The 130,859-nt window shown below is 40.1% G+C and overlaps 6 protein-coding genes and 2 non-coding genes across 9 annotated transcripts; 4 read left to right on the forward strand and 4 right to left on the reverse strand.

The window, feature by feature from the left end:
• The first annotated feature begins 5,593 nt into the window (after nt 1–5,593).
• TRNAM-CAU (transfer RNA methionine (anticodon CAU)) lies at nt 5,594–5,665 on the forward strand. The gene has a single exon. It is a non-coding gene; the product is annotated as a tRNA-Met (tRNA).
• An 18,202-nt stretch (nt 5,666–23,867) lies between these two features.
• On the forward strand, nt 23,868–23,939 carry TRNAM-CAU (transfer RNA methionine (anticodon CAU)). Its single transcript has one exon. It is a non-coding gene; the product is annotated as a tRNA-Met (tRNA).
• A 3,838-nt stretch (nt 23,940–27,777) lies between these two features.
• Nucleotides 27,778–31,405, reverse strand: LOC147864573 (pentatricopeptide repeat-containing protein At2g03380, mitochondrial-like). Its single transcript, XM_087320505.1, has 2 exons — nt 31,127–31,405; nt 27,778–31,040 (listed from the first exon to the last, which is right to left on the reverse strand). Exons 1-2 carry the CDS (start codon nt 31,259–31,261, stop codon nt 28,653–28,655), a joined length of 2,523 nt encoding a protein of 840 aa, XP_087176631.1. The 5' UTR covers nt 31,262–31,405; the 3' UTR covers nt 27,778–28,652.
• Nucleotides 31,406–52,518: 21,113 nt separating this feature from the next.
• On the forward strand, nt 52,519–55,503 carry LOC147864574 (uncharacterized). Its single transcript, XM_087320506.1, has 3 exons — nt 52,519–52,738; nt 53,657–54,138; nt 54,688–55,503. Exons 1-3 carry the CDS (start codon nt 52,579–52,581, stop codon nt 55,129–55,131), a joined length of 1,086 nt encoding a protein of 361 aa, XP_087176632.1. The 5' UTR covers nt 52,519–52,578; the 3' UTR covers nt 55,132–55,503.
• Nucleotides 55,504–65,574: 10,071 nt separating this feature from the next.
• On the forward strand, nt 65,575–68,989 carry LOC147864575 (putative pentatricopeptide repeat-containing protein At3g47840). Of its 2 annotated transcripts, XM_087320504.1 has the most exons (2): nt 65,575–66,096; nt 66,205–68,989. In XM_087320504.1, the coding sequence occupies exons 1-2, from the start codon at nt 65,592–65,594 to the stop codon at nt 68,196–68,198; spliced, it is 2,499 nt and encodes an 832-aa protein (XP_087176630.1). In that variant the 5' UTR covers nt 65,575–65,591; the 3' UTR covers nt 68,199–68,989. The 2 variants fall into 2 exon arrangements, with proteins under 2 accessions (XP_087176630.1, XP_087176629.1); XM_087320503.1 differs by having other exon boundaries at nt 65,575–68,989.
• A 112-nt stretch (nt 68,990–69,101) lies between these two features.
• Nucleotides 69,102–74,013, reverse strand: LOC147864576 (pentatricopeptide repeat-containing protein At3g03580-like). The gene has a single exon (XM_087320501.1). The coding sequence runs from the start codon at nt 73,960–73,962 to the stop codon at nt 70,108–70,110; it is 3,855 nt and encodes a 1,284-aa protein (XP_087176627.1). The 5' UTR covers nt 73,963–74,013; the 3' UTR covers nt 69,102–70,107.
• Nucleotides 74,014–93,608: 19,595 nt separating this feature from the next.
• Nucleotides 93,609–105,923, reverse strand: LOC147864577 (Nucleotide-diphospho-sugar transferases superfamily protein). Its single transcript, XM_087320507.1, has 14 exons — nt 105,764–105,923; nt 104,070–104,125; nt 103,811–103,985; nt 103,597–103,698; nt 103,130–103,201; nt 102,493–102,609; nt 102,336–102,413; nt 102,194–102,256; nt 102,016–102,112; nt 100,012–100,090; nt 99,713–99,921; nt 98,809–98,954; nt 98,597–98,719; nt 93,609–94,010 (listed from the first exon to the last, which is right to left on the reverse strand). Exons 1-14 carry the CDS (start codon nt 105,848–105,850, stop codon nt 93,906–93,908), a joined length of 1,509 nt encoding a protein of 502 aa, XP_087176633.1. The 5' UTR covers nt 105,851–105,923; the 3' UTR covers nt 93,609–93,905.
• Nucleotides 105,924–121,161: 15,238 nt separating this feature from the next.
• On the reverse strand, nt 121,162–124,806 carry LOC147864578 (long-chain-alcohol oxidase FAO4A-like). The gene is made up of 3 exons (XM_087320508.1): nt 124,417–124,806; nt 123,852–124,163; nt 121,162–123,152 (listed from the first exon to the last, which is right to left on the reverse strand). Exons 1-3 carry the CDS (start codon nt 124,735–124,737, stop codon nt 121,386–121,388), a joined length of 2,400 nt encoding a protein of 799 aa, XP_087176634.1. The 5' UTR covers nt 124,738–124,806; the 3' UTR covers nt 121,162–121,385.
• Nucleotides 124,807–130,859: the final 6,053 nt, after the last annotated feature.

Genomic DNA, 130,859 nt, shown 5'->3' on the forward strand with positions numbered 1-130,859 from the left:
GAACAGGGAAGAGTCTGATTTTGTCGTGATGAAGCCCATCCGACGCAGTTGTGGCGTGATCTTCGCGTTCCAGGCACGCGGGGCTTGCTTCTGTCTGTAAAGGAACTTCTTCGGTCGGCATACTGCCGAGGAGTTCGTTCCGGAGCGAAATCCGGGGGGCTGTACCATGTACACCTGTTCCTCAAGGTCACCTTGCAGGAATGCATTCTTTACATCCATCTGATGTAAGTGCCACCCCTTTGCCGTAGCTACTGCGAGCAAAACACGGATGGTCGTCATTTTCGCGACCGGCGCAAACGTCTCATCGTAGTCGATTCCGTGTTTCTGCGCGTAGCCCTTTGCCACTAGCCGAGCCTTGTACCGGTTAACGGAGCCATCGGTGTTTTACTTGACCTTGTACACCCACCTACACGCGATCGGTTTTACCCCTGTTGGTGCACCAACCAGGTCCCAGGTCTCGTTCTCTGCCAATGCATGCATCTCTTCCTCCATCGCAGCACGTCAATTCGCGTCTTTAGCCGCTTCTGCGTAGCTCTCCGGCTCACGCACTTCCGCTACACGGGTCATGTACGCATAATGATGCACCATGTGCTCGTTGTATCCGAACCGCAAAACATGGTTCTTCTGGCGGGTAGATCGGCGTAATCTCACATTAGCCGATGTCGAGGCCTTCTCGGTCGACGCGGTCTTCACCTTTAAAGACCCGTCACCGGTTCCCTCGGAGTCGGACTCGCGTCGGTCTGACTCGTTCCTATCCGTGCTGGAATCCGACACCTTCTTCTTCCCTTTCTCTTTGCGCGTAAGCCGTCTCCTCGGCTTCCTGCGCGGGGAATAAACGGCCGAGTCTCCACTACTCGCCGGCTCTTCATCGGACTGGTCGTACCGACTCAGTCGTCCAATCGGTCCACTTAACCGGAGTGAAATAGGGCTCTCGTCGCGGGTCTCGATTTCGGGCTCATCCGGAGGCATCTCGGCCTCTCTGACCTCATCGTCAGAGCTCGGATTGGAGTCGGGGTTCGGAGTCGGGGGCTGGTACCAGGACGCGGACTCGTCAAACACAACGTTGTAGCTGACACACGCTTGTTTGGTGCAAGGGTTATAGCACTTATAACCCTTCTTCTCGTCCGAGTAATTAACCAAGATGCATTTCTCGGCCTTTGCGTCCAACTTCCTCCTTTTCTCCTTCGGTACATGCACATACGCTATGCTACCGAACACCCTCAAGTGTCGCAAGTTCGGCTTCGTTCCGAAATATAGCTCGTGCGCCGACACTTTGTCTCCGATCCGGTTCTGGATGTATACCGCGGTCCTTACCACCTCGGCCCAGTAGAACTGGGGCAAGCTCTTCTCCTCCAGCATTACCCGTGCCGCTTCCACAACTGACCGATTCTTTCTCTCGGGCACGTCGTTCTGCTCCGGCGTGTATCTACAACTGAATTCGCGGCGAATTCCCATTTGTTGTAGGTAACCGTTGAATTGACCGGAAAAGTACTCTTTCCCCCCATCCGACCGCAGGCACTTGATCTTTCGTCCCGTTTCCTTTTCCACGAACCCTTTGAGGTCCCGGAAACAGTCGAAGACTTCGCTCTTCCTCTCAATGAGGTAGATCCACGTGTGCCGCGTGTGGTCGTCGATGAAGGAGACGAAATATCGGCTCCCGCCAAGACTAACATTTTGTGCCAGCCCCCATACATCGGAGTGTATAAGGTCGAGCTTATTCCGGCAAAGGAAGTCGGTGTTGCTTCCCGAGCTGGCAGGCTACACAAATTTGTGCCTTTCGGCCACTAAATTTGGGCAATCCGAATACTACCTGTTTCGTTTGCAGATCTTGAAGCCGCTGGTAGTTGACATGGCCTATCCGCTTATGCCACAAGTCGATGTCCGACTCGGTTTTTCTTCCCTTTGCGAACATTGTGGTGCCACCGTCAGTGGAGTCGAGGATGAACATCCTCCCGTCTCTGCGCCCTTGCGCAATCACACGGCCTTCTTCCTCAATGAAGCACTTGAGGTGTGTAAACCGAACCTCCATCCCTTGGTTGACGATCTGTCCGACCGAGACCAAGTTTTTCGTGATTGTCGGGACGTGCAACACGTTCATGATTTTCCCTTTCTGCCTGACATGGCTAAGGGGAATTTCTCCGACATTCGCGATCAGATGCGTAGTGTCATCTCCAGTTGCGACTACTCCAGGTTGTATCGGTTTTTCAAGGTACGAGAACCACTCCTTATGGCTCGTCATGTGGTTTGACGCGCCGGAATCTACGTACCACACCTCGTGCGATCTCGGGGTGGTCTTCTTCATTGAGTTTACTTCGTGTCTCGTCGTGAAGACAGACCCTTCTCCGGCTCTCCCGGAGTCTTCGGCGTAGTGTGATCGCTGCCGATTTCCCTTGTCGGTATGTCCGGAGCCGTTTCCGGAACCGGTTCTCTCCGAATCGGCACGCTTTTTCCAACACTCACTTTCCCTGTGGCTTTTCTTGCCACAGTACCAACACTCCCCGATGGCCTTCCCTTGCCGGTTCTCATCGCTTCGACTCCCCCTATTTCCTGAGGGTCCGGAGTTACTGTCGGCATCACTTCGGTGCCTTCTTCCTTGATCTCGTCGGCCGCCTCCATTGCGCTCCGACTCGCCTCGTCCTCCACGTCCACGGGGCCTATCTCCCTCCGTGTACAACATTCTACTGTCGGCGTGCGTGCTTGTAGACGCACCCGCGTGGTTCTCCTCTGTTGGAAGCGAGCTCGCCATGCCTCTATCCATCGTTCTTCTTGTTCTTCTTCGTCAAGCTGTGTCGGCTACAGAGAGGTTGTCAACCCTCGCGCTGTGATACAATGTAGAAAGTAGCGTGCGGAAGCAGGTATTAAGACCAAACAGAAGGAAGAACACTCAGGTTTAATGGAGAGCTTGAGCTTACGTAGTATACGCGGGAGAGACAGAGAGAGTGAGAGAGAACACAAGAACTATATTCAACAATAATACTCTGTCTGTACATAAGTCGTGCTCAGTGAACACTTTTATACAAGTCCTAGAAGGACTGACCGAAGTACTGACAATACTTCAATGCTCATCAAGAGCTCCTACACTAACTCCCAAATATATTCCTCACGGAATATCTTTCCTAACGACCTCCCGGTTTACGCACTCGGCCTAACCGATCGGTCCCAACCGATCCGGTCCTCGGCTTCTTCAGCCGATCCGGCTGATGTTGAGCTTGTCTCTCAACATAAATCCAGGTATTTCTGGAGAAGTCATTGATGAATGTGACATAGTAACGGCATCCGCCAAAAGTAGCTATTTGGGCTGGTCCCCACACGTCTGAATGTATGACATCCAGGATCCCTTTGCTTACATTCCACTCTTTTCGGAATGGATGACGGCGTTGCTTTCCAAATTGGCATGCTTCGCACACGCCCGTGATCTACTTTGCCGTAAAGTTCGGGAGTCCGATTACGACTCCTTTTGTCTGCATGTTCTGAAGCTTCTGGAGATTGATGTGGCCGATTCTCTTGTGCCACAACTTTAAGTCAGTTTCGACTTTCTGGCCTTTTGCGTACATGGCTGACTTTACTTTGCTCGACTTAAGGATGAACATACGGCCTTCTTGTCTGCCGTGAGCTACAATTTGATCGCCTTTTTCAACGAAGCACCCATCGTTGTTAAAGCGTACTTGCATTCCTTGTTCTACAATCTAGCCAACCGAGACTAGATTTTTCGTGATGGTGGGAACATGCAATACGTTCTTGAGGTAGGTCTGTTTGCTGTCGTTTCTGAATGGGACATTGCCGATATGTTGTATTGGATGAGTTGTATCATCACTTGTTTCGACATATCCGGGACGTTCGGGCTTCCGTAATTCCCGAAACCAATCTTGCTGGGAAGTCATGTGATTGGAAGCTCCTGAATCGATAAACCATACACTATTAGGAGTGGAGGCGTTGGTTGTCGCAAATGCAGACATCGAGATTGCTTCGTGATTCATTATAAACATTCCGCCACAGTCGTCGTAGTCGGAGTTTGTGGCGTAGTTCGTGAGTTGTCGGCCTACCTCACGTTTATTCTTCTGGCACTCTTCTTCGTAGTGGCTGGGTTTTCTGCAGTACCCGCACTCGACTGGGTTTCGGCGATTGCTCGGTCTGGCGTTATGACTCCCCCTTCCGCCAAGCTCTCTGGGCCCGTTCCTGTCCAATTGCCATTGGTGGGAGTTACACCCTTGATTCCACCGATCATTATGACCTTGTCCGAAATGACCTTTGTTTCCACGGCCAAAATCTCTTCTATTATCCGACTGGGAGTAGAGCAAATGACCATCTGATGCGTTGTTCCTCTATCGGGCGTGATTCTCTTCGACTAGCAATATCGATTGAAGATCAAAGAAGGAGGGAGGGTTCTCCCTTGCGAGTATAGGCTGATTGACATGTCCCTTTGTTGAAGATTGTTCAGCTCCTGTCGAAGTTGGAGCTTTCGTGCGGCCGTATTGGCTACGAAGATCTTCTTGAGGTTTTCCTACACCTGCTTCGGCGTTTTAGCCTCTTGAATGTAGCCAAGCATATGATCATGAACGCATGATGCAAGGCAATACAACACACGACTTGGGGCCTGCTCCCAAGAGGGATAGTCAGTGTGTGTTGGGTTGGGGTGTGATTCGTGAGCTCCTTCGATGTAGCTCCAGTAGCCTTGTCCGACAAGATATTGATGCATCTTGTATTCCTAAGATGCAAAGTTTGTTCTGTCGAGCTTCTCGGTAGGAAGAATGCTTCCCATTTGATTATTCATGGTGATTTCTTCTTTGTCGATGGGCCGGTTCTATTGATCGTCGGTGTGCAACACAACACAGTCAAAAAATGCTTGATTAGGCAACCACACACTCTGATACCATGTTAAGAAATGGAATGGCAAGAGTGGTTGTAATGCAGCGGAAGGTGAGCGTATGTGCGTGTGTGTATAATAGCAGAGAGAGAGAGAGAGAGAGAGAGGTCAAGAGACAGAGATAGACAAAAGTATATATGATATTAACAAAACGAGATACATCCAACAGTAACTAAGTTACAATGAGTCGGTTTATATATCAACTAAGCTAGGGCAAACTCCTTTCTACTATTTACAAAACTAGCCTGGAATGTCCATGAGCTAGTGTGAAACCTATCTATGGGAAGTTGAGTTCGATTCTCAACAATCGGCAATACAACAATGTCTTAGTAGGTACAATACGAGAGCCAAAGTGGTAACCCTTTTTACGTTCTTCAGAGAATTTGAGTGGCGCACTGGACGCGTGGTGGGCATATAACCCTCAGGTCGCAATATTGAAACGTGCATGTGATATATAGCCTACATCGGTGAGGTCGATTTGATATGTTGAGCCGTCATTTTTATGTTTTGTATGTTCCGTGCTGATGCCTCGTCTAAATAGTAACTTATTAATCGGTACGATCAAAGATTGATCAACATGTGTCATCGTGGTCACATCGATATGCTCGAATACAGAGGCATCGCGCTTATGTTTCAAATGTTCATCAATGCCGCGTCGGCTATACAACAATATTGTAGTAGGTATGATCCGAGCCTCAAAGTGGTAATCCTTTTGTTGTTTTCCAAAGAATCAGAGTGGCGCAGTGGAAGCGTGGTGGGCCCATAACCCACAGGTCCCAGGATCGAAACCTGGCTCTGATATAAAGAGTTTGTTGGTGTGCTTGGATCTATAGCCTCTTATGTTTGACATGCTTTGTAGTGCCGTGTCGGCAAACAACTTCTTAGTAGGTACAATCTGAGAGCCAAATTGGTAATAATTTTCAAGTTCTTTACATAATTTGAGTGGCGCAGTGGTAGCGTGGTGGGCCTATAATTCATATGTCCCATCATTGAAACCTGCCTTTGGTATAAAGTCTACATCGGTGTGGTTGAATCGATACCCTTGAATCCCGAGCTGTCGCTTTTATGTTTTGTATGTTCCGTGTTGGTCGCTCGTCTAAATAGCAATTTTTTAATCGGTATGATCAGAGAGGCAACAACATGTGTCATTGTGGTCAGATCGATATCCTCGAATATAGAGTCGTCGCTCTTATGTTTTAGATGTTTAGTGCTAGCGTGTCAGCCATACAACATCTTAGTAGGTATTATCTGAGCCTTAAAGTGGTAATATAATATAAAGAGTTTGTTGATGTGGTCGGATCTATAGCCTCGAAACCTGAACCGTCACTCTTATGTTTGACATGCCTAGTAGTGGCATGCCAGCAATACAAAAACTTCTTAGTAGGTACAATGCGAAAGCCAAAGTGGTAATTCTTTTAAGGTTCTTCATAGAATTTGACTGGCGCAATGGACACGTGGTGGGCCTCGCCTACATAGCAATTTCTTAATTGGTACTATCGGAGAGGCAACAACATGTTTCATTGTGGTCGGATCGATATGTGGGTGAAAGCATGTGAGTGGACAATTAGCTATGTCCTTGACATAGCTAATTAGCTATGCAAAAAGCTACCATTGATAAATAGTCATTTTAGTAAAAAGCCATCATTAATAAATTAAGTATGCAAAAAACTACCATTGAAAATACTAGAGTGTTTTAATTACATATGTAAATGAGTGCCATAAATGTGCAACATAAATTGATGTGTGCACCATAAATGTGTACCATAAATTATATATTGAATTCCTAGGTCCATTATGCATGATCCTTTGCCACATCACGTAGGCCATCTCTAGTTGAGTACTGTGGGTTAGTTGTTACCACTGTTGCTAAACCCTATCGAGTCCACCTGCCGCCACTCTACACTGAGGGGCCGCTACTATGCGTTCCAAGCATCATCAAAGAGCTGCTCAATCTAACGGGGTTCTCTTCTCTGTGACACTCTACACTCAGGGGCCACTACTGTGCATTCCAAGCATCATCAAAGAGTTGTTCAATTTGACGGGGTTCTCTTCTCTGTGCCACTCTACACTAAGGGGCCGCTACTGTGCGTTTCAAGCATCATCAAAGAGCTGTTCAATCTGACAGGGTTCTCTTCTCTGTGCCACTCTACACTCAGGGGCCGCTACTGTGCGTTCCAAGCATCATTGGCAACTGTTCAATCTGACGAGGTTCTCTTCTCTGTGCCACTCTACTCTCAGGTGCCTTCTATGTGCGTTCCAAGCATCATCGATAACTGTTCAATCTGACGGGGTTCTCTCCTCCATTGCCATCATTCTATACTCAGTTGCCGCTACTGTCCAGTCCCGGATTGCTTCCACATTTCGATTTGACGGAGTTCACTCATCCAACAGCAAAATTCTACACTTAGTTGTCGCCATTGGTCGGTCTTGGATCGCCTCCTCAACTGTTCGATCCAACGGAGTGAACTCCTCTACTGTTCGGTCTTGGATTGCAATAACTTTTCTGTCTATTGATTATTTTGTGTATTGTTGTGTCTAATATTGTGTATTGTGGAATATTTTTGTTTATTGTTGTTGCCCATAGCTATCTTAAATACTTGTTTTTTTTTCTGGAAATTTAGGGTTTTAACATGTCCAGCCAAATGGAAGGGGAAGAAGGGTGTTTAGAATTACCCCTCAATGATCATAAGGATAGGGATGATGCTATCAGGACACAACAAGCCATACGAAACTATTGGGCAGAAAAAAAAGGAAACATCGTCAATTGTTGAAAGATATAAAAGCCACACTCAGTAAAGGTAAGGATAGTTTAGCTGAGAATGTAAGTAATGTGACTACCATCATAGAGAGAAAGGTTGTAGACTATTTCAATGTTCAAACCAAGCACATCAGCAATGAAGAAAAGAAGGTAGTACTTTATGGAATATGTAATGATCCATCGATAAAGGACTTAGTTGATTGTGATGGTCTTAATGCAAACATATCATCTATTTTAGTAAATAATCTTCGTAATAGTTTCGTATCCATGAGCAGGTCAGAAGATGATCTTGTCTTAAAAAGGTCTAGTCTAATGATGTTACTTAATAGTGATGTTGATGATATAAACATCAGTGAGCTATCTAAGGTAATTGGTGTTAGTAGAAAAACAGTGTACAATACAATGAACCGTATAATTTCCTCGGGTGAAGGAACTAGTCTACTAAAGCTAACTACAAGATGTAAGCCAATGACACCCATAACATTTGAAATCAAGGATGTAATCACAATGTTTTGGACTAATGAGAGTAGGGTTTCACCTAATAAAAAGGATTTATGCAAGAAACGTGTTGGAAGAAATCAATACGAGGAGCATCCCATTCATCTTCTTGATGTACCTCAGGTATTTACATTTATCTCAACATTTGTTTTGACTCTACATGGAAAGTTAATTAGCTCAGTTAGTAGAAAAGCTAATTAGCTTATCAGTTACATTTACCTCAGTTAGCTACTAGGATAGCTACTACATAGGTAACTGGCTACTCTCAATAGCTACTACCATGATAACTAATTAGCTATTCTCAATAGCTAATTTAGGTACTACCAGATAATTAGCTGTACTGGTAGCTAGTTAGCTATTTCGTTATTACCAGCTAATTAGCTACTAGGAAAGCTAATTAGCTACTAGGATAGCTACTACATAGGTAACTGGCTACTCTCAATAGCTACTACCATGATAGCTAATTAGCTATTCTCAATAGCTAATTTAGGTACTACCAGATAATTAGCTGTATTGGTAGCTAGTTAGCTATTTCGTTATTACCAGCTAATTAGCTACTAGGAAAGCTAATTAGCTACCATGACAGCTAATTAGCTTACTAGGATAGCTAATTAGCCACCGTGATAGCTAATTAGCTACTAGACCAGCTAATTTGCTACCATGATAGCTAATTAGTTAGGACAGCTAATTAGCCACCATTATAGCTAATTAGCTACTAGACCAGCTAATTTGCTACCATGATAGCTAATTAGTTACTAGGACAGCTAATTAGCCACCATGATAGCTAATTAGCTACTAGACCAGCTAATTAGCTACCATGATAGCTAATTAGTTACTAGGAAAGCTAATTAGCTACTAGACCAGCTAATTAGCTACCATGATAGCTAATTAGCTACAACGACAACTAATTAGCTACTAGGACAGCTAATTAGCTACCATGATAGCTAATTAGCTACCAGATTAGCTAATAAGCTACTAGAATAGCTAATTAGCTACTAGGATAGTTAGCTAGTTACGAGAATAACTAATTCCCCTTTATTACGCAGGTCGATTTATTTATTAGGTTCAAACGAATGCATCCAACTATCAAAGTTCAACTACGAACATTCCAGTCTCTTAAGCCACACTTTGTGAGACGTTTAAAGGATCGATACACATGTTGTTGCATTTACCATGTACAGATGGGTTTTCTGAAGGACTCTGTTAATCTACTACATCACCATAGCGCATCCCTAACTAATACAGTTTGCACATGTGGGTGCCCAATCTGTCGATCAAGCCTGCAAGAGGAGTGTAAATCATCTGAGCACGTTATCTCTTCCATGAGTTATTTATTAGATTCAATATTGTGTCCGAGAGAAATTGACGTTATCTTCCATATTCATAAATGTGTCATGGGTTTATGTCAAGATTGTGGCCCTACTAGATTTAGGTGGTGTCCAAATGAATTGAGTAGTGAAATATTGATCTCTGTGAAGTTCTTTGAGTCAGTGAACACCAATTTCGAAGGAAAGGTGTGTAAAAGAAAGGATCTAGTTCGGAAGATGCTTAAACCAAGGGGCTCAACGTTATTAGCTCAACGTTTGGAGCTTACTCAACATTGGGTTTGGTCTGACGGAGCTGCGTCACAATTCAAGGCTCGACGTCCATTTTATTTTGTGGGGAGGTATCCTGCCATAACAGGTTTGGAGATGAGATGGATTTTTTTTGGGTCTAGCCATGGTCAAGGTGAACATGATGGTGCAGGGGCTGTTATAAAGCGGGCACTTACCCATGAACAACTAAAGACAGATGGTGTGCACATGAATTGTGCATCACATGTAGTTGAATTTTTAAGAACAAATATGTCAACCAGTGCCACATGTGTTTATTCCTCGCAAGTCCGAGATATCAAATGTGAATTTTGGGAAGTTAAGATAGATGAAGTAAATAGGGAGAAGACCTGGGAGTGCCAAGGAATTCCCGAATTGCGATCTCTGCATGCTTTCGCGGTTATTCCAGGTTGGATGGTCATTGTATTGCAGTTAGAGAATTGACTTGTTTTTGCTTTCATTGTGTGCAGGGAAATTGGAGATATTGTCTAAACAAAGCATATATTCAGAATTGAGAGTATCACACTCTGAATGATAAGGAAGCAGTTGATGGAGAAACAAGGCAGAATGCTGACTTCACATATGAGGGACTTGGAGATACTTTGAGTGATGTCCTGAACGTTGGGGATAACTTCGTTGTAAATGCTGAAGAAGGCAATTCAGAGGGTGCTGATTTCTATATATTAAAGTGCACGGTTAGTAAACAGTGTGCAAGGCAGAATATTGTAGATGCATGGGGAAATTTTGTATCTGCCGGGACATTCTACATCGAAGGCATTTTTTATGCAAAACTAGATGACTACGAATATGTGTACAGGCTGTTAGAAGACAAACCAGCGGCGTCCATGTACTCTCATTTGGTCAGGTGCATCAATGTCCCAATGTCAGAATACAATAGCTGCTCAGGTTTATACACTGTTGGTGCTAATGTGTATGAATGTATTTACAATAGTATGCCATGGAATTTGTAGCTACAAGTAGCACTTACCATGTTCTCTTGTAAAACAAACATGTATTTTGCAAAAACAGTTAAATAAATTCTTTTGAGAATCAATTTCTTGTATACAGTCTGCTTTCTGTGCTTCTTTCTCAATAAAATCATGTCTTTTTTGTTAAGTTTTAAGTTTTAAGTTATAGCGAAATAGTCATCAATAGCTAATTAGCTGTACAAATGCAGCTAATTAGCTGTCAATAGCTAAATAGTCATCAATAGCATGAAATCAACAATCTGCAACATATTCCTCAAATTACACAGTAGATAAGTACAGCGGGAACAAGTAATTAAATTCTTCATTGAATAATGTCATCTCTTTACATATTTATAAATTACCATTGGAAATGTCTACAAATCTCCTATAAACAGCTAAGCTCTTGCTAGTCAGTGGAACGAGTCTACATATATTATCCGCATATTGAGCTCGGTATGGAGTCCACAACCATGCACCTAGTTGGCAGCTCACTGTTTGCACAAGGTACTGTTCAGGCATTTCCTCGGGTAGAATAATACAGAATCTCCGAATATTGAAGTAGTGCCGGAAATGTTCTGTATCCAAAATCAATGTATTGTTGGCATTATATTCAGGCCGAGTAGCCCAAAAATCAGAAAGTCTCTTGAATCTTGCAGCTTCAATTTGCTCACAATTTTCTCGTGCCCATTGACCTTTAAAACAACGGGCGTCCTTTTCCTCTTCAAACCCCTAGTCGACTGTGTTGGGCCTGGCTTCACATTCTGGTGCTCTTGTTTTGTCGACTTAGTTATCAATCCTTGGATTACCTCGGTGCATGTAGCTACTGATCTGCTCGATATCAGTCCACTGGTATCACATGTTGCATCTACGTGCAACACCAAGTCATCTGTGCTACGTGTTGCATCTACTTGCAACACCAAGTCATCCGTGCAGCATGCTTGATCAACTTGTGTGACCAGATCACTTGTGTTAGTTGCTACATCTACTTTCAAGATGGGGCCCTTTAAACATGCCGCAACATCAACAGTATCCACACTGCCATTGGCCTTACGAGCAATAGAATCAAACCCTTTAGACTCTGCAACATCAAAAAACACCAACATATTCACACTCACAAAGTAACTAACAGTCTCACAAAACAACATCCTGAACATCAAAGAGTTTCAGTCATAGAACAACACTCTTCAAATTATCTTGGAAAAACATCATAGAGTTCCATTACATAATGTGGATCAAGCAACAACCAATCTGAGGTTTTACTTGTCCAACAGGACAGTAAAACTTCATAAAACCCTAGCAAAATCCCTAAGCTAACAATCATATCCAACTAAACAATATTTCGCTCCACTACGTCTGGGCCCCTTGACCGAGTAACTGGTCTTGTTCCCAATCGTGGCCCCTTCTTCAGCCTTTTTCTGGTCGGTTCCCCATTTAGCCTTGCTTCTTTCACCCAATGCGCAAGTGTGTCCTCTCCAACAACCTTCCCATCGCCTCAGCAGCTAATTGCACATCAGCCGTTTCTTGAACTAGCTTTTCAAGTACAGAGGGATCTATTTGGACATTTTCAATAGTTGGGCTCGGTGGGGTGGAATCAAGGTCTTGAGATTCGAAGAAATGTTGCATCAAGTGTTCATAAACATTGTTGTTGTGAACCTCAGTTTTACATGTTGTTTCCACTATTTCATGGCATTTCAAATACCGAGTTGTCTCTCTTATAAGTTATGTTTTAGATGGTCAATGTTGGCGGGTCGGCCATCCAACAACATCTAATTAGTTATAATGCAAGTGTCAAAGCGGTAAAACTTTCTTTGTTTTCCAAAGAATCATAATGGTGCAGTGGAAGCGTGGTGGGCCCATAACCCAAAGATCCCAGGATTGAAACGTGGCTCTGATCTAAAGAGTTTTTTAGTGTGGTCGTATGTATAGCCTTGAAACCCGAACCATCACTCTTATGTTTCACATGCTTTGTAGTGTTGTGTCGGCAATACGACGACTTCTTAGTAGGTACAATCCGAGAGCGAAAGCGGTAATTCTTTTTAGGTTCTTCACAGAATTTGATTGGCGCAATGGACGCATGGTGGGCGTCGCCTAAATAGCAACTTCTTAATCAGTACGATTAGAGAGGCAAAAATATGTGTCACTGTTGTCGGACCGATATGCTCGAATACGAAGCCGTCGGTCTTACATTTCAGATGTTCAGTGTTGGCGCGTCGGCCATACAACTACATCTTAATTGGTATGATCTAAGCGTCAAATTGGTAATCCTTTTTTTGTTTTTCAAAGAATGAGGATGGGATAGTGGAAGCGTGTTGGGCCCATAACCCACAGGTCCCAGTATTGAAAACTTGCTCTGATATAAAGAGTTTGTTGGTGTGGTTGTATCTATAACTTCGAATCCCGAACCGTCCCTGGTATGTTTCACAAGCATAGTAGTGTCATGTCAGCAATACAACAACTTCTTAGTAAGTACAATACGAGAGCTAAAGTGGTAATTCTTTTTAGGTTCTCCACAGAATTTGACTGGCGCAAAGGATGTATGGTGGGCCTCGCCTAAATAGCAACTTCTTAATCGGTACGATCGAAGACGCAACAACATGTGTCACTGTGTGGTCGGATTGATATGCTCGAATACGGAGTTGTCACGCTTATGTTTCACATGCTTAGTACTAGCGTGTCGACAATACAAAACCTTCTTAGTAGGTACAACACAAGAACCGAAGCGGTAATTCTTTTTAGGTTCTTCACAAATTTTGATTCATGCAATCGACGCATGGTGGGCCTCGCCTAAATAACAACTTGCTAATCGATATGATCGGAAAGGCAACAACATGTGTCATAGTGGTCAGATCGATATTCTCGAATACGGAGCCGTTGCTCTAATTTTTCAGATGTTCACTGCTATCACGTCGGCCATACAACAACATCTTAGTAGGTATTATCTGAGTGGTAAAGTGGTAATTTTTTTTTGTTTTCCAAAAAATTAGAATGGTGTAGTGGAAGTGTGGTGGGCCCATATCCTACAGGTCCCAAGATCGAAACCTGGCTCTAATGTAAATAGTTTGTTGCTGTGGTCAGATCTATAGCCTCGAATCCGGAATCGTCGCTCTTATATTTCATATGCATAGTAGTGGCATGTCACCAATACAACTTCTTAGTAGGTATGATCCGATCGTCAAAGTGGTAATCCTTTTTTCGTTTGCCAAAGAATCAGAATCGTGCAGTGGAAGTGTGGTGGGCCCATAACCCACAAGTCCCAGGATCGAAACCTGGTTCTGATATAAAGAGTTCGTTGGTGTAGTCATATTTATAGCCTTGAAAACCGAATCATCGCTTTTATGTTTGACATGGTTAGTACTCGTATCTCGGCAATACAACAACTTTTTAGTAGGTACAATACGAGAGCCAAAGTGACAATTCTTTTTAGGTTCTTCATAGAATTTGAGTGGCGCACTGGACATCAGGTGGGCCTATTACCCACAGGTCCGAGTATTTAAACGTGCTTGTGATATAAAGCCTACATCGGTGAGGTCGATTTGATACGTTGAGCCGTCGCTTTTATGTTTTGTATGTTCCGTACTGATGCCTCGTCTAAATAGTAACTTATTAATCGATACGATCGGAGAGTGAACAACATGTGTCACTGTGGTTGCATCGATATGCTCGAATACAGAGGTGTCGCTCTATGTTTTAGATGTTCATCAATGTCGCATCGGCTATACAACAATATCGTAGTAGATATGATCCGAGCCTCAAAGTAGTAATCCTTTTGTTGTTTTCCAAAGAATCAGAGTGGCACAGTGGAAGCGTGGTGGGCCCATAACCCACAAGTCCCAGGATCGAAACCTGGCTCTGATATAAGGAGTTTGTTGGTGTCCCTGGATCTATAGCCTCTTATGTTTGACATGCCTTGTAGTGCCATGTCAGCAAACAACAACTTCTTAGGTACAATCCGAGAGCCAAATTGGTAATAATTTTCAAGTTCTTTACATAATTTGAGTGGTGCAGTGGTCGCATGGTGGGCCTATAATTCATATGTCCCATCATTGAAACCTGCCTTTGGTATAAATTCTACATCGATGTGGTTGAATCAATACCCTTGAATCCCGAGCTGTGGCGTTTATGTTTTGTATGTTCCGTGTTGGTCGTTCGTCTAAGTAGTGGCGTGTCGGTAATACAACAACTTCTTAGTAGGTACAAAACGAGAGCCAAAGCGGTAACTCTTTTTAGGATCTTCATTGAATTTGAGTGGCACACTGGACGCGTGGTGGGCCTATAACCCACAGGTCGCACTATTGAAAGTGCATGTGATATATAGCCTGCATCGGTGTGGTCGACTCGATCACCTTGAATCCCGACCGTCACTTTTATGTTTTGTATGTTCCGTGCTGATGCCTCGTGAAAATAGTAACTTCTTAATCGGTACGATCGTAGAGGCATCAATATGTGTCAGTGTGGTGAGACCCATATGCTCGAATACGGAGCCATCTCTCTTATGTTTAAGATGTTCAGTGATGGCGCATCGACAATACAACAACGTCTTAGTAGGTATAATCAGAGGCTCAAAGTGGTAATCCTTTTTTTGTCTTCCAAAGAATTAGAGTGGTGCAGTAGAAGCGTGATGGGCCCATAACCCAAAGTCCCAGGATCGAAACCTGGCTTTGATATAATGACTTTACTCGTGTGGTCAAATGTATAGACTCGAATCCGAAACCGTCGCTACTATGTTTGACATGCATAGTAGTTGCATATCGGCAATACAACAACTTCTTAGTAGGTACAATTCGAGAGCCAAAGTGGTAATTCTTATTAGGTTCTTCATAGAATTTGAGTGGTGGACTGAACGCGTGATGGGCCTATTACCCACAAGTCCGAGTATTGAAATGTGCCTGTGATATATAGCCTACATCGGTGTGGTCGAATCGATACCCTTGAATCCTGAGCCGTCGCTTTTATGTTTTGTATGTTCCATGCTGATGCTTCGTCTAAATAGGAACTTCTTAATCGCTACGATCACAGAGGTATCAACATGTGTCAGTGTGGTCGTATGGATATGCTTGAATACAGAGCCATCGCTCTTATGTTTCAGATGTTTAGTGCGGGTGCGTTGGCCATACAACAACATTTCATTTTTTCGTTTTCCAAAGAATTAGAGTGGCGCAGTGGAAGCATGGTGAGCCCATAACCCATAGGTTCCAGGATCGAAACTTGGCTCTGATATAAAGAGTTTGTTGGTGTCGTCGGATTTATAGCCTCGAAACCTGAACCGTCGCTCTTATGTTTGACATGCTTAGTAGTTGTGTGTCGGCAATACAACAACTTCTTAGGAGGTACAAAACAAGAGGCAAAGCGGTAACTCTTTTTAGGATCTTCATAGAATTTGAGTGGCGCACTGGACGCGTGGTGGGCCTATTACCCACAATTCACTTTATTGAAATGTGCATGTGCTATATAGCCTACATCAGTGTGGTCGAATCGATCACCTTGAATCCCGAGGTGTTGCTTTTATGTTTTGTATATTCCGTGTTGATGCCTCGTCAAAATAGTAACTTCTTAATCGGTATGATCGCAGAGGCATCATTACAACAACTTCTTTGTAGGTACAAAACGAGAGCCAAAGCGTTAACTCTTTTTAGGATCTTCATAGAATTTGAGTGGCGCACTGGACGCATGGTGGGCCTATAAGCCATAGGTCACAATATTGAAATGTGCATGTGATATATAGCTTACATAGGTGTGGTCGAATAGATCATCTTGAATCCCGAGCCGTCGCTTTTATGTTTTGTATGTTCCGTGCTGATGCCTCGTCTAAATAGTAACTTCTTAATTGGTACGATCACAGAGGCATCAATATGTGTCAGTGTGGTCGGATTGATATGCTCGAATACTAAAGTGTTAAGAAACGCATGTAACCATTCATGCGGGAAACGTGAACAGCTAAAAGCCCTGTGTATATAAAGGGCAGGAATCTTCTTTAAGAGGTAGCGTGTAATTTCAGAGTATAGAGCGTTTTTCTAATAGAATACTATCTTCTCTGATCTCTGATCTCTGTGCATATCTTTCTCTATTATGTACTGTTAATCGTAAGGGTGTAGGCGTAAGCGCGGATCCCATCGCACTTCCTAAGGAGTTCGGTTGTAGCCGTCTCCCTTATACGCTACTAGGATACGAGAGAGGATCCCATTATGATTTACGGTACGAAGGTTCTATTCCTTGTAACACGGTCACCTTGAGGTGTACCTCGAAGGACTTACTGTAGACAGTGTTCCTAATTGGTAACACGTTGGGCATGCCTGGTGATCTGTGATTTCTCGCAGACGAACAACGAGGGATGGATGTCTAGCCGTAAACGACCCAGAGAACCGACCCGACAAGTCCGACCACTCACGAGGTCCATCACACGCCAGATAGAGGAGCGTGCAAGGCAAAAAGCTTGCCTTAGTGATATCTGTCCGGATGACAAAATCTACTCCACGCTCACCCAACACCGCAACGTCAAGCAGGAAGTTCTGTCACCACACGAGTACCGTGATCTTTCGCTACCCTCCATCACATCCGGAATGGCCTTCTCCTACCCACGCTTTAATGCCGAAACAGACTCCGCAAGCCACATCCGGCTATTCTTGAACGTTTGGAACGCGAATCACAAGGCGCAGTGATTCCAGAAGAGGAAGTGCACCAATAAAAAATGACAGAGTTTCATTTAACTCTGGATGGTAGAGCCACGTTTTGGCATTCACAAATGGATCTAACAACAATCCACACCTTTGACCAGTTGTAGTCAACATTTCTGCGATTTTTTCATCGGAGGGTACCTCAACGCGAAATCATCAAGTAGTTCTACACGATCAAGCAACTGCCAACATAATCGGTCACGGACTTTAGCTTAGGCTTCCAAAATCTACGACGGAAATTAGAACGAGCCCCAACAAATGACGAGGCTAGGGAGATGTTTGTGGCAGCCCTACAGAGGCCTATCAGGACGATGCTCAACACAAGTAGTGTGAAAGGGGAAACAACCAATCTGGTCATCGAGCGAGCATTACAGCTTGAGTTGGAGGAAGAAGTGGAAGGATTTTCTCTATCCGCATTAATACAGGCATTCCCTCAGGACGAGGAACGCCACTTTCGTCACGCTATTCAATGCACAATTTGCCTCAAATCGGGGCATTCCGCGGTGGAATGCAATATGTGAATTCACTTCCCAATTTGTCACTCAAAGGCACACACGGTCGAGCAACATGAGTACAATATGCTGAACAAACCTACGCCCACAGTACGACGCGTAGAACCACAGCGACCAGCTCGCTGAAATGATCCAATGCACCAAGAGGAACGACCCTGATGTACGGATCGAAATCCATGTGATGACCAGCACTACAACAATCACCAAAATAACAACGATTCCGATGAAGAGGAGCCAGAGGACGAAGAATATCGGGGCAAGCACCAATATAATACAGGAGGGCGTCGTTACGACAACCAACGTTCGGCGAATAGGCGTGCTAGATTCAATGGGCCGCGCTCACAAGGAAAGCATTGACAGTATAGGGACCAACGACGTTACGACGAAAGTTCGGAGGATGACCAGCGCCAGGAGTCACGCAGGGACTAATCGCAAACACCCCGGAATTCCCGGAGAATGCAATAAGACCAGGAGGAGCCATTGACGCTTGGGGATAGGAATCCGCCACCAGTTGCAAAGAAAGGAGAGTCCAACGTACATTGTTTTGCCTGCCAACAGCCCGAACACTACGCAACTCAATGTCCACTGCACAAGGGCAAAGGACCAGTCGTAAATACGATTACGGCGGAAGTTCAGCAGGTTAAGACACGGCAACAAACAAAGAATGTTGACTGGGCTATACAAGATGAGGTACGCAAAGCGGCCCAAGCATGGGTAGAAAAAGCAAACGCGGCAAATATGACGTGTATGCAGCAGGAGTCTGCAACCAATGTTGGGTCACTAGAAGAGAACATCATATCCTCGAACCCCATATGGCAAGCACTGGCAAGCTACGAAATACTTATGGAAAAACTCCTTCAACTAGTTCCACGATTTCGGCAAGCCGGGGAGGGACTGTTACACCCTGGTTACATCACCTTTATTCTCTGTCCCTTCGGACAGAGATACACATCGATTTCCCAGACAATAAATCTTTCCTACCTAGTATGTTTACATGAGCCGACCTATCCCCAATTATGTACTCCTCATCAATACTTCTGCCCGCGTGTAAGGGCCAGTTCACACTCTCCATTCACTGATTCCTCCTAGCGACAGTTTTCTCCACAACAGCGTGGGAAAGGCGTTCTCACGGTCACCTTGAGGTCTACCTCGAAGGACTCCGAGTAGACAGTGCTCCTACTCGGTAACACTGCATAGAATTGGAGTGGCGAACTGAACGCGTGGTGGGACTATTACCTACAAGTCCGAGTATTGAAACGTGGTTATAATATATAGCTTACATCGGTCATACAACGACATCTTAGTCGGTATGAACCAAGAAATCGTTTTATCATTTTCCAAGGAATCAGAGCGGCGCAATGGAAGTGTGGTGGGCCCATAACCATAGGTCCCAAGATCAAAACCTGGCTCTGATATAAAGAGTTTGTTGGTGTTGTCGGATCTATAGCCTCTAAACCTGAACCGACGTTCTAATCTTATGTTTGACATGCTTAGTTGTGGCGTGTCGGCAATACAACAACTTCCTAGTAGGAACAATTCGGGAGCCAAACGGTTTTGTTTTTAGGTTCTTCATAGAATTTGAGTTTTGTTTCTAGGTTCTTCACAGAATTTGAGTGGCGTAGTGGACATATGGTGGCTCAATAACCCATAGGTTCCAACATTGAAATGTGCCTCTAATATATAGCCTACATCGGTGTGGTCAAATCGATACCCTTGATACCTAAGCCGTCGCTATTATGTTTTGTATATTCCGTGTTGGCGCGACGGCCATACAACAACATCTTAGTAGGGATGATCCGAGCCTCAAAGTGGTAATCTAATATAAAGAGTTTATTGGTGTAGTCGGATCTATAGCCTCAAAACCCGAACCGTCGGTCTTCTGTTTGACATGCTTCGTAGTAGTGTATTGACAATACAACAACTTCTTAGTAGGTACAATTCCAAAGCTAAAGCGGTAATTCTTTTAAGGTTCTTCAAACAATTTGATTGGCACAATGGATGTGTGGTGGCACTAACCTGCATAGCAACTTCTTAATTGGTATAATCGGAGAGGCAACAATATGTGTCATTGTGGTCAGATCGATATGCTCGAATATGGAGCCGCCGCTCTTATGTTTTAGATGGTCAGTGTTGGCATGTCGGCCATACAACAACATCTTAGTAGGTATGATCCGAGCGTCAAAGTGGTAAAACTTTTTTTATTTTCGAAAGAATCAGAGTGGCGCAATGGAAGCATGTTGGGCCCATAACCCACAGGTCCTAAGATCAAAACCTGGCTCTTATACAAAGAGTTAGTTGGTGTCGTCAAATTTATAGCCTCGAAACCCAAACCGTCTTTCCTATGTTTGACATGCTTAGTAGTGGCGTGTCAGCAATACAACAACTTCTTAGTACGTACAAAACGAGAGCCGAAGCGTGGTGGGCCCATAATCCATAGGTCCTAGGATTGAAACCTAGCTCAAGACTTTACTCGTGTGGTGTTGTCCGTCGGAATAGTAACCGACGAACAGGAGCGCAGAAACATAGAATATAGTAAAAACGTAACGCATGTAAGAGTTCACGCGGGAAGCGTGAACAGCTAAAAGACCCTATGTATATAAAGGGCAGAAATCCTCTGTAAGAGGTAGCATGTAAATTTGGGTGCATAGAGCGTTATCTTAATAGAGTGCTATCGTCTCTAATTCTTGTGCATATCTGTGGTTAATCTACTGTGTGTCTGTGATTCTTGGTGGCGTATTGTAATCGTAAGGGCGTAGGCGGGAGTGCGAGTGTTGTTACTAGTGCACTGTCTGAGGAGTTCGGTTATAGCCATCTCCCTTATACGCTACTACGATACGGGGTGGTATCCCATTACATATTACGGTACGACGGTACCATTCGTTGCAACGCAATCACTTTGAGGTCTAGGTCGAAGGACTGACCGTAGACCGCGTTCCTAATTGGTAACATGTGGTCAGATGTATAAACTCGAATCCCAAACCGTCGCTCTTATGTTTGTCACACATAGTAGTTGTGTGTCAGCAATACAACAACTTCTTAGTAGGTATAACCGAGGAATATGCATGGTCGGGTCTTCGGACCTAGTTTTCCTCTCCGGTCCTTAGCTACATGCACATATGCAAGACACCCGAATACCTTCAGATGCCGGTAGGACACTTCCTTACTGGTCTAGACTCTCTGTAGCGTGTCTCCGTCCAAGGGCTTGAGGGTGATCTGTTTATCACATATGTCACCGTCGACAGTGCCTCAGCCCAAAACTTCTTGGGTAGTTTTGCACGCGCCAGCATACTCCGGACCCTCTCCATTATGGTTCGGTTCATCCTCTCGGCCAGCCCGTTTAGTTCCGGCATCTTCGGCACGGTAAACTCGAGTCGGATTCCCTTCGAGCGACAATACTCCTCGAACTGCCCCCGGTATTCACCTCCGTTATCTACTCAAACTGCCTTTAGCTTCCAGCCGGTTTCTCTTTCCACTCTCGCGTGGAGCTCTTTGAAGACGGATAACACCTGATCTTTCGTCTTCAACGGTGTGGCCCACAGCTTCCGGTTGTGGTCATCTATGAACGTCACGAAGTACTGCGATCCGGCATGTGACTTTGTGTCCACTTGACATACATCAGTATGCACCAACTCCAATGGTGCATTACGTCTCATCGGTGGCCTCGATCGGAAGGAGGTCCGGTTTTGTTTACCAGCCAGACAATCAGTGCACTTCTCCAAGTGCACGTTCTTCACTGGAATGAGGTTGTCGTCTGCAAGCCTCTTCATCCCCTTCTCGCTCATGTGACACAGCCTCTTGTGCCACAGCTCACCGGCAGTGTCGGATGCCACGTTCACTTCTTCCGGGCATATGCGGGCATTCATCAGGTACAATGTGTTTACCTTCCGGGCCCGAGCCACAATTAGGCTCCCTTTGTTGAACTTCATAACACCATTCCGGATGCTACCCGTGTAGCCTTCATCATCTAGCCGACCGGCTGATATCAGGTTCAGACGAACCTCCGGAACGTGTCGGACATCCTTCAGCAGCAGCTTGCATCCGGTTGGTGTTGTCAACCACACATCTCCTATGCCGACAATTCGGCATGTACCTTCATTCCCCATCCGGACACAGCCGTGATCACCGGCTGTGTAGGATGAGAAGTATTTCCGGTCCGGGGTGAGGTGGAACGACGCTCCGGAGTCGACCACCCAGGTCATCTCGTCGCCGGCAAGGTTTAGCTCACTCTCCTCGGTGATGAGCATCAACTCTTCTTCACTTGCCGTCGTTCCCTTCCGGTCCGGCCCCCTCCGGTCTTTACCGTTTCGGTCCGGTGTCCGCTTCGAATCGGTACCATCGGTTTCCTTGTCTTTTCGGAAGTGTTGACAGTTCTTCTGGAAGTGTCCCGGCTTGCCACAATAGAAGCAGGTAGGCCTCCCCCTTGACTTTGACCGTGTCCCCGACTTCTCCCGATTCTGGGGACTACGGTTCCTTTGTCTTCCGCATTCCGATTCGGTAAGGAGCACTTTGGAGTCGGAGCTCGTATCCTTATCTTTCCGACGCACCTCCTCATCTAGCAAGCTCGACTTCACTCTTGCTAGGGATAACCATTTCCCTTCCAGCCCGGCGTTGCCCAAAGTGACAACCAACGTCTCCCAGCTATCCGAGAGGGAACCGCACAGGAGCAGCGCTAGTACCTCATCGGCGAGGGGTACTTCCAATGATGTTGCCTGGTGTATCAACCCCTGGAAGGCATTCATGTGCTCCGCCATGCTGGAGCCATCTTGGTACCGGAGTCTTACTAGCTTCCGGAATACAGAAACCTGGTTGACAACATTTTTGTTCTGAAACATAATGCCAATCTTCTCCCAGAGCTCATGAGCCTTGCTCTCTTCATTGAAGTTGTTGTATAGGCTCATGTCAATGAAGCACCGTATGTACGCCGTTGTCTTCATGTGCATCACCTCCCATATCGTGGCGTCGATTTTGTCTGGTCTCTTGTCCCCGAACTGAACCGGCAACCAAAGATCTTTAACCACGAGCATGTCCCTCATCTTCGACTTCCACACGGAATAGTTGGAGCCGGTGAGCTTGAACATGCCTCCCAACAATTCGTCCATTTTCTGTGTCGTTTCGCTCTGATACCACTTTGTCAAGGAATATGCGGACTAGTCTCCGGCAACAACCGAAGAGTGAATCACTTTGTACAGTCGAACACAGAAGAAATGAAGAATGGAGGTAAGTGCACAAACATAAAGAAAAAAAAAAGAGAATACACAGGATATTAACGTGGAAAACCCTGAGAGGGAAAAACCACGGGAGTCCACAAACTCCAAACTATCACTATATCACAATGATTACAACAGTGAGCGCATGGAGGCAACGACCTCGTGCTCACAATCTTCGCCACAGGCGGCGGTTACAACAGAGGCAATGACCTCTCTATATCTCTCTCTCTCTCTCTCTCTCTCTCTCTCTCTCTCTCTGTACACGGTTGCTCTCTCACAATCGTGACAACGACAATGACAACCTATACACTAAGTTTGCCCTAAGTCATATTTATACTAAAATGACTTTTCGGCTATTTACAAATATAGCCCCGATGGACTCTCAAAAACATATTTACGAATATGTCCCTTCATCCGGTGAGCACTCCTCACCGGGCCTGCATCATCCGGCGCTTGCCGGGCACTCATCATCCGGTTCTCACCGGGTCTTCCATTTCCGGGTACTCCTCATCCGGTTCTCACTGGGTCTTCCATTGCCGGGTACTCCACATCCAGTTTCGGCCTCGGCCGAGTTTGCTCATCAACACTGTTCTTCTCACTTCCCATCCAGAGGGACCTGTTTCCTAACATAATCAGAGAGGCAACATGTGTCACTGTGGTCGAATCGATATGTTCGAATACGGAGCATGCGCTCTTATGGTTTAGATGGTCAGTGTTGGCATGTCAAGCATATAACAACATCTTAGTAGGTATGATCTGAGCGTCAACATGGTAAAACTTTTTTTATTTTCCAAAGAATCAGAGTGGCGCAGTGGAAGCGTGGTGGGCCCATAACCCACAGGTCCTAGGATCGAAACCTAGCTCTGATATAAAGAGTTTGTTGGTGTCATCGGATTTATAGCCTCGAAACTCGAACAGTCGCTCTTATGTTTGACATGCTTAGTAGTGCCCTGTCGGCAATACAACAACTTCTTAGTAGGTACAAAACGAGAGCCAAAGCGGTAACTCTTTCTAGGATCTTCATAGAATTTGAGTGGTGCATTGGACGCGTGGTGGGCCTATAACCCACAGGTCGCAATATTGATATGTGCCTGTGATATATAGCCTACATCGGTGTGGTCAAATCGATCACCTTGAATCCCAAGCCGTCACTTTTATGTTTTGTATGTTCTATGTTGATCCCTCGTCAAATTAGTAACTTCTTAATCGATATGATCGCTAAGGCATCAACATGTGTTAGTGTGGCCGGATCGATATGCTCGAATACGGAGTCATCGGTCTTATGTTTAAGATGTTCAGTGATGGCGCGTCAACTATACAACAACTTCTTAGTAGATATGATCCGAGCCTCAAAATGTTTCGTTTTCCAAGGAATCAAAGTGGCACAGTGGAAGCATGGTGGACCCATAAGCCACAACTCCTAGGATTGAAACCTGGCGCTGATATAATGACTTTATTCGTGTGGTCAGATGTATAGACTCGAATCCCGAATCGCTACTCTTATATTTGACATGCATAGTAGTTGCGTGTTGGCAATATAACAACTTCTTAGTAGGTACAATCCGAGAGCCAAAGCGATAATTCTTTTTAGGTTCTTCATAGAATTTGAGTGGCGCATTGAACGCGTGGTGGGCCTATTACCCACAGGTCCAAGTATTGAAACGTGTCTGTGATATATAGCCTACATCGGTGTGGTTGAATCGATACCCTTGAATCTCGAGTCGTCGCTTATATCTTTCGTATGTTCCGTGTTGATGCCTCATCTAAATAGCAACTTCTTAATCGATACGATCACAGAGGCATCAACATGTGTTAGTGTGGTCAGATCGATATTCTGGAATACGGAGCCATCGCTCTTATGTTTCAGATGTTTAGTGCGGGCGCGTCGGCCATACAACGACATCTTAGTAGGTATGAGTCGAGAAATCCTTTTTTCGTTTTCCAAAGAATCATAGTGGCGCAGTGGAAGCGTGGTGGGCCCATAACCCATAGGTCTCAGGATCGAAACTTGTCTCTGATATAAAGACATTGTTGGTGTGGTCGGATCTATAGCCTCTACACCCAAACTGACGTTCTTATCTTATGTTTGACATTTTTAGTAGTGGCGTATCGGCAATACAACAACTTCTTAGTAGGTACAATTCGAGAGCCAAAACGGTTTTGTTTTTAGGTTCTTCATAGAATTTGAGTGGCTTAGTGGACATATGGTGGCTCAATAACCCATAGGTCCCAACATTGAAATGTGCCTCTGATATATAGCCTGCATCAGTGTGGTCGAATCGATACCCTTGATTCTTGAGATGTCGCTCTCATGTTTTGTATATTCAGTGATGGCGCGACGGCCATACAACAACAGCTTAGTAGGGATGATCTGAGCTTCAAAGTGGTAATCTTATATAAAGAGTTTATTGGTGTGGTCGGATCTACAGCCTCGAAACCCGAACCGTCAGTCTTATGTTTGGCATGCTTCGTAGTGGCGTATAATCGGAGAGGCAACAACATGTGTCACTATGGTCGGATCGATATGCTCGAATACGGAGCCGGCGCTCTTATGTTTTAGATGTTTAGTGTTGGCATTTCAAGCATACAACAACATCTTAGTAGGTATGATCCAAGCATCAAAGTGGTAAAACATTTTTTATTTTTCAAAAGAATCAGAGTGGCGCAGTGGAAGCGTGGTGGGCCCATAACCCACAAGTCCTAGGATCGAAACCTAGCTTTGATATAAAGAGTTTGTTGGTGTCGTTGGATTTATAGCCTCAAAACCCGAACCGTTGCTCTTATGTTTGACATGCTTAATGGTGGTCTGTCGGCAATACAACAACTTCTTAGTAGGTACAAAACGAGAGCCAAAGCGGTAAGTCTGTTTAGGATCTTCATAGAATCTTAGAATCTGAGTGGCGCACTGGACGCGTGGTGGGCCTATAACCCACAAGTTGTAGTATTGATATGTGCCTGTGATATATAGCCTACATCGGTGTGGTTGAATCGATCACCTTGAATCCCAAGCCGTCACTTTTATGTTTTGTATGTTCCGTGTTGATGCCTCATCAAATTAGTAACTTCTTAATCGGTATGATCGTTGAGGCATCAACATGTGTCAGTGTGGTTGTCAATTATACAACAACGTCTTAGTAGATATGATCCGAGCCTCAAAGTGGTAATCCTTTTTTTGTTTTCTAGGGAATCAGAGTGGCGCAGTGGAAGCGTGGTGGGCCCATAAGCCACAAGTCCCAAGATCGAAACCTAGCGCTAATATAATGACTTTATTCGTGTGGTCAGATGTATAGACTCGAATCCCGAACCGTTGCTCTTATATTTGACATGCATAGTAGTTGCATGTTGGCAATATAACAACTTCTTAGTAGGTACAATCCGAGAGCCAAAGCGGTAATTCTTTCACTGAACGCGTGGTGGGCCTATTACCCACAGGTCCGAGTATTGAAATGTGCCTGTGATATATAGCCTACATCGGTGTGGTCGAAATCGATACCCTTGAATCTCCAGCCGTCGCTTTTATGTTTTGTATGTTCCGTGTTGATGCCTCATCTAAATAGCAACTTCTTAATCGGTACGATCGCAGAGGCATCAACATGTGTCAGTGTGGTCGGATCGATATGATCGAGCCGTCGCTTTATGTTCCGTGCTGATGCAAGAATGGTTCCAGTCACATGGCATGAATATAAATGCTGAAATGCAAGAATGGTTCCAGTCACATGGCATGAATATAAATGCGATGTCCTGTTTCATTATAGCCTGGATTGTCCAGACTTGGATATGATGAAAGTGGAAAAGAATTGCATCAACCAAAATTTGATCATATAAGAATATGGTCCAGCTCCACAATGCCACTTGGGTGAAAGAAGGCTTATTACAAGGCTCTTTTCTTCACTTGACAGCTGATAAATTTATCAAGTTATTTTGAATGGATTCACATATCTTATATCTTAGTGTGAAACTGCAGCCCAAGACCACTTCAGATCAGTCAGAGATGGAGACAAGAAGATCATGCAAAGCTCTAGAGAAAGAAAATTACGAATTGTAAGCATCCCATCTTGTAAACCAGTTGTGAATAACAAAAGACTTATGGCTTGCCATACCAAAAAATGAGCATGTTTGTAAGTCCAAAAGAAGTGTTCTGTAGATCATGGCAACACCCAGTGGGGTCTTGACTGATCCCTTGGGCCCAAAATCTTCATGTCCAATACCTGTGTACAAAAATACATATGATCAACCTTCAGCCTCCCATGATCAAGGTAGGGTTAGAATTCAATATTGTTCTTGCAGAAAAAGGTGCTTCCTAATCATAGGTGCATATTGAAAGTAAGGTACTCATTTATTTGAAAGGTTCAAAGATGGGTAGCTCCATTTCCTGGGATCCCAAAAGACTCTAGAAAAGGGTTAGCCCTCACTAAAAATCGCGTTCCCTTAATCCAGAACCTAAAAAGGAAAAATTTCACAAATTGAACAAAGATGAGCATGACACTGGCAGGGAAAAAGTCTCACTATTTGGATATATTTTCTTGCCATCGACATATATATGTCACTCCACGAGACCGATAAGGAATTCAGCTAAGAATCAAAGTGGCATAGTGGAAGCATGGTAGGCAAATAATCTAACAGAAACATAACTAACATAAGAGTGACATAGTGGAAGCACGTTAGGCACATAATGTAAAAGAAACATATCTAGCAATAAGAGTGGTATAGTTGAAGCATCTTAGGCACAAAATCTTTAAAACAAACATAACTAATAATAAGAGTGGCGTAGTGGAAGCATGGTGGGCTGATAAATCACAGATCCATCACAGATCCAAGGATCGAAACTTGCCTATGATATCATGCATACACTTTTATGGTTGGAGCAATAATCTGCAATATGGAGCCTCCTTTTAGACATTTTTAATCTTTGGCATTAGATTTAGATCAAGCGACAAGCTTAGTTTACACCACTTCTGCTATGCTCTAATGGTTATTTAACATCTCTACGCCTTCTCAATAATTGGGTCTTGTTAATAATATGTCCCAAGATTGAAATCTGGCAGAGTTGAATCTTGGTACTATATAACCCATGAGTCCCAAGATTGAAATCTGGTTCTGATATCATAGTTGGAGCATACATACATAGTCATCACATGGATGTGGCTAAAGTAAAGATACTAGCTTGGGATCCTAGCATCACCTCCTCACATTATAAATGAAAATATTGCATTTTGATTCCTTGATTTCGTGCAAAGAAGTACCAAAATAGAGAAACTCTTCTACAATAGCAAGGCCAGGAAAGAAAATGATATTTCTCATTAAATATTGCGAGAAGCATGAGTAATTTCAAAGGCCCAAAATATGTTGATGGATAAGCAAACATTAGAGATCTGACTTTACAGCATTCTAGCCATTACTATTTAGGAAGCCAATATCATGTTGTCTTGGCAAAAGCCACCCCCTTGTGATCGTAAGGTCAGAACATGTATCTAGTCCACTAAACATGTTTGATAAAAAGTATTAAGACAATTTTTTTTTACAATATATGCGCCCCATCACAAAAAAAAACAGATTTGGTGCTCCAACACAAGATTTTCCAATCATGATAAGTTTATTGGCTGTGTGTATCCCGCCTGCGCATATATATTTTCCATGCAAATATATGCAACACCACACTGCTCATCCAATTGTACTAGTTCCTCAAATGCCCATCTCCCTAGCTTAACATTGCCCCATTTTCCACAAGAACCCAGTATATTCTGGAATAGAGAATGATGGTCAAAATGGGGAACCTTGTCAAGCAAAGCTTGCACCTTATCAATGCATCCTGCACGGCAAAATAGATCGGCCATACATGTGTAGTGCTCTATTGTAGGAGTGATAAAATAAACACCACACATTTCATCAAAAAGCCTTTCTCCCTCCTTCAATACGCCTGCATGGCTACATGCATTCAGCAAAATAACAAAGGTAATTGAATTCGGCACAATATTTTCGGCCCTCATTCTAGTATAGGTATCAAAAGCCACATTGGCTTTACCTAACTGTCCATATCCAGCAACAAGGGCACTCCATGACACAACATTTCTCTCTGGCAGATTCTCAAACACTTCTTTTGCTTTATCTAGCTCAGCACACTTGGAATACATGTCCACCAATGCATTGCCAAGCACGACATCTTTACACAATAACCCTTGTTTTCTGACCTCCGCATGTATCTCCTCCCCAATCTCTAAAGACCCCACAATGCCACAAGCTTTCAAAATGCAGAGATAAGTTACCTTGTCTGGACAGATTCCAGCATCTCTCATTTGCCCGAAGCATGTCAATGCTTCTTCTCCGAGTCCATTATAGGAGTACCCACCAATCAGGGCACTCCATGACATGACATTCTGCACAGGAAGTTGGTCAAACACTTCTCGTGCTTTCTCTAGTGAAACACATTTGGAATACATATCTACCAATGCAGTACCAAGAACAATATCTTTTCCCCACAGCCCTTGATTTTTTATGTCTGTATATATCTCTTCTACCATCTCTAGGGATCCAACAGTGCCACAAGTTTTCAAAACACAAAGATAAGTTGCCACATTTGGACAAATACTTGCAGCTTTCATTTGTCTAAAGCATTTCAGCGATTCATTACTGAGTCCGTTTTGGGCATACCCAACAATGAGGGCACTCCAAGCAACACCATTCCGTTCTGGAAGCTTTTCAAACACTTCTCGTGCTTTCTCCATTGCACCACACTTGCAGTACATGTCCACTAACGCATTTCCAAGCACGGGATCTTTCTCTAATAACCCTTGCTTTCTGATGTCAACATCTACAGCTTCCCCAATCTCTAGAGACTGTACGATGCCACAGGCTTTCAAGATGCATGTATAAGTTATGACGTCTGGAAAGACTCCCTCATCTTTCATTTTTCCAAAGCATTTTAATGCCTCGCTACCACACTTGTTTTGAGCATAACCAGAAATGAGGGCATTCCAAGTCACAATGTTCCGAACTGGAAGCTGTTCAAATACTTCTTGTGCCTCATTCAGTGCACCGCACTTGAAATACATGTCCACCAACACATTTCCAAGCACACCATCTTTCTGCAATAACCCTTGGTTTCTGACCTCCCTGTCTATTTCTTTTCCAATATCAAGAGACCCCACAATGCCACAAGCTTTTAGAACAGAAATATAAGTTATCACATCTGGATGAAGCCCCACATCTTTCATTTGTTTGAAACAATCCAATGCTTCATAGCCAAATCCATTTTGGGCATATCCAGCAATAAGAGCACTCCATGATACAACATTTTTCACCGGAAGTTGTTCAAACACTTGTCGTGCTTTCTCTAGGAAACCACATTTGCAATACATATCGACCAATGAGGTGCCAAGCACAGTATTTTTCTTTAATAACCCTTGATTTTTAACCTCGGCATATATACCTTCGCCAATCTCAAGGGATCCGACAATGCCACAAGCTTTCAATGTGCATATGTACGTTACTGGATTGGGCAAAACACCTACATCTTTCATTTGTAAGAAGGATTTCAATGCTTGGTCACCGAAGCCATTTTTGGCATATCCCGATATCAAGGCATTCCAGGATACGACATTTTGGAAGGGAATCTGCTCAAACACTTTAAGTGCCTCTTCTGATGCACCACACTTGAAATATGTTGTAATGAGAGTGTTGGCGATATAAACATCCTTGGCAAGTAATTTATCATTGAGAATATCAGCATGTATTGCTCGTGCCTTCCATATATTCTTCTCTTTCCCACATGATTTTAGGAGATTTATAAGTGCACTTTGGTCATGAAACTTAACTTTTGGCAGCAGCCCATCATCATCAATCACTTTAACCGTGGAATAAAGCGAGTTGTGCTCTTTTAAATTGTCTTTGACATAAGCAGGACTGGAGACAACATGGACCAATAAGGGTTTTCTTGTTTGTTTGGGACAACAATCAAGGAAATTAGGGTTTATCTGTGAAGAAAGCCATAGACAAAACATAAGAAAACAAATGCAGTGAATCCTAAATGAGAAACATTCGACAGTTGCAGTGGTCTTACCTTGTGGTGATGATGGTTGGCCCAGAAGTTCGATGGGTCCTCAGAAGAAGAAGAAGAAGAAGAAGAAGTCACACAGGGGCTTGGTTTCTTTGGTGGACATAGGCCAGAATTTAGAGCAGGGCACTCCATAACCATGTGGAAACCATGCTTTTGGAGAAATATGTAGTTACTAGTGTTTGAACAGGGCACTCCATGGCCATTTAAACACCAACACTAATCACAATAATGTGATTGAGACATTTGGATACCCTGATTCATTAGTATGTACATATAGGATGAAATGCCGGAAAGATTGCATCTGAAGGACGGAATAAATCCTTCTTTAACAACTCGGAGTGATGGGATTTTCATAGCCTTGGACCCGATGATGATTTATTGATGTCTATGGTTCTTGCCGCCCATATGATTCTAGGAAGTTGATGTTAGGGAGTTTTTTGAACCTTAAGCATGTACTTGCTTAAAAAAGAGTGTGTGTGAGAGAGAGAGAGAAGGGGAAAAAATATGATGTTCCATTAGTAGTGTCAGAACAAGTTTTTAGACTATTTGTTCGTGAAGTTTTGTGGTCGTTACGAAAACTTACAGAGAAATTTGCCGCCCTTTCAAGTTTGTTTCAATCTATGCAGTTATGATGTTTGACACGAGAGCAAGAAGCGGGTTGATATTTGTCGATTGGTGTGGTATTGATGGTGTTTGTGAAAATTTCAAGTGGCAAAAATGTATCAATTCTACAAATCATGAGAAGACATATGCTACAATTATTTGTGGGAAAGATGTAGTCATGGATGGTTGTGATGTTCACAGTTGTCATGATTCTGTTAATGCTTTGGTTTCTAATTTTATGAAAAAAACGAGAAAGATGTTAGGGATTGTGTAGAAGAGGATGTTATAGAGGTGGTGATAGAGACCAACTTGATGTTAGCAACATTTGATAAGTGCTATATTCTATTTTTCCTTGCTCCCTTGAACTAAGAAAGCATTACAAACATTGTTGCAACCTCTTTGGTTCATGTTGTGGTGAAGGGGAGAAAACATGGGAGTGGTTTCATGGGATCATTTGTCTACTCCCAAATGGTTAGGTGGTGTTGCAATATTGAATTTGGAAGTGCATTTGATGGCCTATACATTTGCATTATTACAAGATATTAGCCAATAAGATAAACCATGGATATCTATAATGCGATATTTTATTGAACATGAACGATTGATGCATCGGAAAACTAAGATTCAAGCATTGTGGTGCCATTGTTCAATGGATAAATTCCTCTAAAGATTCCACTTTCTATATGTGTGCAACAATTGATAGGTAATGAAAAAGATGCCTTATCTTGTTTTGAGTGAGCACCATCAAGTAGCCAAAAACTTTTTAACTCATTACAAACTGAATTGCTCATTTCTTCTCAATTGTTGCATTGGCATGGAAAAGAGAAGTTGAGATCTCACTTGAATAATTTCTTTTGATTGGGGGTTGTAGACTTTGGGGCTGTAGTTGATAATGAAACTCAAAGGTTGTTCGAATTTGAAGATTCGAAATGATGGTTATGTATTCCCCCAAACTATGTATTTATTTGGAAGAAATTACAAGATATACCATTGTTGCATGGATGTTTGCCAATGAAAACAAATGGTGGCGTACACACTTGTTACATGTCACTACAAATATATTGTATCATTATACAACGACATCATTATATTGGCTATCACCTAAAGCACAAACAATGTGGAATGTATGTAAGTCGATTGCTAGATGGTGGAAAATATTACAACATGGTTGGCATTCCCATTTATCATTTCGTACAAATGTACATATTCATATGGAGAGTTATGATTAGTGAGCTCCCATTGGGTTCAACCTCAAAGAAACAAGGACTAACTTCTTTTGTACCATTCCATTGGAGGACAATACATATAGTTTCATTAAATGCCATGCAATACATATCATTTGGAATTACTTGTTGGAGATTTGACAAGTTTTAACTCGTTATTTCAAGCCTCAACAATGGAGCTTTTCTCAATATGTTCATAATGATGAGGTAGTGGAGATATTGCTCCAATTTTTACAATATTGGGGGACCGCAACACAATTGGAGGAATATGTGTAATGCTTTCATGGTCTTTGGCGACCGATGGTCGGTGAATTTCCCGTGGCATTACAGGATGTCTCTGTCTCTACATAGGATAGGTCAGATAGGTACATGAGACTAAGAAGTGTTGTAACAAGAGGGTTTTACATAGAATTAATGTAGTTGTGTGCTTTTATCAAAGACAGAAAGAGAGATATCCCACATATAAAGGAGGATGGAGTTATAGGTACTATATAATTCTGGCAGGAAAGCAAGTTAAATGTCTGCAATGAAGATAATGGCACATCTAGTCAAGCCCGACTGGTCTTCCTTCTGATTGAACAGGATGGAATGTATGTGCCCTGTTCTGAGCCTTCTCAAACATTTTGGTTTGTGCTCATCTCAACAACAACTACATGCTCCTTTCGGGAAATCTCACTGAGAACTCTTATCTGTGGATTTCTTCATATATGAAACCCTAATTCTGCAGATGTCCAGCACCAACAAATTGGGGAAACCATTATGGGTCCAATCCATCATTTGTAAAAGACATGCTAAAGGAGTGCATAGCATACCTAACTTTCAAAGGTAAGGCTCTTTCCATATGTATGGTTATGTTGCCACTGCCCTGATTTGCTCATGAAGCAATTCAATGCTTTCTTTGGTCACAACTGTGAGATGAGGAATTAATTCTCTCCTGATGTGGCAAATTATGCCTCAGTATTTAGATTTGGAAGGATATAAATGCTGAGCTGATATGCATTAATTGGCAGATATGCATGCCAAATGTAATGCATTGGAGAAGTAGGAAATGTGTTTAAAAATTGTGAGATATTGTCCATATATCCTCGTTTTGAAAGAGTATATGGCTGCTTGAGGTCTCTAGAGATAGGGGGAATTTTATATGGTGGTCATACTAAGCATTTGATCCCTTGGTCTCTCTTGATTAGCATCGCCTCATTATCAACTACTCTCCTCCATAATTTTTGTTGCCTTTGTTGAGATTTTAATGCCACCCTAGAGACATTTCTCAAAGTTAATCCTTCAATCGATCTACACGGATGTATGGTCATACTAAGCATTTGATCCCCGTCGTCTCTCTTCTCGTATTCTACATGTCATAAATTAACATGAGATCTAATCATTCTTTTCTCAATGGACATGGTTAGGACTAAGCATCCATGTCATAGATTAACATATGAGGCGATCTTGTCAAAGGACAAGGTTAGGACCAAACATCTCGTCACTTGGTGCGCATGCTTTAACGTTTTAAGTACTCTTGATTAGTTTTAAGCAATAAGCTCTAGTGAACTTGTTTATACCCAAAATCTATCCTTAGTTTAAAGATAGTTGACAAGATGTGTTATAGGTAACATGACAATGGACTAGTACCAACAACCTCGCCCGCAAGCTACCCCAAGCACTACAACCTTGAGATCCTAGGAGGAATTCCTTCCCAAGGCAAGTCAGGAAAGCTTCCCACAATGCACTAGAATGGGAGATGCATGTTTTACACTATCTTGGATTTAGGAACTAGAAGACATCACTATGGGGTCAAGGGAGGAGCCCTGCCTACTTCAAATCAGCGAAGGATTGGCCTCCACCATTCCAATAGGAGATATATGACATAAAGTTAATGATGTTAGTAAGTTAGGTTTGACAACCACTTCATCTATTATAAACCCTCAATACAATAATGTAAATACCTCTCATGATGTGACATGACAAATATGAAGTCTTATGAGAGCTTAAAGATGTAGAAAAGGAGATAGACATTGACCATGTTCGAGTACTAACCATAACAGGGTTTGATATTATGTTGCTTGAAATAAGTGTCGGAATAGAAGAATGAACCTTATTAAGGGATGCGCTTCTAATTAAGATTGAATCTATTGGGAGGCAAATTCTTCTAGAACAAAAACATGACAAGGTTGCGGCAAGGAAATTTTGGATGCAAGAGGGCATAAGTGAAAGGAGACTAGATAAATTCTGGAAAATGATATGGCATGACAAATATGACCGCAAGATAATGATGTGTTTATGGCTTATTGCACATAGAGCCTTGCCGGTAGGGACGTGGGGTAAAGGCCCCAATGTAGACCCTCGATGTATTGCATGTGGACAGATAGAAAGCATCTCCCATTGTCTATGGGAATGTCGTGATGCAATGGCTGTATGGGGAAGGGCACTTCGTTTGCTTTGCCATGCCTCTAGTTCGTTCACCCTCAACTGGGGACATGCTTGTTGGATGTCTCTTGACGTTGATGTGGCGACATACGATAGCACATGCAATGCTAAGTACAGAGGGGAGAATGGCATTGTTCGGCTGATCCCTGACAACGGGGTACCTACAACTTGTGTACAGAATCAAAAACTTGAAGATCTTTGGATGTTGCTTGCCCCCATCACTATATGGCATATATGGACAGCAAGGTGTACCAGGGTATTTTCCGCACACAAACGCCCTCCAGCTGAATCGATTAAGCTAATTTGGCACACACTCATAACTACACTAAGAGCTCAATATGAGCGGATTAATGGTACTAATGATGTTACAGACCTAATGAGGCTGAATTTTCGAAAAAGATGGTGTATGACACCGATGGCCGCAGCAAATGGAATGGATATACTATGGAAGTATGATGTACCCAGATGGTTGTTTCCCCCTCCCATTAGTTGAACGAGGGGCGTGAAAGACATGGCAAGTGGGATAGTGAAGGTAGGTGATGTATCTGTAAGGATGGCTTGAGTCATATGTAAAAGTGTAAGATAAATAAGTGAGATCTCTCGTATGTAGGCTAGGATAATCTTGGCACGGCCTACCTGAGAAAGGGATCGTGTTCATGTATATTTTAATTAATGGAGTATATTCTTTTTTGGAAAAAAAAAGAAAGTTAGTTGATGAGAGTAAAAGGATGCCAAACATCTAGGACATACCATACTAGCAAGGATTCATAAAAAATTACAAGTTGATAAGGAAACCCACCTCTACCAATGTCTTTCGAGATGGAGAATAGCACCTTTGTGGGAATCCACTACCCACATGTGACATTACTCTCCAAAGAGCATTTATGCCCAATAAAGTTCATGATAGCTTTGAAATGTATATAAGCTCTAGTGTTCGTAATGGAGAGAAAGAGAAACAAACAATGACATTAACTTCAAAATGTTAGATAACAAATTAATGACTACTAGTTCATCAATAGCTTATATGGTCCCAATTTCAAATTTCTCAATAACCCAATTGTTTAGAACTTTATCTAAAGCCTATATGACCTTCATGACCTCTGTAGATTTTGTAATAGAGATCTAAACACCCATAGCGATAACCACTAATCCAACAGGAGAAGATTACCCACACACCCACATGTAGCTTCTCAAATGAGTATAAAACATTCGATAGGTGACAAAGTACACAAAAATATCAAGTATCTCCCATGCCAAGGTCATCATATAGGTTATGAATGTCCATATCTCAACGAATGTTGATCACAACATTGTAAATGGTACAAGGATTTCTTCATGCACCATCGATATAACATTTGGAGAGAATCCAATAGAAGGTTTGGACAAGGACCCTTGGTGGAACACCCTAAATCAGCACCTAGACCACTCCTCTGGCCATTTTAACTCAACAACCTCTACTTCCCCGCATATGGACTCAACTTGTAGAAGACGAATATGAATATAGGGTAGAGGCTACAATGACCCTCAAATTTATTACGAGCAAAAGAAAGACAAAGAAGTTTTCTTAGGTAACATGGAGGTAGAAGTGATCACATGGAGGCAACTTTAGGACCAAAAGCACCATAACATCCAAAAATAGAATGCTAGTAAATGCTCAACCAAACCCTAATACTACAATCATAATACCAATAGACCACATAAAAACCAAGTAGGCTCTTTGCTACTAGCTAGATCAACCACATTTTCATACTAACAAACCCAAAACTTCATCACATGGTAAACATATAGTTGACAATACTTATCTATTGGTGTCCATCAAGGGCCAAAAACCTGTCTTTTGGGGGATAAGCATTGTTGCCACGACTTATCTAATGGAGGTATATCTCTCTCATTTACAAGGAAATTTTTATATGGCCAATGCCACTTTAGAGACTACAAGATCTTGTTAATTTAAAGTCCATATGGGGGTGAAGAGAGTGAGGATCCTTGCTTCACTATTATGGGTGAATGATCTTGTAGTGATTGTGATTCCATTAGTCCTCGCATTCATATGGCCTTCAAATTATATCAAAAGTTATGTGGACATCCACTAGCTATAATATATGTGATCCTTATGTGATCTGCCCTATAGCTTGAAGTGTGGCAACATGGCCCACATAGAAAACATTCTCTTCAAGGAAACTTTCTCTCAACTTGTACATTGTTCTTTGCTAGCCCACACATGGGCAATTTATGCTCAAGAATAGGTGCATTTTTAAATTTTGTGCCACACATTTTCAAGATTTGAACGCCCATGTTTTGCACATGTCCCAAAATTGGGAGCAAAAACATATTCTTCAAATAATAACATATAGAAACAATATGTTACTTTGCTTGCTTACAATTGAAATAACTTCATTTTAAATTCTTAAAGTGAAGCTTTAATATAACTGTTATCTGAATAAGTAATAATAAGATGATAGAATCTTTCGTAATTTTAGAGTATTCAAAGAAAACCAATTTAGTTTTTTAACAATTCCCTATAAATGACTAGATGTTAGTATCTATCCCCATTGGTTTTGGCATTGTAATCCCTAATGTACCCCAAAGAAAATTGCATAGGAGAGTCGAAGCCTTGAATAGTTCTATCATTGTATACTGCAAACTCTGTTATCATTTTTTAGTCTTTTTTGGGATAGGAACATTTATGCAAAGGAGGAAAATAACACTTCATCACAAATAAAAACAAGAGTGGCATGATTATTTGATTTTGACTTGTGCAAACATGTGAAATGAAGAGAAAGGAAATATATCATGTTCGACCATATGATAGCATATCATATCACGATTCACATCATATGCAAAAAGTAAGAACAATCTCAAACCATAGAATAGCATATATTGTTGTTACAATATTTTTCATAGGTAATCTGTTGATGTTTACAAATGTGACTAAAAGTATGGAAAAGATCTTTAAGAATAAAATGCAAGGATTTTTTGTTTCACCCAACGTCTCCTACTTTGGGTATGAATTGTGTAAATTCTTAATTCAAGTCAATAACATTGTAGATTCCGACTTGTATTCATTTCACTTAGTTATCATTAGTGAATGTGGACTAGCATATCCAAAATCTCATAAGAGCAATCATAGTAGGGAGGAGAGAGCACAATATTGTATCTTTGAAAAATACCATGAATGACGGTGCAATGGTAGATAAGTTGTCTAAATTCTAATAGTGGTGATACATGAAGTTAGGTATCAAGATATGGAGATTCTAAAGGTAGAACAATGACGCTTATTTGAAAAGGCCCACTTGAATCTGAAGTGCACAATCTGCCAACAAAATAAATATGGTATAATAAAAAGGAAAGTGTGATTATGTTAAGTGTTGTGAAAAATAGGAATAGCATCAAGACATGCAATGGCTCTTATTTGAAAAAGCCCACTTCAAAACCTGGTGTACAATTTGCCAACAAAATAAATATGGTATAATAAAAAGGACCCTTTTATTATGTTAAGTGTAGTAAAAAATAGAAATAGCACCTTACATACATAAGCAAATAAATTTATATTTATCATTAGCATAAACACATTAATTAGCTAGCCAGCTATATTGAAAATCCATGAGTTAAAGGTCATTAGAAACTATAAGAGTTGTAAACATTGAATGGCAACATTATATTATACATAGTTTATTTAAGGAAAACTTGATAGTTCTGATTTCGATATGGCTAGCATTTGAGTTGTAAAGTTAACATCAAAAGATAACTAAAAGTTTGATAAGCATTATCATTTAGTTTTTATAAGTTGAAATTTTGTTTAACAGACACTCACTCGCAATTAGACAAAATTCACACAATCAAAGTCCTTTGCCTAGTTATGTAAAGTGTTTAATATAATTTAGCTAAATTCGGGGAGTTGATTGTGACAAAAATGGTTACACAAGATATAATCCACACTTCTTTATGACTAATGGTAAGGTAACAAATCCTCATGTTATTGCTCTTCTCGCCTTTCTTGAACTAAACCCAAAATTCATGTTATACCAAATCTTATTTTAGGCAATAGCAATCAGCAAAAAGAACTCATAATCCAAAGGAAACTAATGGTGAAATGATGTTAAAGTGAGAATTTGAGGATGTTTAATTTACTCTTACAAAAGTTGAGATGTGTGTAACTATAAATTACTACATTTGTTGTTAGGCTGACTACTAAACTAAAAAATAGGTTTTCTATACTTTCTCTCTCTAGAAGCGAGCTCTTTGACAAAAGTTCTTGGTGTTTAAATATATGTCTCACCTTCATATCATTTTAGCATGTCTAGTTAACATAATGAGAGGAGCTTAATTAATGAGAATATGGAACTAACACATAATAGAAACATCTAAAGCTTATTCCAACTCCTGCGGCTCAAAAGCACTGGAATAAGTGGGGTGTTTCAAGCAATCATTTGAAGGCTTATTAGAAATGAATTTGGTCTTTTAGGGAACCAACAAAATACACTCTCTTCAGATGGCTTTTACTACATGCAATACTAGTAGGTCAGTATTTGAAGGGAAACGTGGCACCCGTTCTTAGACAATGTAGTTATTGTGGTGACTTGCAAGAAACTACCAAGCATGCTCTCTAGTCCTGTTCACTAGCCCAACAGGTATGGAATAAAGTTCTTTCTTTATTCCTGACAATTAATGAAGGTTGCCTCTTCTCCTAGGAATCAACGGTATGGGGGGTTCCCCGTTCCAATCTCTTATTGTATGAGGCAGATGATGCTCTAGAGTCTAAGACGGTCATCAACAAGCATCTAATATCTATCTCCCCTTTTCAGCAACCTTGAAAGCAAATACGTGCAACCCATGTATGGAAAAGAGTATCCACGATTACATTATGAACCTTATGGAAGTATCGGTGTAAAAGACGATATGATTCCATAATTCCCCTTCTCTTAGATATATTGCTAGAATTATGGGAGCGCTTATTGGCGGTAGTGTGTGGGTAATATGACAATATGTCAGGCTCTTTGGAGGTTGTTCTTAAGAAAAGGAAAAAATTACTACAGTTATGGAGGAAGTTGCCTCTATTCACGGTCTCCTCTCAAGGACCAATCTGGAAATATCATCACCCTTGGCCATTCCCTTGATTGTCCTTTTTGTATATAACACTCTCATTGTACATTTTGTAGCCTTCCAGTGTTTTTTTCTTAATACTAATGAAGGAAATCTTTTTGGAAATAATAATAATAATAAATATCTAAGGCATTAGGAGGGCATTAGTATTCTCTTAACAAAGGGAGAAGTTGCAACCAACCTACAACATACTCTTCATGGGTTGATATTAGAATGAACATATAACTAATTGCAAGTATGCAACTCCTACAAGGTTGCACCTCATTATATTGTTAAGGAGGATCATGGATAGCAACTTAATAGTATCTAATCACCATCTCTAAAAGAGTTTTCTATGTGTGGGAGAATTTTGGTCAAAACTTTTATAAACAATATTTTATGACCTTTAATAAGTGTTTTCAATTTTTAAAGAAAGAACCAATAGTCCTCGAGTAAGGAGTAGCAAGTGAAAAACCATTCCCATTAGAAAAAACTCATTATCAATCAATGCTTAAACTAGTGAATCGAGGTCATCTTTCTCTTTCTTTTTTTCCAATAGGAGGCATGCTCATTTTCCGTTGAAAATAACAACCAAAAGATCTTAAGAAGAAACCTTGACTTTATCTTAAGTAGGTCGTATGAAGTTAATCCCAAATATAACCGAGGTGTGTACCAAGAAGAATGAAGAAGACATGTACATACACGACAATAACAAGAAAATCCACACAATGCCTTAAAGTCAATGAAGGAAAAGGCCTTGAGTGGAAAAAAGATGTAGGACGCAATGTTGGTCTTCTAATAATGTCTAGTTCAAAAGAGGGAGTAAAACACGAGTTTTTGCCACTAAACAAAAGTGAGAGGTAGGGGGGGGGGGCATCTTAACTTTTGATAGAAGGCTCTAACAGGTTACCAATAGCATCGTCATCCAAGTATGTGAGGGGACACGAACACGATGTTAGGCTATTTTGATGTTAAACACTTTTGGACACATGTAAAGCTTTTGTTCTTTTGTTGTGGAAATAATGAATGAATGAATGCGAAAGATGCTCATTCATTCATACATAAACCTCCTTCACAAGTCTCTTTCTTCTTCTTCTTCTTCTTCTTTAGTCTCTCTTCTTTGTTCTTTCTTTCCTTTGTTTATGTATGTATATATACATATTTATATGATGATGATTATTTTTATAATTTCGTCCCCTCCTCGGAAAACAAAAAAGGAAGAAAATAATAATAATTTCTTGGAGTGTTGAAAATGGAATAGGATTGAACACATTGTCTTTTTGTTGGCACTTTTTTGAGATTTTTTTAAAGAGATTCTTCTTCATATATAATATGATATACATGTGTGTATGTGTGTGTCGTGACACTCACAATTTCAACATCTCCACTAGTTGAGATAAAGGACTATTCTGATGCAATATGCACACATCCCACATATAAATGTGTGTTTTGTGTTGTGTTGTGTGTGTGTGTGTGTGTGTGTGTGTGTGTGAGAGAGAGAGAGAGAGAGAGAGAGAGAGAGATCAGTGCCCTCAATGCTCAAACGCAAATAAGACCAAAGACAATTACACTACAAAAAACTACAATTAGGTTATGGGTTGATGTCATTGTCTCTTTATGGGTGAGACTTTTATCATGTGTGTGAGCAATAGAGAGACATTGTGTGTGTGTGTGTGTGTGTGTGTGCAAGTGAGTGAGTGAGAGACAAACCTTATTAACATTCATGGGAGATTGATAGATTGGGTATATGTGTATGTTTATATAGAGAGGGAGGGAGGGAGGGAGAGGTGTTATGACCTCCTCGTAAGGATATCCAAATATTGGAGAGAACTAAAACATGTCCAAAAGAATGAGATAATGATATTAAATGGTTTCACGAGAAGAAAACTATAAGAGGCTACATCATTTATGTATACCTTACACCTACGAGAGAAGGACAGAGTAACAATAATATACATTAATGATTAAAGATCATATTCAAACTATCATGTAGTTCATCTTCTAGAATATATTGTATGTATTTTTGGAATCTCGGTGTAGCTCCCAATGCTATCAACAAAATTACAATTGAGCCTATGTGAGTAATGAATGCTACCGTTATAAAAACGAGCAAAAGTAGGTTTCGGTCTAAAGTTGAAATTAGTCGATCATGATGTAGGAATTCAAAGAAATATGGATCTATGTGTGTCCTTTTGTTCAAATATGTGTTACATATGTATGTGATAGCTGAATAGATCTCAATCTAGTAACTGCAACAAGCAAGCAAGCAAAAACCTAGGACTTGTAAGGGACACGTTTCCTCAAATGATTTTACTATGGAAATGTTAGTGAGTTCATTATTTTTGAAACCTTGAATTGATAACCATATTTTGGATAGCCTAACCTCTTTTATCCCTTGGTGATCATGCCTTGAGCCCTTACATTATGGAGCAACTAGTAAAATAGTGGCACATGCAAATTGAGCTCCAATGCACAAGTACCATGTTAACAAATTATATAGCTTTACCACTAGGGTGCAAACGTAACATTTACAAATATAAAAAATTGTCTTTCCTTAATACCTCAATTGAGAGGCATATCCCACATATTGAGACTAGGTAATGTGCTCATCAAAAGAACCATACACTATAATGAAATGGTTATTATGAGGCCACATCGATGACCTTGATTAGCATTACATGTCAATGGTAAAGAGACAAATATACAACCCCAACTAGCAATGTATGTCAATTTCAATCCTTTGTTCAGTGAAATCAACTAAAGAGCTCAATTGACTAGTGAAACTCAGTAAAATATAAGGACTAGCAACTTGGACAACCAAGAGGATATGAATGCACTAAAATTAGAAGTGTATGAGAATAAGACTCAGGTATTATTCATTTTGCATTTCTCACTTATTTTATCATTTTATTTGTCTTGTATATAAATATAGAGAGAGTGCATGTGTGTGAGCGCATAAACAATCCAGTTTCAATGTTCTTTGTTGTTTCTTAGTCTATGTCGACCATTTGTGTGCCAAGGATCTATTGTGCTTGTCCTTTTCTTATTGATTACACTTGTTCTTTGCATACCCCCTAGTTGAACTTTGATCTCCTTAAGTGAGGTTCACTTTAAGCAAATAAAACTTTTTGTTTGTTGTGAGGATTACATGAATTGTGGTCCGGAAATTTTTGTTTTATCATTTGACTACATGATTTATGATGCATCTTGTATCGGTGAAAGAACGCGTGATTACACTTTCGTTTTACTAATGAATGTCTTGTCAATTTTGGTCTCAAATGATTTTGAAATGAGGTTGCTTGTATTTGTAAAAGAATGAACAAATGCACTTTAGTTTAGCAATAAATATCTTGTCAATTTTGGCCTCAAATGATTTTGAAATGGGGTTGGGGGGAGGGGGGGGGGGGGGGGGGGGCGGGTCGCTCCCAATTGGCATGACCTTATCTTGGTCCTAGGATTATATTTTATAGTGATCACGGATTGAGAAATTGTGGGATGTGTAGTGATCGTATGTTTTTATTCTCTCCTCTATATACTGCAACCAACAATTTAAGTGAATGATAATAATAAGGTTTGAACTAAGAGCCCAAGGAAAGAAATTATGAACACATATATGTACATATTTATGTATGTTGCTTATGCATACAAAAGTGAGAGTTGTTTCTGAGCAGATGAATCACACCTCCTTGAAAGGGAAGGCTCGTGGCATTGATCCCCATTTCAAGATATAAACTTCAAAACGATACTTCCCCATGCTCGTAACCAAAGTCTAACAATACTATTTTACTACATATTTTATATCCCTCACAAAATAGTGTCTTTGAACATTTCCAAGACATAACGTTACTCCTTTAATTGAAACCCTACATCTAATCATTTCAATCTCAAGGCACACATAGTGATAGATTTCGCCCACCTTTTTTGTCTTGATATGGTGCAAGAAAGTGGCGTGTGGGGTGCATCCTCTCATATAGCATGGGGAGGTCGAATGATTGTTGCCACATCAATCCTTTTCTTTTCTTTTCTTTTCTTGTTGGGCTGCTAGCAATTGTCTAGCTTCTGCTACCAACTCCCCCATCAATCCGTCTAACTTTATTGTAGCCGATAAGTAGCATTAATCATCTTTATCGGTATGAGTTGCACACCTATAAGAGCAATCCAATGCTTATTGGTAATTGCAAGGGTGTTTTTATTATATAAGATGTATTCTTGTCTAATCTGACTTGTTGTGGAAAGTTAGAATGTTTCTGGAACTTACTTCCTCTTTCAATTTTTTAAAAGTCCTTCTATGGCATGAAGAAAATACATGTTTATCCTTGGCATAATGGACAAAAGTGTCATATGGAACAAAGGGTGGCTGAACTAATTATAAAGGTAATCACAATCAATCTCAAAAATCGCATGATTTGGATAGAGAGAAGCACATGATCTCATCTTGCCTACAAAACTATGAATTTTTCTTAGTTTGGAGCACCTATGAAATTCATTACCAATAGTAGTTTATTACACTCTTGAAATGCAACATCTTGTGTTTGTCACTATCTACGTGGAATTTATCGTGAAATGCATCAAACTATTAGGAAATTCTTTATCCCATTAGGGCCTAGTCTTAACAACAACTAGAACATGCCTTGAACTTAGGAGAGTACTTACAAATTGTTGACTACTTTTTGTCATATTTTATTCTTAACAAGTTAAGAAGTTCAACCTCTCATTTAATTGAAGGGTACTTTGATCCTAAACAATGCATGCATGTAATTGGACTTAATTCCAACATAGAAAGATCAATCATCAAGTAATAAATAAGATCATGTTCAAATTTCTCCATCGGCTTCAAGCGCCATGCTATATTATATATTTGTCAATGACTTTTATTGGCCTCACACGGATCAAGGAAACCACTCTCTTGATAGCATGATGAGTAAGGTGAACACATTCTATTGAAGTTCGGCCATAGATAAATATTCATGACTCATTCATTAACTACACTTGATTTCGAAAACCCCATGTGGTACAAGTATGAGCAACTATTGGCAAATCACAATAAGAAAACACCTTCATCCATGAACATATGGGGCATACATCTTTGTATTATTCAAAAAATATTTTGAGAGATTTCTTATGTCAATACATAGTCTAACTTCATGGTGCCTCCATTTTGCCAGACATATCCAAATGCCTCTAAAATGCTAGCATGTGGTCCATTCATTAAAATTAACTCTATATATGTATCAATATTCCAAATCTCCTAGTTGTGCTCCAAGTACATATTGTATCTCGACAAACAATTATATGCCTTTTGTCATCTCTGTGCATATTTCTAAGATCTCGAGCTCATCTACACTTGTTAGATTAACTATTTGTTTGTCATAAGTAGGTGGATCCAACTGTAGATGAATTGGAGATGGATCCAAGTGCCGAAGAATAATTATAACGGGTGGTCAAGTATTTTATGCTTGACCACCCGTTATAATTATTCTTCGGCACTTGGATCTATCTCCAATTCATCTACAGTTTGTGCTTGTGTGTTGGGGGGCGATTGAGTATTTTATGGCAAACCTAACATCAAACTCATTGATGGACACTTGAAAGTTGAACCCACCATTGCAACATCTTGTTTATAAATTTGAGTATTTCATGTTGAATGCCAATGTATCATGTAAGTCATGTTGAGGCAATTTCTTACTAAGCGCGCTACCTTATATTATTTAATATTGTTGTGTCATGGTTCATTAGGGGGTGATAAGGTTTGTGTTCTTCATGTACGAGGATGGACATTGAGCTCACATATGTATAGCTCAAGTGGGAACCCATGTAATTCTACCCTTGTGGAAGCATTATGGTCCATGCATGGCATTGAGATATTTCTCACAATCATTTGGTTTGAAGTTGATATCATAATAGCATTGCCTGAAGTATCTCGATTTCTCATTTTGAACATCGATTACTCATTGCATTACCTTGCAAGGTTGTCTTGAAAAACAAATACCTTCACACAATTTAATGTGATGACCACTAATACACTCTAGAAGCAACATTCTATCAGTGTGTTTCTTCTGGAGTGTGTGAAATTTTCATTGAGTTTGAGATCTGCATCATTCATCTTTATTCATTTATGTTGTCACTTTCTTTTTCTTTTCCAAAACAAAAAACTCCATCCATTAGTTATAAAATTATACAATTGTGAATGTTATAACTTATAAACAAACCATAAAAAGGGGCTCGATAGTTTCATCGTATGTTGTCACATTTTTAAACCAATTAACATTGGCATGAATGATCCATTCATGCAAGTCGCCATCTCAAGTGGTAACTCAAATTCCAAGGGTTTTTTTGTATGGCCTTTCACATGAAGTTTATTATCTACGTTTGTTCTTGTCCTCGCCTAATCTACCCTCCACAAAAGGCCACAACGATTCATTAGCAAACAACTATTTGGTACCTCTCTTTATTTCCTATATTGCATAAAAGTGGTTAGGCTATATAATGTGTAAGGTTGTTGTGTTCATGCTCAAGCGATACTCTAGCCTAAAACTAACATCGTTGGTGGTTTCTTACCCAATATTAAGAGGGTATAAATATTATTAAGTGGTTGGAAACTCCTCATCCAAAACCTAAAAGTTGGTATGGTTTCTAATTTGAACATATTCTTCTCACATTTTTCATTCAAGGTAACTCGTAGAGGGATTCTTTTTCAGAGCACATAGCTACCAAATTACCACCAATGAATGGCACACATGTACACTCAAATATGTGTAGATCGGTAAAAAATTGGTTCACTTTTAATTTATATGATACACCCTTTCCATTTTGTTGTCCATTTAGTACAATATATTCAAAGCTCATGCAAAAACCTAAAGGTTGGTATTTCTCTAAGGAGAGGTCACGTTTTTTACATTTTTCATTCAAGGTAACTCGTAGAAGGCTTTTTATCCAAAAGCACGTAGATACCAAATCACCACCAATCAATGCAAGTACATTCCACCATGCGTAAATTATTAACGAACCAATTCAAAATTCCCTTTTTGTGATACACCCTCTCCATTTTGTTGTCGCCTCAATGCAACATTCCAAAGATTCTTAAAAATGTGAACACAATTTGGTTGCTATGTAGACATAGTTAATATAGACATACCAACAAACACTAGAAGTTAGAAATTATTACATTTTTCTCTTTCATCCTTAAAACAAATAATGGTTTACTCATGTGGACTAGAAGACAAGCTCATGTTGTTTCAAGGAATTGTTCCAAGGGTAGATTCCAAACTGTTTCGCTCAAGTACTTGGAATTGCGCAAGCACAAGGAAAGCAATGACAATAGTTTACATGTTTTTCAATATATTAGTTAGTGGAAAGCATCTTATACATATTATGACAGAGTAAATTGGTGTAGTCTATAACATAGGGTTTGCATATTGTGCGGGGAATGAGACCCGTAAGGCATAGCTCAAAAGTCCACATGTATTTGCGTGTGAATGTCACTTAATTGAATGGATGTGATATAGCATAGTTTATGTAGAAATTACATTTGTTCAAATCTGATCATTTGCTCAATTGCCTTCATCTCAAATATGGCGTAATTCTAGAATATAGATAAACTTTACGTCTTTTTATACAAAAGTTGTATTATAACAACAAAGTCTATGGGTCTTCTTAAGAAGATGTGCATATGATCCAAAAGTTGCCAATCCATGAAAAAATGGTTTCAAACAAAAATACTAATACTTTTACAAAAAATCAGATATAATTTGTTTCAATTCCAACAATGAGAAAGAGGAATTGTGAGAAATGATCAAATAGGATTTCCGTTATAGTGATTAAAACACATAAACAACTCAAAATGATAAATCACTGAAAACAAAAATATACACTACAACAATGCACAAGCAGACAATTAGTTCTGACTATTTGAACCGAAAGGTTTCTATCCACTAACCAAAACTTTTAAGTATGAAATGGGAACTCATATTTGTAATTGATAAGTTTCTATTTCAACAATTATGACCACAAAGTGAGTTTAGTTTCAAAAAATCTAGTTCTTCGGGATGAATTATTTCGCAAACACTTACAATGATAAATTCTTGTCCTATATAAAGAGGATATTGGATCTCATGTTTTACTAGAGTGGATGCATGCCATATCAAAACAATAATAAACCCTCTCATACTTTATGATTTTGTATCTGAAGCAGGTTTAATCAAACCAACGAGTGGTATATGTGTCCTTATTAAGGATTATTAAGTTACTTCACATAAATGCTAAGCCTAACTTCAAATGCGATAAAAGCAATTCTATTCATGTGCATGTCTTCTAGAGTACACAAATTGTGTTTTCAACATGTTTTCGCCTCATAAATTTGTTAAGGTGGAAGAAGAAACTTTTGTCAATATATTGAAAATGAGCATTGAATAGTGGCCAAAAGGAGAAGGAATATAGGATGTTATCCACGAACGGATCTACTTATATGATTAATGATTTCAACCTTCATATCTTGATAAAAAAACAAGTCCCTCACATTGTTTCCTATGCGCCACCTTCAAAGACAGACATTCATGAATTTGCTATATATCATTATTTTGTTCTTTAAAGAAACAATCTTTTGCTCAAAAATGTTACCACAAAGTGATTGTTCATGACAAAAACACTAGTTGTGGCTCTTTGCTTATTTTAACTAGAAATTGCTATAAAATTAGTTTCACCATCTTTTATTAAAACTACATGGACGTTCCATTTATTTGTATCGTTCCATTACATTTCGTAATAAGAGGCAATGCATTTCATTGTGTTATGCATGTAGTGACTTGCGTTTTTCAATTGAGAAAAGCTTTCAATCAATAGGCAAACATCAATTTTTTGGAAAAATAAAAATAAACAAAGTAGGCAAACATCATTAAATGGAGAATTTCTACCTAACAAATTGGGCATCAAGCCAACAAATTGTACTTCTTCTTGATGTTCTAAAAAAACATTTCTCTTTTTTCTTTCGGAATGAGGGTAACCCATGGACATTGGTTAGTCTAGCCCCCTAGCTTATGCAAGGGGTTTGCTTCACTTCAGCTTGGTTTGAGTTTCTTAAGTTTAGCACATGTGAACATTTGTATATAGCTAAGACTAGTACAAAAAAAATGTCACATCTCATTACAAGGTCTTTGCCAAATAGCTTGGGCCACTGTTCCTTTCTCCAAATATATAAGAAATGAAAAGTACAACCTGAATGAGAAGCTTAATTCTATTTTCCACATAAAAAGTAGAGAAAGTCTTGAAGGCATTCATTGATATTGGCAAATCATACTTCTAAAATGAAAATTTCCCTTTATTATTACCAATAGTGGAAAGAAATTGTCGAGACTCGAGGGTTGAGACTTCATAATTCATATCTACTTCATATTATAATATCCAACACCATGGATTGAAGAATATGAGAATGAAATGCAAAACAAAACACAAGAATTATTTATGAGATAGTTTCATATCCAAAATTGGTTGCCTCTCAATCATAGATATTACAAATTATAGGTTGAATTTACATTGTGTACCAATAGGTATCATATGTACACTAAACAAAGTGTACTTGGAGGGGTCCAATGAATGTTGTATCCTAAATCATCATTGGATTGATGTGGTGTTGTAGCATTCATGGTTGGGTTTGGGGGTTGGGGGAGGCTCTATGCCACGTGGTTTTGGTCCCACTTAGTAAGACAAAAAAGGCAAAATGAAGACTCATCTGCATCCCTCGTCCCCCATTTCCCAAAACGATTGTTTGCATTGCATTTGCATTAAGAGAAAAATAAAGATTTCAGGTAGGATGTTGAGAGGTGAGAGATTACTCTTCAACGGACATTCATTTGTGTGGCATATATCATTGCCATAAGCTATAGGGATTGTAAGATTGTTTGGAAAGCTTGTCATCCCTCTTGGCGAATGGCTCAAGTTTCACCAAAAATGTATTGGAAAACAATATTGCTTAGAGGCAAATGGATGTAAGAACACATAGTTGTGGATATTATGTAAATTGGTATGATTAGGGTAAAAAAAGAGGTGTAAGTACCCTAAACATTACGACAATATAAATATTGAAGTATTAGGCATGGTAATTACATATCAAAGAAATTCACATTACCCTTGGTGATATGTGTTGATAATAAATATCTCATATGGTGAGTCGTGACAAAAGGTGCTCTCTTGTTTGTTTCTATATTAAAGTTGGCGAGGATCACACTCCATATACAACTTACAAAGTTACAAGTACTGTTTCTTGTTTAGAAAACATATCACCTCTTGCCCTTGGTAAAAAGAAAAATAGAGAGACATGGGATTAAATTTTAATCTTGATTGATAGTGGGGTTTTGAACACTAATGTGATTTAGACTAAAAGATTAATTAATTATCCTGCTGAAGTTGTGTGTCTTTTTCTTTGGAGCAATAAAGGGTTGTTCTATTGAACAAAATATAGAAGGTTGGTCATAAAGTAAACTTTTATTGTCCATGCATTGTACCCTTTACTTAGTCCGAAATTCTCTCTCTTTTGTGTGTGGTCTAAATATGTCACACACACACATACAAAACATAACATGGATACCGTTCATGCATACATAGCCACATACATATATATATAACACAACGTGTAACATACAATATACACACTTACCATTCATGGGAATAAAAACATATGGTACATGAAGGCCTCATCAAAGGGTAAACCCAAAATAATCTACATGTTGAATTGGACACTGATTGTACAATATTCCTATGATTGCAAATAATCCATATTGTGTGCAAATTCTAGTATCAAGCCCATGCAAAAAGGGATGGTGAGGGGCTCAAAGTGTTGTGGTAAAAACTAAAGGCAATGAGTTAGACACGCTTTTGAAAGCATTGAGCACGAGAACTAAAACTAGTGCCGAGTGTTCTCGACTAATAGCTACAAGAAAAGGATATCACACGAAAAGGATCTGTAGAGTAGAGGAGAGGAGAGTTGAGACCGGAGAGTAGATACACACACACGGAGTTGTATGGATGCATGTTCATACATACATACATACATACATACATACATACATACATACATACATACATGCATGCATGCATACATGCATATGAAAGTGCATACACACACACACACACACACACACACACACAATTCAATCATGCATCATGGTGATGAGATAAGTGATTGGTATGATTGAATGAATAAGGGTAAGATATTATGCTAAGAGTCTTAAGAGGTGAGGGCCACCAATAATCTCTTGTATGTCTTGTCAACCCTCCCCTTCCCTTTCTCTTTTTGTCTCCTCCTCCACTTCTTCTTCTTCTTTTACTTGCATTTTCTTCAATACACACCCCTCACCACACCATTGATAGCTTATGCTAATGTAGTTTGCATATAATCTCTTGCTATTTCTAACCATAGCCATAGCTTGCTTCTTATATATATATATATAGATGTAGATATATATGCAATGTTATGGCCATGCTCTTCCAGTATGCTACTTAAAAAAGTCTAACCCTTCTTCTTCTTCTTCTTCTTCTTCTTCATTATGTGTTTAAACCTCTGACCCATCTATCCATCCATCCATCATCATCACCACCACTAAGAATGTGGTGATTTACTCTAAGTAGACAGAGATCAAATCAGTATGAGAGAGAGAGAGCAGTAGGAGGAGGAAGGATTTGATCATCATTGTTAATCATTAGTAGTTGTAGAAGTAGTAGTAGTAGATTCTGAAGTAGAAGTGGTTGGTTGGGTTAGTAAGGAAGTGATCAAATTCTGGGTTCATGGCATTATGCCTTGAAATTCCAATTGGATTCAAGATGGCTAAGCAGGTATTGATCCATGCTCATGCTCATGCTCATGCTCATGCTCAGGTTCAGGCTGTCATACAGATTTCCACTGGAGTTAACCCTGCCCACAACCACTCTAATACTTCTCTCCTCCATTACAACCGCAACTCTTCTTCTTCTTCTTGCTTCCAATAACACTCAATTTCTTCCTCCTCTTCCCTCTTCCCTCTTCCCTCTTCTCTCTTCTCCTTCTTCCTTTACTCTGTTCTTTCTTCTCTTTGGAATACATTCAGTCAGATTGAGTAGTGTACATATACATCACACACATATTTATGTAATTATATGCAAAACATGGCATGGAGGCTTAATAATACTTCTCATAATCTGGCCATGGTTGGATCATCATCACCACCACCACCACCAATACCATTGTATCATGCTGCTGCTGCTGCTGAAACAGGGGACATGAAATTGGTCCATAACAATATACCTCCCATTCCTGGTAATTTTCTCTTCATTCTTTACTCATTCATTCATTCATTCTTCTTCTTGGGTTCATACTTGATGATGTCCACATACAATTCCCGTGGACATTGCGAATTTTCGGACCTCCGGACATTTCAGAGGTTCGGACTAACGATATTATAAATTCTACGAAGCTCATCTTGATGTTCAAACACACACCAAAACTCGATCGGGAAGTGGGCTCTATCCCAGTGTTAGCCCATCACCCCTTAGTGTGCCTTGGCTAGGTATGTCCTACCCCATGCCTAGGCCCTACCCCATAAACCTCATAATGTTGAACAATACCCACTATATTTGAGGATTGACACGGGGCCAAGAGTTGGCTCTCTTTCCTATGTCGGAAATTGGGATTGGTACGTTTCCAACTTATAGCCCCATGCTTCCCATTATGCTAGCCTCGAGCTAGCTAGCACGGCCTATATGATGACTTTAGTTCGTCTAAGAAGAAGTTGGTGGTAACACATAGCATCATATGTTAAACATGGGGTCTCATTACCCATATAGGAAATGAAGATCAACGTGTTTTTTTACTTGGAGCCCCGTGGTCTACATCACACTAGCTAGCTCGGCCTATATGATGACTTTAGTTTAGTCCATCTAAGAATTTGGGGTGTGTTTATGGAAAGAATCGTTTGTTTAAAATGAGGTCTTCTTCATTAAAGGAATTGGCACTGGATCGAATTAGTTGTGCAACTCGCATAACAATGCCCAACACTTGTTTTGTGTGTAGGGATATAAACAACTAGTAAGTGTGGCCCCCTTCTTTTCCCACATGGAAAAACAAATGTCTCTATAATTTATTGTGATTTTTGTGTACGTATGTATGGCATATATATGGAGAGAGAGAGGGAGGGAGCAAGAGATTGTTATGGCTTCAATTATGTAATATGTGTAGATCAATTCAATGCCACCATGGCATCTGCATCGCAATCTCGAAAGCGCAAGGTACCACATAAACAATTAATAACCCGAGAAATTCTTGATTGCAATATTGATGATGATGAATTGCTCGATGAAGACGATATCAATGACTTGGACTTGGACATGGATGACATTAAAGTTTCTCGTCATGGTAACATGAACAACATGGTGAAGAAAAGGAGGTTAACTAGTGAGCAAGTGAAGTTCCTCGAGGCGAGCTTCAACGTGGATTTGAAGCTTGAACCCGAGAGAAAAGCATTGATTGCGAAACAATTGGGGATACAACCTCGACAAGTTGCAATTTGGTTCCAAAACCGAAGAGCTCGATGGAAGAACAAGCAACTTGAGCATGAGTACGAGGCTCTGAAGCTCAAATATGAAGCTTTGGTGAAAGACAATGATTTAAAGAGAGATGGTGCCATGATGGAAGAAGAAAATAAAAAACTACACTTAGAGGTACTTGGCTTCCACTCTTTTGTTTTCCTCATTTTATTAACTTCTCTTCAGTTTTGATAGTTTCAATGTATTGAGTAGGATAGATCTCTTTAAGGAGTCTATTGTTTTGACAAGCTTAGTTTTGAAAACCATAAACCTTGGGTTAAAAGCATGTCTGCATGGTTAGGGCCTACCACATATTGATTATTTTTTTATGTAACATTGTTTTTCATGCTAAAAAGAATAACTACAAAAAAACCTCGAAGCTTAGAAAAATTAAGTTGTTTTTTATTCTAAAATATTTATGATTCTATCCTAATGAATCTCATTGCAATCCTATTTCCTCAAGTTCCTTTGAAAACTCTACATTAGTTTGGTTTAGGAGACACCTGTCTTCCAGAAAACAACCAAATCAATGTATATGTTGCTTCTACATTTAGAATTTTTGGGGTGACTTGTTAGAACCTCGAATACATTGCTTTGGAAAATTTGAAAATTTGATCTCATATGTAGCATAGGTAGCGCTTGAAGAAGCTCCCACCTATAATTTGATCGAGATTTCCTTTGTAGGTCGCACGCCTCACTGCCCTATTGTTGCGACAAACTGATGAGACTCGACGTGGTGGCATCAAATCTGCCCATGCCAAGGTCAATGGTATAAGTAGTGGTACAGAAACAACGAAAATGTCACCAGATTTAATAGACTCTGATTCCGAAAGTGGTTCTATGAAGGAGCAACTAAGTGCCAAGTCAGAGCTTGCATCTCCAACTAAGTCTTCAATCGATGAACAAAGTGAAATGCAAGGATCATCATCTCAAAAACAATACAATGTTTGTGAATTTTGTGATCATCAACATCCGATTCTCTTGGCTCAAGATGAGACTATTATGTTCGAGAACAACCATCGCACATTCATGTTTCACCAATTCGTGCATGGATTTAACGGCACAACCGAAGAGCTCTTCTCACATTGGGAGGATCAAGCACATGCATTCACCATATGGGGTGGGTGATACATTAAATAAGGCTACCAATATAGCTATGCATTTAGTTAGAAGTACAGTCTAAGCCATGCATATATACATATATACACACATACGTGTATATCTATATATTCATTTCCCTTGCAATTTATTGATAAATCATGATCTAGTATGATTAAGTTGCATTCTTCATAATTTAGTAAACTCCCATGGCCTTCGAAAAGTGATTCTCAAAATGGCATCCTTCCGAATCCTCCAAAAAATTTCCCAAGGGAGTTTACATATGTCTTGGTATGAGTTTGAGTGATTAAATGTCAATGTGAAACCATTGTATATTTTTTATCCCTTTTTTCAATATGAACACTAGAAAATGACCATAAATATGTGATTGCATTAAACTCAGTTTTTTGTTGACCCCACTCATGATTCTTTCAAGCTAATTTCCACATCACCACTTGGAAACTTATACGAATGCTTTAACTATAAACACTGATCCTTGAAAGCAGAAAGCTAAAGTAATGCTCTCCTCGTGATTTGACAATGTTGTATCATTGGTCGACTTATCACAAAAAAAGAAGATACGTTGATCTACTGCTCTGAGTGTTGATTTGCTTTAGTTTTGATTTTTCTATTTGGGTTACACATTCAAATCTCTTGAAACGATTGTGGACAAAAGTTGCAGACATGAGAAGAGAGGTAACTTACCAACCACCAAATTTATGGTATGCCATGCATCATCAATCAAATATCTCATGCAAGTTATGAACCACCAAATGCTTTCCTTTAAATGATCCTGAACAAAAGGCCACATTTATATTGGTAGGTATTGCACGTCAAAAAGGCAAAACTTTCATAGGACCCAATTTTTATATTAATAGTGTTTGTCATTATGGAAAAGGAAAGAGGCTAAAATCATTCTTTATTCCCAAGAAAAAAACAAATGAAAAGAAAGAGATAGAATTTTGTTAGGTATATGCGGAGAGATTATACAAAGAGAACTTAGCAAAAGACTTGAGTTTTTCTTTATTTCCCGGAATCTACTCGTCAAACCGACGAAAAGGGAACAAGTTGATGAATTGACCATACAAACAACTGTGCAAATGCAACATATATTTGAGAAAAAGCAGGTGAATTTGCCCCTATGATTGCTCAAATATTAGACATCTTTTCTCTTTTGGGGGGTTTAACGATGGACATGTCTGAAAATAATGAAAATCTAGGAGCATTTGGGTAGATAAAGAGAAACTCATGGCTATTTCCTAGTTTCCTCCCCTATATATTTATGGCCGACAAATATTTTATGTTAGCATAAGATGTCCTTTATTATCAATGAATTATCAATGAATGTATTACTGGAAATAAAACAATATTGTAAAAAGTTGAAGAAGATTTCATTTCTACTCTCTAATTAGAGTCATTTCAAAAAACGTTTGAGAACATGAGATAAGATAATGCTCAAACTACAAATAAAAAAATGTGAATATTTCTCCTTTGTAGATGTTACCAATATGAAGACAATCCAGCAAGTTTTGAAAGCAGTGATGTTGAAATTCAACATGTAAAATATGGAACAATAAATTTCCAAATATCACTAAGAAGAATAATTACATTGCCTACACTTAATTGCACTTTCCCATTAGGTAGACACAAAAACATGTTTCACCAATTTGTGCGCCTTTGCCCAATCCAGCAAGTTTTGAAAGCATTGATGTTGAAATTCAACATGTAAAATAGGGAACAATAAATTTCCAGATATCACTAAGAAGAATAATTACATTGCCTACACTTAATTGCACTTCCCATTAGGTAGACACAAAAACATGTTTCACCAATTTGTGCTCCTGTGCCCAGTGAAGGTATTATAGCCTTAAGAGGGGTGTGAAACACCTTGACGAATAATTTAGAGTAACTCGGTTTGTAGAATGTTTTGAGAGGCATTTGAGAAAGACAACCCACAAATGATTGGAATCGTTAGTGTTGATGTTCAACAACAAAAATAAGAAAATTTATAGTTGGGAAGAAAAGTGTACATTGTGGCAATCCCAAAACATGTTTCATTAGTATGTGGCATGTGCATATTGAAGTTTTTTTTTTTTTTTTTTTTCCAAAAAAAATTCTACTTCCATTAGTTAAGAAAAAGTACATGGAATAATATACAACTCATATGTTACAAGCCACTTTACAATGGCTACAACAAAACATCATGTATAAATGAAGCAACTAAGCCTCATCACATAATTACTTGACAGACGCCCATCAACATGAGCCTCACACACCCACATTTAGCAAAGACACCCGCCAATCACTTCACAATTCAGCACCTACCTCTATGTTTGGTACCCTAGGAGGGAACAACCATCGGGGAGGTTGATATATCCACTTTGTAAAGGTAAAGAGGGATGTTTGACGGATCAGCTATTGAGAGATGACGTTCAACAAACAAGACTGTAGTAGAGATGAGAGTAGAGACACGCAGATCTTTGGTGTACCCAACCGCCTTGATTGGTACACAAGAAAAAAAAGGTTATTATATTAATTAACCTTACAAAGAAAGTGGTGTGTTCACATTACAAAAAAAAAAAGGTGTCATGTCTAGGTGAACAATGTGTTCACATATACGAATAATTACCTAATTTGTGAACTACGGGCCTTTACACCTAACAACCTCCCACTTAAAGGTCCGATGTGAACATTGAAGTAACTCCCACTAACTGTATGCAATGCTCATGTTGAGCTTTGCCAAGACTTTTAGTGAGAATATTTGCAGGATTATCCTGTGTTTTGATCTTGGTCAATGTGACTAGACCATCCTCCAAAACTTGTCTGATAAAGTGATGTCGCACATCAATGTGTTTGGTGCGCGAATGAAACATGGCATTCTTAGCCAGATACACAGCACTCTGGCTATCACATCCTAACACAGGAGTACTAACAGACATGCCAAGATCTTCACCAAGTCTGCTAAGCCATATAGCTTCCTTTGAAGCTTCTGTAGCTGAAATATATTCAGCTTCAGTAGTACTCAGTGCTACAATCTTTTGCAATTTGGAGCACCAAGACACTGCTCCACCAGCAACTGTAAATATATACCCGCTAGTAGACTTACATGTATCCAAGTCACCTGCCATGTGTGCATCACAATATCCCTGCAAATTTAATGCACCCTTCCCATAGCATAAACATTTTCTCTGTGTACCTTTAAGATACCTGAAAACACACTTGACAGCCTCCCAATGTGCTTTCCCGGGATTAGACATATAGCGATTAACAACTCCCACTGCATAAGCAATATCTGGACGAGTAGCTACCATAGCATACATTAGAGAACCACATGCTGATGCATAAGGAATTCCCTTCATAGCATTGATTTCCATCTCATCCTTTGGACAATCAACCTTGCTGAGTTTAAGGTATGACGGCAAAGGAACTCCAAGGAACTTTGCTTCTACCATATTAAATCTGTTAAGCACTTTTTCAATGTACTTTTCTTGTGACAAAAACAACAATTTGTCTTTTCTGTTTCTACTGATTCTCATGCCCAAAATATGCTCTGCATTTCCCAAATCTTTCATAGAGAAGACCAATTTCAGTTGATCTTTTAGAGCATCAAGACTAGTCTTTCTTTTCCCAGCTAGCAACATATCATCCACATATAGAACAAGTATGATAGGACTGTCATCGATATCCTTTTTCGTGTATAAACAATGATCTACATAGCTACGATCAAAGCCTTGAGAAAGCATAAAAGTATCAAACTTCTTATACCACTGTCGTGGTGCTTGTTTTAGGCCATACAAGCTACGTTTTAGTTTGCATACCAAATGCTCCTTGTTAGAGACTACAAAACCCTCAAGTTGTTTCATGTAGATCTCTTCATCAATATCACCATGCAAAAAAGAGGTCTTTACATCCATTTGGTACAACTCCAAATTAAGCATTGCAGTGAGAGCAAATAGCACACGAAGTGTTGTCATCTTCACAACAGGAGAGAAGACCTCTTGGAAGTCAATACCTTCCTTCTGTGCATAACCCTTGGCAACTAATCTTGCCTTGTATTTTGGTTTCCCTTCAATTTCCTTTACCTTGTAAACCCACTTATTTGGAAGAGCTTTCCTTCCTTGAGGTAAGGACACAAGATCCCATGTATCATTTGCATATAAAGATTTTATTTCTTCTTGCATTGCAAGCTCCCACTTACTGCTAACTTCACATGACATTGCCTCCTTATAAGTAAGAGGTTCACCCTCATCTGACAGCATGACATAATGCAAAGAGGGGTCATATCTATATACCTGCCTCCTTGAACGATTAGACCTACGTACCCAATGATCAATATTTTCTGGGATTGGTTCTAAATTTGGAGGAAAATCATTTTCAACACTTTCTGGCTGTTGCGAACCATGTCCAGCATGTTGTTCGACATCTATATTTTGTTCTTCAGTACCTTCATCTCGTTGACCAATATCTTCATGAGCATCTCTTTGCTGTCCAACTTCTTGTAGAAAGTAGTGTGCGGAAGCAGGTATGAAGACAGAACAGAGGAAGGAAACTCAGGTTCAATGGAGAGCTTGGGCTTACACGGTATACGCGGGAGAGACAGAGAGAGAAACACAAAAAACTATATTCAATAATAATACTCAGTCTATACATAAGACGTGCTCAGTGAGCACTTTTATACAAGTCCTGGAAGGACTGACCGAAGTACTGATAGTACTTCAATGCTCATCAAGAGCTCCTACACTAACTCCCAAATATATTCCTCACAGAATATCTTTCCTAACGACCTCCCGGTTTACGCACTCGGCCTAACCGATCCGATCCTCGGCTTCTTCAGCCGATCCGGCCGATGTTGAGCTTGTCTCTCAACACTTCTTCTGGCTCAAAGATAACCGGTTGACCATCATATTCAACCTTTGGTATAGCATCATGAGGTTTATTTTCAGATTTTGTGGATGGCTGTAGATGCTGAAATGTAACGCTCTTATAGTTCCCAACAGAGGAACAAGCATTTTTCAACAATTTTTCTTCATTAAAAACAACATCCCGGCTGCGTACAATTTTTCTGGACTGAGGTAACCAAATCCTATAGCCCATTTCATCTTCATCACCATAGCCCATAAAAATGCCCATGGTGGACTTAGCATCGAGCTTATTTCTCAGCTCACTTCTAATGTGTACAAACGCATCACAACCGAAAATTCGTAAATGGTCATATGAAGCTGGTTTGCCAGACCAAACCTCCTCAGGGATTCCATTTTTTAAGGACTTGTTGGGAGAATGATTACATATATGAACCGCGGTTTTTAATGCTTCTCCCCAAAATTCATGAGGGAGATTACCTGTGGACAACATGCATCGTACTCGCTCACACAAGGTCCTATTATACCTTTCTGCCACCCCATTTGATGAAGGGTTATATGGAGCAGTAAGCTCTCTTTTAATACCATGTAAGTCACAATAAGACTTAAATTCTGCAGATGTAAACTCACCCCCATTATCTGTTCTGAGACATTTCAGTTTTGTCCCTTTTTGAGTAGTCACAAATGCATGAAAAGATTTAAATGCATCAAATGCATCACCTTTTCTTTTCATCAAGTACACCCAAATCTTCCTAGAATAATCATCGATAAAAGAAATAAAATATGCAGCACCACCCAAGGATTTTACAAGCATGCTACATACATCAGAATGCACCAAATTTAGCACATTTGGTTTACGAGAGATACCAGAATAATAAGAATTTCTCACTTGTTTGCCAAATAGACAATCATTACAAAAAACCAGCTTTGATCCTTTAACATCAAATCTTTTTAAAGCAGAAAGGACTTCAAGTCCTTTTTGGCTCATATGTCCTAATCTCTTATGCCAAAGCTCTAAACGAGAGTCGAATTCAGCAATAGCAAGAAACTTTCCAGGTAAAGCTTTGCATTGCAAACAGTACAGAGTGCCCTTTTTGCAACCTTTCACACAATAACCATAGATCCTTTCTTTAGTTTCCATAATCCACCACCGAATAATGTGGTGTAACCATGCAAATCCATCTATCCTACAGATAGCAAGCTTTTCTTTATGCTAGGTACATACCTAACATCTTTGAGCACAAGCTCTTGACCATTATCCAAAGACAAGTGTATGGTTCCAATACCATCAATATTGCAAGCACTATTGTTACCAAGATAAACTTTTCCATAACTGCCTGCATCAAATGTGGTAAAGCACTCCAAACATGGAGTAACATGAAAAGAAGCCCCAGAGTCTACTATCCATGTCTGTGTCAATCCATCATTGATTGACAATAAAGCATCAATAACATCTGTTTTGGTGATTTGCATGTCTTGAACATGAGCTATAAAGGCATCATCTGTAATACAAAGTACATCACCATCTTCACCAGATAGGTCTTCAATGATAACATTTGAAGCCATATTAGCTTTCTCTGTTGTATTAAACTTATCCTCTTTGTTTTTCTTCTCTCCTACATTCTTCTTCCTTTCTAGTTCCATCTTCCAATATCTACAATCAGGTTTCTTATGACCTTTACGGCCACAATGATAGCAAGTGATATCTTGTTGTTTTCCTTTCCCTCTACTCTTACTTCTATTTCTTTGTCCTACATTTGGGTTCCTCTTATCATATCTCCCCCTAATATTGTATGCTGAACCACTACCTTCTCCGCTAGATTGTCTTCTAATCTCTTCACTAAGAATAGAGCCCCGCACACCATCGAAGGTCAAGGTGGGGCTATTAGATAGTGAAACAACTAATGTTTCCCACGAATCCAGTAAAGTCATAATTAGGAAGATAGCTTTAAGCTTGTCATCAAAAGCTGGTAATCTTGAATCTTGTAGTTGGGAGAGAGTACCTGTGAATAAAGATAGATGCTCTGTTGCACCTTTCGACTCATCAAGCCTCATACTAACAAGTTTTCTCATCAAATGCACCTGATTCACAGGAGTAGTATTCTCGTAAGTTTTCTTAAGTTTCTCCCAAACTTGATGGGCAGTAGTCAAGCCCTTTACATCTACAAGAATTTCATCAGAAACAGCCATTTTAATATATGTAATGGCTTTCTTATTCAGAGTGTTCCAAGCATCATTTTCCATGCTCTCTGGTTTCTTTTCTACAAGAGCATCTTCACAATCTCTTAGAAAGAGGATGCCTAACATACGCTCTTTCCACAATTCGAAACCTTTTCCATCAAATCTCTTGATTTCAAAGAGGCTTTTCACTTCAGCTGAAGTGGAGGCCATTGCTCCCAAGATTTATGACAGATGCCTTCAGAAATTGAGCAAAATACCAATAGGAAAGGGTTTGACAGATTTTTTATTTTTTTTTGTTTTTATTTTTAAAATCTGTGTTTTCTGCTGATTCTGAATCTAAAGAAAAACAGCAAAGTAGAGGAAAGAGATTTGGCTTTGATACCAGTTAAAGGTAAAGAGGGATGTTTGACGGATCAGCTATTGAGAGATGACGTTCAACAAACAGGACTGTAGTAGAGATGAGAGTAGAGACACACAGATCTTTGGTGTACCCAACTGCCTTGATTGGTACACAAGAAAAAAAAGGTTATTATACAGTAGACATTCGGTTAAGTGCGTGCCCACATAAGTGCACCATTCTATTAAGTGCGCCTTTTTTAGTGGTCAAAATCCGGATAAAAAAAATTACATTGTTTCATGACGAAATTACATCAAACCAAGTTAAAACTATGTTCCAAACATTCAGAAAACAACGAAAGGAGCTTCTGTGGGTATGTCTATGTGTGTGTCATATGTGTGTGTTTACGATTACAAGGACATCCCACAAGTTTAGTCACACAGGAACCAAGAAGTGTTATGGTAACGAGAGCGAGTCCAAACATTAAGAAAACAACGAAAGGAGTTTCTGTGGGTATGTCATGTGTGTCATGTGTTCTACATGTGTGTGTGCGTGTGTGTGTTACGATTACAAATCTGTGATTTTGATTCTTGATTAAAGAACATAAGCAAAGAATGGAAAACAAATCTTGATGATCGTGAATAGTCAAGTTTTGTAGCAATTGGCTGTGAACGTGAGCTCTCCTTCTCCACGCGCAACATATCCATCTGTTCTCCTTTTCTTTCTGTGTGTGCCTGTATCACATCTGTGTGTGCTCTTTTCTTGCATGAAGAAAGCCTCTCTCCCTCCCTCTCTCTTTCTGTGCATCTTGTTTAGATGACAAAAGTTGCAGTCGGTGATCTATCTGTTGCTCCCCCTCTCTCTTTTCTTGTCTCCTCCATCTGTACTTCAATTCCTCAAACTTGCTGCCACTAGGAAGAAAACGCAAGAAAAAATCCCATCGCATGATGCATCCAAGGAAGCTCATTAGGTTTGTTGCATAATGGATGTATTTCTCAGATGTAGCAAAAAGACAAATACCATCTAGAACCGAGAAAGAAATTGAAGAGTGTGTATGGTGAAACTAGAAACATTTTAGGTTAATTTAACACATAAATTGATCACTTTTCTTATCAAGAATTGTATGATTAGCATACAGAAGGAAAAATATTTAAGAAAACCCTAAAAATTTCCCAAAAACCCTAAAATGTTTGAGAGAAAGAAATTGAAAAGTATGAATGGTGGAACTAGAAACATTTTAGGTCAATTTATCACATAAATTTATCACTTTTCTTATCAAGATTTGTATGATTAGCATACAGAAGGAAAATATTTCAAAAAACCCTAAAAATTTCCAAAAAACCCTAAAATGTTTCAGAAAACCCCTAAGTGCGCAGCTCAGTTAAGTGCGCACTTCTTCCTTGCGTTCAAATTGCGCACTTAACCGAATGTCTACTGTATTAGTTAACCTTACAAAGAAAGTGGTGTGTTCACATTACAAAATAAAAAGGTGTCCTGTCCAGGTGAACAATGTGTTCACATATACGAATAATTACCTAATTTGTGAACTACGAGCCTTTACACCTAACACTTTGCATTGCCATCCACCATCTGTAACATCGGGGAACCTCTCCATTTTAGAAGGAAACATACTGAAGTTATTATGACTTTAAGAGGAGTGTGAATTGCTTCCATGAGTATTTTGATTTATATGTTCTAAACTATCCACTTACAAAATAACTTTAATGTGTCCATTTATAAATATGTTTCCAATCTATCAATTAAGAAAGCTATCAGCTTCTGTTGACATTCTTTTCATAATGTTTATAGAAACTTGATTTGTACATAACATACAATGGGATAATGAAATTAAAGTTGATATTCTCATATGCAAATAGCACAATGGGGAAGCACTTTGATTGTTATAGTCTTGCGTGGTTACACATTCTCGCAAGTAAATCTTGAATACTTTTAGCATTTGTGTGTGTGTATGGTTAGTAGTTCTAGGTCTCATGCCACTTATGTTAAATTCATCATCCCTTTATAAAAGAGTGTGCATGTACATCTCTTGCACTTCTCATCATCTTTAGTGTGGTCGACTCACGAAATTATGTGAGGGTTGTGTGCAATTATAGCACAGTGCATTGCTGAAAACTTGTTTGTTTCAAAGAAGAAGAAGAATGGACAAAAGTGAGAGAGTTTGCCCATACCTGCATAAACAATGTTCAATGGGTTTTTTCCCAAAGTCACAGTATAAATTTGTACAAGATGTTTGTGCCATCATAGATGAAGAAAATTTTTCTTTCATGATATTTATGCTCCATGTTTCACTTCAAGCCATGACATGGTTATAATTTGGTGGGTCAACAACCTCATTGTCTCGGGGAAGGGTGATGCATACAAAATCTTTGGCAGGTGGATACCGAGCAACCAACATGTCGAAGAAGTGCACACAACACAATTGGGCGGGTTGAATATTATACCAAAGTGAACCCAAATTTAGTTGTCGTAGCACGCATGGGTGACCAAGTGGTGGCTAATCGAATTAAAAAGCAACAAGGAGTGCGTGCACAAAATGGAAGTAAGTGGGTCGCGATGGGCCTTTATACACCCACCAATGAAAGCTCGAGAGAATGCATGGTCAAGCCACGACTATTGAAGCAGCAGGCAGGGCGCTTGTCATACGAAAGGATAGCAGGGCACATAATTTCTTCATACTCTATTCCTATTGTTTCAGACATGAGTAGTAAAACCCGAAGCCTATGTATGTGCAAAGCGCAATCCGGACAACCGGAGGTATGTCCGGCCAATCGGAGGTATGTCCGGCCAATCGGAGCTATTTGTCTGGCCAATCGGAGCTATATATCCGGCCAATCGGAGTTATATGTCCAGCCAATCGGAGCTATATGTCCGGCCAATCGGAGCTATTTGTCCGGCCAATCGGAGCTACCTGTCCGGACAATCGGAGCTACCTGTCCGGACAATCGGAGCTATTTGTCCGGCCAATAGGAGCAATGGCGGGCAGGTCATGGGAGAGACATGTCTCTCAATGCTTCTAGACTCTAGTCTCTTCTAGCTACCATAGCTATTACCTCAGTGTTTGTGTCTGTACATCCACACACAGTCTAGCATGGATGGCCTCTTCATCATACATGGTGGACACATCCCTCCTCCCAAATGAACGAGCATGGACATCTGCCCTGCTCCTCTGCATCACATCACAGGAATGGACCCAAGCTCTTTCCCTCCATCGCCAAATGCAAGAGGCATGTACACTCCCCACACACTTCACTTTCCTACCCCTCCTCAAAGCTTGCTCTAAGCTTAAAGACCTCAAAACAGGAAGGCTCCTGCATGCCCAAATCAATGGATTGCACTGTGGCCATCACCTTCTTGTATGTAGGAGCTTGGTGGGCATGTACGCCAAGTGTTGCGCTCTCCCTGAAGCTCGAGATTCCTTCTTCGAGCTCCCTGAGAGAAATGTGGTCTCTTGGAACACTATGATATCAGGCTATGCTGAATATGGCCCTCGAACACATGCACTGCAATGTTTCGAGCAAATGAAGTTCGAGGGCTTCTCCCCTAACGATGCCACCATAGCTTCGATGTTTAAGGTATGTGGAGCCATGGAAGCATATAGTAAAGGTCACGAAATTCATATGATGTTGCTTATGCTTAAGAATAAGAAGGATAAGAATGATGATGGTTGTGGTGCTGACGATGATGGTCTTTGTCATGATGATTCAGAGATTGGATTGTGCGTTGGAAATGCATTGATTGGAATGTATTCGAGAAGGGGGGGGTCATGCGAAGCTGCCCGAGTGGTATTTGATGGCCTTGTGGATCGAGATGTCGTCTCTTGGACTGCCCTTATTGCCGGATATGCTGAACATGGCTCTGCCGAAGAAGCCTTAATTTGCTTTGAAGCCATGAAATCCCATCACATAGCTCCAAATTCAGTCACTTTTGCTTGCATCTTGAAGGCTTGCGGTAGGCTTGGAGACATGCAAATAGGCCAAGAAATTCATGTGGATATAGTACAAGAAGGGTATGAATCAGATTTAACTGTTGGGAATAGTGTGGTTGGGATGTATGTGAAATGTGGTTCGATGGTCCAGGCTCGGGATGCTTTTGATGAGCTGAAGGTTAGAGATGTGGTGTCATGGACGGCTCTTATTTCTGGATATGCTGAAAATGGCCAAAGTGAAGAAGCTTTGAACTCTTTTGAGAAGATGTGTCTAGAAGGCATACCCCCGGATGCTGTCACATATGCATGTTGCCTGAAAGCTTGTGATGGCATTGGAGCCATAGATGAGGGCCGAATATTACATGAGAAGCTCGCTAGTGATGGATTTGAGAGTGAGATTTCTATCAGCAATACATTGATCGGAATGTATGCAAAGTGTGGGCTTTTACTGGAAGCTGAAGATGTGTTTTACTCACTACCAGCTCGAAATGTTGTCTCATGGACGGCACTTATTGCAGGATATACCGAACATGGGTCTGGCCAAGATGTACTCAAACATTTCGAGCAAATGCAGCATGACGGAATCACGCCCAATGAAGTAACATATTGTTGTGTTCTCAAAGCTTGTGGAATCATTGGGGCAGCTCGAAAAGGTCAAGAAATTCACTTGGAGATCTCACAGAAAGGAATAGAGTTAAGAGATATGTCACTTGGGAAAACTCTTGTGGGCATGTATACCAAGTGTGGATTGCTTTCCAAGGCTCAGGATGTCTTCGATAAGCTTGTGATTAGAGATGTAATGTCATGGACATCGATGATTTCTGGCTATGCCGAACACGGGTTCGGTCACGAAGCACTGAATTGCCTTGACCAAATGCAACGTGAACAGGTTGATTTGAATGTGATCTCATATGTTTGTGCCATAAAAGCTTGTGGAAATATAGGAGTATTAGCCAAGAGCTATAAATTACATGCAGAGATTATTTTCAAAGGTTTTGAACGAGAGATTTTGGTTGCAAATAGCCTCATTAGCTCATATGCAAAATGTGGTGCTTTTGAAGAGGCATGGCTAATCTTTAATAAGTCTCCTGTTCAAGATGCTGTCTCTTGGTGCTCAATGATGAAAGGATATGCTTTGAACCAGGAACCAATGATGGCTCTTAATTGCTTTAAAAGTATGAAAAAACACGGCATCCATCCTGATGCCGTGACATTTATATGTCTTCTCAATGCATGTTGTCAAAATGGCATGCTCCTTGAAGCATACCAATATTTCGAAGAAATGGAAGCTTTGTATGGAATTGTACCATCCATAGAACACTATTCTTGTATTGTGGATATCCTTGCAAGGTCGGGATATTTATATGAAGCAGAGCATTTCCTTGAGATGCTTTCTCCGCCCCCCGAAGCAACATGGACAGCTTTGCTAAGTGCTTGCAAAATGTATGGAGATGAAGAAGTAGGGATGAGATGTTTTAAGCTGCTTGTGGAGTTGAATCCCAAAGATGCAACTTGGTATGTGATGATGTCGGATATTTATTTAAGTGTGGGGAAGTTGGAGGATTCTTTGCGGATTGAAGAGATGAGAAAACTTGCACGAGCTGATAAAAAGCCCGCCATTGCCTTAATAGAATTAGATAACAAAATTCATGAATTTCTGGTGGGAACTAATCAAGAAACAAGAAATTCATCAACCATGCATAAGTTGGTGCGTAAGATGAAAATGGACGGGTATTTATTAGACCTTGATCTTTCCAAGATTCAATTCTCTTGAGGATTGTACCAAAATTTGCTTATGCCAAATCCACTATCAATGTTGATTCAAGAGGCGAGAAATTCGTCAAAGTTGGTGTGAAAGATGAAAATAGAATGGTACTTACTGGACCTTGATCTATCGAAGATTCATTTCCCTTGAGGATCAAAACATAACTTGTTTTTACAGAATCCATCATCAATGTTGATTCAAGAGGTAAGAAATGTCAACATGCATAAGTTGATGCAAGTGACGAGAATGGAAGGGTACTTATCGAACCTTCATCTGTCCAGGATTCACTTCTATTGGGAATCAAACCAATGATATTTTTGGCCATTATGATGGGGTTGGCGGTCACATTTGTGGTGACCATGGAGGAGATGACCCTAATGCTTGTACCATAAAGATGCATGGGCCTATAACATCATGGTGCCTCTGTTACCAATCTTGAGTCTCTCGTACAGATCAAAATATCTATGGTATGAATCATGTGCCTCTGATACCAATCTTGAGTCTCTCGTACAGATCCAAATACCTATGATACGAATCATGTGTCTCTCTACTACATTGGGTCTTTTGAGCATAGAAAAAGTCAGGGGAGTGTGGCTAGTACTTGTTATTGTCCATATATTAATGCAGGCACACTATATAGGGTGCACCACCTCACATGTGATCTAAGAGGTTGTGATCAACCAGATTGAATTTTGGGCACTGCAGGTAGAGGGCTATAAATGTGGATTAGGTTAGGAGAGATTGAGACGAAAACCTTTTAGCATGGGGATGAACTGAAAAATATGGACGGGAAACTCAATGGGTGAAGGGGGGTAAGGGTGGTAGATGGTCATGTTTGCAACAGGTGGCTAGATGGGGTAGGTTTGGGCTGTGAGACACCAAGGGTGGTGTAGAAGACAGTGGTGTAGAAGACATGCAGGTCATTTGGACAACATCATGAAAGGTGAACACAATAGTGTATATATCTGTCACTCCCCATTGTTATTGACAAATAAAAAACCATTGAAGGTGATTTCCATGATTTACAATGCCATAATGGACAAAACTTGATATAACTTTCTATCAAAGCTATAAACCTCTACATAAATTTATATCTTTAGACATAAAATAATTGATCAGTTATCCAATACCGTCTAAATGAAAAGAGCAACATGGCAGCATCAGTATATAATCACAAAATATTTTGAATCCAAGACATTGATCATTACAACAATAAACATGGCTTTGATATACCAACCAATCTTTGACATCTGATGCCTTAGCAAAATATTTTATTGCAATGGGTGAACATCCTTCAAAATGATTCGAAGGGCTGTCCATCAAACAAACAAATCATCTTGAAGCAATGAGGCTGTGTATGGGATGGGCTTCTGCCCTTCTCCCCTCACTATCAAAACTGTATCTTATGCAGCTTTTTGGTAGTTTACTCATTTTCTTTCGTTTGTTATTCTCGTAGATGAGGACATCCTCTCTTGATGGGCCTCAGTATTTTGGACTTTTCCATAAATTATATACATCTTGTTTTCAATATTTCTCAGAAAATAGTAAGCCTAGTTGTTGGCTTTTCTTTTCTTTTCAGCTGCAATAGTGACCTCTTCCTTGCAGTTCATATTCATCATAACTTCGCCTCAAGTATTTTGGACATTGGCTTTTATTTTCTTTTCAGCTGCAATAGCAACCTCTCCCTTTCAGTTGATATTCATCCTAATTTTGCATCATGGATCTTGGGCACGAGTAATCTTCAAATACTAGCCTCAATCCCATGATGAAATAGAATCTGAGACTTCCTTCACTTGCTTGACAAAGTTATACCTTAACATGCCAAGTGGTCACTGACACTACTGCAGCATTAGTATTTTGGTGATTCATAATTCCTCTTTGCCCAACAAAGAGATAGACCTACCCATGTTTACAATGATCAGAAAGCATCTCCACAAGAACATAATCCATCCTTAAAGTGATGAATACAGCAATCATCTCGAAGAATGATTTCACGCTTTTCGACATGGGATAAGATCTTACTTGTGTTATGACAATCACTACACATCCTTAGATTCTTTGTCACATGTAAAGTCACCCCTGGACTAGTACTCAGAAGTCCAAAAGCCAAGGCTAATTTCTCAGCATGTTCACATAATGCCGACTCCTTCCCGACATCAGCACGTGAATTTAAAACTAAATCAAGGTTAGGAAGATGACCTTCTTTTTTCAGAGATGAACTCATACTATTCAAGCACTTCAAAACCTTATCATATCCATGTTCATCATTGCCAACCACAAACTCATGTATCTTCTTATCGACCTCTATCAATGCTTTGGCAGGCTTTTTAGCTGCCCCAACATGCTTCCTTAGTTCCTCTATCCACATCACATCATCCCATCTACCAGCAGTAGCATAAATATCAGCCATAAGGACATACCAAGCAGCTATGTCTGGATTTATATCAACAAGCTGCTGAAAGCATCTCGATCCTAGTTCCAGTTCTCCATATGTTTTGCAGCCACTAAGCAATGCACTCCACGTTCCCTCTGATATAGGACAACACATTGTAATGAACTGCTCTGCCTCATATAACCTACCTGATCTTGCTAGGAGATCGATAATGCTGGTATAATGCTCTGTTTCCGGCATGATGCCATACTTATCTCTCATCACCTTGAAATATTCTTTGCCTTCATGCACAAGGCTCGCATGGCTGCATGCAAGAAGAAGACATGAAAATGTGATGGCATCTGGCTTCACCTTGTCCTCTTGCATGTCCTCAAAATACTGCATTGCCTTTTGACCTTTGTGATTAACACCATATGCTTTAATCATTGTGCTCCATGCAACAACATCGCGAACCTGCAACCTATCAAATACTTCCTGAGCCTCTGAAACTGAACCACATTTAGCGTACATGCTGATCAGAGCATTGCTCAAAGAAGGCTCCAAATTGAATCCACTTCGCCTGAGCTTCACATGGATTTCACGCCCCATGTCTAAAGCTCCTAAATGACCACAAGCTTTGAAAATATTGATAAATGTCACAGTATTAGGAGTCTGACCTTGCATCTGCATTTCATCAAACAAATTTAATGCTGCTTGGCTGGGTTCATGTTCAACAAATGCAGAGACTAGTGTGTTCCATGACACAATATCCTTACGCAAGAGCTTCTTAAACACTTCTTCTGCATCGAAAAGTAAACCACATCGACCATACATTCCAATCAAACTATTACCTGCATGCAAATCAGTTTCGAGTCCCCTAAATACAATCGCCGTGTGTATTTCTTGGCCTTTCTCAACTTCCTCAAGAATCCCATATGCTGTCAGTGCACAAATAAAAGTGATTGAATTGGGTGCAATGCCATCTTGTTCCATCAAATCAAGATACTTAATTGCTTCTTTATACAGTCTATATTCAATATACCCAGTGGTAAGTGCAGTCCACTCCACAACGCTTCGTACACGAAGCTTATCAAAGGCATTCTGTGCCTCTGCGACTGCACCCAACTTTGCATACATGCTGACAAGAGTGCTTCCCACTGCAGGATCTTTTTCAAGCCCTCTTTGCACGATATCCGTATGTTCTTTTCTTGCTTTATCAAGATCTCCTAAAATACAACAAGCATTCAAGCTGCATGCAAATATCACAGCATCAGGTGATATGCCTTCAAACTGCATGCTTTCAATATAATCCAATGCTTGTGCGGCAAGTCCATGATCGGCAAATCCTGCGATTAATGACGTCCATGATGCAGCATTTTTCACAGGCATGTAGTTGAAAACGTGCTGGGATTCCAAAACAAACTCACATTTTGCATACATCCCGATCAAATGATTTGAAATTGATAAATCGTTTTCAATGGCAGTTAGCACGACTTCCATGTGGATTTCTCGTCCTTTATCTATCAATCTTAAGATGCCACAAGCTTTTAAACTACTAGAGTATGTGACAGAATCAGGAGATACACCCTGCATTTTCATCTCTGCAAAGCAATTCAAAGCTTCTTCACCATCTGCAGAGTCTACATAACCTGCAATCAGAGTATTCCATGACACAACATCCCTATCAGGTAATCTCTGAAAAGATTCACGTGCATCTTCAATTGATCCACATTTTGCATACATGCAAACTAAAGAGGTTCCAGCAAAATTATCTCTATCAAGCCCCTTCATAACCAATTCTGTGTGTAATTCATAACCTTTTTCTATAATACCAAGAGCACCACAAACCTTAAAGGTGCCTGAAAATATGGAACCACTAGGATTGACACCTGCTAGTTTCATTTGGTCAAATAATTTTAGAGCCTCATTCTGAGGTCCATGTTCAACATATCCTGCAATAAGTCTACTCCACGAAAGCTCGTCTTGATATGTCAGCTCCTCGAAGACTTCCAACGCCTCTATAAGCATCCCGCACTGGGAATACATATCTATTAAAGCTGGCGCAATGGAAGCATGCTTATCAAAACCGTGATGCAAAACCTCAAGATGGATATTCCAGCCTTTCTCAATATCTTTAAGTTTTGTACAAGCTTTTAATAGAGCTAAAAATGTATGGACACTAGGATTGATGTTATCCTCTTGCATCTTCCTATGTAAGAGAAAGGCATGGTTTATAGCCCCGTGTTCACCATGTCCTAGTATGAGAGATGTCCATGAATGTTCTTTGCGGTGAGCCAACCTGTAGAACACAAGTTGTGCATCAAGTATGCTTCCACATTCCACAAACATTGGGACAATATAGTTCTCCACGGCTTTATGAGTCGAGAGACCATTGCTGCAGACATGCAGATAGATAGACCTTGCGTATGCTAAGTTTTTGGTCTTCCTGCATCTTTGCATGATTATGATTGTATTCTCTATTGAAGTTGAACCAGTTTCCCATACCTTAAGTACATGAAAAACTTCTTCAGAAGTTAGTGGGAGCTCAGCATTACAACTTTCCCGAATTTCAAATGAATGGGTTTCTGAGCCTGATGATTCAACATTTTCAGCTCTATCAAATATTTTGACCACATTGTATCCATGGTTGCTTACATTTTCAACATGCTCTTCAGCTCCATCAAATTTTCGCACCACGTTCCATCCATGGCCCTCGACACCTTCAAAGCCATTAAACTTATGTATTATATTCCATTCATGGTTTCTCAACTTTTCAACATCTTCAACTCCATTAAACCTTTGTACCACATTGCACAAATGGCTTCTTCCCTTCTCAACATCTTCTTCAACTATACCATATTGTTGTATCGCATTGAATTCATGGCTTTTCACCTTCTTGGAAAATCCTTCTGTGTCAACATCCTCGATTGTATCAAGCTTTTGGACAACACTTCCCACCTTCTGAATATCTTCTTCGACTATATCAAAATTCCGTCTTACATTGCATCCATGGATACTCCCTTTCTCGAAAAACTCGGCTTTCTCAACGTCTTCTTTAGCTATATTAAAACGGTCCGACTCTATGGTGTATCCATAAACTCGCACCTTGTCAAAAAACTCTGATTTCTGTCCATTTCCAAGCATACTACTAAAAACTAACGTAGCATCCTTTTCACATGGAGAAACTGACCAAAAACGAGATTCGTAAGCATACCTGAATCCATGGAAGCAGAGGCAGCGACTTCGGTTTCTGGATGTAAAACTTAGCGAAGGAATGGTGGGTCTGGCAGAGGAGGGTCGAGGGGTAGGAATTAGTCTGCAGATGGCGTTGTGCAGGCACGGAGAGTTACAAGGAGTAGGAGAAAGAAGAGGAGGAGGAGAAGCAGAGGAAGAAATCTGCATCTCGTGGAGATATGGATTGCATCCTGCACAGAATTTGTAAAGCCTTAGTTTGTCCGAATTTCTGATGGATGGATATCTTCTGTTTTTCTTTTTCTTTAGAGAGAGAGAGAGAGAGAGAGAGAGAGAGAGAGAGAGATTCTACTATCGTCTTCTTCTGGGGTCAAATAATATGACCTAATGAGACCAAAAATATTACATTTCACTACTGAATACATTTGAGAGTGAGTAGTGACTCTCAATGTTCAAGAACTTTACCAATGAATGTTGTAATCGAGAGTGCACGTTGTGGTTGTGAGAAAATTTCGTGCAAGGATTGGGCTCGGTCGAAGAGATGTGAAAAGCAAGGTCGAATATGATCAAAAGGCAGAGCATTGTATCAATGTGTGATACTCTGAATCGTGAATTTGAGAGAGTGAGAGAGAGAGAGAGAGAGAGAGAGAAGAAAAAAAACCAAGAGTGGAGAGGGGAAGAAGAAGAAGCGAATTTGTTTTTGTTGTTGCGCTCTCTATCGGCAATGGAATTGGGCATAAAGATAAAGTGTTAGCAAGCCCTCGATTAGAGCTTCGTAACAAGATATAGCAAGTTAAATTTGGTGGTTTGTACAAGCAGCAACAATAGAAATAAGGAATCTTGTGTTGTCAACATCCACATACTCAACACACATTGTGGGTCTTTCATTGTCTTCATCATCTTCGACCTCTTTAATCGGGTGAGTTCTGATTGTCTCTCTTGTTCATGGAAAATTGTTTTTATCTTGGATCGAAATCACATAAAGAATAATGGATATAAACATAAATTGCTCACAAATTATGGGGGACATCGATATGGAAACAATTAATCCAAAAAAGAGTAATGTGATGGTTGAATGTAATCATGAAAGGGAAGACATTGGAAGCTCTAAGAGGTTTAAGGGTATTGAGGAAATTAATGAGAAAAAATTTACATATGCCGAAGTAATACATGTAGATGAGGTTGACAAGGATCATTGTAATTGGGATAATTTATGGGGAATTGCCAATACGTTGTTGTCTGATATTGTGGAAGAAAACGAAATGAAGTGAAAGAATGCATTGATGAGGATGTGCATGATATGGAAGTTGATGCTAAGGCAGTGTTGCAATCTTTTGATATATTCTATGATCGTGCGGTTATATTATTTTTTACTAGGAAAATCCCATACATCAATTGGATTAAACAACGCTTGAGGTTAAGGGCAAGTCGAAGGGGAAAGCAATGAATATGCAACTACATAGTTTGTCTACTACTCCCGAGACTACTTGGCAAGGTAATTCACAAACTAGGGAGGGTTCTCGAAAAGTTCCTTGGCAACGACAATTTAGGGATAAGGGATTACCCCTTCACCTTCAGTTTGATTCATTGGGACGGGTTGTAAATTCATCGAATTCTCGAGGTTTTCGTCAAGCGGGAGAACCTAAACACAATATTTCGATATACAACCCTAAGGATGTGTGTTGATGAATCTCAATCTACGTTTGAACATTCAATCATGGATGATCTTGAGCAACTTGCTTGGGATTCATTGGCTATGGAGGTTCTGAAGTTGGATGTTTGGACATGGTGTTAGGATTTCGGTCCCTCCGGATGGGATATGATGAGTACCCGGAGGACCTGGTGAGAACCGGATGATGGATACCCAACAACGGAAGACCCGGTGAGACCCAGATGATGGATACCCGGTAAGGAAGACCCGGTGAGAACCGGATGATGAGTACCCGATAAGGAAGACCCGGTGAGAACCGGATGATGCAGGCCCGGTGAGAACCTCTCACCGGATGAAGGGAGATACATGTAAATATGTTCCAGAGAGCCCACTGGGGCTATATTTGTAAATAGCCCGAAAGGCATATTGGTATAAATATGACCTAGGGCAAACTCTTGGTGGTGTGGTCATTATTTTGTATAGAGTTATTGGTGTAACTGTTGTACAACGTGTAGCAGAGAGAGAGAGAGAGAGAGAGAGAGAGAGAGAGAGAGAGAGAGAGAGAGAGAGTCTTTGTTGTAACCGCCGCCAGGCGAAGATTGTGAGCACGAGGTCGTTGCCTCTGTGTTCCCCTCTTGTATTCCTCTTAGACATAGTGATAGTTTGGAGCTTGTGGGCTCCCGTGGTTTTTCTCGTTTAGGGTTTTCCACGTAAACATACTGTGTACTCTCTTTTAGTGTTTTCTTGTGTATACATGCATCTATCTCCACATTCCCATTTCTGTGTTTGTAATTCTCAATGAAGTAATTGAAGACTCGGTTATGGCCGAGCATAATTCCGCATAATCTCACAATCTGGTATCAGAGCAAAACAACACAGAAAATGGAAGATTCGTTGGGAGGCATGTTCAAGCTCACCAGCTCCAACTACTCAGTGTGGAAGTTGAAGATGAGGGACATGCTCGTGGTTAAAGATCTCTGGTTGCCTGTTCAGTTCGGGGACAAGAGACTGGACAAGATCGATGCCAGGATATGGGAGGTGATCCACATGAAGACAACGGCGTACATACGGTGCTTCATCGACATGAGCCTGTACAACAACTTTAATGAGGAGAGTACGACTCATGAGCTCTAGGAGAAGATCAACATTATGTTCTAGAACAAAAATGTTGTTAATTGGGTTTCAGTTCGGAAGCTAGTGCAACTCCAGTACCAAGATGGCTCCAACATGGCGGAGCACATGAATGCCTTCCAGGGGTTGATTCACGAGGCAATATCGTTGGAAGTACCTCTCGCCGATGAGGTACTAGCACTGCTCCTGCTTGGTTCCCTCCCGTATAGCTAGGAGACGTTGGTTGTCACTATGGGCAACGCCGGGCTGGAAGGAAAACAGTTATCCCTAGCAAGAGTCAAGTCGAGCTTGCTAGATGAGAGGCGCGTCGGAAAGACAAGGATACGAGCTCCGACTCCAGAGGACTCCTTACTGAATCGGAACAAGGAAGACAAAGGAACTTGAGTCCCCAGAACCGGGAAAAGTCGGGGACACGGTCAAAGTCAAGGGGAAGGCCCACTTGCTTCTACTGTGGGAAGCCGGGGCATTTCTAGAAGAACTGTCGGCATTTCCGGAAAGACAAGGAAACCGACAGTACCGATTCAAAGCGGTCACCGGACCGGAACGGTAGAGACCGGAGGGGACCGGACCGGAAGGGAACGACGACAATCGCGACAAGTGAAGAAGAGTTGATGCTCATCACCGAGGAGAGTGAGTTGAACCTTGCCGGCGACGAGACAACGTGGGTTGTCGATTTCGGAGCGTCATTCCACCTGACCCCGGACCGGAAATGCTTCTCATCCTACACAACCGGTGATCACGGCTATGTCCGGATGGGGAATGAAGGTACGTGCCAAATTGTCGGCATAGGAGATGTGTGGTTGACAACACCAACCGGATGCAAGCTGCTGCTGAAGGATGTCCGACACGTTTCGGAGGTTCGACTGAACCTGATATCAGCCGATTAGCTAGATGATGAAGGCTACACTACATGGGTAGCATCCGGAAAGGTGTCATGAAGTTTAGCAAGGGGAGCCTGATAGTGGCTCGGGCCCGGATGGTCAACACATTATACCTAATGAATGCCCGGATATGTCCGGAAGAAGTGAACATTGCATCTGACACTACCGGTGAGCTGTGTCACAAGAGACTGTGTCACATGAGCGAGAAGGGGATGAAGAGGCTTGCGGATGACAACCTCATTCCGGTGAAGGATGTGCATCTTGAGAGATGCACTGATTTCCTGGCTGGTAAGCAAAACCGAACCTCCTTCCTCTCAAGACCATCGATGAGACGTAATGCACCACTGGAGCTGGTGCATACCGATGTGTGTCAAGTGGACACGAAGTCACATGCCGGATCGCAGTACTTCGTCAAGTTCATAGACGACCACAGCCGGAAGTTGTGGGCCACACCATTGAAGACGAAGGATTAGGTTTTATCCGTCTTCAAGGAGCTCCACGTCAGAGTGAAAAGAGAAACCGGCCGGAAGCTGAAGGCGGTTCGAGTAGATAACGGAGGAGAATACCGGGGGCAATTTGAGGAGTATTGCCGCTTGAAGGGAATCTGGCTTGAATTTACTGTGCCGAAGACGTCGGAACTAAACGGGCTGGCCGAGAGGATGAACCAGACCATAATGGAGAGGGTCTGGATTATGCTAGCACATGCAAAGCTACCCAAGATGTTTTGGGCTAAGGCGCTGTCAACAACGACGTATGTGATAAGCAGATTACCCTCAGTACCCTTGGACGGAGACTCACTGCAGAAAGTATGGACTGGTAAGGATGTGTCTTACCGACATCTGAAGGTGTTCGGGTGTCTCGCTTATGTGCATATTGCAAAGGACCGGAGTGCACATTGTGGTTGTGAGAGGAATTCATGCAAAGATTGGGCTTGATCGAAGAGATGTGGAAAGCATGGTTGAATATAATCAAAGGCAGAGCATTGTATCAAAGTGTGATACTCAGACTCGCGAACTTGTTTAGGGCAAAGTGTGCATAGCCGACCACTCTCATCACTTGTACCCCAACGCCATGTTTCACATCGCAATGCAAGTGAGCTAAGTCGCATGGAAGCAATGGTTCGAATGGAAGATAACGATATGGGCTCTACCATGTATGGATGTGTACGATTTCCCCGTTCCGCAAAGAATATGGTTTTGTAGTTAGGTGCAACATGTGTAGTATAATGTGTGAAGTGTGAGCCTCCACATTTGTCCCATGTCATGATACATTGGCATTGCAAAAATGACTCATTTACTGAGGAATCTATTGATGCATCATGAAGCAAGTGTCTCGCATCCCATCTACCAAACCATTTTTCTATATCTTGCATCCAACCGGAACACAAAATTTTGCTTTTATGCGTCTTTTGGATCTTTTTGCTTGCTTGCCACGCAATTTTAGGAAGTTGATGTGAGGGACTTTTTTGAACCTTAAGCACATATTCAACAGCCCTTTCCATGGCCATGATCTCAATGGGAAGCGATCCCGTCTCAAGGAGGAGGAGGGTGTAGGGCGTTTGTTTCTTCACTTGTAGAAACTTGGTAAGAAAATGCTTTTGGACATTTTCAAACTCTTTCCACATAGATTTAGGGATGCTACCGCCCCATACTTCCACCCCATAGAGAAGAACCGGTGTCACCAAAGTGTCAAAAAGATATTTCTTGAGGACCCAACACTTAATATCTCCAAGATTGCATGTGTTCTCAAATGCATAGTATGCTCGCTTGCCCGCCTCTAAGCGGCGTGTAGCACATTCATTCCATCTATGATTTGAAGGAACTTCAAGGCCAAGATATTTGAAGCTTTCCACACATTCAAGTGGCTCATTGTTGTACATAATGCATGGTTTATCTCTTTTTTGGCTCTTCACAAGCATAATCTTTGTTTTAGAGCTATTGACACTTAATTTAGTATGCATGCAAAATTTTTCCAATGCCTTCATAAGCTTTTGTGCATCTCCTAAAGTATTTGCAAAAAGCACTACATCATCTGCATATAGCAAAAGCATAATCACAACATTCCCAATGGCAACTTCTTCAACACATTCTTCCTTTGCAAAGTTGGTAACCATTTCTTCCAATTCATCAATGCATAGACCAAATAGTGTTGGTGAGAGTGGGCATCCTTGCTTAACACCAATAGTGCTTTTGAAAAAATCTGAAAGTTTATCTCTCATGAGCACACAACATATAACCTTCTCATAAATTCGGGAAATTGCAAGCATATATTCACTTGGCACCTCAAGTTCTTCCATTCGCCTCCAAAGATGCTCACGAGGTACCATATCAAAAGTTTTCTTGAAGTCTACAAAGCAACAATATAAACCTTTACCTCTAAGGCGACTTTCCTCCATTAATACTCAAAGGGTGATAAGGTGATCAATGGTGCTATGGTGTTTCCGAAAGCTAGCTTGTCCATAAGCTCTCTTACCACTTTTTTCAGCCCATACACTTATCTTTGATTCCATTATACATCCAAATAGTTTTGCCATTAATGAGCCAACCATGATGGTTCGATAGTTGTTTATATTATTTATATCTCCACCTTTATGTAAAGGTTTGATCCAATTTGTAGTCCAATCGTACGGCATACCATGTTGCAATGCATCATTAAACATATCGCTTATCCATATATGTGCTTCCTTTCCCGTCCATTTGAGCATTTCAACCTTTATACATTGAAGATTGCTTGCCTTTCGAGAGGCCAATTTCTTAAGTCCTATGCATATATCTTCAATTGTAAAGAAGGGAGGCATATGTGAAAGAGAACCATAACACATCATCTTTCCGACAAGAGATAACTCATATAAATTCTTACAATGCATAGACAAGTTGTGAAGAGTTAAGTCACCATAATTCTCAACACGTTTTCCCATTAGATTTCCCCAAAATTTAGCACATGCATGTGCTTTCTCTTGCGTTTGGATAAATTGTTGAGTAACTTCCCATATTCTTCTCTTTCTTTGAATAAGCCTTTTATACTCATGCAAATGCTTTTGGTAATTCTCTTTATCCTTAACTACATCCTAAACCATAAGGCACTTTCGAGCTTCACGACATTCTTTATCAAACCATTTTTTCCTAAGTTTCTTGATGCATTTCCAAGATGTGCGGTTGGTCGAAAAACATTTGTTTGTACATGAGAGAATGGCTTTCTTGAAAGCTTCCCATTTGCATCCTAGTGTGGCACCATGTTGTATCTTTGTCATTTGTAACATATCCTCAACCATCTTGGAATACATGGGTGCTCGCTTAAGGTTCATGGTCAAGTGTGTTTGTTTATTATCTTCAATAGCCTTCTCACAATCAAACCTATGCATACATTTGAGATCAATACATAAAGGCCTATGATTGGATTCCGGTGTCCTTTCACCAAGTGAGATTTTATGTATACAATCCAAAATACCTTCGGAAAGTAGCACATAGTCAATCACACTATTTCCGTTGTGTTTTCTACATGTAAAACCATTAGTGTTGGGCCATAAGGAAATACCATTTGCAATAAGCAATCCGGTACTATTGCACATTTGTAGGAGTAACTTCCCAAATTGGTCTGTATCTTTTTTCATCGCTAGAAGAGCGGTTATACATTTGCATATCCTCTTGCATCCTTGAGATATGTGGCATGAAAGATTCAATTGTGCTGGAGGGGTTTACTGATATTGCAAAGAGGAACATTTCCTCCTTGCGCCCTTCTTTATGCAACTGACGTAGCGAAATGGTTGTCATCTTCTGAGTTGACCCTTGGGTTTGTCGACACTGGATTTCTATTGTTCTCCAATCTATGTCTGGGTTATGTAACTCGAACCACGGTAATCCTAAAACTATGGGATGTTCTGGGATACTAATAATATTAAATGATACTACACATGCTAAGTTATCTAGGACAATATTAATGGGCTCTAACTCTTCTATGATATTTCCGGAAGCAATGGGACGTCCATCAATGACTACTATAGAGGCTGGACACTGGAGTTTTCTTAGGGATATCTTATGAGCTTGAGCAAATTTCTTATCCATAAAGCAAGAGTTAGCTCCGGAATCTAGGAGTGCTAGGACATGTATTGGAGGGGTACTTTTAGTACTAACTATTACATGGGCTATGAACACATCACTAACTTGCTTAGAGGGAATGGAACCACTAATGGGTTGCACAGATCTAGGGCTGTCCAACCAAACGGCTCCTATTTTGGCTGGACTTAGTCGTTTAACTCTTCTTCTAACTGACTAAGGACATCAAATTTGTTTGCTAGATCTGGGCTATTAGTACTATTAGGACTATCAGATATCCCTACTGAAATAGGCTCGGGTTTAGTACAATTAGAACTATCGACTATTTGGTTTACTTGTCTTCCTGGCCTATGGGGGCAATTTATTGCAATATGTCCTGGTCCACCGCAGTAAAGACATAGTCGATATGCACGGCGTCACTGCTTTTCTTCTTCGGATAATGGCCCTCGACGACGTGTAGTGTCAATCTCCATCGGAGTCGGAGTATTCGCTGGAGGCACATTATATGACTCCCTCGGAAAAGGTCTTGCTACCGAGGAATAGGTGGGCTCTGATCTTGCCCTCGGCATCTGTAGTTGTCGTTCCGAACGTCGCTCAAAGAGGCGGTTGTCACATCTCACCGCGCGATTGATTGCTTCTGCTAAGGACTTTGGCTCTTCGGGGAAGGTCAAGAGTAAATCCTTGACATCGTTGCGTAAACCATAACGGAATTGCTCCATGAACGCTTGATCATCCCAAGGGATACCGGCGGCGAGTAGGCGAAAATTTGCAGTGTATGCGGAGGCTGGACGGTCACCTTGGCGTAATCGCCGAATTTTGTTGATAGCGGTCCTGATGTTGTCAGTATCTCCGAAACATGCTTTAAACTCACCTAGAAACTCTTCAAAATTGTTGAGTAACGGAGATTCCTTTTCTAATAGTGGAGCGAACCATGCCAACACTGAGCCACTTAACAATGTGCCTACTAAACCCACTCGTGATGCATCAGTGGGATATCGGGAAGGATGCATTTGAATAACTAATCGTACCTGGTTAAGGAACCCTCTAAACTGCGATCGCGTTCCATCGAACTTCGTGGGAAGGCCAATCTTGGGTTCTTTATGAATCCCTTGTGTTTCGGGCCCTTGTTGTTGCATTGCTACGATGGTTGCTTCGAGTTGTTGCACGCATAACGCAAGTTCCCCATGTTGTTGTTGCGTTTGTTGCTTTTCTAAGGAGATTTGCTGAAGATCCCCCAACAACTGTTGGTTTTCTTGTTCCAAAGCATGGAACTTCTCTTTCAAGCATTGAAATTCTGAGAAAACATATTGATATTCTTCAGCGCTAACAGTGGCCATGGGATGAAAGAAAAGAGGAATAAGAGATTAGTAGGAAATGAGAGAGACAAAAGGTAGGAAAAATTGGTTCAAACTGTCAGGAACGGTACTAAGACAGAGAAGGAATTCGTACTAAACGAAGGATTAGTACTATGAGAGGTGTAGAACTTCTTTGAGAGAAGGAAGAAGTGAGCGAGATGGAGAGAAAGAGAGAGATCGAGAGAGGGAGAGAGTGATGATAAGAAAGATATGTATTATGCGAAGAGAATATACAATGGTGGCTAAAAGGCTTAAGACTGGCGTTGAACCAATTTGGTTCAACATAATGCCTAGTGCCCTCTTTTATAGTGTTTTCAGGAGTAATCCTGAAGCTTCTAGAATGTTCTAGAGAAATCTGGAATATACATTAATTTCCTATAATAAAATGTAAATGAAAATAACATCCTACGTATTACAATAGATGATATAATGGTCAAGAGCTCAACCCATATAACCTAAGGCCATGGGTTCGAGTCTTGCCATATCATGATAACATCCTACTTATGCTCGATCTAATGTGGTACATGTGAAGCAAGGGGATGAATGGATAGTGGATCCTACTACAATAATTGACATATGTGTTCATTACTTTAAGGAGTTGATTAGCCCACAATTGTTAATGACAAATGAGGTGAGTAGAGCATGTCATGAGTTTTATGATGTGGTTGGATATATAGTGCATGACCTCATTAGTCATGAATTGGATGCGGATTTCACTAAGGATGAGGTGAACACATATTTAAGGCATCTTCCTAGTGGTAAGAGCCCTGGTTGGGATGGCTTGACAAATGAAGTTTTTAAGCTATATTCAAACATTTTTAAGGGGCCCTTAACTTTGATGTTTCAATTTTCTTGGGATTCTGATCCTATGCCTCAATCTTGGAAGGTTGGTCTAATAATTAAATTAGTTCCAAAGGTGGCATCTCCCGAGTCATTTCATCAATGGAGACCTATTTCTTTGATGGGGGGGTTGTATAAGATATTTACAAAGGTCTTGGCAAATAGATTACAAAAGTATTTGCCAAAGTAATTGATACATCCCGCCCAATATGGTTTTATTGTAGGTAGGAATATAATTTCATAATGTGTTGAATGTTCAAATGACCATGGATTATGCTCGAAACACTCATCAAGAACTCATTATGGTGCAATTTGATTTGGAGAAAGCTTATGATCATGTTAATTGGTCCTTTGTTTCTGTGTTAATGCATACAATGGGCTTTGTGTCTCGTATGTCTCGCCTCATATTTGTATTAGGACAAGATATGGTGTCTCGAGTAATGCTTAATGGGGGAGTTACAACAGATATTGCCCTTAGAAGATCCGTTCGTCAAGGATGCCCTCTTAGGCCATTGTTGTTTGCTATTGTTACTCATCCCTTGTTAGTGATGTTATCAAGGCTTGCAACAAATGATGACATTATGGGTCTACACCTTCCGTTTGGAGGACAACTAGTAGCAAGCTTTGGCTAATGATTCTTTCATGTTTCTACAAGCCTCACAAGAGAATCTTGAGAAAGGGATGCTTGTATGGAACCAATGTGCATTGGCTTCTGGATTACATATTAATTGGATGAAGTCTAGTCTCAGATCATGTATTGAAAGGGATGTGGAATGTTTAGGATGGCAAGGATCCGTGGGGAAGAAAGGCGCTATTTTTTTACACTTGGGCTATCCATTAGGAATGAATGTTACAAATGGTCAATTGATTAAATGGATGTCTAGTAAGTTTAGGGATAAGTTCATGTATTCAAAGTCACAATCTTGGCCATTGCATGTACGCTTGAAGGTTGTACAATGTATTATGGAACCCATGATATTATATTACTTGCCATTGTTGCCATGGATAAAGAAGACTTTGCATTTTGTTTTGCAACCTCTTCGATATTTCTTGTGGAAGAAGAGGGATAAGATGGGAATCAGTTGGGCTACGTAGAATCATCTAGCAGCCCCTAAGAACTTGGGGGGAACTGGAATATTGAACTTATTTAAGCATATGATGGCTCGTAGATTTTCATTATTACAAGACATGTGTTCAAACTCACACCCATGGATATCTATTGGTCAATATTTCATTAAGAACAAGGGTTTAACACATGGGAGGACAATGATTAAGGGTTCATGATGGTAATTACTTAATGGATGTATTTCACTTAGGATTTCGGGCTCTACATGTGTTCAACACTTGGTTACCTCATGGCAAGAAGCACTCTTGTTACCTCATCTAGTAAAGAGCATTGTAATTCTTTGCAAAAAGAGTTGCTTGTGTCTTCTCGGGTATTATGTTGGCCAGGATAGGAGAGATTGTGCTCTCAATTTAATCGTTTGTTTCATTTGGGGGTCAAAGAGGTGGGAGATATAGTTGACGCTCCATCTCAAAGAATTTTGGAGTTTGTTGAAGCACGACAATTATTACCCATTCCGCCTAATTATGGGTTTATTTGGCAACAACTAAAAAATATTTCATTGATGCAAGGTCCCTTAACTCTACAAACAGGAGAACAAACATGGATTGATTGGTGTTTACAGGGTCAAACGTCGTTATTACAAGTGACTACTAATATTTTGTATCATTGCTCTATTGAGTATCTTGGATGGTTATCATCTAAGGCTGAAGAAGATTGGAGAATACACAAATTTGATCATGGGTGGTGGCAAATCTTACAACATAGTTGGCGTTCTAAATTGCCACTTGTAGCAAAGGTCTTCATTTGGAGAGTTTTGATTGGAGGATTGCCTTTGGGATTAGCTCTAAAGCATCGTAGACTAGCAACAGGTAATCGTTTTTTTTGCACTGTTCAAATGGAAGATAGTAGTCATTGATTTTGGAGTTACTTTTCTCAAATTGAGCAAGTTTTATCACAATGTTATTTGACACCTAGATAGTGGGTGTTTGCACAATTTACATAGGTTGACCTAAAATAAGAGATGGAGATTGTTTTTCTATTTTTGAGATATTGGGGATTGCGTCATAATTGGAATATGCCCAATGCTTTTGTATTCGATGGTAGACATGGAGTGAAAGCATATCTACGAAAGTTGAAGGGAGTACTAATATGGCAATTTTCTTTATTGGAGCAAGTGGAAATTCTTTACTCGGTGGAGTGTTCGTGTTGCCTATTGGCAATTCAACATGTTCCACTACCCATATAGTGTAGTTAGTTGGTGACCATAATCCATTGTCACATCCATTGTAAGTAGTGTTTTTTACACACATGTATTAATATAATTGTGTGTTTTCACCAAAAGAGAGAGAGAGAGAGAGAGAATGGTTGTTTGCACAATTTACACAGGTTGACCCAAAATCAAAGATGGAGATCGTTTTCCTATTTCTGAGATATTGGGGATTACGTCATAATTGGGACATGTGCAACGCTTTTGTATTTGATGGTAGACATGGAGTGAAAGCATATCTATGAAAGTTGAAGGGAGTGTGACAATTTTCTTTATTGGAGCAAGTGGAAATTCTTTTCTCGGTGGAGAGTTCGTCTTGCCTATTGGCAATTCAACATGTTCCACTACCTATGTAGGGTAGTGTAGTTAGTGGGTGACCATACTCCATTGTCACACCCATTGGAAGTAGTGTTTTTCACACACATTTATTAATATAATTGTGTGTTTTCACAAAGAGAGAGAGAGAGAGAGAGAGAGAGAGAGAGAGAGAGAGAGAGAGAGATATGGTGGACAATTGGTGGCACAAGTATTGGTTGATGATTCTATGTTACTACAAGCCTCATAGGAAAATCTTGAAAGGCGTAAGTTTGAGATCTAATTTTCTTGCGTTGAGGGTAGCATATAAATTGGAGGAAGACTTGCCTTACTTCTTGTACGGAGAGTGATTTGTTGGCTAGTATATTTTCATTATTATGAGATATATGTTAACAAGATCAACCATGGATATCTATGATGCAATATTTTGTTGAGCATGAACAATTGGTGCATGGAAAAACAAAGATTCAAGCATTGTGGCGGCCATTACTTAATGGACGTATTCATCTAAAGATTTAACATTCTATATGCATGCAATAATTGATAAGGTCATGCCAAGATGCATTATCTTTTTTTGAATAGGCACCATCAAGTGATTGAGAATTTCATAATCCATTACAAAATGAATTGCTCGTTTATTTCTTGAGTGTTGCATTGGCATCAAAAATAGAATTTAAGGTCTCAATTCAACCGTTTGATTGGGAGTTGTCGATTGGGGCCATGCGGTTGATAATGAATCTCAAAGGTTGTTGAAATTTGAAGATGCCAAACAATTGTATTCCCCCAAATTATGGATTTAGCTAGGAGAAATTACAAGACATATCATTGTTGCATGGATATTTGCCAATCAAAACAAATGTTGCACCTTGGTTAGATTGGTGGTTACACGATGGTACACGCTTGTCACGGTTCACTACAAATATGTTGTATCATCATGCAATAACATCATTATCTTGTCTATCACCTTAAAGGTAGAAAAGGTGTGGAATGTATGTAAGTCGAATTCAAGGTGATGACAATTATTACAACATGGTTGGCATTCCCATTTGCCATTTCGTGCGAAGGTATTCATATGGAGAATCATGATTGGTGGGTTCCCATTAGGTTCAACATTAAAGAGACGAGGACTAGGGTCAGGTACATGCTTCCTTTGCATCATTTCATTGGAGGACAATACACATAGGTTGATTAAATGTCCTATGACACATATCATTTAGGCGTACTCATCAAACATTTGACAAGTTTTAACCTATTGTTATGGCCTCAACAATGGGTTTTTCTCAGTGTTAGAGAGATCAAGCTCAACTAGATTTAGTTAGTCAACCATGTAACTTCGTAGTTACTTCGATAGAATCTAATTAGAAGTGTTGACTATAACGCCTTAAATAGGGCCTTGTACTTAAGTAGGATATTCTAGATCCTCCACTCCCAATGTCATTTAATATAGGACTTACACAGTTGTACCTATATTCTCCTCACACATGTGCACCCTTGCACATGAGGTCTATATATACCTCATTGATGATATTTTTGTATTTGATGATGATGATGCTTTCTAATATAGTTACTCATCCCCCATCTTGTGTTGTTCATAAGCGTATCTTCCTCTCTCTCTTCCTCTCACACACATACACATACATATCACTTAATCTTCCGCTCAACTAATCTCATAATTAGGTACTAATTAACCCGTAGTTAATCACCTAATTCTTAACATGGTATTAGAGCGTGTGGTTTAGAAAATCCACTAAGCCCACCCGACTCTGTGATTGTGTGTTCGAGACGTTGACGACAAAATCTGGTCATCGGCTACCGTAGTGCCGCTACGTAGCACGAGTACGTGATCGAAGGAAGAAAATCGAAAAAGGAAGACACTACAATGAACATGAACAACACAAATGGGTAGCTCGCTCCCTAGTGAAAAGCTAGACCGGAGCAATTACTCATCTTGAGTGTACAAGATGACCCAATACCTCGTCGGCCAAGGGTATTGGAGCTACATCAACAGCGCACAAAAAAATTGACCCGACTCGAAGAACGTCGACTATGCAACATGGGAGCAAGCGGCGAGTCGAGTCATGTATTGGTTGGCAACATGTGTCCACAACCACATGCTTAGCCACATTCGAGACGCCAAGACGCCTAAAGAAGTGTGGGAGAACTTAAAGAAAATGTTAGCCGCCAACACAATCGCACAAAATCTTCAACTCCGACAAGAGATCAACAACATTCGGCAAAAAGACATGTTCGTGTTAGACTACACCGCCAAGATCAAGAGCATTTGCGACTCACTTGGCTCCATCAAAATAAACCTCGACGAAGACAAAATGGTTCAAGTATGCTTGGGCAGCCTCGCACAATGATTCGACTCGTTGAGGACAGCAATCTTGGCGAGGGAAAACCCTCCTTCGTTCTTCAACCTTCAACCAATGCTCATGGTTGAAGAGAACCATGTCGAAACCAAAACCAAGGCATCGGAAGGACAAATGTTCTTTCCAAATTCGGATGGTGGCCGAGGACGAAGTCCAAGCGGTAGAAGAGGTCAATTTGGCCCATTACACGAAGGGAACTCAAACCTTCACGGAAGCCATCGAGGAACCTTCGGAAGAAGGGGGCGCTTCCATGTCGAACAAGGTCGGCAAATGAGGCCCACAACTTGCAAGTATTGCGGAAAAATCAGCCACCGCGAGGAGTGCCGAAAAAGAAGAAGCGAGTCGACTTCGACAAGCCGACAACTCACAAACTACGCCAACAACTCCGAATACGACGACTACGGTGGTCTATTTGTAATGAGTCATAGAGCGAACTCTATGAGGGCCTCCGACTCCACAAGCACCTCCAACTCGGAAGACGTGTGGTTCTTTGATTCCGGCACCTCACATCACATGACATCCCATGGAGAGTGGTTTAGTGATTTGTGCACAGATGATGGACCTGACGTCATAGAGACGAGTGATGACACCATACATCCGATTCGGCACATCGGCAATGTCCCATTCGGGAAAGAATGCGAGCAAACTTGTATCAAGAATGTCTTGCACGTGCCCACAATAACGAAGAATTTGGTCTCGGTCAGCCAAATCGTGGAGCAAGGCATGCAAGTTCGCTTCAACAACGAAGGTTGTTTCATCGAGAAAGATGGCCGACTCATAGCCAAGAGACGGAGAGATGGTCGCCTGTTCATCCTCGATTCGAACAAAGTGAAATCGTCCATGTATGCCAAAGGTCTCAAAACCAAGACAAGCCTCGAGTTGTGGCACAAGAGAATCGGCCACATAAACCTCCAACGGCTCCGAGCTATACAAACAAAGGGAGTCGTCATCGGACTTCCGACCTTCGAGTCGACCGAGTATGTGAAGCATGTCAACTCGGCAAACAACATCGACTCCCATTTACGAAGGAGAGCTCCGCGAGCAAAGGCCTCCTCGACGTCATACATTCAGATGTATGGGGACCAACTCGTACGCCGACGATTGGCGGATGCCGATACTACGTCACCTTCATCGATGACTACTCGCGCTACACGTGGATCTTCTCGATGAAGAAAAAGAGTGAAGTGTTCTCCCACTTCCAAAAGCTCAAGGGGCAAGTCGAAAAAGAAACCGGTTGGCACATTCGATGCCTACAATCGGATGGAGGAACGGAGCACTTCTCCGATGAAATCACCTCCTACCTCCAAAGTGAAGGCATTTGGAGAGAATTCTCATGCCAACACACACCCCAACAAAATGGAGTCGTCGAAAGGAAAAATCGGCAAATACTCGAGGTAGCACGCGCCATGATGCATGAGAAGCACATGTCGAACTTCTATTGGGCCGAAGTGGCATCCACGACCGTCTATCTCATGAACTAATGCACCACCAATGGAGTGCATGAGCTAACTCCCTACGAGCTCCTTGTCGGAAGGAAACCGATCCTGTTGCACCTCAAGGTGTTCGGAAGCATTACGAATGTACGCATCCCGAACAAACAACGACAAAAGCTTGAGACGAAGTCAAAGGAATGTATCCTCATAGGATACTCGTCCGAGAAGAAGGCATACAAGTGCTACAACCCTTCTACCCGAGCGGTTCAAGTAGTTGAGACGTAGTCTTCGACGAGTCTACATCCTAGTACGCACCAGAGACAACTTCGACTCCGACTCCGCTCAACCCAGAATCCGCCGAACAAGAGGTAGAAGATGGAGATCGCTTCGAACACATGTTCGAAGAAAGTCTGATTTCGACAATGCTTAGTAAGCCACAAGAGCCCCCGCGCGACCCAAATACATCGCGGCCAAGTCTGAACTTGGACAAAGGCAAAGGTAAGATGCCCGAATACGAAGTCGACCACCCCGACGATAGTGATTCAGATGTGTCGTATCGGCTCCCTCACTAGACAGTGAGTTTGGTGTACCCATCATGCGGACACCTAGAGTAAAGAAGGCGCTCACATCGGCGAGTGAAAAACTTTGACGCTCTTCTAGAGAGAAGAATCTCGTCACTCAGCTAGGCTACAATGAGTACATGGCCCATGATTATGCCTTTGCGATGAAGGTTGCGGCCGGACAAGAGCCCGAGCGCTCTACAGAAGTGGCTCGTGACCCACGATGGGTGAAAGTAGTCGACCCAAGCCTTCGTCACAGGCTTGAGGGGGAGGAACCGAAACTACCACGACGCAGAAGCTGACATCGAAAGTCAGACAACGCCAAAAGCAAAACCTGATGTCAAATGCCTCACACTTGAGCTTGAGGGGACGTGTTGAGAGATCAAGCTCAACTAGAGTTAGTTAGTTAGTCAACCATGTAACTTCGTAGTTACCTAGATAGAATCTAGTTAGAAGTGTTGACTATAACGCCTTAAATAGGACCTTGTACTTAAGTAGGATATTCTAGATCCTCCACTCCCAATGTCATTTAATATAGGACTTACACGATTGTATCTATATTCTCCTCATGCATGTGCACCCTTGCACATGAGATCTATATATACCTCATTGATGGTATTTTTGTATTTGATGATGATGATGCTTTCTAATATAGTTACTCATCCCCCATCTTGTGTTGTTCATAAGTGTATCTTCCTCTCTCTCTTCCTCTCACACACATACACACACATATCACTTAATCTTCTGCTCAACTAATCTCATAATTAGGTACTAGTTAACCTGTAGTTAATCACCTAATTCTTAACACTCAATATGTTCAAAATGGTCCAAATGACACGCTAGAGATATTGTTCCAATTTTTACGATATTGGGGACTGCAAGACAATTGGAATATGCATATTGCTTCATGTTTGATAGTAGACAAGGGGTGAAAGCCTTATGTGGATTTTTTGGATGTTAGAGCATCTAGAGATTATTTCCTCAAGTGCACATTTAGGTTTTCTATTGGCTTTACATGACGTCCATCTCCCTACATAGGATAGGTAGGTAGAGGAGACTAAGACGTTGTAACAAGTGGATATTTCATACAATTAATATAATTGTGTGCTTTTGGCCTAGAGAGAGAGAGAGAGAGATTTTGAAGACACCTTAGAAAGCATCTAGTTTGGTGGTAGCACACACTGTCGAGATCGGATCTTAGGTCTGTGAGGAAGATATCCTAAAATGTATAGACAGAACGTGAAAAACAACAAATACACAATATGCACAATGTTTTACGTGGAAACCCCTAGCAAGGAAAAACCATGGGCAACACAAGTTTCACTATATCAAAATACAACACTCTCTCATATCAAAGTGTATCAGCCACACAAAGATCTTGGTGTCTAGTCTGTTTCAACTATAGCACCACTCACACACTCTATCTCTTCTCTGATACTCTCTATTTTCATATAGTTTGCCCTATGTGTATTTATACTTATACGTAGTATGGGCTATTTACAAATATGTCTGTTATTATTATTATTATTATTTGATAATAACACTAACAAACTTTAACAAACAATGACATTTCAAGTGAATCTCTCTCTTATAACAAGACATGTTTTTACTATGGGGATCTACGCATGAGACACAATTAGTATCAATCCTCATACTAGACCACCTTAATTATTTCTTGTTAAAAGATTGCTCTAATATCTAAGCTACATTTCATAGTTGAATCAAATGATAATATTTCATTTGCTAATTGAAATTTTAAAGGATTTTAACTCCTTTTTCAAGAGGTAATGAAAATGTTTGCTTCCCTTTGTTATTTTAATCCAAGATCATCATAGCAATGTAATTGTACCGATGATTTACCTTGGAAGATTTAGGGTTCATTGAGAATTAAAATCAAGATTCCCACTAAATAAATAGGTGTTATAACCAATTAGCATGTGGAAGCTATAGAACATAGCCAACCCAAAATCACTTTTTGTGTGCATTAAAGCCAACCCACTCATATGTGCCTTTGAAGAGGTAAGAAAAATGTTTTCATCCATTTCAGATTCTATTCCAATATCATCATAGCAATGTAATTGAACCAATTATTTAGCATGGACGATTTTTGCTGCATTGAAAATTAAAATCAAAACTTCCACTTACCAAATAGCTTTTGCAACCAACCAGGCAATCCAAAATCACTTTTTGCATGCATTAAAAGCCAATTCACCCACGTGCACTTTTCCATGCATTCAAATCATTGAATAGAAGCAGTTTTCCATATCCGTAATAGTGTCGATCCAACTACCTACATTCTTTTTCCAAGTATTGTTCCATAAACATATGTAGCTACCAACAACTTCATTTACCATCAAGGAACCAATTAATAATGGGATGCTATAGATGGCAACCTTGTTACCAAATTTAATCTTACACATATGTTGGCTTACATCAAACACTACATTGCTAACTTTGTTCTTTTATCAAACCACTTTCTATCCTAACTTGCAAGCTTATAATTTTTATTAAACTCTAAAAGCATAGAGACATTGGCAAATCATTTAGCTTATCTTTGGCAGATAGTACGAGCACATCCTTCAAACAAATAAGGAAAATTCAATAACTTTTATTGTAGAAAATAGTCGAGAATGTTTTCAAATAACCTAGATGCTTTCGGTAATCAGCAAAATTCCTTGCTCTAGTTACTTGCTAGCTTGGATGCAAGATGAGTTTGAGGAGACAATCTTTATTTTCTGTATGACTTCAAATAAGAGATTAGCGGATTTAGCTTTCCTTCTAGCTGAGCTTTTGTGATGTAATAGACACAAGCAAAATTTCAATGTACGTTAGTAAAGTATGGCCCGTTTGCATTTTTTAAATGAATCTACTTTAATGTACTGTACACAAGTAATAGTCAGAAAATAAGATACACTTTGTAATTACAAAGTATAAAAATAAAAATTGACCTGAAAATGCTCGCCATATTAAGTCACAATATCAATATAAATGACTAAAAATAGCTCCATCTTGAAGCTTTTACATTGATGTGGTGTCTTATCAAAACCATGCTGAGAGAAAGAAAAAATAATACAACAGGTGGCAAATCAGCTGAAGAAATGAAATGAATGAAATTGGCTCGAGACAGGCTTTTAAAAAAAGGAAAGAAAATTGGAGAAAAAAACGTTAGGTTAAATGTGCCCCAATTGCAAATTTGGTATAATGATGATAATATCCATCTTTGAAGAAATTCAAAGCAGCTTTCGCAGCCTTTGTGACGGCCACTGCAAAAACCTTAGGCGATACTTTTCTGTGTAGGAGGTCCATGTTCTCTCGTTTCTATATCTCCTCTCAATCTGCATTGATTTGTCCATATACTTCAAATCTCTCTCTCTCTCTCTCTCTCTCTCTCTCTCTCTCTCTCTCTCTCTCTCTCTCTCTCTCTCTCACCGAGCAAAGATGTGAAAACAAATTGGGAGCAATAGAAGGATTTCATTCTCAATGTAGGGTATCAATATTTCAGTGGACATTGAATGCCTAGTTTACCATCTAACACTTGGTTTAACAAAGAATGCAAGGCTCATATCAAAATTTTGACGCTTGCAAAAGATAAAAATGAAAAAGCCCTAATGTTGTATCAATATGGAAGAATGAAGAGGAGAAAGAAGAGGGAATATTATCAAATGCAACAAATATTTAAACTCCAACCAAAGTTAGCATGGAGACAACTCAAGGGAAAAAAGAAGATATAATCGGTTAATTCACCAATGATGAGATGGACCAAGATGTACATAAGCTTTATATGCATGACGGTGTCATGATGTGGCGTGACAGAAAAATTAGCAAAAGGGGGACAATCACGAAATGCAAATATGTATAAAAGAAAATAAAAAACAATAAAGGAAAAGTAAATGGCCTAGTGGTTAGAGCCATTCACTATGTAAAAGGGGTGCAGAGTTCAATTCACTGTCAGCATGAATAAAAGAATTGTCACTAACTTTTCATTTTTGATGCAAAGTGAGAATAATATGCATTTAACGCAGAATGAGGCGCCTCTCTCTATACGGAAGGAGAGGAAGAGGGCTCATTTAGGGGTTCTTTTTTTGGCATTTTGAGTCGGCTTGGGGAGAAGGAGCTCTTCATTTCGACATTAGTAGAATTTCTTTGCGTTAAAGTATATTTTTTGGATTATTTCCACTTCTCTACTGCCTCTTTCTACTTGGGAGAGTTTCAGACTTCTCCACCACGAGGAATGTTGCAAGTTAACGACTTCGAGGAAGGGTTCGGCTAACTCACGCAGTGATCATCAAAGGGAGCACGAAGCGGCCCGAGAACACTACTACAATAACGAGGCGCCGTTGCCGCCAATAGTAGTTGCGGTCCACTCAACTCAACTTCACCAGGCTCCAACCCTCCCTTCATTCTTGTCTAAGCTCTAATCTTTGTAAAAAAAACCGTACTTATGGCATTTCATTTGGTGAACCCTATTTTGTTGTAAAGAAACTCTTATTCTCTAACTAATCGATATATTTTTGAGCAACACTCTTGTGTTCGTGTTGTTAATCCATTGTAGTTAGTGCTATTCTCGTGAGATTAGCAATAATCGTGTGCTAATCAGCCCTACAATGTCACATGTGTATGGGAGTGAGGAGCGTTAAGAGGTGCCCATCACTCAAGCATTCATCTCATCCCAAACATTCGCCTCGTTCCAAGCATTCGCCTCCGAACATTCACCTCGTTCGAGGCCTCGCCTTGCTTGATCGTTCGCCTCATTCGAGCATTCACCTTGAACATTCGCCCTCCTTGGTTCTAGCCCCTCGTGGTTCCACTCAAGTAGCACACACACATGCGTTACAAGAGAATAATGTAACCAAAGTGATACTTGAGGATGGTCTTGGGATTAACGGCCCTTTAGGTTTCTCTAACTAAACTAGAAAACGAGTTTATAATATTTAATATTTTCTAATTTTTGTTAAAGTTGTACAGCCTCGTTTTTAGAGCTACATTACAACTTCTAAAAGAATATTTTGTAGTTTGAACGGGATCCTTGTACGAGATTCCACTCAGCATTGACTAGGGGTATTTATGAGGCCATAACTTAGCTGTCACATCAGCATTTAAAGCTCTTCTTCTAAGACCATATTCTATACATATGTGTGCACTCCTACCTTGTATCTTTTTTGAAGTAGCAGGATTTTGTTTTGCGGAACTGGTTCTGCTTTAATCCCTCCTATGTGTTAAACCCCATAATTGTTTTTTAGTTTCTATATCTCTGCCCTTAGATATTTCAGAAAACTGCCATCCTATCTTCTACTTCCTTATGGATGGGATGTTGTTCATTGATATGGTGGTCCAAGTGGTGCGTTATGTATTAGAAGTGTAGGGTGGCACTAACTCACTCGGGGTATGGAATGAAATATAGAAAATCCAAAGTTGTTGTTATGAGCCATACAAAGAGTATATAGAAGTATATCACAAAAGTCAAGTATATGCCTGATCATAGATAGATTGCCACAGGGTTGGAACATCGGGACGCTACAAAAAACTAATAAGAGCAAAATCCTCTCATTTGGCTGGGTGCTTGACATTATGAGATTCGTTTAAAAAATGGGGAGTAAAAGACGTAATGGTGCTCTTAGGTGATGCTATAAAATATGTTATCCACAAGGGTCAATTACTAGAGGCACTAAGCATGAAATGAAAAGATACTAAAATGTAAAATTTGGAATATTACATTGCAAATGTTAACCCCAAATGTTGGCCCAAATACTTCTTTGAGAATGTATCCACCCATATCTTACTATCCCCATGAGCCTTGGCTCTCAACGAGCCTTAACACTTCTTCAAACTCGCTCACACAAGCTAGGTATTGAGGTTGGCATCATCGCCCAAGTATGAAGATATGCAAGGTATGCAACTAACAATTGGCAACGTTTCGGTTCGGTTTGAAAAGGTTAAAACCGAACCGTTTAAATTTTTTGAAACCTGAACTGAACCGAACCATGGAACCGTTAAACCGAACCATTAAAAAAAAGTTCAAACTGTTAAGCCATTAAACTGGTAAAACCGCGGTTTTGTGGTTCGGTTTCGATTTTCATCTTGGGTCAAATTTTAAATTTTAAACTTTAAAAATTTTGAAAATTTTAAAGATTTTCCTAAAATGTGAGAATAAGTCATGAAAATGAAAAGATTGTTTAAAAGCAAATTTTTTTACTTTTTTTAAAAAATTAAAAAAATACAAAAAAACAAAAAATAAAAAACCATTAAACCATTTAAACTGCAGTTTCTAACTGTTGAAACCGAACCGAACCATTTAAACTGTTAAGCCGCAGTTTCGCAGTTCAGTTTTATATGCAGCAAAAACCTAGTGGAGGATGAATATCACTTACTTCTTGTGTGCCCAACATGTAAGGTGATTCACGAGAAGCATGACAACTTGTTACAGGCATGATAATTTTAAGTGTCATACTAAAATCTCCACTAAGAAGGGTAAGCACAAATGTGCATGCATTATTTTCACATCGAGAGTTTTTACTTCAAAGTAATAATTCCCCTCTTCTTAACGAGAAATAAAAGATGATATGTTAATTTGGTTCAATAGTTCAAATTGGCATCCTAGTGGACAACAAAAATACCTTATATTCTATTCTCTCATTCACTTGTAATTTACAAACAAATTCTTTTCGTCCAAGCACACTCTGCAAAGGCATCAAGCAATACAATTTAAAGCAAAAATGGTTTGATAATGAATTTCATGAAGCTCAAAAGTGCCTTACGAGTTCAGAAGTACTCAAGGATAAGCAAAATTATCAAAGGCATTCATGAGAATTATGGCAAATTACTCAACAATTTCTCCAAACGCAAGAGAAAGCACATACATGTGCTCAATTTTGGAGAAATCTTAAGGGGGAACATGCTGAGAGTTATGGTGACTTAACTCTTATGGACTTATCTATGCATTATAAGCACATATACACGCAATCATGTCCCAAAAAGATGGCATGCTATGGTTCTCTTTCACATAGTCCTCCCTTCTTTACAATCAAAGATATATGCATAGGAAGATGTATGCATATGACTTAAGAAATTGGCCTATTAAAAGGCAATCAATCTTCAATACATAAAGACCAAAATGCCCAAACAAACGGAAAAGGAAGCACATGTATGGATAAGTAATATGTTTAATCCTACATTGCAATATGCGCATGCCTTACATTTGGAGGACAAGTTGGATAAAACCTTTACGTAAAGGTGGACATGTAAAAATAATGTAAACAATTTACCATGCAAATCATGGTCGTTAATTCCTAGATTTATAGCGTCGTCTACTCATGTAGCAGTGGCGAATAATAAATCTATATCTCATTTCCATTTGAAAAGAAAACGAGACATAGATCTATGAAGCATCCTTGAGGATACAAAGGGTAGGTATTTTTAGGTGGCGTAAGTCCAACAAAAAAACTCTGCCAACTTGACAATCAGTTCAAGCAACAGATCAATTACATGGACAAGTTGGTTTTCAAAAACACCATAGCACCAACAATCACAAAGTAGAAAACTGAGAACTCGAAGGATTTGGAAAGATTTATAGAGACCTTTAATCACAACGATTTCCCACGTGACAAGGAGCAAAGCATCAGTAACCCAGGATATAATTCAGGCAAAGATGGAAGCAGCAAGGCATTAATCTGATCAGTTACTAGTATCCAATAGCTTTGGGAGCTCCCTAAACGAAGGTACTTAAGGTTGGGACTTATGTCATCGAAAGAACTTGTTGAACATGGAGATATTCATCGTTGGTATGTTGAAATGCAACCATGGGTCGAGTCACATAGCATAAACATAAATGCACTACACCCATTCCAATATACCTTAGATTGTCCCCATCTAATTATGACCAAAGTGAAAATTAATAGTGGTGCAATGTTCATAATTATCATACCTTGTCAATCTTCCCATTCTTAAGATGATATTGAACACCTGACCAATCGATGGATTGAGTGAAGTGAGAATATACAGCCGAGAGAGGATACAAAAGGTTATCAACAATAAGAGCCAAAAACACCTGCAAATCCATGAGATAAATATAAGTTTTGAGACATGAGGTACACAAACATACCTAAGAATCTCATGTCCTTTGAATTCTATACTTACAATGAACCAGTTATATGACCGTGTTGAAAATTGTTCTTGTTCCGGTGACAAAGCATTACATAAATTTATCTCCACTCTCGAAATGTTCCAAAGAGAGACCATTTCAATCATAGCACATAGAAGGTGACCACATGCAAACATAAAACCTGCAATATTTAGAAATCAGGACTTTTTGAAAGTTTGAGATATAAACATGCATATGTCTATGTCTATGTCTATGTCTTTATGTGTATATGTATGTGTAAGTGCCTGTGTTTGTGTGTGTGTCGGTTAATGGGGATGGGGATGGGGATGGGGCTGCGGTCCGCATCCACGTCCATATTCATGGATGTGGATGTGTATGGGTATATGCATATGCATATGAGCAGCACAACCCTGGTCTACCAAATCAAACCACACATTACCGCTATATATTATAAAACGAAAAAGCATGGCCCTGGTCTATCGGCTTAAACTAAAGCATTATCTCGTGGTGGCAACTTAATGACTTAATGGTTTCTGAATCCTCATTTAAAGTAAGTATGTGAAGGTTTAAAATTAGGAAAATACAAGCTATTTCATATAGCAATATTTCTCCCTCCTACTCTAATCAATCACTTTTACGAAATTACACGGTATTTATAGCTCGTTGAGTTATTTCTCTTTACTAATTCTTCTCTTTCGATGATTGGCTTCTGAATATTAATCCATCACTATCTTTGCAAATAAGGGGCAATGAATCACATTATGGTTTCCATGCAAATGCCTTGTCTCTTAATCAGTATTGCATTAATCAGATACAATACATTCTCAATACAATAAGCAGGACAGTCACATGGGTTATGTTCACCTTGTGCATGCAATCATATGCCATTTTAAATGAATACATAATTTATATATATATATCAATAGAAATCTAACAAACCAATTGTGCATGAGCTCTTCTCAAGGTATGGACTGCCGATAATGAATCTGAGAAAAGAAAGTAACTGCAATGTTGACATGGCAAAGGGCAGAACGAAACTCCACGACAGCCAACAGTGTGAATAAAATAAAGCTCTGTTCATTAACCAATTCACATGTGTGTTGTATGACTCTAAGACGAATGTTTGCTTTCGCAGATAGTTCCAGTACCTGAAGTTCAATGGCAGTAGAAATCAGCACAAAGGTCCCTCTATTTACTGCACTGGTATTTTGAATTCAAGAAAATGAAAATCTCCTTACTGTAAGAATGTGATATTCTTAGCAAGTGGATGGATAAATATTGCTACTGGAGGAGAGCTTATTATCCTCTTGTTAGCTCCTGGTCCAAGATGAGAGAAAACATTACAAAAATATAGATAATGAAACTAAACAATGTCATATCATTATGATTTTGAAATTATAGGCAGAATTGTACTTGAAAAAGTCTTTGACAGAGTAGATGTAGCAAGGTTGCTTTGACATTAGTTTTGATTTCATTTTTCAATTAATATAACCCCACTTTTCACAAACAAGAATGATGAAAAAAGAAAGAAATAAAGAAACTCAATATAATGGTTGCACATTGGATGAAGCCTAGCTAAAAATTGACCCTCCCACAACTAGTATGCATGTTCGCACACTCCACCATACTAAGGAGAATCGTGGTGCCATGGGTGTCATATAATTGTTAATATACAAAAGGGCATTTCAGAAGGGAATAAGCCCATACAAGATATCTGAGAATTGTGACCAGTGTCCAAGAGCTCCCTAAACAAAGGTACAAGGTTGGCACTTATGTCATCAAAACAACTTGTTGAACATTGAGATAGTCATTGTTGGAATATTAAAACGCAATAATGGTTAAGAGTAACATGGCATAAGCATGCATCCATCACCCCCTGTTTTATATAAATTGGATTTTGCCAATCTAAACATGACCAAAGCAGAAAGAAAAGAGTGACCCAAACTGCTATTATCTAATTGGATAATGTAAAAACATGGATCACCCCCGCCACATCTCTTGGTAGGAAGATGGTCCACTATAAAGCACGCTCTTTACACACTTCAGAGGATGGATTTATCACCACGTCCTCTTATATGAACATACATATATCCTATGAATTGCACAATGTGACGGGGAAGCTTCAGACCTCTTCATATCAGTTAGAGATTGAGGTAGGCAGATATGCCCATAGACCTCTAGAAGAAAGAATTTACCAATGGCATCATCGAGGAGTGGAATCTAAAGAACACATGTTTGCCAATATACAAATTTCCTTGAGATGAGAGAGAGATGTCATTGCCTCTTTAAATGGAATATGAGGACCAACAGTGCTTGACGCTGTTCTTGTTAGAACTCGAGAGACATTTGGAGAGTTGTTGAAGGACAACAATACAATCACACAAGCTCATCAACAAGAATAATCACAATTTTCTCTAGCCCCATCAACCCTACCCATGCTACAAGTCAATCAATGGCTACAAAAGTGGGTTCCCAACCAGCACAATGCAACAGGATTGCAACAGATCCGCCAATAGAAATGTGTCATGCAGGTAGGCCCAGCCACGTGGACCACAATCTCGCTACCCTTGTCATCAACAACTTAAGGGCACTATCTCCTGCCATCATAGGTGTTTTCCTCACTTCTGAGATTTCTCCATTCTGGATTGACCAATGCTAGAGATCTTTTGAAGACAAAAATTACAATTTATTTGACTTGAGAATCTTACATGTATAGATAATGGGATTCTCTAGTCACTTCTATTTTTATTTAGTTTCATTTATGTTGGTTTGTTGTCGTCAAAGACAAGATAATAATTTCAGATGTAATATCTTGTTTGGTCTTACAGGTCTTTTTAGCCTCTTAAAAGACATTATATCTTTCTTCTTTCCTTTCATAGTATATAGAATTTGCATGTTTTTCGATGTTGCGTAGTGGGACAGCGAAAAAAGTCGTGGCAAGTTCTATGTGTTTTGTGAACAAGTCTGTTCTTTTGGTTTACAGGATGGAACTCTGGTTGAGTCTGTGTGATAGAGAGTTCCACGGTGATTGTTTTTTCTCGGGGTGCCTTTGGTTCTTATTTACCTTTTTTGGTTAGTTCAGTATTCTTAAGACTTGTGTAACCCTCATTTCATTCTTAATACTTTCATTCACCATGTGTGAATCAAAACAGTGTACACATCCTTCAATTTCAGTATTTCAAGAAGAGATAGCATATTTCATGTATTAAATAATCATGACATCTAATAGGAATACACCATACCTGCAACAGCTGCCAGTGTCATATCATCTGAGTAGCCACCGCATCGTAACCCAGTCACCATACCATAACGGTCCTCCCGGAAGTCGTCTGCATGCATCTGGAAACCATTCTTACAAACCTGTAAATCTTGCTAAAAGAGGCACAAAACTCAACGAAACAAAGATTATGAAGAAGTTACCATCATGCATCCTCCCCACAAGAAGAAGGTTCGACCACCAGTAGCAAAGCCCATTGAGCAAGGCTAGGACATCAAACAAAAACAAATATATAATATCTGCAAATAATCTCTAGTGATATCAAATAAGATTTTTCAGTAGTACCATGTGATATTCAAACATGCAATAGCTACCCAAGCTTCCAGATGGAATATCGAATGGATAGCCTGTCAAAACAAAGATCTATAAATTAAAATGTCAGTGGCAATATCGATAGATTCATATGAAAATAAGAAGTGAGCACAATTATCTGCAATGGTACCTTTGGATCCTCTTCCATACATGCAACTAGAGCTCCTATTGTGCCAGGATGGAGCCTCACATCGTCATCTAAGAATAGGACATACTTGGATTGCACATGCATTGCAGAGATACCTGCCTATCATACATGAAACTTGGTTTCAGGGCAAGGGTGAATCATTATTTGAATAAGTTTGTTTCACATTCATAACATAGATAAAAACCAAAACCCCACCCATCACTGACTTGCAAAGGTAACCAACATGACCCCTAACCTAAGACCAAGCGGCAAAAAACTGTGACATTTCCACTTCCTTGATGACCAAACTTCAAATTCTTATTAAACTTGCAGTCAGTTCATCAAATCCCTGTATCCTAAGCTGTATTCTAAATGCCTAACCTGTATTCTATGCTTTAAGGAATTCTTCACTTTCAATTTGAATTTGTATGGCATTCAAAAAAAGGGAGGAAAAATATGTCATGATACACTAAAAAGAACTTTAGGGAATAAAAAGGGGTGCGTAAATCTCAACAACTTTTCTGTTTCTTTTGGAAAAGTAATAGCAAGTGAAGGTGAAAACAGTGTGGCAATGAAACATACAATAACACAATTGTGCAAACACACACAAACATTGATCAGATAAAAGATAGTTATTCACCAGTTGATTGTGTATCTTCTGACTGCATGTAGTTGACAAGCCTGCTACAATTATTCTAGCTGCAAATTGACCCTGAATCAACAAACAACTCAATCATTAAAGTGGCAAATTCTTCTGATTAATATCAAGGAATCATCAGAAGAAATGGTAAGTAATACCCTAATAATATCCAACAAAACCTTAGACAGTACAATGCAACCTCATTCATGAAATGTAAAAGCAAAAAACTAGTTTGAATAACATTAAGGAAATTTTAACAACATAATCTAATAATCTCTGACAAAATCATAGACAGTAGAATTCTCTACAAGCAGGCAATCCAACCCTATAAATTTAACAATTACTTGATTGCTATAGTGGGAAAATCATATGATTAACATAAGAGAATTATTTAGAAGAATGCCAGGCCAAGTATATCATCATTTCAAATTTAAGAAAAATTTTAAGCCCACTAATTTTGAACTAACCTGTAATTCTTTTAATAATTCAGATGCTGCAGAGTATGCTGCATCCTTTTCACTTTCAACTATAAAGAAAAACTCCACTGGCCCACCATATAGAGATATAAGCTGCTCGGAGCAGGGCAAGAAGTGTAAATTACTCAGAGTAACCAAAACCAAAGAAATCAATCTATATTGGTATTAAAACCAGGTCATAATTATGTTCGGCAAAGTAGCATGCCTGAGTCCTCCAATTATTTACACTGTGCTCAGAAACACCCTTCACTGGCATTATTACAGATACACAAGGCAGATTTTCTTGTACAGAATGCTCTAGATTATTGATATCTGGATAAAGAAATGAAAGACTATTCCCTTTTTGTTCAGCGTCCTTTATTTTCTTCAGCTCCTTGTTCCTTCATATTCACAACAACATAAATTTGATGCATAGGATTGCAAAAATACTGAAGATTTTGTGACTCAAAAAAACAATATACTACCTTACTAAAGCTGCAAGCATCCAACCCAGGGCCAGGAACAAGCATATTACACATCCCTGGCACACATGCCAACCAATCAGGATCATGTCAAACTTTCATATGCATACAAGTCATTATATATCTGACTTCTTCCTTTCCAAACCCACATGGACATTTTGCAAGGAGACAAACCAACCAAAGACTCATTTCAGCAAAAAAAATGACATATAGTATCAACCAAGTTATCAAAAGTCGAATTGATGAAATTCAACAAGGTGTGGGTAAGACTGGTTGTAATGTTGAGTCCATTCAGATAGTCAAATGCATAGTTGCCTAATTATTGACATACATGAATGGATGAACAAGATTCCAATTGTCTCTATCTACTATCTAGTGAAACCAAATTGAGGGAAAAAATACTTGGTTAGCTTAACTTTCCAACACTGTGAAATGACTTAAGAGGTGTAGAATAAGTGAGAGCCTTTGAAATATGGGAGAATCAATCGTGCTAATCTTAAAGGTTAATTTACTAGCTAGAAACTAGGCCCAGCCTATGCTTTGGTCTCTGGCATACTCTTGTGTTGATATGGAGGGGTTCCGAATGGAGAGTCATGCTCAAATATTTATAGCCCATGGCAAAACCATTGATGTTCTTCAAGATGTTATTACTTCAAATTATACATACATAAAGATAGTGTGCATGACTGTCTATGATCCATTTTGAAATGAATGCAAAGGAATTTCCTAGCACCTGACTCAGAAAAAACGTTCTACTGCATCCACCATTCGGTAACTCCCCACATGTGTGTGTGTGTGTGTTAAGAGATGGCAATTATAAGACATTGCATTCCTCATTCTCACTTTACTATAAATGTTATTTTTATAGCTCCTACCTAATGCAATCTTGAGGTGACCTTGTACATATCCAACCTTCACTGGTTCTCTCTATCTTTCTAGTCGTGACGTTTCTCATAGAACAAATTGAAAGCTGTCCTTTTATAATGTATCATCCACACTAATCATGTCCACACTCGTCCACCAGAAATTGAACACCCACAGCACCTATGTTCCTACAACATGGAATTAACACAGTTTCTTCTCCTTAAAGGTCAAATGACACTTGAGGATTTTACAAATGTCCAGCTACATTGGTCGTGCACATATAATCTGTCCACCCACACTGGCCTTATAAACACATGCCAGCCAGTACACCATACATCCTTTCCAACTTTGTTAACTTAAGTTAGATCTCTCACATTCTACATTTCCTTGCTTTGCTGAGGCACGCCCCATTAAATTATGAACCAAGAAAGACTGAAGACATCATGGCATGAAAGAGAACCAGTAAAACCACTAGATTCAAGTCAGATCTCGCATTTTTCTCTCTCAATAAATTATTTTTATAATCAACAAAGAAATTTTCTCCATCGATAACCATTTTTTTTCTTCATCAGCAAACTCTTTACCTCCATTAATAACCTCTGAGTAACAGGTTACATGTTTTCTCCGTGAATAACTAATTTTCAGCCATAACACAAGTGAACACAAGGGAATTGAACCTAACTCGCCCAAAGTCATAAGCGAAGCATAAAACGCGCAAAACAGAAATGAACTAGAAAGAAAGGAAGTATCATAAGAGAATACCGAACCAGAGGTAGAAATAAAACCAAAACATTTGAAGAGCAGGGTTAGGGCTCCACAAGAAGAAGACATACCTGGAGCTGGATAGCGATGGCGAGAGGGTGGGAGGATAGATCCATGGCGGAGGAGAGACAGAGATCGATTCGGTGAAGAAGAGCCATGGATCTTTCCAGATGAATTGAAACAGAGACAGAGACAGCTCGCCCCTCGCTCTGGAGGGAAGAAGATCGTGCGCTGTCGCGCTGTCGTCTTTATGTTTTTGGCTTTTTGGCTTTTTGCTTTTTGCTTTTTGCTTTTGCCTTTTTGCGTTTCTTGTTCTTTTATTTTGGAGTTTTATTTTTCAGCTTTAATTCTTTCTAAGTTCCTATGTCCAGGTACATATTTCTTAGCTCTATTATATTATTCTCCTCATTTTTTCTCTGTTTTCCTGAACTATCACAATCCATTAGTTCTCCTACTGTTCGGTCATGTGTGTGGCTCGACACACAATAGAATGACCTTATCGCCGACTCGCCCAGCTCTTAGAGCACACAAGTTTCGGCACGTTGTCGTGAAGATTTCCGGCTATGGTGTGAAACCGGGGTGGAATGGGCAAATCGGTGATGTGCAACATGTGCACGTGTATACTAGGAAATGGTGTGTAGAAAGAAGAGGGGAATTTTATCCCACATTGTAAGGTCCCTCCCTCCTTGGGCTATAAAGGGAAGGGAGGGGTCACTTATGAGGTTGTTGCCTATTTTGAGGGAGAGAGGCATACCACTTAGGTCGAGGGTTTCCTATTTGGTTTTAGGGTTTCGGTTAAGGTTTTCTTCTTGGGTTTTCCTTTAGGGTTTTCTCATAGTCGTTTGGTGCAGCCATGGCGGCCACCATTGTAAAGCGTTTATGTTTCCTTAAGCTAACTTGTTGAGCATCTTGCCCCGTCTATTCAATGTTATTGTCTTATTCTTTCTCACCTCCTCTTGAGCTAAGCTTCCATTTTGTGTCTTATTCTTTCTCCTCTACTCCCTAGTCCAAGACCCCTGTGGTCCTACCCCTTCCACACGCACACGCGTAACAACGCGACAACGCTACCATACGTTACTTCAACTTAATCGAGCTCATCATTGATCTGCCCCAACTCCATGTGGAATGCATCGTCTTCAATGTTGCATTATCTTTTTACGTTTCTTGATTCAAGTGTTGGTTCCTATTAGTTGTGCCTCGGTTGGGATTTACATTATTGCCAGCTCGCAGAACTTTCAGAATGCAACGGTTTTCGTGTTGGCATGTTGTTAGCCTCAACTAATACTTTGCATCACTACTTAGTACTTACGAGTAACCTCTTTTTCAATGTTTTTCTTTGAATCTACAACTTTGATGGGCTTCCTTGCAGCCTCCCCTCCTCCAATGTTATTGTTAATGCTATTGTTTCTATTACTTTGTCAATATGAACATTGAAACCTATCAAATTATGTCCCTCGATATTATTTCTCACGCACTTCCAATCAACTCAAGCATAAGCAATCACTCATGCTTTTACTTTGGAACAAAGTAATCAACTTCATAAGTTTAATTAATACATGGACACCAATACTATATTTACATGTAAGCATATAAGTCAAAAAATAGATTGAAACAAGGCATTGCAACGTACAACACAAATGCTAAAGAATATTTGGCTTTGCAATTGACACTTTTTTTTTCCATAAAAAGTTATTCTCCATTGGTATTAAAATTAGAGTGGCGAAAGTCAATATATAAAATAGTCCATTATTACAATGAATATTGTATACTCGTGCCGAATGGCCATAGCCAATCTTTCTAGGTAAAGCTAAGTAATATTTCTAGCCAATCTTGTTCATGTTCGGCATATCCAAGACCAATGTGTTCATCCAACAATCCCTTTCTTTCAATCTCAGCATGCATTTCACATCCCTTCTAAATTGCTCGTGTTGCTAACATAAACTTTCAAGATGCCCACAAAATTGAAAGCATTTGGTTGGATGCCTCTCTATGCTACATCTCGGCAAAGCTCTTACATGTTTCATCACCATAACCATGTTTTGCATATCCTGTTTTTATTTTAATTGGAAGATTGTTGAACACTCGTGTAAAATGTGATTACGGATTATTGGCCTTTATCAACGGATTCTACGCTATTGCAAGCTTTAAATCCAAAAATAAATGTTATTGCATCTAGAGACACTCCCTCAAGCTCTTTTCAAGTCCACCTAAGAACAACCTTGTGGCAGCCACGACTTCAGAAACTTGTGGCCTTGTCGACCACAGAGGTAGAGTATATGGCAGTTGTAGAGGCCCACAAAAATATGTGTTGAACCATGTATTACTCGACATTCCTTTAGTTTTTTATGCAATTTGATACCATCATATGGCATTCCACATCTCACATAATGTTGGGAAACATGTCCCTCCAGATGGGAAGTGAAGTACTGTGTTGGCGAGTATCTCGGCCGAGGCCAAAACCGAAATCGTTTCGGAAGGCTATAATTGTAAATAGTCTAAAATCCCCTTGTGGGCTATACTTGTAAATAGCTAGAAAGTTGCTTTTGTTTATAAGCAACTAGGGCAAACTTTAGTAAGCAAGTAGTCGATCATTATTGAAAAAGTTAGAACGAGGTAGTTGCCTCTGTAACAGTGAGCATGAGAGAGTGAGAGTGTAACTCTATAGCTGTCTCTCAGACGAAGGAGAACTCGAGGTCATTGCCTCTGAGTTCCATACTTGTACTTCCTCTCTACTATAGGAATCTATTTTTCTCGGGGTTTGTGGACCCCCGTGGTTTTTCCCATTTTGGGTTTTCCACGTAAAACATTGGTGTCTTTGTGTATGCACGTTTTTCTTGTCTGCGTATTGGCTCTTGATTTCTGCACACGAACGTGTAACCGGTTGTGGCCGGTCGATTTTGAACAAAGTGGTATTAGAGCGATGGAAGACTCGTTCGGCGGCATGTTTAAGCTAACCGGCTCCAACTACTCAGTGTGGAAGTCGAAGATGAGAGACATGCTCGTGTGCAAAGACCTCTAGTTGCCAATGCAATTCGGAGATAAAAGACCAGACAAGATCGATGCAACGACTTGGGAAGTGTTGCATCTGAAGGCGGTTGCACATATAAGGTGTTTTATAGACATGAGTCTGTACAAAAACTTCGGGCGAAGAAATAGAAGCAAACGTCCTATGGAAGAAGATCAACGTCATGTTCGAAAACAAGAACGCCATGAACTGAGATTCGGTATTTTGAAAAATCGTGAGGCTCCGGTATCAAGATGGCTCCAGTATGGCGAAGCATATCAATGCCTTCCAAGGATTGATGAACCAAACCACCTCTCTAGAAGTACCTCTAGCCGATGAGGTATTAGCATTACTGTTGTTGGGATCCCTTCCAGACAACTAGGAGATGCTCGTTGTCACATTGGGCAATGCCGGATCATAAGGGAAGCATCTATCCCTAGAGCAGGTGAAGTCGAGCTTGCTGAATGAAGAAGCTCGCCGGAAGGACCGTGAGTCCAATACTGACCAGAAGGCCTTAGTCACAAAAGGTGACACGATTCGGGGAAGAGGCCGAAATCAAAGTCCCCAGAACCGAGATAAGTCAGGGACCAGGCTGAAGTTGAGGGGGAGACCGACGTGCTTCTACTGTGGGAAATCGGGGCACTTCCAGAAAAATTGTCGACACTTTCAAAAGGAGAAAAGGGGAGTTGATTGTGTAGAGCCGAAGAAAATCTCAGACAGAAAGAACACCTCAACAATCGTTGCAACTGAGGAGGAGTTGTTGCTCATCAGTGAGCAAAACGAAGTGAATCTTGCCGGCGAAGAATCGACATGGCTGGTTGATTCAGGTGCGTCATTCCACCTAACCCCTGATCGAAAGTGCTTCTCATCCTACAGAGTCGAAGATCTCAGATCCGTAAAGATGGGAAATGAAAGAGCATGCCGAATCTTTGGCATTGGAGATGTGTGCTTGGAAACCTCAACCGGGTGCAGACTCGTGTTGAGAGATGTAGGACACGTTCCAAAGGTTCGATTGAACCTAATATCAACTGGTCGGCTAGATGATGAAGGCTACATGGACAACACGAAGATGTTGCTCATACTGTGAACAAAAACATGCTTCAATAGTGTAGAGTTCACTATTTTTCCAAAGAAATTATTCTTCATTAGTAGAACTTTGATGACTTTGAATTAGCTAAAACATTCTAACATGCTTGGCAAATTTCTTTACTTCAACACCTGCTTCAGCTGCTGCATTTGTAGACACCAAACCTTCCATGATGCCCCTACAACTGTTTTCTTCAACATGTGTGTACAACAAGCTATTATTTCCTCGAAGAGAGAAAGTATAATCTTGTATTGCAGTTTGAAACAGGTTGTTCACAACTTCTACACTTTGAATAAACGCGGTGCAGTCATGCCAACGGTTCCCACCAAAATCATCTACTTATAACAACAAAATGATATTGTGTGCTCATTTCCTCAATAAAATATGCTTCGACCCCAACACCATCTTCACTCATCCTTATCACAAAACAAAAAACTACTTCATTTAGACCGCATCAACCATCTTGTCAATTACCACCAAGGTCCTGTAAAAACAACAACAAAATGAGTGACAACAACAAATGAGTTAAAAAAAGGTTCCTCACCTTCTCATGATAATCCGCTTCAACTCCCACACCATCATCACTCATCTTGATAAAAAAACAGAAAATTGGCTTCCTCAAGTCCACACCAACCGTTTCGTTGTCGCCGATTATCACCAACATATTATACTTGCAAAAACAACATGAGTGTACTCTCTACCTCTCTTTATGAAAATCTGCTCAACCTGGCCAACATCATCACTCATCCTTATCAAAACTACAACATCTACTTCATTGGCAGCAACAAACATCTTGGAGATTACCACCAAAAGCGTCTTGTATTAAAATACCCTTCCTATGTGTCGCAACCACCCCCTCCATGTTGACTCATGTTGTTTGCTCTAAGAACGACGCCTGTGGTGGGAACAACCAACAAGGTGGTACATTGTTCCACCTAACATCAGCGCCTACATCCAACATGATAGGAATAGATGACCAAAATCGTCAAATTCTCCTTCTTTTCCGATTAGTTGTGTTTCCAAATCCCTTATAATTGTCATAATCACCTTTAATCATATGTACCAATAAGTCCCAAAAAGACTTAACCTGATCCACAACGTGAGTGTTTTCATCATTGTAAAGCTTGGAACACCTAGCTTTCCAAAGAACCCATAAAGCCAAAGAGGAGACAATCTGCCAAACATAACTCCGCGAGAAGAACTCGTTTCCCTGCAAGGAACTTGAAATAGCATATACCTCAAAATTTCTCACATGTAAAGTCAATGAAGAATGATGACAATGATAAAAGGACATTTGTTGATCCAACCTTCCAATAAGGCCATTTGCAATCTACACATTAAACTAATACATAATAGGTTCGACCTTAAAGACATTGATCTGAAGGGCTTTATAGTTCTGCAACGCCAAATTGGAGCCTTTGTGTGAAGCTTCTAGATAAGGGTAGTTGTAATGTTCACATGAAAGGTTTATGTTATATACTATGAGATTGGGATTGTGTGAGACCTAAAAACTCTATGCCATAGAATAGTCATATTATTACGTGCATAATAATAACTAAACATGAGATAGTTTTTACAAGTATGTGTGGGCCAATTCCAATAGGAACGAGGGTATGAATTGAATTATAATTCTATGGATTGAGATAACTAGTAAGTGTCTTTCACTTGATTGGTTAACATGTAATGAGTGAATGTAAGCACACTAGAGCCTCAGGTTTCTACATGTATAAGAAGGCTACCTAGCTTATTCCCGAGGGGAGGCTTGACTTACATTGAGACTATGTCAATTTGGCTATGGCTCTTATTAGCTAGGCACGTGCAATCTTCGTAAAACCCAAGGTATTGTTAGGAATTCGGTCCCTTCGGATGGGATCTGGATGAGAACCAGAGGAGCCGGATCGGACGAGTCGGATGAAGGAACCGGATCCGGAAGGGTTCCGGATGAGACCCGAAAACCGGATCAAGTGAATCCGGATGGATCCGGTTCAAAACGGATCAAAGGACATATGTGTAAATATGTTTCATGGTTAGCCTATTGAGATTATATTTGTAAATAGCCCAAAAGTCATATAAGTATAAATATGACTTAGGGCAATCACTTCATATATGGTTGTTGTGGGATGTTGTTGTATATTGTTATATATATATACACACACACACACACACACAGATACAGAACTAGTTTTCTGTTGTAATCGCCGGTTTGGCGAAGACATAGAGCTCGAGGTCGTTGCCTCTGAGTTTCACATTGTATTCCTCCTCTCATAGTGATAATTGGAGTCTGTGAGCTCCCGTGGTTTTTTCCCATTTAAGGTTTTCCACGTTAACATTCTGTGTCATCTTTGTTTTAGTTTGTTCTCTTCTATTCCTTGTTGAAGACTCGGTTGTGGCCGAGCGTTATTTCCGCACAAACTAGTATAAGAGCAAATAAAGGAAATGGAAGAATCATTCGGCGGCATGTTTAAGCTCACCGGCTCCAACTGCCCAATGTTGAAGTCGAAGATGAGGGACACGCTCGTGGTCAAAGATCTCTGGCTACCGGTACAGTTCGGGGACAAGAAACTAGATAAGATCGATGTCGCGACATGGGAGGTGATGCACATGAAGACAATGGTGTACATCCGGTGCTTCATCGACATGAGCCTATATAACAACTTCAATGAAGAAGGTAAAGCTCATGTGCTCTAGGAGAAAATCGGCACCATGTTAGAGAGTAAAAACATCGTAAATCGTGTTTCGGTATTCCAGAAGTTAGTGAGACTTTGGTACCATGACGGATCCAGCATGGCAACGCACATGATTTTAGGGGCTCATAAACCAAAGAACTTCGCTCGAAGTACCTCGAGCCGATGAGGTACTTGCATTGCTCTTGCTTGGTTCCCTCCCGGATAGTTGTCACTTTGGGCAACGCCGGGCCGGAAGGAAAGCAGTTGTCCCTAGCAAGGGTAAAATCAAGCTTGCTAGATGAAGAAGCTCCCTGAAAGGACCGGGAGTCCGGAACCGATCTGAAGGCCTTGGTCACGCTAGATGACCATTATTGGGGAAGAAACCGGTACTGGAGTCCCCATAACCAGGAAAAGTCAGGGACTAGGTCGAAGTCAAGGGGGAGGCCTACTTGCTTCTAATGTTGGAAGCCGGGGCACTTCCAGAAGAACTGTCGGCATATTCGGAAAGAGAAAGGAACCAACAGTGCCGATTCAAAGAAGTATTCGGACCGGAATGGCTCAGATCGGAAGGTGTTGGGGACAAAGGCCGTGTCGATGCGGAAGATCAAATAGCATTCGATTCTGTTGAGTACCTGCGTATGACAGTTTGCAAGATCGTGCACAGAGACAGAGACAGAGAGAGAGACACACACACACAAAAGACTCTTTATTCAATAGAAAAGAATAATACAACCAACCTTACAAAAAGGTTACAAGGTCACTTTATATAGTGACCGACTTAGGGCAACTACCATTTATGCTAATTACACAAATGGCCCAAACTTGATCTATACAAAGAGATAGTGTGAATACGTTCATTATACACTTGTATTCGACAGAAGGGAACATCGACAATCGTGACAAGTGAAGAAGAACTGATGCTCATCACCGAGGAGAATGAGTTAAACCTTGTCGGCGACGAGACAATGTGGGTTGTCGATTCTGGTGCATCGTTCCACCTGACACTGGACCGAAGATGCTTCTCATCCTACATAGTCGAAGATCACGGTTGTGTCCGGATGGGGAATGAAGGTACTTGCCGAATCGTCATCATTGGACATGTGTGGTTGACGACATCAACCGGGTGCAAGTTGCTGCTGAAGGATGTTTGACATGTTTCGGAGGTTCGGTTGAACTTGATATCAACCAGTCGGCTAGATGATGAAGGCTACATGGGTAGCATCCGGAATGGAGTCATGAAATTCAGCAAAGGAAGCTGGATTGTGGCTCAAGCCCGGAAGATCAACATGTTGTACTTGATGCAGGCCCAGACAGACCAGGAAGAAGTGAACGTAGCATCTGACACTATCGGTGAGCTGTGACACAAGAGTCTGTGTCATACGAGGTAGAAGGGGATGAGAAGACTTGCCGAAGACAACCTCATTCTGGAGGTGAAAGACGTGCATCTTGAGAAGTGTACCAATTGCTTGGTCGGAAAGCAAAACCAAACCTCCTTCCAGTCAAGATCACCAATCAGACGGAATGCACCATTGGAACTGGTGCATACCGATGTGTGTCAAGTGGACACGAAGTCACATGTTGGATCGCAATACTTCATGAAGTTCATAGAAGACCAAAGTCGGAAGTTGTGGGTCTCACCGTTGAAGACGAAGGATCAAGTGTTGTTCGTCTTCAAGGAGCTCCACGCGAGAGTGGAAAGAGAAACCGGCTGGAAGCTGAAGGCGGTTCAAGCAGATAATGGAGGAGAATATCAGGGGCAGTTCGAGGAGTACTATCAGTCGAAGGGAATCCGAATCGAATTCACCATGCCGAAGACGCCGGAATTGAAAGAGTTGGCTGAACGGATGAATTGGACCATAATGGAGAGAGTTTGGAGCATGCTAGCACATGCCAAGCTACCGAAGACATTTTGGGTTGAGGCGTTGATGACAGCGACGTATGTGATAAACAGATCACCCTCAACACCCTTGGACGGAGACACACCACAGAGAGTATGGACCGGTAAAGACGTGTCTTACCGACATCTGAAGGTGTTCAGATGTCTCGCATATGTGCATATTGTAAAGGACAAGAGAGCAATGTTGGATCTGAAATCCCGGCCCTGCATATTCCTTGGATACGACGATGATGAGTTTGGTTATCGAGTGTGGGACCTAGTCGACAAGAAGGTGTTCCAGAGTCGGGATATAGTCTTCATGGAAGACAGGACCATTCCCAATTGGGAGTCGGAGAAGAAGGTGAAGAACTTCGGATTATCCAATGAAAACCGGTTTGAGGACACAAGAACCTACCCGGTTGAAAACCGAAAGTTAGCCGGCAACAGATTAACACTCAATGAACCTGCCGGATTCGGACAACAAACTGAACCGATCGAAGAAGAAGAAGAAGAAGAAGAAGGAGACACCGTAACCAGACAAGCCCCCGAATCAGATTCGGATGAAGAACAAACGGAGGAACCGGTAGTTGAAGACCAAAGACGAAGATACCCCCTCAGGGAGAGAAGAGCCCCCTGAAGATTTCCGGATGCAGAGCACGTATTGCTGACCGATGAGGGGGAGCCGGAAAGATTCGAAGAAGCAAAGAAAGACACCCACAACCGCAAGTAGTTGAGTGTTATGCAGGACGAGATGGATTCCTTGCATGAGAACCACACATACAAACTGACGGAGTTGCCGAAAGGAAAGAGGGCACTCCGGAATAAGTGGGTGTACAAACTAAAACCGGGAGACACCGGAAATCCACCAAGGTACAAGGCCCGGATCGTGGTGAAGGGTTTTCAACAGAAGAAAGGAGTGGATTTCGAAGAGATCTTTGCCTCGGTAATTAAGATGACTTCCATCCGGACGGTGCTGAGCATAGCGGCAAGCATGTACCTCGAGGTAGAGCAACTAAATGCCAAAACGGCATTCCTCCATGGTGACCTCGAAGAAGAAATCTACATGCAGGAACCGGAAGGATTTGTGGAGAGAGGGAAGGAGCACCTGGTTTGCCGGCTGAAGAAGAGCTTATACGGATTGAAGCAAGCCCCCCGACAATGGTACCGGAAGTTCGACTCCTTCATGACAGATCAAGGGTACCACAAGACGCAAGCCGATCACTGCGTGTTTGTGAAGAAATTTGACGGAGGAGATTTCTTGATATGCTCCTGTACGTGGATGACATGTTGATCATCGGACGAGACCAAGTCAAGATATGAATGCTAAAGAAGGCCCTAAACCGGACCTTCTCAATGAAAGACTTGGGTCCAGCAAGACAGATTTTGGGGATGCACATAATCCGGGACCGGTCGGAGAAGTTGTTGTGGTTGTCACAGGAGAAGTGCGTGACAAAGGTGCTTCAAAGGTTCAACATGTCGGAGGCGAAACCGGTCGGATCGACACTTTTGGCAAATTGCAAGTGGTCTGGAAAGCAGAGCCCGAAGACAAAGGCAGAGAAGTCGAATATGACGAAGATACCATATGCCTCTGTTGTCGGAAGCTTAATGTACGCAATGGTGTGCACCCAGCCGAATATTGCATATGATGTCAGAGTAGTCAACCGGTTCATCAGCAATCCCGAAAAAGAGCTTTGGAACGCGACCAAGTGGATACTCTGGTATCTGAAAGGCACCTCGAGTATGTACCTCCAGTTTGGCTCTGGTAAACCCCAACTTGACGGATTCACGGATTCGAATATGTCGGCTGATGTGGATACCAACCGGTCTACATCCGAATATGTCATGACTTATGCAGGGGGAGTTGTATCATGGCAATCGAGCCTGTAGAAGTCTATTTCATTGTCGACAACGGAAGCGGAGTACATGGCAATTGTGGAAGCTAGCAAGGAGTTAATCTGGATGAAGGACTTCATCAGAGACCTAGGGACCTAGTAGGAGGAAATCCAACTCTACTGCGACAGTCAAAGTGCCATCCACCTTGCGAAGAATACAGCCTACCATTCTCAAATGAAGCACATCCGACGAAGGTATCACTCGATCCAGGAGAGAGTAGAAAATCAAGACTTTGTGCTGATGAAGATCCACACGAAGGAGAACAAATCGGATATGCTAACCAAGGTGGTGTCAGCTGACAAATTGGACACGTCTCGGATTAACGAGAAATCCCATGCTGGAGTGAAGGGGGAGTTTGTTAAGAATTCGGTCCCTCTGGATGGGATCTGGATGAGAATCGGAGGAGCTGGATCGGACGAGTCGGATGAAGGAACCGGATCCGGAAGGGTTCCGGATGAGACCCGGAAACCGAATCAAGTGAATCCGGATGGATCCGGTTCAATCCGGATCGAAGGACATATGTGTAAATATGTTTCATGGTTAGCCTATTGAGGTTATATTTGTAAATAGCCCAAAAGTCATATAAGTATAAATATGACTTAGGGCAATCACTTCATATATGGTTGTTGTGGGATGTTGTTGTATATTGTTGTATATATATATATATATATATAGAGAGAGAGAGAGAGAGAGAGATACAGAACTAGTTTTCTGTTGTAACCGCCGGTTTGGCGAAGACATAGAGCTCGAGGTCGTTGCCTCTGAGTCTCACATTGTATTCCTCCTCTCATAGTGATAGTTGGAGTCCATGGGCTCCTGTGGTTTTTTCCCATTTAGGGTTTTCCACGTTAACATTCTGTGTCATCTCTGTTTTAGTTTGTTCTCTTCTATTCCTTGTTGAAGACTCGGTTGTGGCCAAGGGTTATTGGCGCACAGGTATGACTCTAGCTTTTGGTCTGTCTCTTGTTCTGTCTAGGGGGTGGTCAAGTGGTTCCATGCTCCTTTTTCCTTTCTTCAGTTTATAATTCCTTATGTTTTGCTTAAATAATTAGTTAAGACTCTGACACATACCAAACAATAAGGTTGTGACATGTTCAAAAATAGAAATTTGGGGGTTGTCATACCATTTGCATTTAGCATTTTGAGAACGTATTCTTTTGTGATTGAAACTTCTATATCAACAAGGTAGCCAAATTTCAAATGATACAAGATATTAATTTATTTTATCACAAAAGAAAAAGTGTTCGTTAACAAATTATGAATCTTGTAAGTGTTTATATTTCCAGTGGTGGTATGTTGATGCTTTGACTACATCCGTTTTTAAACAAAGAATTGATCATTCTGCATTGCGTTCCACAACTCTATTCCATCATTTTCAAATAAATGCATTATGTTTCAACTCCATCTGTATTTTGGTAGAGATGTGCACTTCATTTTATGTTGTTTCAAAAATCATATTTGATGGAGACAAAAAAGGCAAAAAATTGGTTTGCAAAACAAGACAATACATGATAAAACACAATATAGAAGTATTGTTTTCATACCGAACATAATGAACTTTAATGCATGGGCATTTGTGTTTGGTCCACACTACACAACAAATCAGTGGAAATACACATTGTTTGGAACCAAAGGAACAAGAGAATTGTTGTGACAAAGTCATTGTTCATAAAAAATGATAAAATATGAAATTAAGATTTTGATGGATCTATAGGTTGTTACACTAAGTATCAAGACTATGGTTAACATATCTTCTTGCAAATGCTCCTCATCTATTTACCCATTCATGGTAATGTTTGTGCTTTGGAAACAAAGATTATGAGTTTTTTTTTGGCTTTTAGTTTGAGATCATCTAAGTTGACATTTTGGTCACACAAATTCACTTCACATTAAAAACAAGACTATTGCATTCTCAAGGCAATTCTAATGAAGAATGTAATCAAATATCGACCAACGACTAAGAAATCATGACATTTATTATTATTATGAATGACTACTGAGTTGCCTTTCTCAACAATTTGATATGAGTTTTGATTAGTATGATTTGAAGAAAAGCAAAAGCATTCAAGACTACTCATGGATTATAGATGTTCGTTGATGTCAAGAGTGAAGCCAAAAACGATAATGAGTCAAAAAAAGAAATAGGAGTATGTATTAGCTAGAGACAAGAGTGTGTTGAATCTTGACATTGAATCAAAATTATTTGAGAATGTAAACAAATTTTGTATATGTAGTAACATTGAACTCATGCACAATTGCTACCTAGTGTTGAGTATCTGTGGTACGTAGCACAATCCATGAAGACATCAACATTGAAGTTGGAAATATAGACCAAGAGTAAGACCAAGAAATGGGAAATAGAACAAAGATGGCCTTAGATCTTGAGGCGTAATGGTCTTCCCAATGTGAAAGGGGACAAACCTTTTTGTAAGTGAGTTATACAATTAATTTTTGTGCCTTTTTTAGCTTATTCATCAAGCTAGAGCATCCTCTCTCCTTTGCTCCCATATACTTGATGTGGGTTGTGAGATTAAGTTTAAATGTTACTTAGCCAAACCTCGATAACTCCTTTTGTATATGGTGGTTTACTTATCTGCTTAATTGAAGTGTTTTTAGTACAATTATGTGTAAACGCTTTCTTTTGCACTAGTGTGCCTTTGCAATGTACTAGCTAATTTAGCCAGGTGCGAGCAGTTAGCGGCTCGACAATGATTAACAACCACTCCCACCCAATTCTCCATTAATAGGATATACAATCACCCAAACCCCTTCGCAAATTATATTTGCAACTATGTGTACTTTGTGTGAAACATCTACAACTGATATACCTAATGTTTGGTTATTATGCTTAATGTTGCGAGACCATTTTATTGCAAAAATATTAAATTAACATTTGTACATATTAAATTGGAAAAGGACTAAGTATTATTATATTTTTGTCTAAAAAAATAAATTATAGTGGCCAAATTTGAAGGTTCTCAATTGGGTGTTGATGGCCTTGAATCTCGAAAAAAAACACAATGTGAAATATGTGAATGCTCCACTTAAATCGTTTGGCCGTGAACTAGATGACCCTTAGCAATTGTATTTGTAGAGACTTTTTGATGCTCAAGAATTGTCCAACGAGAGTGCTAGGTTGTATTTGCGAACCCCACAAGACGTAAAGAATCAACCCAATAATTTTGTTGGTAATTGCTAATACAATGAAGACTCCAAGGTTTGATAACGTGTCTTTGGATTATTGATGAAAGAGAATTAATAAGAGATATTTAACAACTTGCAAAACTTGAAAACAAATTGTGGCTCACGATCATTGAGAATGTTGTTTGGGAAATCACTTCAAAACAATTTCCCCCATTATAATATCACTTGCCTCTTGATTGCTAACTATGGGACATGCAACCAATTCACCTTCTAACCATAGGACAACAAGTGTAGCATGTCGTAGAAGCCACTTTATTGAATAGCAAGGTGCATGGTAGGAAATCTTAAACCTTACAATATTGCAATATGTAGAGCCGAAGATTGCTTGTTGGTGGCAACACCCAAGAATACTAATAACTTTGATGCAAACCCACTAATTCCATACGATACTACATGTAAGACAAAGAAACACCCTCTTTCAAGGATAATATACCACAACTAAACATCCCTAGTGGTTTAGAGAAAGACGAAAGCGATGTAGCCCTGTTGCGACAATTACTAACACTTACAATACAATTGTTCTTTAGGGACTATGTTTACACCGGGGGGGGGGGGGGGGGGGGGGGGAGGTAGGTAGTATTACCTTCCATTAAATTCATACTACTTTTCATTATGAGAGTGGGTGAAATATGATATGTCCTTAACATTGAATTCAACTACTATTCTCTTACATTGGAAGGAGGTGGTGTGAGTCCCACCACATGTGTGCTCACATCACTTGATGACATTTGCTTTTCTTTTTTTCCTCCACTTTTCCTTCATTTTTCATACTATAGGTTTGGGCTTTTCCTCCTCTATTCCTCTCTTCCACCATTGGCTTAGGAATGATTAACAAATGTCCATACTGTTGTTGCTAACAATATAATGGACAACAATTTGGTTACACAAACGGCCTTGGTTGGGAGTTATAACTCGAGCCAAGACAAAAACACGTGCTTGGTGTTATTTGCCTCCAATCGACATAACACCCAAATTATATATATGCGTTGTTGTATTTTGGTTTAAAATGATCATATCGAGCCCATCCAACTTTTAATCAACGTCATATACTTGCATATGATGTATGGGTGTACCATGTCTTTGACATACTTCTCAAGGATCCTATTGATTGTAGTGTAAGAGTATTGTATCTTTGCTATATAGATTGTAGCAGAAGAGCAATATATCATGACTAGGTGTGCCTCCAATATCATAAACTTTCGAAGATGATACTTTAATGATTGTTCCGTCAAATTTATTAATGCATAATTGTAAGAGTGTGGGCATCATTGTTCCGCTTCTAGATTGTGAGTAAATTGATAAGATAAGTTGACATTAAATTTTAACATTCATTTTACTTATTGATACATCATACAACCTTGTTACTACATTCTAATATTCAATCAAGTTAACCTTATCCATGTAATTTTGAAATACCTCTTCCAAGGACCATATCAAATGTTCTCTTGAAATTTACTAAGAAACAAAAGTGTGTGTGGGCTTTAAACAACATCAAAGGTGAAATATCATCTTTGGGACCAAAGTGAAACATTTCCTATGTGTGGAGTTGTCATGCAACTCTCAATTCTCAAAGTGTTTTACTTATGAAGAGACAATGTACATTGTGGTGCAAATTGCGACTAAGAGACACCTACGTCTTACCATTGATATTGTACATATTGCCTAAGAGAAAAACTAGTTAGTTTAAGCTAAGTCAAAGGAATGATTACAATGGTGCTAGTGCTAGTTGAGTGGATACCTTTTCCAATTAACCTTTTATTTTATAAATGAATTATAATTGTAGGAACAAATATCTAGCATGATGGATTATAGAAGCATGTGTTGTCACAATAATTTAAATGTTTACAAGTATTAAGTTATTGTGTATGCTTAAGGTTGAATCGGAGCTATTCATAAGGATTCTAGTTGGGAAAATCTTTAGTAAACATGGAGATGCTTGTGTGGCCAAAAGATGCTTGTTCTCTCATGTGATTAGTTTTCGCGTGGATTTGAGCCAATTGAGTATGTTGTGTGCGGTGCAAAAGGCAATGGCTTGGACGGTAACCATGGGATTTACTCCCAAGGCAGTTGGAAAAACACTTGTATCACCTACAAAGAGCCCCTCGACCTCCCAGGCCTCACAGGTGGGATCAACACTCGATTTGGCCGGATCAACCCCCATACGACATGTTCCCATTTGATGGGCAGATTGAATCAAGAAGTCGAGCCCACGAATGCCTCGCGATTGAACATGTGCCAAATAAGCATCTAGGTCATCTTGGGCGAGGGAGCATTTGTCGCCGTGAACACTCATGGTCCCGATCTCAGTGACACCAGGAGCAGCTGCTAGCACACGTAGGGCTACTCCGAGTGCCTCCAAAGACATTGCCTTATCATGGTCACATAAGTTATAATTCACACTAATCCTACCATTGCTAGCTTCGGTGACTACACCGGATGTTCGATCTCTGGCGAGGGTGAAAATGACACATGTTCGAGAGTACCTTTGCAACATGGATTTGTATTGGGCACTTGATACCCATGGTACTAAAAAGCTGAAAGCCCCTGGAAGCATGCTTGGAGTTTGTAGTAGAGCACCATATCCATCTCTTTTGTTCTGCCCACCCACCTCTCTACTACATGCGCTGATTAGGCTCCCTTCAAACATTCGGTCTTGATCGTTCTCCCCGGCCTTCGTTGGTCTATATCCCCACGCGAGAATAGAAGGATGTAAGTGTAAATTTCTTCCTATGTGTGCATTTTGCAAGCCACTTCGCTTTAGTAACAATGGTGTATTCAATGCTCCACCGGCGGCCACCACGATATTTGTCTCCACATACAACTTCCCATTTAGCACATTGGCCACTAATCCAGTTGCAATCTTCTTCTTCCGATTCCCTGCTTTTAGAAGAATCTCCTCCGCATAACAACCCGCCAAGATCAGCGCACCTGCCGATGCGGCATCGACTAACCAAGTCTCCGCAGTCGATTGCTTTGCACCGTTTGGGCAGCCACATTCACACCAACCACAATAATGCTCACCTAAAGCATTGCATGGCACATCCTCCACATGAAGCCCCAACTTCTCACACCCTTCCCTAAGTGTCTTGTTTTGGAAAGACTCCTTCTTGTATCCCACCTTCACTTGCATCCGCTCGCATACCGCATCCATTGCTTGCTGATACCTCTTTTCTCTAAAGAGTCCGAGCTTGTGCTCGTCGGCCCACTCACGAAGCACGTGATCGGGTGTTCTTAAGGATGCGGACCAATTGACCGTGGAACCTCCTCCAACACTAGTCCCGGCTTTGATAAGTACTTGGGCATTTTCAGTGGTAATGCTATTAGGGCCTTCTAGCATACTCATGCAGCTTGGACCTTCAATATGAGAGAAGTCCCCTCTTGCAAAGTACTCCCCTTTTTCGATTACTAGTATCTTTAAGCCGGCTTTGGCCAAGACCCCAGCTATGACACCCCCTCCAGATCCTGACCCCACTACTACCGCGTCGCATTTCACCGTCAAGTCTTTCCCCTTCTTGTTCTTGTCACCCCTCATTCTTCTCATTCCTTGCATATAAGAGTTTCCTTCATGAACCGGGAACCCGAAATCCCTCAGCTTTGCACATAGAGCCGTTTCTTCCTTCACATTAATCACCCTCCCTTCCAATGGTCGCTTCTCATGCTTGAATTGCGTATAATCGGGCATGTAGTATCCCATGGCCTTCCAAGCCGGGTTGTACCCACGATGATCAGCCTGCAAAGATGTCAACTGTCAGCTCACAAACTTACATCAATGTAAAGTTAAAAAGATGCAAGTTTAGGCCAGAGACCCTTCATGGTGCAATCATATTCTCTTACTGAAAATATGACAAGATACTCTCAAGCTCTCTCTCTCTCTCGTAATTATCTTACCCTAGTGGTAAGTTTTTATAGTACAAACACTATGTCTTGGGTTAGCTTACCCTAGTGGTAAGTTGTTACATTACAAGCCCTATGTCTTGGGTTTGAAACCCAATTTTCTCACCTCTCTATTATATACTTCATATATATCTCTTAATTTACTAGATGCCACTATGGAATGTAGGGGTTGAACCCATACTTCAATACATATCTCTTAATTCACTAGATGCCACTGTGGAATGTAGGGGTTGAACCCATACACCTCCTGGTCGTCTCCATTGGGCAACCTTACCAACTGAGTTGCACCAATCTGAGTACTCTCTCTCTTGGTGGTTTACATCATAGCATCAAACTCATAAATTTAAGAGAGCCCAACTTCCATCCATCACAGTGGGCTCAACCCCATTCCGTAAATTGCATTGATCTCTCATAGGCAGACATTAATAACTTACTATATTCTATCATTCTCAATTCTAATACAGCAGGTGGTGCCAGACAAGGAGTAAACTTAACCCGAGCAAACGAGGAGGAGCGATATAGATAGAGGACTTACCCGAGCAAAGAAGCTCCACGCAATGGTGCTCTTGAGCACCTTGAAGATGACTTGGAAGATAAAGAAGGAGCTAGTGGCCCACCTCCTCAAGATCCTCTCTCGAGCCTCTAATGGGAGCCTGGAGAAGGTCTCAAGAGAGTAGTAATAAGTTGTGGGTATGGTAAACCAAGTGGCATTCTTCCTCTTCTTCTTCACAATGCAATCTAAGCCGCATAACAGAAGAGTTCCAAGTGTTGTGCTGAGCAATAAGATAGCTAAACTTGTGGCATAGAGTTGAATAGGGCTCAGTAGCTTCCTGAACAAGCCTGCTGCCTGCATACACACACACAAACACAATACATACAATCAACAATTATATGAAACGAAGAGGTAAGATCATCATCATCGTTGGCTTCTTCTTCTTTCTCACATCATCAGAGATTCATCAGAATCACCATCAATTCTTCACCCTCTTTCATCAAAACAATGAATTCGTTTATTATCACCACTTGGGCATCATGAAAAGCAGCAAAATTTTCAGGTAAAATCCATAACCTTAAGAGGGCTGCAGAGAAGTTCTACTTACATGAGCAGGCACATCCCAATCGGAGGCCGAAAGCTTGTAAAATGCGTGGATGTCAGGATCGGATTTAACATCATTGGCATCATCCAGGCGAACATTAGCATTACCAGAAGGAGGAGGAGGAGGAGGAGGAGGTAAGGAAGCGAAGATTGTATCGCTGATGGAGGTAAGAACTTCCATTTGAGCAGGAGAGAAACTATGGGGGAAAGGGGGCTGGCCTCCTCTCAGAAGAGGATGAGGATGAGGATGAGGATGATCACGATCGTGCAGGTGTTGGTTTCCATGGCCATTTAGGGTTCCATTTTCACAGCTTTTCTCCATCATTGTTTGCTCTGTGTCTACAGATGGCGTTCTGATCCTCCGTGTGCTGTTGCTCCTTCTTGACGCATTAGAGGGAATTGGATATGGAAGCTCGGGTATGATGATGAGTATGTGTGTTGCGATGCGAGAGTAAGTGCTACATGTACATGCAGAAATTGGCTTCAGCACAAAGACATGGATTTGGGCAATTTATAGAAGAAGAAGAAGAACTTTAGAGAAAGAAGGCATGGCATGGGACCAAGAAAGCACAGAGGTTTTAAGAGCCATTATTATGAAAAAGAGACATGCTGATTCTTACCCTTCTTCTTCTTCTTCTTCTTCTTCTTCTTCTTCCTCAAAAGACAAAAAAAAAAAAAGGTGGTTTAGATGATTTATTATTATTATTATTATTTTTAACTATTACCATAATTTTCTGATTGGTTGGACACCATGTGGCTCCACCATAGCTAACCCAAAAATAATAATAACAAAAAAAAAAGCTTCCCATAGCTTTATGATCTGAATGAAGAACTTGAAGGCAATGGAAAACACCCTATCCTATCTATTTATTGGTTTGAAGTCCCTGTAGTAGGCTTTCTCAAGCACCACTGAGGATTTTTTATTTTTAATTTTTTACGTGTGTCTGCGAGTGAGTACGAGAACGAAAGATTTTGCCACAGGATTTGTGCGGGCGAATACCGATCGCACTTAGTGTCCTCTAATCAGGAGCTCATCCAGAGATTAGGAACGTTAGAGATAAGAAATACGCGGCTTAAGTTGATTAGACACAAGGCCGGAAAAGTGTGACACCTCTTTTCATCGATTCGAACACCTCTTTTTGTTTTTTAAACTCGAACATATTTGATTGTAGTGGGACATACATAGTTCTTTAGGGTAGAGGCCAAAGGAGAACGAGACTTTGACAAGTTTCAATTGTAGTGGGTCGTGGTTGCTTGTCTGCCTTGCCTCATTGAATTATGGTTGTTGGGGCGAATTTATTGAATGGATATCTCTAACACGATTAATGATCTTCCTTTAAGGTAACGTTTGATCTTTCATTGAGATCGCATTGGGTCTTTCGTTGAGGTCACATTGAATATGTTGAAAATATGATGCTCATCTCCCATGGAGATTCACATTGAATATCATGAAAATGGTAATGATCTATCCTCAGGTGGGTGATCTCAGTTGTTGAGGAACATCTAATCTCTTATCACTTGGTAAGCAATAGCCCATTTAGTGCCTCATTGTCACTGTGTGCAACAACTTATGTTATTGCAAGCGAATCCCGACAAAATGTATGTTGCAAGACATCATAAAATCACCAAGCTTATACGACCACCCACTAACGTGTATTAAGTGTGGACACTATGAAGAATTATTGAGAGAGAGAGAGAGAGATTGCACATTGAGAAGCATATAACTTCGATTTTTTACTTGCTCAAAGCGGGAAAATGAAATGCAAATGAGGATCAAGTTAAATTATATGCGGTGGAAGAATCCTAATTTTTTGTGGACAAGAACTAATGCAATACTTGAGACCTTATAATCGGTATTCCAGGTTTTGGTAAAAGTTCAAGGGTATTAATTAATACATATGGTTATTCCGGGTCTATACATACGTACAAAAGTTATCATATTCATGGGAAGCACACATCACCATATTCATGAAACACACATTTTTCATACAAGGGCATCACTACACAATACCAATTAATTATTATTCCTCTTTGTGGAACTAGAGTTATTTATCATCTCGTTAGAAACTAAAAGCTAAAACCCATTGAGTTCTTCGTGTGTGATAGTTGTCACTTGACATAAAGAAACTCAGCGTGTCCTTAAGGCAACTTAGCAAAAGTTCATGTGTAGGATGCAAGCTCATGATTTAAAGGGTCCGTAAAGTATTTATTCGTACAAGTGTATTTAAGATGTAGAGCTCTTACATAGCTTTGAGTAAAAACTTATTCACATTCAAAATACCAATGAACAAGTGCTTCAACTAGGAATCATTAAGTTATAAAAAAATCATTTCAAAAATTGAGCTTTTACTCTCTGATTTTAATATCCTCTTTCATGTGAAATTCTTTCTAGGTGTGTAAGGCATATGACCTTGCTAGGATTTGGGCTTGGGCTGTGTCTATGTCAACTTGTTTGCATTCACGACTCCCACGATCCCTATTTTAATACTTCAAGGCCTTATGACAACCATTGCCATCACAATGTTTGCATGTGTGTGTATGAAAAAAAACTAAAACCACATTGGGCCTATGCATAATCCAATATAAACAACTAAAAGTGATACCTAGAACAATAACACATTTCATGCAATATGTAAACTACAAGTAATAGTTCAGTTATGCAATCGTGAATTTTGTTAATGCTACAAACGAAAACTTTTCTTTTCAACTTCTCAAATTTATTGTGATCCATTTCTAGATTTTACCACAGCGAAGTTGTTGCAAAAATGAACAACTAAATTGAAAACAATGATCTCTCAAAGATACTACAAGAGTCACTTTTTTTTCAAACAAGAAATGTAGAAACTCAATATTTTATTTGGAAATTAACCGGTCTTTTATTGTAATGTATGTGAAATGAATAAATATTGATAGGATCTCTTGAATATGTGCTCAACAATACAAACTAAACATGTGACATGAAGGAGGTCTAATGATTACCAATTAATATCAACATTTACATTTTATGTTTTGAACTCATGGTTGAGTTAGGGCTATCTATCTATCTATCCATCCATCCATCTATCTATATATCTATGGCTCCATATATCTATCTATTTATATGAACATGAATGTATATAAAATCAAATGGTTTGAGTTAAGAAATCAACCATCCACATATAAGAACCCGAATCGGGAGTGACACGTAGGATGAGGTTGTAATATTTAATGCAAATGATATAAGTCTTGTAACTCTTAATGTTCGAGTGCAATCCATTTATGTTATAAGGAGGAACTTTACTTCATTCGTTAGTATCGCCTTATTTCAATTATTAACTAGCAATCTATGATGAACACAAACACTACTAAGCCATTGGTCATTTTAAACGACCCAATGCCAATTAGTGATACATATGTGACCCCTATCTCTCTCATCTCTTCGTATTCATATTCCTGCTCTCACATACTATTATTTGCGAGGCTCCCAAACCACTCAAGAGAAGAATGAGACTCCCTCTCTGTAAACTAATAAGAGCCACTGGGAATCATTAGAGGCTCGAGTCAAGAGTATGTTGTACAATCAATATCAGGCATCTCATGGGATTGTGTTAACATGACCAATCTCACCATTTTTTATTTGTTTTTAGTGTTTTTGAATTTGATTTCTGGCACAATATATCGTTTGGACTCATAAGGCAATTAACTTCATCTTGTTCGTATAAACTAGTAATTAAACAGACTTAAAACTATAACTAAGGGGTAAGTACACATTTTGTGAAATTCTCTCTCTTACATGTACCCATAACCACATGAACAATGAAACAATATGACATCCTTCATAATAGAAAAGTAGGAATAAATTGTACATAAAGCTCGTAGAATATTGAATGCATACCAACTCTTTGGAAATATTGAATGAATATCATAGTAATAAACAAAATCCATCATAATAAGGGCAAAACTATCATTAGTTTCTTGCAATATTAATTATATTTGTAGTCAAAAAGGCAATTTACATTAATTGGCAGACAATGCTCCCAACATTTCTCAAATAAGCAAAAAAAACTTATAAGACGTATCTTCTTCTTCTTCTTTTCCCCAAAATGAAGCTACTTTCCCATTAGTTAGGAAGGATTATTACAAAGAGACTGTACAAGGAGGCTTATACATAGATCGAGGAATCTCCCTCCGATCAGGTTCAAGTTTTGGTCTCAATGACCATTGACCACATTGGTCTCAATAGAATGTTAATACTCCCCCCCCCCCCCCCCCCCCCTCTCTAGGATCCACATACTTCAAAAATCATTTCCACATTACGAAATCATTATAGAATTTAATCGGGGCTTTTCAAAAACAATAACACAATGGGCATGAAGTTGGAGTCTTATGGGGCTTTGCATGAGTCCACATGAGCAATCACTTCTTTTGGCAAATCTTTTTGGGCTATGTGAATTTCCAATTTTCTAACAAGTGAATGAGGGCGTTGCAAGTTACATTCTGTTTTGGTATCATTATCCACAATGGCCTCTTTAGAGACATTAATATACATCTTCACTCTTATCATCCATTTATGCACTCTTTATATTAGAGGTTTACCTCTTCTTAAAATCACAATTCAGAATTAGAACTCCAGGCGAGATAGAATAGGTTAATTATTTTTTAACATCCATAGAGAGGCCAATATGAACTCCTGGAAACCTAAGTACACAAGTTTTCTTCACGTGTATCTCCTTCCTAAGAAGGGATATTCACACTTCGAAGCACAAATTCTCGATATGTAAAAAGGTATACACATTATGAGCTCCTTCTAGGTGTTCCCTTTGGTGTGATACTTGAGTCATCGCCCCCTCTTGATATGTCATCATAGTTGTTACGAATTGCACTATACATGGAGCATGTAAAAAGCAAGTGATATGAGTCATGACTCCTCTACAAGCCCTTTCTTGCATTCAGTACACGCCTTTACATTTGACAAATTTTGATGCCATAATGCAATTTCAATACCTTGCTTATGTGTTCGAATGTAAAGGGGTGACAGGGCTCAATGAGAGTCGATACTCATGTTAGTAACGAAATAAATTTGAACACAATCAATAGGACCTCATTACCTTATATTGAATCCAATATTGACAGTTGATGTTTACAATGTAATATTCTAATTTTTTCCTTTTAGCATCTAATTTACAATGTATATTGAGAGAGAGAGAATAGACTAGAATAGATGTTTTATCATCCATAACGATGCCAATTTTGCCTATGGGTCCAAATCCAAATATCATCTTGTATGTGACTCCTTCGTAAAAAGGGGGGTTACTACTATCTAATAAAAACTCTCTATGTGAAAATAATGCATGCATAAATTTGCTTATCCTTCTTGGTGGACATTTGGGTATGACACTTACATTATCATTCTTGTCCAACAAGTCATCATATTTCTCATGGATTACCTTATATGTTGAGCATGCGATAAGTAAGTAATATTCATCCTTCACTAGATTTTCATTGCATACCTTTATATTTGGGCAATGATGCTACCTCAACACTTAACTTGTGTGAGTGAGTTTGAAGAAGTATCAAGGATATATGAGAACTAAGGCTCCTTGGGGTAGTCAAATGCAATTAGATAAGTTCTAGCATTTTTACCTTGTATTGGAGCCAACGTTGGGGTTTAATATTTGCAAATTTGACAATTTAACATCTTGCCACTTCATCATTAGTGACTCTTGTAGTTTATCCTCGACATCACATTCTTCATAATATCACATGAGAGCTCCAATAGATAGGTTACTTTCCATCTCACAAACCATTTCGTGATATCAAGCACTAACTAGATAAGATGATTTTTCTCTTATTAGTTTTTTGTACCTCGCATCCTATGTCAAGCTTGTTTTGACTATCTACAATCAAGAATATTCTTGGCTAGTATTTATTTGGTCAAACACATGTTTCTTATAGCATGACAAGATAAGATGTTAAGGATTTAAACCCCAATACACATCCAAAGTGTGGTTTATATATATATATCTCTTAATTGTAGTGAGATTATCATTAGCCTGCATTTCTTATACTATCTTTCTTTGCATGGGTAAATTGATGTTTTCAATATTAACAAGGAAACTTTGATAATATCGTGAAAGTTCCAAAGATGATGCCCAAATATCATCCGAAAGACTCTAGATCTTGTAGGAGTGTAGTTGACGCAATCCCAAGCAAAATAAGATATATAACAAAAAAAACCCATGTTTTATTAAAGCTAACACCACCTAGTTATCTACATGTTCGACATTACATCATTGACACAAGGCACACCCACCAACCCCAACCTCCAAACAATGAACCTGATTGATTAGACGGAAACCTTTCCACATCAAAGTACACATAAGGTGTTTGAAGGATCAAAGAAAATGGCAATAATAGAATTAGGAGAAGGATCATGGTCCTCATAAGCAATGAAGTTCTCGACAATGG

This window comes from Azolla caroliniana, unplaced genomic scaffold (genome assembly GCF_043228905.1).
Source record: "Azolla caroliniana isolate FFs.n. ecotype wild unplaced genomic scaffold, voAzoCaro1.0.p SCAF_5, whole genome shotgun sequence".
In the NCBI taxonomy this organism is placed as follows: domain Eukaryota; kingdom Viridiplantae; phylum Streptophyta; class Polypodiopsida; order Salviniales; family Salviniaceae; genus Azolla; species Azolla caroliniana.

What these genes read in the sequence shown, in the direction of transcription:
- LOC147864576 (XM_087320501.1), bottom strand. Translation starts at nt 73,962, where the DNA reads ATGCAGATTTCTTCCTCTGCTTCTCCTCCTCCTCTTCTTTCTCCTACT.
- LOC147864574 (XM_087320506.1), top strand. Translation starts at nt 52,579, where the DNA reads ATGCAAAACATGGCATGGAGGCTTAATAATACTTCTCATAATCTGGCC. An exon ending in CAATATACCTCCCATTCCTG is followed by an intron (nt 52,739 to 53,656) that starts GTAATTTTCTCT and finishes TAATATGTGTAG; the next exon opens with ATCAATTCAATGCCACCATG. An exon ending in ATAAAAAACTACACTTAGAG is followed by an intron (nt 54,139 to 54,687) that starts GTACTTGGCTTC and finishes TTTCCTTTGTAG; the next exon opens with GTCGCACGCCTCACTGCCCT.
- LOC147864577 (XM_087320507.1), bottom strand. Translation starts at nt 105,850, where the DNA reads ATGGCTCTTCTTCACCGAATCGATCTCTGTCTCTCCTCCGCCATGGAT. An exon ending in GCATGTTTGAATATCACATG is followed by an intron (nt 102,257 to 102,335) that starts GTACTACTGAAA and finishes TTGATGTCCTAG; the next exon opens with CCTTGCTCAATGGGCTTTGC. An exon ending in GAAGAGCTCATGCACAATTG is followed by an intron (nt 98,955 to 99,712) that starts GTTTGTTAGATT and finishes TAAATATTGCAG; the next exon opens with GTTTTATGTTTGCATGTGGT.
- LOC147864575 (XM_087320503.1), top strand. Translation starts at nt 65,592, where the DNA reads ATGGCCTCTTCATCATACATGGTGGACACATCCCTCCTCCCAAATGAA.
- LOC147864578 (XM_087320508.1), bottom strand. Translation starts at nt 124,737, where the DNA reads ATGATGGAGAAAAGCTGTGAAAATGGAACCCTAAATGGCCATGGAAAC. An exon ending in ATTGGGATGTGCCTGCTCAT is followed by an intron (nt 124,164 to 124,416) that starts GTAAGTAGAACT and finishes GTGTGTATGCAG; the next exon opens with GCAGCAGGCTTGTTCAGGAA. An exon ending in CGTGGAGCTTCTTTGCTCGG is followed by an intron (nt 123,153 to 123,851) that starts GTAAGTCCTCTA and finishes ACATCTTTGCAG; the next exon opens with GCTGATCATCGTGGGTACAA.
- LOC147864573 (XM_087320505.1), bottom strand. Translation starts at nt 31,261, where the DNA reads ATGGTTATGGAGTGCCCTGCTCTAAATTCTGGCCTATGTCCACCAAAG. An exon ending in CCAACCATCATCACCACAAG is followed by an intron (nt 31,041 to 31,126) that starts GTAAGACCACTG and finishes CTTTCTTCACAG; the next exon opens with ATAAACCCTAATTTCCTTGA.